Genomic DNA, 135,248 nt, shown 5'->3' with positions numbered 1-135,248 from the left:
GAGATGGGGGCGGGGGGGGTACAGGCGAACGCTTAAATTTGAACACCCCCCTAATAATATTGCTCGAGATGAAAAATCCGATTCATTCATGTATTTTTGCACATAAATTATGACCCGTTCATATAATGGGGGGTGGGGGGGGGGGGGGGGGGGGGGGTCTCATCCCAATTTCCCGGTTTTAATGAGTAATGTATTAATTGAGACACATATTTCCATATGCTGATGCCGCTGGGATGTTGCTACATATAAATGGAAATTTGACTATAGGAAAATTAAAATCATCGCGTTTGTCATAAATGATCATAAATTTGGTAATTAACCTACCATCGGTAGTAATTTCGAGATAAAAAGTCTGACCCTGTGAAAATCAATAATGATCAATAATGGGTCAAATTTTCTAGTGGTGATTGACAGGTATGAATTAATGTTGATCGAGGCTTTTGTGGGGAAAGAATTTAGAAAAGTAGAAAAGTTATAAAGCTTATTTTCAATTGAATTGCAAGAATCGAAAACTTACAACCTTTTCAGATAAACGTAATTAATTGTATTTGAGCTTTTGTTTAATAGTTATTAATTACTATCCATGTCTGTCACGGAATACAGAAAAACTAAATAAATATGTAAATCAAACGGAGTATAGGAACCACGCAAGTTTATATTTTCCAACTATTATTCCGATTTTCCGCGCAAACTTATAAAGAAATCATAAGTTTACTGTAAACTGTTTTTCATTTAATTTTTAAATTCTTAAGGATTTGCCGGAATTGTAAGTTTTCCCATTATTATTACACATGTGTATTATACTTAAGCTCTAGGTCATTTTGAAATATATAACATATTTGCCTTTGGTAAATAAAATTATCAAACTGAGAGACAAGTGCTTGTGGGTAGAAATTGAAAGATAAACTGAAAAAAAAAATGATTTGTGTAAACAACTTCTGATTACAAAAAAGGCAATGTGCATAATACCTAAGTAAAAAAGTAGCCATTATGTTAAAAAAAAAATGATCGAAAAAAAAGAATACAGAAATGAGAGACCTATACATGATCATACATCCATATATCCTTAAATGTGTCGGTTATTACATTTATTTAACAAGGCAGACGGGCATATAAAACATAATTTTTATTTTAATGACATGTTGATAGATTGTGTTCTACATTGTTAATATTTAGGTATATAACATTTAGTGCATCAGGATCTTTTTCTTTGCTTAAAAGAAGGAATTGTACAATAAGGCATTGAAAGCATTCTACAAGCTACGAAAGGACTTCTTGTCACTGAATCCAAATATTAAAAACAGCCTCCACGTATTTGATCATACAATTAAACCCATTCTTTTATATAATTCGGAAATTTGTTTTTATTTTAATCCCTTCGAAACAATTAAATTCTCAGACTTCTACAGTTGATTTAGCTCTAGGTCACAGTGACGACAGTATATATAGTTTTCCGAAATATATATAAGACAGTGTAATATCATTGGGATAATAACTAAAATCAGAAACGAAACCAACGACCTATTAAATGACCCAGCTTGCGGACGTGATAGAAAGCACTGTTGTTTTTAAAAAAGGCACACATACATATATCTAAACTGCTAGATGGAAATTTGGAAAAATATGAAACTGCTACAATATTTTTGTTTATAATTACGCCGGAGTTGGATTATATATTTATAAATTCCATCGGGGAAAACATAATATCAAACTCGTGTGTCTTGTGTGAAAATTAAGCTAGAAAAAGAGGGGGTGATACATTCGCATTTTCATTGACGATCGAAGCCCATGAAACAGCTATTGTGATCTATTGTGTGTTGGTGTGTATGGAATTATATACTAGGATAGATTGTGGTGGGAGAGATGATTAAATCCATGTTTGTAGTCATTTTTCAATTATTTTTTGTAATGTTTACGTTTGAATGGAGACTTTTCTTACCCCCAAACTGAACGGTACACATATATAGTCTATAGAGAGAGATTTTCTTTGTTACTAAGAAAAATGAATATTTGTCTAACTCTTACAAAAAGATAATATTCTAAAGAGTATACCTGCATTTCAACTGAAATTGGCTGACTCCTTCTTGTGGTGTGGGACAAATCATTCCGTAGCAAATCTGATATAAATTGGATTGATTCTCTTTTGAATCGAAACCTTGATCGTATCTGTCTATCACTAAGGGTGGCCAGCTCTATCCTATCGCGATATACTCGCTGTTTTCGCAGTGCAAACACATTACCAAACAATAACTGGTTTGCCATCTTTGATTTAAACTGACTGTTAAATATTTAATGTTACCCCTCGGGCTTAGTTAAATCTGTTACTTAACTGGGGGAACTATATATAACTGTCAGTTTACTGCTTGTTAACTTTTGTGCAACGCTTTTAATCCCTCGTTAAATTTAACGTCGCGTTAAAGCCGAGATAACGGTTAGTTAAATTTAACTAACGTTCGTGCAACCGGGTCCAGTAGTGATCAAATTGATATATGATGTTTTGTTATTTTTGGGACATCAATATCCTGAAATATGTTCAAGAAACCTGCATTTCTATATTAACACAATCAACTTATCACTACTTGTGAACTTAATTAGACAGTTCATATCAACCAATTTGTTATGAATCCGCAATGAAAGTGTAAATGAAGCAATGCCTTTCTTAGGAAACTTCTGTTAAGAATGACTGCATGCTTCAGGCAGTTCAGAGATATTCTTACAACTCTCTAGATTTATGAAAACCTTAGCTAATACAACATGTACAATACCTGTAACATTCGCAAAGCCATATATATACAGGAATATTTATTTATTTTTTCTAACCATTTTGCTTTAGAATATTTTATGTTAGATTATCATGATTATGAATAATACTTTGAGATTCATTAAAATGTCTTCTTATTTCTAGTTTTCTCTGTAATTTAAGTCATCAAAGCAGATATTCAGTCAGTTATTACTTTCACTTTTTGATAGTTTAATATTCATATTTATTATAACTATTTTCTGAAATTTTTGCTATTACCTTACTTATTTTGTGACAACTTTCTTTCTTACCTTACTAGACTGAGAGAATGTTATTTTTAAGAAGAGTGAGAATACAAGAAAGTCATAATCGAACATCATTGTATAGTCACTGTTACATAAAATTGGTACTATGTTCTTAGTTGGAAAATTTTAAACAAACAACCACATTCATTCGAGATGATGTTTTTCAATTGGCCTTTAATGTCAGGCATCAAACAGGTACATGTATTTTTCAGCTACCTTTAGCGTCAAATTAGTTAAAATTTTATCGTGATTGTCAAAATATCCTTAACATAATTCACCAGAGGTCTCTTATAATTATTATTACCATTACTTCAGGGGAGAAATTAACATGATTCGTTAAAATCAGTAGATTTTTTTATCATCTAAAAGAAAGTGTACATTTTATGGTCATCCACTAAAAATAACCGTTAACATCATTTAGCAAGAATTTTTACCTTTATTTGTCATGAAGGTACCCCCATTACGACCCTCTTAACTGAGGAGCTGCAACATGGAGTATATATAGAGAATAATACATGGCAAAATCCGTATCACAATCTGTATCATCCCCAGATACCAATATCAGCCTAGCCCAAGGGCTGATATTGGTCGAGGGTGATACGGCATGTGATACGGATTTTGCCATGTATTATACACTTTATTATATGTTTAAACAGGAGAGTATTAAGGAATTAAAATTGAGAATGGAAATGGGGAATGTGCCAAAAAGAGAACAACAACCCGACCATAGAAATAACAACAGCAGAAGGTCACCAACAGGTCTTCAATGTAGCGAGAAATTCCCGCACCCGGAGGCGTCCTTCAACTGGCCCCTAAACAAATATATACTAGTTCAGTGATAATGAACGCCATACTAATTTTTCAGGAATTGCTTACTGATCCAGACAACCTGGACAGGAATTACCTTCGGATTTTTGTTAGCCATGTTGTATAAGCTTTATCATAAATAGGAATTACTTCTCCATTTGAGGCACATTGGTTACCTTACAATTTAGGTCCTGTTGCCCATAGAAATATTTTGTTTATTGTATATTTTTGTTATTTGTTTGAGTTTTGTATGATACTATTTCAATGAGTTCTTTTTATCCTCCTTTAGTAATATGGTTGTACTGTATAAAACACATTTTGAAAAAACCTGTAAATAAATAATAAAAAAAGTAACAATAAATCAACAATTTAATAACAAGAATATAGAATAAAAACACTTTAGTCAGAATCACTACTGTCATAAATGACCCATTTTCTTTTTTTCTGGGTTTGTCTCTGATAATTTTCTTTTTCTTCAATGGGATTTCCATAATTAATTATAACATTCCCCTTTACAGTAGCACCTTAAAGAATGGACGGCACAGAATAATTCTCAGACATACGGACAGACATATCAGTGTTTTTTTTTAACTAAGTTGCTAGATTTCTTGCAATTATCTACATGTATATCATTATGAATATCAAGTACTTCATAATGTTCGAAGTTTTCTATGTCAAGCAGTGTGTTTTCTATCATTTCTTGCGACGCTCTTACTAAAACCATGTCATCATCATCATCATCAGGAATTGTATCAACATTATTCAAGTTAGCAGTACTATCACCTGGTTGAATAGTATTCTGATTAATATCTGTAGTACTATCTTGGTTTGAAGTGAATGTACATAGCACCTTTGACATATCTTTTTGTTGTTGAAACGAAGCACTGGAGTAATTGTTTATAGAACTAAGGCTTTTATGGCCTGAATGTTTTTTTAACTAAAGTGTTCTGAACACCTGCATGGATAAGTGTTATAATGCCTGTTTTTCGGGCACTATGATTGACTTTACGGCCCTGTATACCGGCTTCATCTGTCATAGATTTTATTATATTAGATAGTGTTTTTTCCCATTGGTTTGTTTATAAACCATTCATCACCATTTATTGTTGATGCCAACATAGAATTTGGAGTCATCTGCTTTCATTTTCTCTGGACGCTTCCCTGCATACATCAAATACAAACGAACTGGACATCTAGGATCACCTGCAAAAAATACATAATGTTATAAAAGTGAGAGAAAAAACTGTGTGATGTATAGTTAAGGCTTTTCTTTTATTCCCTGACTTTATATTTTACTTTAAAAGTGCAGTTTCTAAGTATATAAAATATATATGTTAAGTATATAAAATATATATGTATAGTAGAATTTCATATTGTGTTGTAAGTCTTGTTTACATCAACTTCCAGACAGTACGATATAATGTTTATTTTAATATAAATGCACATTGTGTATATATTATATTTGTCAGTAGAAAATCTAACTCTGACACTGTTTGGTGTAATTTTCAGACTGTACATGTTAGTAATGGCTGAGAAAGTGTGCTAACACTAGTGTAGCAGAAAGATGGAGAGTGAAATAATTTATCACACATTGGGGTTGTCAATGAAAAAAACAATGTATCATAAGTAATATACATGTAGCTATAAATATATTATCTTTGGTCATCTCAACTTAATTGCCTTGCTCACTTTCACCATACTGTCTCAAGTGAAAAAATTAATCTCATTGAGATGACCATCAATAATCTATACATATTCTTTCAAGCAGGGTTCTGATTATGCACAATACATGAAAACTTTTTATCTACCTTTATTTTCAAACATCTTGGCGGAAAATGCCCTTGCTTCACTCGTTGCACCTGACCTTGTCTTGGTTGCCCCCTCTGTAAACTCCAGATACTTTTCTCCTGCTGATGTTGTTTTTTGGTCAATATCCCTCCATCTTAAATTTTCATGTTCCAGTCTTGTTGCATGTTTAAGAAAACAGTGTTTGTTAACGCTTTTTGATTAGCTGAAAAAATAAAAAACAAATTATTTTTCAAATAAATTAATAAAAATTAATGTCAATCATTATCACAGCATGTTTTATGTCTAAATTCTTTTTAAATAAAATAGATTATTTTGTTAATATTAGTCATAAAACACAATGCTCAACAACCAACACTTTTTTGTGTGAGATATGGGACTATTACATTAGTCCCAGGTGAGATGAAGCCTACAGGTAATATTTTTTTTGCCAAAATAATAAATGTTAAACTACAGAAAAAATATTTGTACATTTGTTTAACGCCAATGAGGGATATGCATGCATCGTACATATACAGTAACGTTATTGTTTTTCCTAGTTGGTCATAAAGGATAGCTGAATACAAGAAGATACATGTATCATCATGCTCATGTATGTGTCACCTACTATGAGCCGAAAGGTTAAGGTGAACCTTAAATCAGTTAGTATTGGAGATATGGAGAGCACAAACTTTATATCAGACAGACGCGTAAAATAAAAAGTATTTTAATGCGAAACACATCTTGTGGTCTATATTTAATTGCTTTTTTTTATCATTTTAATTGTGAACTCTAATTTTACCTGCTCCTAGAAGTTTCTTTTGATACAGTATATCAATTTCCTACTTTGTCAGTGGTTCAGCTTTTTTTGGTTTATTTCCTTTTCCATTTTGACGAAGTAGTTTTCTTTTAGACACTAGAACAACTCTTGAGTGCTTGCATTCCTTGTCTTTGATTAGGTTTATATTACAGTGTTTTTCAGTCAAAGTCAAATGTCTATTTATGCTGCCTTGAATTGATTTTAATGTGTCAGGTTCATAATCCCCCCCCCCCCCCCCCCCCATCACACTTCTTGGCAGTCATGAAAAATCTTGCTAGCAAGAGGTCAAGTTCCTGAGGAGGAATCTCATGAAATTCCCGTAGTTCATTTTGATCAGAAAGCCATGTTTTTAACTTGTTTACATCTGAATTTGTCTTCCTACTTGTATTCTTATTTCTCATTTGGTCGATGAATTCATCTATAGTCATCTGCTCAGCAGCACGATCGCTTTCTTCAATCCGCTGTTCCAGTTCTAAAACATCTTGAGCCAAACGATTCATTACATCTTCTCCCATTTGAATGCTGTGCGGGCTCCTTGGCAACGCCATGACATCAACAGTTGATCAATGTTGTTGTCTGCTGAATGAAAAAAGTCTGAGAGACTCCGTATAGAATACGAACGAGAAATCCGAATAGGGGTGCGATAAAGGGTAGCCATGCGATAAAGGGTGCGCATCAAAGTTGCGCGATATGGATAAAACAGCAGGCTATTTAACTGTCACGTATTCAAAACTACTGTATTTACTACTAAACATATGATAAATATATGTAGCATACATGTATATATAGAATAATAGGTAGTTTCATTTTTGATACTGACTATATCACGTGGAATATCTAGACGAGCCCGTTAGGGCGAGTTAAGATATCCCACATGATATAGTCAGTTTCAAAAACGAAACTACCTATTATTCTGTTTATCGGTAATTATGACGTCACACAATGTATTGCCTAATATTATCAGTGATACAGCCAGTACATTGATACTCGAAAATATTACGCAGTAAGATCAAAGGGAAAATATACCAATTACAGATAAATCTTAATTCCGAATAATTATGACATCTAGAAAGGCTATTTTATTTTTTGCTGTAAGGCGTCAAAGCAAAAAATAAAATAGCCTTACAAGACATCATAATTATTTGGACCTTAAGGCATCAAAGCAAATAAACAGCTGTGCTGTGAGCACATGATACCCCCTTCGTGTTTTCAAAGAAAAAAGTTCAATAACTTCTCAACGTCACATCAGAAAATTATAAAAATTAACAGGTAGCTTACCTCAATAGATATAAGCAATTCACAAAATTTTCATGAAAATGCTCATAGCATTTTTGAATTCTTGTCTTGTGTGTGAAGTTTTATGCAATAATCATAAATCGTTTCTAAGATACAGCATGACATGTGAAAAACCCCTCTTTTTTTTTACAAAACAGACTCAATAGCTCTAAAACAATATTTTGAATCATCACCAAAATGTGTGCAGATAATAAGATTCATATATCTAAGAAGTGTGTAAAGTTTGAAGTAATAATCATAAAATCCTTTTTGTGATACGGCGCGACAGACAGACAGACGGAAGGACAGATGGATGGACAAAAGGAAAAACAGACATTTGTATACGACTATATGTCCCTTCAAAATTAACACGGGCATACAAAAACTTCCTAATAAAATACATTCATATTTACAGTTCTCATATGTTGATTGCCATACTTAAATTATACAAATATGTCAAATATTTTAAAATTATTCTTTTAAAAACTGTCAAAACGAAAGTAGAATGTTATTTTTGTTGAAAAGCTATTTATTAAGACATCTTTACGATCTCAGTTTAGTTATAAGTCAACAAGTTTTAGAGGTGATTAATTAACACACCTGTCACAGACTGCAACTGAATAATCCATTCTTTATCCCTGGATGGTAGTGTAGCGGTTCTTGTCGCCAAGTTTATCCTTCTGGATTCGGGAAAACTTTTCTGTATTTGATGAAATTGAATTTCATTGTTGAAACCTCTTACTACAATACATTTTTCACAAATTATCTGTCGTATTTCAGCATTGTCCATCTTCTAAAATAGAACTTCAACTACGGTGATGTTTTTCCCATCGTCTTCCACTTTCGTTTTGAAGAAGTGGCGAGAAACTTAAATAACTTAGTTTCGTCCCCGGAAATGAACAATAAAAACTAGACCAGTTTAAACAGATAATTTTAATACTTCAGTAGCATTAAACACTATGTACCAACATTATAGGTTATCTGAGTTTTTTCTTTTCTTCACATAGTTGGCCGTAACCCAAAACATTGCCAAACATTTTCTGGAAAAAAGGGGGATGGGTCAGATTTTTTTTTAGTAATGTATGTATACATGTATGTTCTGCACCTTCCTCCTTTAGTAGGTAAGGAGCAACACCATTGGTTATGGCGTAAGAAGGAAGACACTTAACACACTGTAATATATCCATGATATCCGGCCTAACATTTTGTTTTAATTCTAATATGACGTGCTTCTTTCGCCCTTTTGAAAATCATTGAGGATTGGAAGAAAGCTATTGATGATAATCAATATATTGCTGCTGTGTTGATGGACCTCTCGAAAGCCTTTGATTGCCTTCCTCATAATTTATTAATTTTAAAACTAAAGGCGTATGGGTTATCTGAAACAGCTTAATTTAGGCTTGATGGACAGCTATTTAAGTAAAAGAAAACATTTGTGTAAAAGTTGGTATAGATATAAGTACCTGGAAAGATATATAAAGGTGTGCCGCAAGGCTCTATATTAGGACCTGTACTTTTTAACATTTTTTTGAATGACATTTTTCATTTTGTTTCAAGCAGTTCATTGTATAATTATGCAGATGACAATACTTTGTCATATTCACACTCTGATATAGACACTGTGGTAAATATTTTAGAAAAAGAAAGCTTAGAGCTAATAAATTGGTTCAGTCTAAATCATATGAAGGCCAACCCTGACAAATTTCAGGCAATAGCCATAGGCAAGAAAACTGAAAATAAAAACATTTCATTTAATTTAGATGGTAATATTATACATTGTGAAAAAGAAGTAAAATTATTGGGTGTAACAATTGATTATCAACTTAAGTTTGATGCCCATATTTCCAATATTTGTAAAAAGGCATCAAGACAATTACATGTACTCAAACGTATTGGTAAACATTTAACAAAATTAGGTAGACTTACTATATATTATTCATTTATAATGTCAAATTTTAATTATTGTCCTGTAATATGGCACTTCTGTGGTGATTGTAACACCAGAAAAATAGAGAAAATACAGGAGCGTGCCCTAAGATTTATATATGAAGACTGTTGTAGTTCCTATATATATATATCTACAATTAGTTAAATCAAAATTACCAAGCTTAGAAATCAGAAGAATTAGACTGATAGCAATAGAGGTATATAAAATTATAAATAAACAATGTCCATTATATCTACATGAACTTATTGAAATAAAAAAATGTAATTACTCTTTTAGAAAAAACAACATAGCAGATGTTCCCAGGGTAAGGACAACTACCCATGGGCTACACTCATTTAGATATGCAGGAGCCAAACTCCTGAACGAACTGCCAAATAAAATGAGGGAAGAAATGCCATTGGGTCAGTTTAAAAGTTTGGTAGGTAATTGGGAGGGCAGTTCGTGTCAGTGTTCTTCCTGCAAATCTCAATGAGCTGTAGATCAGTTTATTTATTTATCATGTATACTCTGGCTTTTAAATTATTTGGCATAATTTTTTATTTGTGTTCTTAAAGTCATAAGAAACGAGTGACCGGTGAAAAATAATGTTCTTCCAATTCTTGAACTAATGCATACAAACATCCTAAACTTCGTCTTCTGTGCTCGAATTTATCATTTTTTTCGTGTAAATTTCGTATAATTGTCATTTTTTTTCTCAATCGGTCAGTGTTGTTGTGAAAATATGGCAGGTAATTAAAGTTCGTGTTTTGAAGCCGAAGTTTAACGATTGTCACCTGTTTGTCAACAATTGACGAAAAATAAACAAAAAAGCATGGAAATTGAGCACGTGTTTAACATGTAAATTCAGATAATAGTTTATTTTAAGGACATCCATGCGTATTGTGGTCACCGGATTTTTACGAGATGGGTCACACTGAGGTCACCTTGCATACGGAAATTATGTCGGGGGAATAGCTTGCTGGAAGGAAGCTATTCAAATAAAGTAAACTTCTTCTAAATATGAATAAATTAAAGAATTTTCTTCAGAAAAAAGTATATGTACATAAGTTTTATAATGAAAACTATCCATTGAGTTATGAAAATCATATGCATTAATTTTTTTTGATTTGAGGTTTCTTATGACTTTAATGCTTGAATTACTTTTAGTGCTTTATAATAGCTATTGCATGAATGTTAGTTTATCTGCATTTTATGTTTGCTTAATATATGATTTAATTGTGCTTATTGCTGTGCTTGATAACATTATTTATTTTGCATGATGTGCTTTATGTTTTATGTGTTTTATGTATTGTGCTTGTCTTATATGTATGTCGGATAAAAGCTCTACAGAGCTTAGGTTGTATTGTTATATGTATAACCGACTTTAAATAAATCTTTTATGCTTTATGCTTTATGCTTTGCACATGAATAAACCCATTCTCTTCAGGGCCGTAACTAGGGTACGACTTCAGGGGAGGCAGGGGTTTTGGGCCGCCGATTGAGGCCCCTAAGAGAGGGGGTTGGGGGCATAGCCCCCTGCCGATTTTTTTCTCGCAGTAAAATGGCTAAAAATGACCCGTTTTCCTTCGATTTACTTACTTTAACATGTTTAAGAAACATCAGTATTGCTGGATCCTGGAAGCAATTTTTATGCAAACAATTAGTATCTGTATTTAAAGATATTTTTGTTAAAAATCAAACTGGTCAGTTAAAAAAACATATAAAGCAAGATCATAGAAAGCAAGATATTTTTTTGTCGAGGACCTTGAATTTCAATATTGTTGAAAGCTGAACAGACATGTATATAGCTACAACCAGGGACTTTCTAAACTAGTATATACTTAGTTTAGAAAGTCTCTGCTTCAACGAATTGGAGTGTTTAACTACTAAGACATTGACCATAATGTTCTCGTACGATCGGCCGGGAGACGTTAAAAAATGACCCAACAGCTGATTCAGCCGGTAACGAATTTCCGATATCATAAAAGATTCACAATACAAAGGATCGAACTTCCTCTTTTTAATGGAGCCCCTACATAAATGTGAATAGTTAAGTTTATTCAAAATTGTCGAAAGCAAAGTTTCATATGTGTTCTCGTACGAATACTGAATAACAGACGGACGGCCACACGAAAAAAAAATTATACTGAAACGGTTCACTTTCGATCAAAAATCCGGAAAATGACAGATATATCACGTATCATGATAACAGTGTAAAAACTGTAAACTTGTATTTTTTATAATATAAATTCAAGTTCTTCGTGTACATATTGTCAATATTTCATTTTATTACTTCAAAAAAAAAATTTTGGTGTAGAAAATTCAGGGGAGGCAGTTGCCTCCCCTGCCTCATAGGTATAGTTACGGCCCTGCTCTTCCAAACTCTTAAATGATGCACATGTTGTTACTTATTCATTTATTATGACTGTAATGTGTTGCAATGCGGAAATTGACATATTTGATATAGATACGATATCCGTTCAAATCGCTTGCACTGTAACTGGCGCTAGACCACACGACCACCTGGCCTTCAAAATGAAGCTTTCGGTGGCCGGGTGTTACATTTCCACGTCAGTTTTAATCAAGCATCGTACTACTGTACACGATATATAAGGCATGAAGATATAACATCTTCATGCCTTATATATCATGTACTGTAGTACACCGCTAGATTAAAACTGATGAGGAAAGGTAACATACGGCCAGCGAAAGCTCTTTTTTAGAGAGCCCAGGTGGTCGTGTGGTCTAGCGGGACGGCTGCAGTGCAGGCGATTTGGTGTCACGATATCACAGTAGCATGGGTTCGAATCCCGGCGAGGAAAGAACCAAAAATTTGCGAAAGCAAATTTACAGATCTAACATTGTTGGGTTGATGTTTAGACGAGTTGTATATACATTATGTACACAGCCATGTATCACCATCATTGATGGCGATCCGATGGATACATCTGTTGTAGAGTTGTCACTGACTCAGACATACTTATAAATATAATTATTTTCTGTGACTGTATATTACATTAATTTGTAGGATCCTTTACTATAGATAATTTAGCTGATCTGTAACAATAACATCTTCATGCCTTATATATCATGTACTGTAGTACACCGCTAGATTAAAACTGACTAGGAAAGGTAACATACGGCCAGCGAAAGCTCTTTTTTAGAGAGCCCAGGTGGTCGTGTGGTCTAGCGGGACGGCTGCAGTGCAGGCGATTTGGTGTCACGATATCACACTGAGTAGCATGGGTTCGAATCCCGGCGAGGGAAGAACCAAAAATTTGCGAAAGCAAATTTACAGATCTAACATTGTTGGGTTGATGTTTAGACGAGTTGTATATACATTATGTACACAGCCATGTATCACCATCATTGATGGCGATCCGATGGATACTTCTGTTGTAGATTTGTCACTGACTCAGACATACTTATATATATATATATATATATATATATATGCGCAATGCTAGGCGCTGTTGTCGTAGAAGTTAGAAACAAAAGGTACAGGTTCCAGTCCTTGCGCCGGGGAGGAAGTTACGAATCATATCTACTCTAACATCGTTAGGTTGATTTTCTAGGCACTTTATATATATATATATTATATATAAGTCTGAAAATTACACCAAACAGTGTTAGAGTTAGATTTTCTATTGACAAATATTTGTCCGTCCCTTAGCGGGATTCGAACTCACACCTTTGATACACTACAGCACCAATCGCTTAGTCTCATGTCCAGCGCTCTATCATACATATAGTGTCCCATATTACTTATTTTAACCATAGTGTTTTATTCATTTCCTTATGCAATGCATGTATAAATATTATTCATAAATGAAATAAATTGTGTTTACCCGTCATATATTGGTGTATTTATATCATAATCTTATGACTTATGAATTATTTAGATACTTTTATAAATGAATATGCCATTGTTTTGTCATTAGGTGAATTTATTGAATTGAAATGAAAAATAGTAAATCACAAACACAAATAAATCTTATTAATCGATATATATGTTTATCTTATACATGTTTTCGGTTGGATTATCTGTTATGTCTTACATTGTACATAATTATCGTTTCAGTTAGTCAAAATTATAAAATTGCATTTCCGTACCATTATTGTCATGAAAATTGTTTTTGACGAGTATTGTAAAAATATTGTATAGAGTTCGAGATTGCATGTTAGTTACGTAAGCGCGTCACTGTTTTACTTATCCTGTGGTGTTTATCGTTGATGGAATATGTTCGTTGTTGTCCTGCGCGGTTTGCATGTTATGTCGACTGTTATATTATATTTTTGTGCGTTTCTCTGTGATGAAAATTCTTGCGTGTGTTGTGCTGTATTTATACCACGTAGTGTTGTCTTAACAGCGATATTTTTTTGACATTGTCATAAAGCGGGATGTTTGGCTAGCCATTAAACCAGATTCAACTCACCATTTATTCTTAAAATTTCACGTAACAAGTCAGGAGTATGGCAGTTGTTATAAAATAGTTCCTTTCTATATGTATGTTGGCGTTTGTTTTTGTTTCACTTCAGTGTTCCTGTTGTTCCTTTGCTTTTCTCTTATAGTTGATGTGTTTCTCTCAGTTTAAGCTCATAACCCGGATTAGTTTTCTATCAATCGATCAGTGACTTTTGAACTCTTGTATACTGCTAATTAATGCCTTTATTTATTGATTGCATTATGATGAAACTTTTTCATTTTACAATACTGACAACTTCTCTTGGGAAACATAACATAATTTTTTATGATCGATCAACATAAAGGTAATGTACGTGTAATGCAGGGTTTGGCTATAGCTGATGGTTTAACAGCACTTAGCCTATTTACTTACGGTATGGAGCCAATTTGCAATTCGTTCTATTCTAAAATTGGTATACCTGGTTCTTCTTCAACAGTTTCTAATTGTTTTCATCATAACAACATAGAAACAATCACATCAATTTTAGAAACACAAAATCTTGTACACCTGAAATATCCATGTTGCGTTGTGCATTATTGTTTGAGTCAGATGTCGGCAAACTTCCACCTCGTGTCCATTCTACTAACGGCTTTACTTGGGATTCAAAAGATATTAGCTATATAGCATTTCCAATATGGAACAGAGTCCACATAACAAATCGGAAGTGCGCCATTCTCTGTGGTTTTTACTTTTTGTTTTCTATGACTTTAAATATCCCACCAAGGATGTTTGTAGTGAGTATCGAGTCTGAGAATGGATCGAGATACATGTTTTGTGTCTCAACCACAATCATCACTTGAAAACTATGTTCTAACTATTTATCCAATCTTGTTCTCCGTTTTGCTGACATTAGCGATAGCAATGATGGTATCATCTGCATGTTACATTGTAATAACTCTATGTCGTCGGAAGAAGGTCACAGGTCATTCTTCAATCTCCAAACGTTAAAAAAGTCATGCGTATTAATTCTGTCTGTAGTGATGATTTTTCTATTGTCAGAACTTCCTCGACTTTTCATTTACAGGACTGTTTTCATAACTTTTATATTTGAGTCACGAAATGAAAACATAGCATCAACAAAAGCTTATAAGGAAATAGAATTTGGAATGCTGGCGTGTCATCGGAAAGTTCAAGATCAGTTTATATCCGAATACAATATTAAAAAGGAGATGTCTTCATGTGTCCGAGTAGCGAATAGCTCTGATATGCAGTTTGAAATTGAATCTTACGTGGAGTATTCAAGCGAATGGTCAAGTTATATGTGGTTAATATTAGAAGGAATCGAAGATAAAATCAAGAAAAATTATTATGACCTAGTAAGTAATGCGGGACAGTTGACAGACGCATTACTTGAAAGCAGCTCAAGAAGGGCAATAAGAAATTTCTATACTACCTTGTTTTGCAACCAACTGAGTGAAGATGATGTATATTGGATTGATATATATTATGAAAGCAGACACATTGATTGCGAAGTGAGCATATTTCGTTCGTTGTTCCACATTTTACCATTTGTAATTCTTGGATCTTCTCCTTATGCTGAGCCAATGAACTATATACTGAACATTATCTGGGGTAATATAAACATTAGTCTTGATCATTTGAAACTGTTAATGGAAGTTTTAAAAATTTCCATGATCATTGGTTGTGTGTCTAACTTCATAATCTATATGATTATGAGTGAAAAACTTAGATTAGCATTAAAAAGGAGATTCAGGTTTTTTTTAGATATCCGCAAAGTCGAAATGATGCATGAAGCTAGAACACAAGCAAGTAACACTATCATGCATAATTGAACATTGAAAAATAGAACAATCAACATGCTTTTGTTTGTTTTTTCAAGTCACAAATACTCTACATGGTACCATTGTACGCCGTTCGATAGCCTTTGTTTAATTATCTACTAACCACATCTATTTGAATAAAACACTGAGCTCACGCACAATCTGTTTTTGACATGTTTTTGTCTTAGGTTCTGTCATGAATTTAAGGTCCTCGATGCTCTTCAACTTTATACTTGTTTGGCTTTCTAACTATTTTGATCTGAGCGTCACTGATGAGTCTTATGTAAATGAATCGCGCGTCTAGCGTATCAAATTATTAGCCTGGTACCTTTGATAATTATTTGTTATCTATCTGCAAGACCAACGTGAAATAAGAAAACTTAATCTAGCAGGGTTATAAGAAACTTCCCAAAATATACAAATGTATATAAGTAAGAAACAGATCACGAAATTTTACACATGTATATTATGATTGAAAAATCATTTTTGATTTTTATATACTGCAATATAATCAAGCTATTTCTTACTAAAAGATAACATTCTGTTAGAAAATAAAGAATATTTATTTACAAACCTTTTTGATTAATAGCTTTCTCTTTTTAATAATCTTTTGATTTTCAAATATTTGGGCCTAGAGCATCACTAAGGCGGCATTGCTTATCGACATGTGAATATGGTACAGATACTAGTGGACTGATAGTCCCAGAGGGTACCATCAGCCCACGGTAGTCAGTACTGCTTCGGTACTGTCATTAAATACGCAGGTTTAGGTAGCTATGAAACCAAATTTAATTGACCTTTTTCTTAGTAATTGCCTATACCAAGTCAGGAATATGACATTTACATTCGTTCCCTTAGTTAAAAAGTATACGTTTGATTTTGTCAGTTTGTTGTCAGTTTTGTGGACTTTTTCCCTTTTGGAATTTACTTTGATTTCGGTATTTTGATATTTTTTTACATCTTTAGATACCAGTGAAGTCGTAGTAACTGTTTTTAACAGAGCGCGTTTTATTCCCGATTGTGACATTTTGACTGAGTGAGACTTGGCATTGCGGATGATGCAGTTTATCTTGACAAGGTTTATGCCATTTTTTAACACGCGGTCTCATTCCTCACGAGCCTTGGCGTTTTGATTTAGTATGCTTCCAAAACGGCTTTGTATTGTTGTTGTTCAAAGATGTTTTGGTTCACATATTCATATTCTGCTTTCCTGCGTTATTTCTTGCATTCCTGTTGGTAAGGAGCTGTAGTTGGACCATGTGATTAATTTGTTTTCCTGGCTTTTAACGATACTATGAACCTCTGTATTTTCTTCAACATTTTTTCTCTCTTTATGTTTTATCATGTGATGTTGTATCTCGATCTTATTTCTTATTTCGTGTACCTAAGATCCTTGTTGACGTTTTTCTTTGACCGTTTCCCAATGGTGTTTTAGGGTAACTGTATTTTAAGTCTATGTTAATATGATTCAATTTTGCTTTCCTATACATGTCATATATTTACCATTGTCTTGGCCGGATTTTTTGGGGTGGACTTTGTTTCAAGGTCGGTGACAATAATACCATGGTCCGTTGTTTGAAGATTTACCCATAGTTGGGTTTGTTACAAATGCGAGATCTCGGAGATTACCTTCACGGGTTGGTAGCTATTGTCTCTTTTCAATCTATTTAAATATATTGTACTGCCACCTTAATTGTCCATTATAGAGACAATAACCGTGCCATTTAACGACTTTAGAATAGAATTACATTTCAACAGGATGTTAATCAAAAGTAAATATCTAAGTTATAGTAGACATATATACACATGTATAAATATTCCTATTAATAAAAATTATCAAAAAAGAAATCTCTAAATCCCAGTAAGTTTGCTGAAGCGTAAAAAGAAGAGTAAAATATATCTAAGTTTATTCACTTTTTGCTATGCCTTCCGACTTCAAAGGCCAACAGTTTTTATTGTTCAAAGTGTAAATTTTTTTGAAAATAAACCCAAATTTTTGTAATTTTTTTCAGACTTTATAAACCTTCTAAACAGAGAGTTGATATCCCAGAGTTATGTCAAAGAACATCTCATCTTTTTCATTAAAAAGAGTTCATTAAAAGATACAGACATTGTTGATAAATATTCCGTATCAACTAAACAAAGACATGATGGTCTTGAAACATATATTTCAGGTACTGATATGTTTTTGTAATCTTAATTTAGTGTTATGTATGTCTTTGTATATTTTTGACCTTTACTGTTTATTCCATTTTTGGTAATATTCTTTTGGCGTGACTTGGTATTTATACACTCCAGTGTTATTGTACTAAGGCCATTTATGTTAGTCTAACCTTTCATTTTTGCGTTTGTTTATTGAATAGATTGTCTTTATAACATTCTATATTTTTAATGACATAGCTATTTGTTTTTATGGTGAATGCCATGGACAATAGATTGAACACAGCCATAGAAGTAAAAAAATAGCAGTTTTTTCTGACATTTTTATTAAAATATTACATCTGGTAAAGCTTAAATATATCTAGGAAATAATATAAATGTATATATAAATCAGTCAAGACAATAACTATGGCGATATTTTCTTTTCAAATTATTATGTTTTTGCATACAACTGAAATTAAGTAACAATTTGATTACTCTGTTATTATCAACACTGTAAAACTATTATAAACATGTTAGCTGTACTCAACATTTAAAAGATAAATTATTTATTTTATCATTCAAAGTTAATATTTCCTTCAGAGTGTTGTGTAATTTAACATTCCATCAACATGACCAAGCAATTTGAATATTGTGTATACTTTTTGAGAATTAAATTCAGAAACATTGTATAAATAAAGAACCAAATAAATATAAATTTATACATTTGTTTTTTGAGTTCCAACCTTACCTGAAATACATGTTAGTGAACATTTATGAACTAAAGAATTACAACTAATGGATAATGGCTGATAAGAGAGCTATTCACTAAAAAATAATAATTTACCAATCTACATTTATGTCTGTATATCATCCATACATGTCTTTTTCAATTTTCAAAATCAATTGTAATCCATTAGCAAACCTAATTATTTTACAACTATTCTATAATGCATAATTGCCAAAGAGACTGCTATTCACCAACAACCATTACAAATGACTTTCCCAACATAAATAAGAAGATATCTAACACTTCTTATGACTTAACAAGAATGTGTCCTCAGTACACGAATGCCCCACTCGCACTATCATTTTCCATGTTCAGTGGACCGTGAAATTGGGGTAAAAACTCTAATTTGGCATTAAAATTAGAAAGATCATATCATAGGGAACATGTGTACTAAGTTTGAAGTCGATTGGACTTCAAATTCATCAAAAACTACCTTGACCAAAAACTTTAACCTGAAGCGGGACAGACGGACGGAAGAACGGACGCACAGACCAGAAAATATAATGCCCCTCTACTATCGTAGGTGGGGCATAAAAAAACACCAACAAACAGACAAAGACATAGAAGTCAACGGAAAAAGACCAAATCATTTACAATAGTTAAGGACAAGAACATTCCAAATGGACAAACAAATTCTATAATCTGAATATATAAAATATGATTTTATTAACGATAATTTTTGTGTGTTTTATATTGTTTTGTTATAACTGCTTACAAGTACATAATATTTCTGATGTATTATTGACTTGGACTTCTGTGTAAAATTTGAACTTAATTTCATCACTTATCAAAGATGAATCTAGTATATATGCAATGATTTGGAGCATAATTGTGGTCTTATGGACAATTCACAGATTCTAAACAAATACATTTTTATTTGTCATGCTGAATAGTAAATGGGGCCTTCATTTTAAATAAATATTATGGCTATCTTCACAAAAAAAATACAAGGGGGTTCTTGCTGAAATGTAAATTTCTAGTTCTTAGGTAAAAAGATTACCAAGATCTATTTTACAGTAAATCTACACCATTAATGTAAACTAAATTCTTCAGTACATGATCTATTTTAGATGTTATTTATTTCCATACAGATGTGTACTTCCGAATTATTGTTCAACATTTGTTCTAGAAATGATAATATATCATGACATTTGATATCGTTGCATTCAAAATTGTGTTTATCTTTACTCTGTGCATTTTTTACATTATATTAATATCAATTATAACATTTTCAGGTCAAACATTGGCGTACATGACCATCATGCTGATGAACTCTGCTTCATAATGACCCAATCCAATTCTATCCAATTCTAGATTAATGAAGTAAATCCCCTACCCCTTTAACATGTTTAAATTCCTTAATTCATTAGTGTAGTCACAAAATGAAATTCAGTTTTAAGTAATATCTGTAAATCAATAAACATCTGGTGAAATATAATAAATTAGTAAATTCAAATGCTACCTATCATTTTAACTTGAATAACATATTAATTAAGATACAATGATTTTACTAAATATCCAGTTATTAAAAACCATCACATATTGCTGTCAGACAAAAGATTTTTAACATTTTCTTTACTGAAAACCAGAATTCAAATCAATATAATAGTCAAAACACACAAACTGCTACCTCTGCTAAACTTTGAAAGAATTAAATTGTAAAGCCTTCTTTTTGTTATTTCATAAATAACAGATTTGCTTTTGGTAAAATACCTGTTAGAACTGTATAAGTCAAAAGTAAGGGTCCAGTTAAAGAATGGGAAGGAAAATAGATGAAGGATTTCATATGTATTATCATAATTTATCACAATTGGAATTCATAAATCAAAGAGCAGAATGCTCTGAGGGATACGATTGCCATATAGTTTTCATTGACACATGTATAGCAGTTCTGCCAACTTTTCATTAAGCAAATTCGTGAGATTTGGCCAAAATAGAAAAGATCAAAGAGGAAAAAATTGATCCAAGGATACTGCTGCAAAAAAGCATGAACATGTGTGAGTCTCACGCATTTTTGGCAGCCCTGGCCTTGATAGTCCAAATAATTATGACGTCTTGAAAGGCTATTATATATTTTTTTTTATTTGAAGCCTTACTTCGATGTCGAAGTAAGGCTTCAAAGAAAAAAAATATAATAGCCTTCCAAGACGTCATAATTATTTGGACTATGGCCTTGAAGGCACAAAACTTTGCTCAGTGCTTGGAGCACAAAAAACATGCTCGAAACAAGAAATCAAGCAATTTCATTGGTTGATTTTCGAGTACGAGTACAAAAAAACTTACTCGAAAGTTTTATGACCGCAAGGCCTGGTACAGCTGGATAGTATTATTGTCAAAACTAATTCAACGGCACATACAAAGGTAATATAAATCTGAATAGTCACTCAACTTTAAAAATAGCTAATCCCAGATACAAGTGTACGAGCAATGTACTTATTGTGTTTTTGTTTTTGTCGATGTCGAAGTAAGGCTTCAAAGAAAAAAAATATAATAGCCTTCCAAGACGTCATAATTATTTGGACTATGGCCTTGAAGGCACAAAACTTTGCTCAGTGCTTGGAGCACAAAAAACATGCTCGAAACAAGAAATCAAGCAATTTCATTGGTTGATTTTCGAGTACGAGTACAAAAAAACTTACTCGAAAGTTTTATGACCGCAAGGCCTGGTACAGCTGGATAGTATTATTGTCAAAACTAATTCAACGGCACATACAAAGGTAATATAAATCTGAATAGTCACTCAACTTTAAAAATAGCTAATCCCAGATACAAGTGTACGAGCAATGTACTTATTGTGTTTTGTTTGTGTGCTATCAATTCCAAGTTTACTTTCCACAGCAGTCACTGAGAGAGAGAGAGAAGGTATTTCATTTCATAGTTCAAGATTACTCTGATGTCCGACGGTTGATTTGCCAGACAAGCTGGGACCGTGGGGGACTTTTATGCAAGTAAACTTAAATTTCAAACTTAAATAGTCCCAGTCCCATATATTATATCAAGTATTATTGGATGCCGAATTGAATTTTAAATAGGTGCCGATTTGACTAGATGCCGATTTAACCAGGTGGCGATTTGACTTTTTCTATGGGTGCCGATTTGACCAGGTGCCGATTTGACTTGTACCCAGTAATCTTGGGACTATTCACTTCGTATCTTATCACCGTTAATTCTAGGAGGAACCCCATTTCCCAGTCCCATATATTATATCAAATATTATTGGATGCCGAATTAACTTTTAAAAAGGTGCCGATTTGACTAGATGCCGATTTAACCAAGTGCCGATTTGACTTTTTCTATGGGTGCCGATTTGACTTGTACCCAGTAACCTCGGACTATTCACTTCGTATCTTATCACCGTTAATTCTAGGAGGAACCCCATTTCTAACTCTTTAATTATTAATTTCCTTTGGGTCAGTGGGCATGAATCCTTCCGTACACACTCCTCTGTTTAAATTGAGATCGTTCTTAATATAATACGACGTTTATCGACATCTAACGAGTTAATTTTTTCTTGACGATTTTGACGGGAAATACTTCTGAAAGGGAGACAACTCGAAACGATAATATGGAAGACTCCATTTCGGCTAAAGGGGTGTTATAGGTAAAATTTCATTGATTTTAATTTAAATGATGCATATGATTTTAAATTATGCAACAACACTATTAAACCCTCAATAGCAGGCAGACATGGAAAGAATCCAATGAGTTTCAAATTAATTAATAAGCGGGGAATCCAGAACAACCACTCAATCTGATACCCCTTGAAATCAAGAAAACTATACGCATGCGCATTAATACATAAACAAACCCCCGACTTGCGATTTGGAACAAGAACGTTTATTTAATTTATGATATGATGAATGAGTCTCAATTTCTTTATGAGAGTACAGTATCAGTTTCAAAATGGTAAAATATAGAAAACTCCACTTCAGTTCTTAAATGACAGAAATAGATTTTTCGGAATTCAGAGAACTCTCGCATTTTATATATTAAAACTGGGAATTCCCTCTGACGTGTTTCTAAATTTATAAAAATACTAAATATAAATACTGCTTAATTCTGATTTTCCGTGTTGTTTTAAACACGCATATAAGTCAAGGGAATTATCAAACATGAAGATTATGAGAAGAACATGACAGGAAAGTTGTTTATGTTCAATCCTTTTGCTTGTTTTTACCTTTTAAAGCAAGACAATCATAAGAATCTGAGATGTTGCTGAATATTTAGAATAAAACGGTTGACGTGAGGGAATGAGCCCCGAGTCAACGGTAAAAGTCTACAGATTGCTTAAAAGCAATCGTATCCCAAAAACACCATCATTTGTTACAACAAATACATATATATCTTAAACACAACCATTAAAATACAGTCAATGCTTTAAGCAGATTACAAATAGTGAACTAAAATGTTCTACTGGAATACATTCTTTCTTTATGAGATAGAAAGCTAAAGTTTCTTGAAGGTAACAAGATACTCAGGAAATGCCTGTGAATCATGGAATATAATAAACATTGCAGGAGTTGCCATATTATCAGTGACAGTATCATACAGGATATGACTTCCTGCAGCCTTTGGAGGAGGAACTTTGACATTTTGATTTCCCTGTGCATACTCTCCTACTAAAACACGACATAAAAACATTCTTTTGTGTTTGTTTTCATCTGGTACAGAGTAGGTGTCACGAATGGAGTAAGCTACTTCCACAGCAAAGTATACTCCAAGTCCATATGCTGTTACTGTAGATAAAAAGGAAAACAGATCATAAATCTATGATTAAAGCATTCATTTTAATGACATTGCAACATACTTCATATGTTGCAGTGTCAAGATCATTCTCGATCTTTAAAGTAACAAAATGTCAAACAACAGCTATACAAAACATATAGCTTATAACTCTGTTTTCTGCTACATCTATCTCATAGTAATTATACTGTGATAAGTCACTGGTATATAAAGACTAGGGGATATGGACAATATCAAATAAATCATTAAACCATTAAACTTTTGAAGGAATATGCCACCTATTTATCTCAGATCTCTGCATTGATTTTGTCAATAAATGAATGAGAAAACAGATTCCAATTTGGTAAGATTCAAATGATTTTAGTAAAAAAATTTGTGATAAAGACTTCATTGTGAAACAATAATTCAATTTAACTCTAAATACAATTCAACTCTAAATACAATTCAACTCTAAATACAATTCAACTCTAAATACAATTCAAAGTGAACTATCAAATGCTAGAAAATTAACTTTTTACTTGTTTTACCCTTACAGAACTGAAATGTTTGCAGCAGATCTGCTGCAAACTTGCTGCAGGTCTGCTGCAAACAAAAAGCTTGCAGGAACCCTTTGAATAATGTTTGCAGATGGTTTGCAGCTAGCTGCAAACCTCCTGCAAACATTTCAGCTTTTTGCTGCAAGCTTGCGGCAAGTTTGCAGAAACAAATATGTTTACAGTAAGATTGCAGGAAAAACTAGAATATAAGGGATGTTCGCAGCTAGATTGCAGGAATCTTTGAAAATTTTATATGTTTGCAAGAGCATTGCAAGAAACTACATAAAACGACTGAGCATGTCTATTGGTAACTTCCTGGAAGATAAAGATTTGAAATTTGAAAATGTTGGTGATGTTTGTGTCATGATATATATTCGTGTTCAGGGAGGCATTATAGTTTGGCAATTAACAGATGAGTTTTTAAAGGCATTATTTGTAAGTACATATTCATCGTAGAATGTAAACTTATAAAATTCCTTCCATTCACAGATATCTGCATGAAGGTTATAAAAATACATTTTTAAATATGTAACCATGTAATATACAGTGCTCCATCATATGCTTAGAGATTATAACTTACAAAATATATGTAAGTCTAGTTGAATTTTGTGACAATTGTAGTTTAACTATAGCTGCATATAATTATATACATGCGCAAAGTAAATTTCAAATAAAACTTTTTAACTTTAGATTCATGCATGTAATTCATTTGAGAACGTACTTGGAATTAATTTAACTTATTAAAAATGTTAAAAGGTATAGACCTATGCTATGATAGTTTTTCAAATGATAAAGTAATTAAAATATTTTATGAATGGATGTAACATAACTTTTTTAGAATTTGCTGTGTAATATAGATAAAATGATGTGTACACAACATGACATTGGTTAATTGTATAACAGATTGATTTGAATAAAAATGTTTGCCGCAGGTCTGCAGCAAGCACGCAGGAGAAAGATTAATTTGCATAAATATGTTTGCAGCAGGTCTGCGGCAAACACTCATTTGCATATAAATGTTTGCAGCAGGTCTGCAGCAAACACGAAAGAGAAAGATTAATTTGCATAAATATGTTTGCAGCAGGTCTGCAGCAAACACTCATTTGCATATAAATGTTTGCAGCAGGTCTGCAGCAAACACTCATTTGCATGGTAAATTGTTTGCAGCAGACCTGCAGCGTATTTGCAGCAAACACGCCGCAAACATGGACTCTGTGTTCGCTGCAAGTCTGCAGCAAGTTCGCAGCAGACTTGCAGCAAATGTTTGCAGGAGGCTGATTTTTTCAGTAAGGGTACTTACAATTTTTACCACAGTAACTCCTGTTGAATCCATATCGATTTATGCTATCCATGGCATCCTTAGCAAACCCATGCCATAATAATCTTTCATTCTGATGTCCTGGAGTATTTGTAGCATCAACAGATTTCTTTTTTGCAATATATTGTTGGTACAGGGTTTTATTTTGCACTCTTTCAATCTAAAAGACAAAATGTGCAATTACATAAAGTAAAATGCATAAAATGTAAAATCTATTTTAATATGATAGAAGTTAACAGATTAAAGTTAGACCTTCTTAATCAGTGACTTATATTAAAGTAAGTCATTATTTTGTTTGAAATTAATGAAAAAGACATCACCTTTCTGTAGTTGTATGGTAAGTATTACTTTTTATTTCACAGCACTCGCTTCATAATAACAATCTTTCACTTAAGTAATTTGTAAAAATATTTTACCAGCTGACCAGTTTGCGGGAGAAGAATTCAAACTGCAATTTTTGTAAACTGTTATATCTATTGCTATTGTGATACCCCTAAGCCCACTGAATAAGCACAGTAAATTTTTTTTACAGAATTGTCAAGCTTAAAATAACAGTCGATAAAGAGTGTATGTGAATAGTCAGAATCCCCACAACACAATAAAAGCAAAGACAATATCAATATGTCAACATTCATATAAGATTACCTTCACAAACTCTAATTTTTGTCCACGTGCAGTGTCTGTAAATTTCTTAACAACATCTTTGTATTCTTGATCTGTAGATACTAGTGGTACAACTTTTAAGTTTTCTTTCTCGTCCATATGTGTCCATGTAGCTGGTGGCTCAAATGTTTTATCTGACATAAAATTTCTCTTATAATTACTATTTATGATGAACAATTTCTTTTTCTTTTTTTTTAATTAATTATTAATGATCAAAAGAATGTGTATACAAATACTTATTAATATTTTGTGTTTCGATCATTTTCAATGCATACTGTTTTTTTTAAAATCTAGAACTTTTCATCTATTCTCCTATCTTTAGCAGTGTTAAAGAGCAATAAAATTTCCAGACTTTGTATGTCATTTTAGATCATTGTTGACTGACAGATAGATAGATATTCATTGAAATGTACTAGCTGACTATTTCATATAATTAAAATTATAATTTTGAGGTTTTATACTATTTTCCCTCACAACAAGTCTTAATAAAAAAAACCTATATAAAAACTAGCAATTTAATTCCGATTGCTTAAAAGTAAAATCACAAAAATACTGAACTCCAAGGAAAATTTAAAACAGAAAGAAGTCCACCTTATCGAATGGCAAAATCAAAACCTCAAACACATCAAAAGAATGGATAACAACTGTCTTATTCCTGACAGCAGTTTTGATGATAGAATTGTATAAGAACTTGTTTTTACATCTAAATAAGGTCATGTATAAGAACATGTATTAAGAAAACATATACCTCAGAATTTCTAATATAGAATTATAACTCACCAACAAGTTTTGATTTCCTCAAAACCTTAACTCTATCAGTTGGATCATCAGCAGGATATTCTTCATAGGAATCAAAGTCTACAATGTATTTGTTTCCATCGCTATCAAGGAAGAAAGCTTGAGGCTCTTGTTTCATCAATGCTGTTTCAAGTATTACAGTCACATCATCAGGATATTCCTTCAAATCTGTCTTTCCATTATTGTCGTCCATAAAGTACCACTGTGCAATATCTTTAACCAGGGTAGCTTTCTGAATATTCTGTTTGCCTTGTTCTGCTTTCCTAACAATATCATTAACCTTATCCATTGCTGTAGCTACAAACTTGGTCATTCCTTTTATTGTTATTTTTTCATTAGTTTTATCAACATTAACTGTTACTTTGTCTGTATGTTCTAGCTTCTTTGCTTCTGCAATCTGAAATAAATCAACGTTTACTTACTCTAACCAGGTGCTCCAGAGGGCGCAGCTTTATACGAACGCAGTGGTTGAACCCTGAACAGTTGGGACAAATTTGGTCACAATATTCAAGCTTGATACTGTCTAAATTTGGATTGTGATCAATTTTTTGACATAACATAGGTTTTTGTCACAATATAAATGTGGTCAAAGATCTAACAAATCTATTGCACAATACTGTACAATTGAAGATTTCTTCTTTAAACTTTTTGAAAACAAGCAGTGTAAGGGAGTATATACATGTAGTTATCAAAAGTACCAGGATTATAAATTAGTACGCCAGACGAGCGTTTCATCTACATAAGACTCATCAGTGATGCTCATATCAAAATATTTATTAAGCCAAACAAGTAAAAAGTTGAAGAGCATTGGTAATTATGTAATCAAACATTGTATAACAGTATTCTTTAAATTTTAATTGCATTACCTCCCTTGCTTTTAATTTGTCTAAATTGTCCTTTAACCAGAACAACTCTTGTTTTCCCCCTTTTTTGCCCCTAATTGCTTAATGATTTGAGCCATAACCCCCATAACCATCCCTTTGAAGTATGGAAACTTGTGGTATAATTTCAGGGATAATTATACACTTAAACACAAGTTATTGACTGAAAAATACAAAAATGCTTATTTGGGCCCCCTTTTTTACCCCTCATTTATTGAACCCCCCTCCCACCTTGGAGCAAGAACCAGGAAACTCAATTCCACCCTTTGTTTGTAGTAAGAAACCTTGTAGCATCAATTCAGAGAGATCCATTCACTTAAACCCAAGTTATTGCCTGTAATCTAGAAAAATGCTTCTTTTTGGCCCTTTTTTGGCCCTTTATTCCTAAATGTTCAGAGATATTAACCCAAAACTAAATCAAAGCCTTCCCTTTGTTATATGGTACCTTGTGGTACAATGTCAGAGAGATCCATACATAAATTATGGTCCCAAAACTACAAAAATGCTTCTTTTTGGCCCCTTTTTGGCCCTCAATTCCTAGACTGTTTGCCTCATAACCCTTAAAATAAACCTCAATCTTCTACTGTATGGGATGAACATTGCAGTACAATATCAGAGCAATTGAAATACTTATACACAACTTATAGTCCTGAAACTAGATAAATACTTGTTTTGGACCCCTTTGGGCCCTAATTTCCAAACCATTGGAACCATAACCCCCAAAATCAATCCCAACCTTCCTTTTGTGGTTAAAAACTTGTGTTAAAATTTTATTGATTTCTATGTACTTATACTAAAGTTTTTATCTGGAAACCATCCGTCTTCGGATGATGCTGACGATGACGAGGCCGGACAACGACGACGTGATACCAATATACGATCAAAATATTTTTAATTTTAGCAGTCGTATAAAAATACTAGGTTAATTAATTTTGGTTTCTGTTCAGAATGAAATGCTTCTTTTTATAATTCTATTGAGGTGTGAGAAAAGTTAACTTAAGCACATTTTGTATGAAGCACAAAAGCATGACATATTTAAAGTGTGTGCATGATGAATGCTTTTAACAACACAATAAAGATATAAAATGAACCATTCAATTCTTATTATGAACTTAATATAATGCTATAACATTGAAATTAAGACTAGAGTTATTTAATGCTTTCAAGTGTTTTTCCTTACATTATTTTACCATTGTCAAAGAAAATAATATATTAAAGTGCCTTGCTGTTGTTGTAAGCCAATCAAAATTATGGATTCTAATGAAACATACATGTAATGTAATCATTAGGTTTTAAATAAACAGGTTTTGAATGACATAATTTGACTTCAGTTTAAATTTCCCTTGGATGCAATTTTGGAGGAATAAAAACAGTTGATTTTCTAATTTGACTTTTAAACCGCATTAAAACATGGAATACACAGAATTCTGTTTGATTATCTTAAAAAAAACTTTAATTTTGTCTAGTTAAAATTCAATCTACAGGATAAATGTTTGATAGCTTTACCTGATCATTAGTGAAATCTTTTATGATTTTGGCGGAAATTGATTTTTCAATATGATCCTCTACTATTGCTGTTTCTAACAATTTAATGGCACCATCAGCAGCCCTCTGGTCTTTAGAATAGATTACAAAGGTCACCTTGTCATCAATCTTTCTATCTACTAATGCCTGAGCAGCAGAATGCCTTTGACCCAATGCCTGAGCACTGGAACGTCTTTCTTCTGTAGAAACTTTTATCTCTTTTTCGCCTGTTCAAAATTCAAAGATTTGTTAGGGAAAAGATGTTATATACTTTAAAAAAAAACTACAGTACCAGATGAATAAAAAGACAAATGCATCTAAAGCACATCTTAAATTCTGCAAAATTATCCCACAACTTGTTCTGTTTGCTTATATTTATTTCATCAGCTAGTTGCCGACTTTTTCTATTTTTTATTATGCAGTAAAAATGAGGAAGATCAATTACAAAAGACTTTACTAATAAAATTCGTTCGAAAGACATTATCTGAAAAACCACACCACACAAAAGTTTCTAGAATAAACACATATCTTAACAAGGTAGGGAACAATACTTAATAATAAAACACTTGCAATACATGTCCTATGTACAAATGTTTAAAGTTTGTACAATTAACTGTTGTTAGTCTACCAAAAAATAAGGATGACAGAAAATAATCATAGTGTTTGTGGGCTAAGAGTAAACATTGCTTTCATTTTGCAATAATAGCACAATTTCATAGGCAATATTCATAAATGAACAGTATAAGTATCATATACTATAATCAAAATTCAACAGCCTGGTCAAATCTTCATATGGCTAGGAGCAAAACCGTATATATATACAGGATAAAAAGTAAACAAGTTCCAATGTCTACACAGATACCTAAATATGCACAGAATGAAGAAATGATATTCAAATACTATCAAGTTTTCTAAATTTTTATTTTTGTAGTTGACAAAAGATTTGATCTGCTGTTTGGTGTTTTAACACCACTTTTAAGCACCACTTTCGGGCTATATGGTGGTCAGTTTTTATTGGTGGAGGAAGAAAGAGTACCAGGATAAAACCACTAACCCTCAATAGGAAAACTGACAATCCTAGTCAATTAAGATTGGAGTCAAGTGCACCCACTCCAATGGGTTTCGAACTCACAACTTCAGTGTTGACAGACTAGAGATTACAGTAGTAATTACTTAGACCACTCAGCCACCAAGGCCCCCAATTGACAAAACAGTGGCTGTGTGAAATTGATATGACTTTATAACATGGTAGTATGTAAAGTACCTGCAATGTATCCTCCAGAAACCCAGTTGAGAAACCTTCCTACATAACCTTTATTGTTACTAGTACTTTCTACACACTCCTTAATGGCTGCCATGAAATCTGTCATCATCTGCTGTTGGAATATAACCACATGAACTTCTTTGACATGGTGGATTTGTTTACTATTGAATTTTTCCACTGCTTTAAACATCTGTTCTGCTGCTTCTTTAACAGTTATATGACTGTTCGATGTACCTGGGTATGTTATATAATGGTTAAAAAAAATTCATTACACATATTACTGAGTTAACATTGTGATTTTTAGAGCTATCAAAATACTTTGTTGAATAAAAATATTTGAATCAAAATACTTGTAAAACCTTCAAATTCTAAATTCTAACAAGAGTTTTAAGGCGGCTTGTGGGTATAACTCAATTTTTTTTTAATATAGGATTTCACTATATTTTTCTATGAATGAACTTTATCATATACCTAATAGAAAAATGAAATTAAAAAAATGGGGTGACCATTCATTTAAGCTCACAATCAGCCTTGGAAAAAAGCATACATTTTTGTAAAGATACTTATTTTCTGTTGAACTAATAGAAGAAATAGAGGTAATATCGAAATAAAAAAAGAACTAAATTACAGAAATCGCTTATATATTTTACAACAGTTTAGTTTAAGACAACTTAATGAGTTGTTTAGTTTAAGACAACTTAATGAGTTGTTTAGTTTAAGACAACTTAAACTTTAAGTACAGCTTATTTTAAAAAATCAATAAAAAATATAGGTCACCAATGACAAAAGAAGATGTTTCAATTTTAATGCCAAAAAATGGCATTTTTGCATCAAAGAAGATAATTTGGAGCTTTTTCAATGATATACATATTTTAAAAGTCATCTGGGGCCAAAACGAATTTGGTTGATTTTTGTATCATTTCAGAACGTAACAACTACTAGTGTAGTTAATAAAATTTGTAATGAAAAAAATAATGTCTAAATTTTTGCTGAAATTTCTGTACCCGTCAGCCTCCTTAATATTGTATTCCAATATTGAGTCTAATATAATATACAGTTTTGATATTGATTTCTTTTAAAACATTTCAATGCCAAACTTTGTCTTTTTAATGAAGATTTGACAGCCTAGTTGAAATTTCAGAATTACACACTAACAGCCAAAATAAGAAATTTCACAAACATATATTTCTACTTAACCTGAGACTAAATGTTGAAGTACACAAACTCAATTATCTCCCTTTACCAGAAGAAATACAATTATGTTTTTATCAGCACAACGTCATGTCCTGTTCTACAGATTTAAAGGAATATATTCCATCCCTCAAAATCTGTTCACCAGTTTGTGAGAAATTGCTGTTAGAAGGACCACTAAATAAACTGACATTAATATATCTTGTTTACCTAAAGCTGGAAATGCTACGATTGCTTTCTTTAACTCATCTGTTTTTTTCAGTGCTTTTTTAACCTTATCTTTCAAGGTGACTGGATTTAGAGCACTTGGATTAAGATCAGTCATATCTATATGTATCACAGCACCACATGGCAGGGATGTTGATGATGTGTTTGTTGTTACTGCTATACCATCTTTTCCCATTACTTTTCCTGATAATAAAAATTAGAATTATATCATCAGTAGCGTAATCAAATTCCCAACTGTCAGTGAATGTCTAATATATTCGGAAACCCCAGTGAATGCAATTACTTTATTTTACATTTAAAAATTATAAGAAGACTGCATAGCTTTCATACCTGCCAACTGTCACTATTTGCGGGGGATTTCCCCCATGGAGGCTCCCAAATTGAAATTTTGAAAAAGCAATTCTGTCCACAATTTAAACAAAACAATTAATTTCAAAGACTTCAGGCTTATAAAAGTATGAGGAAGCCAAAAAAACAACATTAAAATGTATTTGCAGGCCCCCTTGAAGGTTTTTTAGGACTGTGACAGCCATCTTGCATGCAAAACCCCCATGGGCATTTTGAAAAGTTGGCAGGTATGAGCTTTCAGCATCAGAAACAAAAAAACATGTTTTTTTTACTACAAATGAACATGAATCTAAGAGTGCATTTGTTTCTAACCCGAAATTTTCTCATCGATGACTATCGTTTAGTAAACGTTAAGCTGCTAGAAACAAATACATCGTTTAACACTCTTTATCGACCCCACGTTGTCAGACAAAAATAGATTACACTCACGCACTGTAAACAAACAGGTAAAAGTGCGGGAAATAAATAACCAGGACTTTGCGAAAACAACACGTGCTCGTAATTATTTAAACGACAGATGCAGAAACAAATTTATCGTTTACACGTCTCAACGATAAACGATCAACGACTACGCGACTATTTTGCGCGTACATCGTTTATGTGAACGATGTCAACGTTGACCAAAAAATGTAAGAAACAAATGGATTAAACGACTACGCGCGTAGTCGTTTACATCGTTTAGGTTAGAAACAAATGCGCTCTTAGTTTGAATGATGCATCATATTTACTTCTGTAATATTATATAAGTAATAGAGTTTGGAGTATTGAAACTAAATACCCTTAATGTTTTGTATACTGTGAAAGTACTATTATCTATGGGTTCCAATGTTCATGGTTTGAGCAAAAGTTTTATTTTGCGGGTTCTTAAATAAGTGGGTTTTAGTTTTCTGAAAAAGCTTTTATTTATCTTTGAGCAAATTAATTTGTAGATAAAGCCATCAACAAAAAACATGTAAATTGGACCCCCCCTCTCCCCATGAATAAAAGCACTTTCACAGTATTTGTATCTTATTATCTTTCTGTTCATCGATAAGTTCAATAAATTGAAAATAACATTACTTTAACCATGAACTTACTCTGACTTTTTAGCTGGCCTTCTAGTTCTTTTCCCCCTTTGGTTCTGATTGCATTAGCCACTGCACCTATGAAACAATTATAACATGCATTCAATTCTAGTTATATAAACTATTGGAAAGGAGAACAATAAGCATCTTGACCTGGCTCTAAATAATTAGGTATAGTTTCCCAAAATATGAAGTACATGTAGAAATGTTGGTGTTCATGCAGATTCTGTCAGATATTTCATAAAAAGGTAATTTTCTTATTTTTTAAATCCTGATTTAGAATCAGTCAGTTGAAGACACATTGCAAAAAAGAAAGCTATCTTTACCCTTCATACTTGGGGGCAAATTGATTGTGTCAATTATTTAACTTTTAATAATAATAACAAGAATGTGTCCTCAGTACACGAATGCCCCACTCGCACTATCATTTTCCATGTTCAGTGGACCGTGAAATTGGGGTAAAAACTCTAATTTGGCATTAAAATTAGAAAGATCATATCATAGAGGACATGTGTACTAAGTGTGAAGTCGATTGGACTTAAACTTCATCAAAAACTACCTTGACCAAAAACTTTAACCTGAAGCGGGACAGACGGACGGACGAACGAACGGACGGACAGACGCACAGACCAGAAAACATAATGCCCCTCTACTATCGTAGGTGGGGCATAAAAATAGATGTAAACAATATTTCTATAACATTTAGATATTTTACAAATTGTACTGTTGATAGTGCTATTACTATATTCTAATTTGAACAGTTTATATTTGGATATATACTGTTAAAGTACTCTTAGATCAGTACTTTGTTTTAATAATCTACTTTCTTATTTTTCTGAGGAGTCAGCCCCTTCCAACCCATTTCTACACTCTGTTTTTATCTTGCAGTTACACCTCTGTACTAGGTCAAGAGAAGGGATAGGCACTCAAAACCATTTTTAACTCTGACAAATTCTGTATGTGCCTGTCCCAAGTCATGAGCATTTTTCTTGCTGGCTGTCTAGACCTGTAGTAATTGTTTCTAATTTACTATTTTGTTCTAGATTTTCTGGTATGAATTAGTGAATAGTCTACATTTTGTCATATAAGGGCCTTTTATAGCTTGATATGTGGTTAGCTGTTTGCTCTTTGTTGAAGATCATAAGGTCGCTTAAAACTGCTGATAAAATTTGGTCTCTGAAAAATAGTTGTGCATGTAACATTGGCAATCATATCACTCTTTTTCTTATTTCGATATCAAAATTGGACATGACAATGCATCAAGCAATGGTACAAATTTGATGGGAAATATTTTGATTTGGAGTTATCTCCCATTATCAATAATTAATAGAGAACATAAACTTCCATGGATCCTTCTCTTAATTTTTACAAAAAATCGACATAAATTATTTACTAGTTATATTAAGTAACTAAACAATACATTGTTGAACATTATTACAGTACATCATACTATACCTACCCTTAGTCAAATCTAAATCAGTATTAGTTCCATTAACTATAACATCCACTTTGACAGCAGTTATGTCCCCTTGGTAGATTTTTAATACCAGATTGCCTATGTCAACACTATACATTGTGTTGGAATCTACAGCATGTGTTTGTGATGGCTGTTTTGGTTCATCTTTTGTTTTTTGATTTCCAGCTTTATCTGCCAAATATAAATTCACAAAATCATATAAAGTGACTACTGTATTTCACATTATGAAAATCAAAAACTGCCTTTCAATTAACCTAATTAAAACCAATAATAACCTACATCTTAGTTAAGGTTGTGATTAAAACATGTCCAGTTATCTGTTTTGTGTTTTGTGTACTATTCTTTGTCTATTGGTCTTTTTCTTTTTTGCCATGATGTTGTTTGTTAGTTTTAGACATATGAGTTTGAAAGTCTCTCTGGTATCTTTTGCACCTCTTTCCAAAAGGTGGTGGTTTAACTAGGGAGCACTACTAATTGTTTGAGTGTTTCAGAAAAGGCAAGGTTTTGTTTAAATATATAGGTGTCAGACTTAGTACAGTAGTTTTATATGAAAGTCTGCATGGGGTTTACAGAATAGACAATAATGGCCAAATTGTTCAGAACAGAGGCAAAACAAAATAAATTGTGAAAAAAAGGCAAAAATAAAGATAAGAGAATAATGTGGTGCAAAAAAAAGAAAAAAGAAAAACAATATAAAAAAAATGAAGGACCCCCCATTCAGACCTTTTCATGCAAGGATAACCACTAAAGTAAACAATAAACCCATACTTCTGTGGTGAAATCCTGCTGGCTGTTGATGTCTTGAATCCTGATTTTGTCTGTCTAATCCTTGTCTTCTTCTTTCCTCATCTTCAAATGCCTACAAAATCAAATATTCTTTTAGTTTAATAACTATTAAATAGGTTTTTTTTATGATACTTTTTTCATATTGACAACTGTTGAAGTGACTTTGCAAAGATTCAACTTTCGATATTTTTCTAAATAAAAAAATATGTATTTCATTTGATAGTAAAAAGCAAATTTTAATGTGTTTACAACAATTATATTCTCCCTATTTTTTTCTTCTAATGAATGTCTTTAAATAGTTGCATGCACCAATAAGTTGGTTTACAATATAATATTTGAATTCCATTATAACTACCATCTTTTCTACAGGGTCAAAACTTCAGCTTAGGCCTGGATTCTAAAGAACTGTCCCAGAAGTGTATATTTTAATTATTTACAACTTATTCAAGTATTTCTTATAAATATCATTTATTTTAAATAAAGTTCCAACCTCTGTGCTGTGTAGACTAAACTGTGAAATAAATAATTGATTAAAACCGATGTTGGCCAGATACCATAACATTACAGCTTCATAAAGTAAAAGTTTACATATATAACAAAAACATTGTATTAGGAGCAGGAACTCAAGATGTGGTTCTTCCAAAATTAATCTAAGCTTTTTCTAAATTTTGGGAATATGTAAACAGAGTTATATTCATTTTGTCCAGGTTTGTATATGTTCCTGACCATGAGTATTTGGACCATACCCATATGGTCATGACCATATGGGTATATACTCATATGGTCCGACCGTACACGTATGGTTGGGGTAATTAATATTCTGTTACAGCTTACTTTTAATTTCTTCTAAACTCTTCATATGGTATGACTGTTCATTAAAAAGACGCTATCATATAGGTAATTTTATTATTATTTTATGATAAAAAGATTTGGTAAATAAAAATTAGAAGTTTCACAAAGTTTATTTTACTTTTATGTCAAACCTATAATAAACACATTTTAAACCGATGCTTATTACCGATGACCATTGCCAATTTGTTATTACGAGTGAATGGCAATATGTCGACTTAAATATTTAAATTTCAAAAATTTCTTAATGAACTGTTACACAAGAATTTACTGGAAAGTAACATAGTTTATTTTAATGTCTTGTGAATATGGTGTATTGCAGTCATTTTGTGATATTTGAGACACCATATAGATCAGAATGGCCAAAGACCTTGGTATCACTGTACGCAGCTGCAAAAAGGCTAGCTTTTCATTCGCAAACAAAAGGTGTAACTGAAAAGGATCGTGCACTACCAAGACTCGTAAATGCAAAAAAAATGCATGATACGGTGTGGTAGTAAATGTCACCCCAAGCCTACATGCAAGAATGTAACTATTGATGAAAACTAACTATGGCAACAATATTTAATTTTTACGTAATTTTTGAATTATAAACTTAACAAACTTTCATGTAACCATCATTGTTTGTTTAGATAAAGTTATTGTGTTATTGAAACGTTTATAATGTAATTTGAAAAAAATACCTAAATGGTCTAAATACTCATATGGTCCAGCCCGTTAATAACCAAACGAGTATCATACTCATATGGTCCGACTGTACACGTAAAATTAAATACTCATATGGTCCGGAACATATATAATAGAACATACTTCTAATTCTGTTCATATACATTGTCATATAAAAGAATTATAACATCCTATTTTATAATCTCTATGCATAACTAAATAAACTTTACCTTTACTACTTGATCATCTTTATAGTACAGCACAAACTTAACCTCCTTAATACTGGACTTTGGGGTCCGCCCGGAGAAATTCTCTACACAGCTAAACATATGCTTGGCAACTAGATCTTTTGGGTACCCTAAGTTGCCAGTCCCCAAAGCTGGAATTGCTACAGAGCTGCAATTTTTACTATCAGCTGTGGTTAGACAACCTTTTACAAATGTCTCAAGAACCTGAAAATTGATTCATATATGGTACTGAAAGACAACTTCTATAAATTCAATGTTATTGTGAAGTTTTTATCAATGTGTAAAATAAAATGCAATGTACTGGGTGAGTATTGCAATAAAAGGAATTTTAACTCCCATTCTGATATCTGATACCTTATTTGTATGAAGCTCTTCTTGAATCAATTAATCTCACATTTTCATTCAGTCTTTAATATGTATTAGGTAATAAAATAAGAAAACATTATAGCACTTATTTCTATTATCAAATACATTTCCCTTTCTATCAGATTACTTAAAACACACTAACAGGCATCCTGATTTATTTTATACAGCATAAGTCCTATTCTAAATACTTATAATATACCTTAATGGTTGATCCATCTGAACGCCACGGTTCTAAACAGCCATGAAGAACAATTTTGCATTTTAAATTACCACCTTTTGTAACAGCAACTTCCCCAGAGTTAATTCCCCTTGGATATTTATGATTACATTCATCCTGAAGACCAGAGCCTCCAGCTCTCAATAAAGACTGTGATACAAGTCCTGCAGAGAGGTTTAAGTCTTGGGATGTTGTGTTGACAATTGCATCAATCTGTAATATCAATATGAGTAAAGATTCACTACATGTATTAATAATTCTTGACAAACTTTTGCAATGCATAGTTTGTATATTGTAAATTTCGAAATTATTGCATGCATTTATTAATGCGATTTTGTCAGTTTAGACTAAAATGCGAATTTAATTTTTGCAATATTGAGAAAAATCCTGTTTATTTCATATACAAAATTTCAAAATGCATGTTTAAATTATTGTGATTACAACCCTGTTGCATTTAATGCAATAATAAAATACATCGCAATAATTTCAGAATTTAACAGTAATTGATAGTAAGCACTGATTTGATATTTCACATGGGTTTAACAGTGAAAACTTGCACAATTATATTTCATGGAGCTTGTTTAGAGTACTTTTAGAGGATACTGATGTTTGAGATCACTATTTATCATTTAGTGGGGGAAAATCTGCCACAAGATGTTTTGTAAACAACAAATTAATTAAACATTTACTGGGGTACCGAAATATATAAAATGTGAAAATATTAAACTTCAAAATCTGAAAAAAAATACTAATTAACCCTTTCAACGCTACACAAAAAAAAATAGAAAAATGGCTGCTGCTGCTGCATTTTTTTTTGTGTTCATTCATTAGAACAGTATATTCTTTTTCAGACTGCTGTATCTTTTTTATTATATGAGATACAGAGAAAGTTATTGCATGAAAAATGCTCAGGAGAGCATGAACTGTAATGTTAGGCAATTATATTAATGAAATTTTTATCAGGTTACCTGCATTTTCAGGTAATTAACAGGTAAAAGGTGTAATTTATTACATTTGTATTGAATTTTGAATAAAAACTACTTTTAGTCTTCATTTATTTTGTCGTTTTATCTGCCATATAATAAAGAAGACACCAGTTGCTCGATTCCGTAGCGTATTGCACCATACACAATGTTTTATGTAATCGTGGCACAAATAAATGCCTCCGTCCTAAAAAATTTCAGTCAACCTCCGTTTTACCCCCTTTTTCTACGTCTCGTAATGATCGATCAAATCATATTTCCCACACGAATTAAATGTAATAAACACATTGAGATAACAAGAAACCTTTTAACTAATCCTCGTTATTAGTTTCGCCATAGAAATGCTGAAATATTTCCATATTACAGCTTCGTTTCCGATTTCCGCCATTTGCATTTGTCAAAATATTTGTTTTTATTTTCCTCCTACTGCATGATTTTACAATAAAAATTGCCGGGATTTCAAGCGCAAATGAGACCTTGTATATCCTCGATTCAAACGAGGAAAAATTAGAAAGAACCCAAATGAAAACCGAATGATTAAAGAATCCTTATGAAAAATCCTTTGTCATCGCAGCATATGCCGAGAATAGCAGTGGGGAATAGCGTACGTCATCGCGGCATATGCCGTGTATAGCGTTGCAAGGATTCAGAAAAATCATGAATTTCTTTTCCATGTTTTTTTTTTTTCTTTCCCAGTTTACATACTCTTGACACTCATTTTCATGCTGTTTTACATGTCTAGTGTTGTCCTTTATAGAATAGTTGCTTTTTAGAATTATTAGAAACTTATATTATAAGTGGCTTCTCACAACACTGTTTTTTAGTGATAATATTAGGTTCAATCCAAAATAAATTTTAAACTTATAAAATCAGGCTTACGTCCATCTTTGCTAATTCTCCCTTTTCAATTCTAATTTTTATATTTCCTTTGGGAATACCTCCAGAGGGATTTGACCATCCACCTGAAAAAGTAGGTATAGATGTATGTATATACAGGTAACTAGTGGTACAGGAGTTCTCTTTAAAATTATCATATTGCAATTTTTTAGTGATAACTACATTAAGTGCATGTTTCTAAAATAAATATCTTATGATAAAAATTCATAATACTAGTACTAGTGTATTTTTACTGAAGTGTTCATGACTTAATAAAAGTATTTTACTCTCTGACGTTTTTTTGTGAAATTCATTTCATGTGACTGATTAACTGTAAATTCAAATATTTTTCTCTGTATTTAGTTTTCTTTGAGCACTCTTGCTTTACCACCATAAAATAGCATAATAGTTCTGAAAGTGTCTTTAAGGGCATACGATACAGTTACAGGGGAGGTAATGACGTTGCTAACGTAAAATGTTATTTTCGCGACGTCAAACTATGACATATCGGGAAAAGATGCATTTTCGACTATTTTTTATCATTCAAACTGATTTAATTTGAAAACGAGTGCATGGACCCCTATTTTTTAAAACGACATTTTGTTTCATTTTGCAGGGAGATTATGCGGACCAAATTTTATAAAACTGTAAATAGAGGATTTTTTTTAATTTTGATAAATATACAGCAAAAAAATACGATTTTTTTTCTTAATTCATGACCATTTGATAAATATGAGTTATTTCTGAATAAAAAATGCATATTTTTTTAGAATACTTATAAAATACAAAAATTACAAATTATCTAACAAAAAACAATTTGTGTTTATCTTTTAAAACAAAAAAGTTATGGCTTTCTTTTGAAAGGGAAAATACAGCCACAAATCCGAATTTTGATCAAATATACAAAATTTCGACCTCAATGAACTCAAAAAGTAGCACATGAAGGTATATTTTTTATTACATATTTGATTTAAGCAGGCAAAAACTAGCCTATATGGAAATTTTCATCAAACTGTAAATACAGGTTCAAAACTGTATTGTATGCCCTTAAACACCAATCAATCAATCAATCAATCAATCAATATCTGCTTATTATTATCTAATTGCATATGCATGACCATTCAAATTGATATGTTAGGCCAGAAAATTGTAGCTAACAAAAACCAGTACAGATGATATTATTTTCTCATAGATTTATAACCAACATAAAATTGTATATTTTTCCAATTTATGAAAAATTTTCAAACAGCTATTAGTTATAAACCTGAATGACTGTTTCCACCACCAGATGGTCTTCCCCCTCCATCTACTCCCTGACCAAACATCTTGTCCCCTGCCTTCACAAACAGATCTACAGAATTCTCATTGACATCACATAGATAAACAGTCTCAACTAGGCTTGTCTTGTTCCTCTTGAAATAGTCCCTAACTGCCTGGGCAATAGCTCTAGTTGCCTGGTGTGCCGGGTAACCAAAAATCCCTGTACACAGAGCTGGGATTGCGATGGTAGTATATTTATTTTTTTCTGTTTCAACTATTGCTCTTTCCACACACTTCTGAAGTAGGTCTTCTTCTCTATTAGATCCCCCCTGCCATGACGGACCAACAGCATGGACGATCATATGACATTTTAATGTTCCTGGTTTAGAACTGAAACATTCCCCCTCAGATAACTGCTTACTGTAACTTATATACTGGTCACATTCATCTTGTATGCTTTTTCCACCTATACAATCATAAAATTATATAAATCAATCATATTAAAACAGTAAATAGGATCAATTAGGTGTGCAGCAAAATGGTAACCAAAATTCAAATTGTTTATCAAAATTCATATATATTTTATCACATATATATAAGTTTCATAACATTCACTGTGTTCAAATCTAAAAGGTTTGTCAAACAAAACTTTTATGTGTAAGATTGCCTGGAGTCCATGATAAAACCAATTTTTCAGATAACTTTGAGGCATTATACTTTTGAACTGTAAATGACAAAACCATTAATATCAAAGTTAACCTGTATTTCATGTAATAATTGATAATACCTCTTGAAGAGCATTGATAAGAGTACAAAATTACTGATAACTTTTAACCTGTTAAATAAAATATCTAAGTTTAAAAAATCTGAAAAAGAAAGATTTTCTTACCACATTTGGGTAAAATAAGACTATTTTTCTGAACATGTACATGATGTATTAACATTTTAGTAATTGAGAATGATGTCTACTTGAAACATATATAACGGATTTGTTCCTATGTTACAATATAATAATATTACTATACTGTCATGACTGTCTGAAGAGCCAATGTAACAACTGCTGAAAACACTAACAGTTTGAAACATTGTAATTCTTAGTGTTTTTTTTTACCCCTTTTTTTTTCTTCAAATATTTATATAAAACTTACCCTTAAGTATCAAAACCTTTGCCAGACCACCACTATGGTTCAAATCTTTATTGGCTCCATTGACAATAACATCCACATCCAGCCCTGTAATGTCACCCTTGACAATAATGACATCTTGACCTCCCGCTGCTTTATACACTGCTTTTTCATCTAAACCTGTTGATTTTGACCGAATATGTTTACTGTACGACTTCTCATCTTCATTACTACTGATGACAACACTACCCCGTATACAGACTTGCTTCAACTTAGACTTTCCGTGGGCACTATTAACTAGGTCTTGTAATCCTGGTTGGTCGATTGAGTGTTTGGTTCTGAGTATTTTATTTACTAAGGCCTTCACTTCATCTTTAGCCTCTTGTATTCCCTGTGCATTACCTTTGATTAATACATCATCACTCTTGACGGTAACAATGACATGTCTACGTTTGAAGTCACTCTCAAGTTTTGATACTTCACTAGACATATGTTCAAGTAGAAATTTTAATTGAGCAGCTGGAAAGTCGATCCTGATCTGTGTTTCAGTGTTGTGATAAAAGAAGTCTTGGATCTTCTCTCTCAAAAGTCCTGCTTCTCCTCTTGATGTACAATACACAGTTATCTCCCCTTGATGACTGTCTGTTATGATCTCTATTATGACAGGTTTTCTCTGGTATTCCTCATTAATTGCTTGGACATGTTGGCTCCATTTATGAGTCCCCAGTAGAGGTTTCTGTGGAGTTTCCAAAGGTATTTCTGTTTCTATTACACAGTCTTTCAGTACAAGATTGGCAGCAACAGCTTCCTCATCAGACACAGCATACATTGTGATGGTGCTCTTCTGAATATTCCATACAGCAATGAAACCCTGTTTTTTTATTTCCTCTCCAACTAATGTCTTCACATCCTTTCTATTCAGAAACTTGATATATCCCGGTGACTTTTTACCAACATCTACTGACACTAAGTTCTGTACTTGTTCAAACATGTTTATCTTTGCATAGTTAACATTTCCTGACAATCCATGAAATATTATAACACCCTCTCTGGTATTTATAGATATTTCCATTTTATTGAAATTCTGTCTGATTTTGTCTATAAAGTCTGAAAAATCAAGATATAACAATTGATGATGCTTCAACGAGACTTTTTCTGTAACCAATTTCTTCTCTCTATCAAGATCTTCAGAAACTTCATTAATGAATTGCTTTATATTATCTGAAACTTCTTTTACTGCTTTTTTATGACCAACTACGATAATTTCACAAGCAGGTGGTTTCTCCACACTGACGCTAACATCTTCAGGACCTGAAATATTAATTTCCCGTAGTTTTTGCATGACACCACTCCAAGCTTCCTGTAATGTAGAATGTTTCTCTGTTACCAAGGCATCAACATGTGTACTAAGCTGCCTTTTGATATCATCTTCCCAGGACTTGGCAAGTTTTCTACAGTCTTCTGTTTCTTTGGTTAATGTGCACTCTATAATGATCTTAGAATCACTCATGGATGACGGCCAAGTTATTTTAGCATGACTTAGCTCAAGCTGCTGTTCTAGTGCTTCCTTATATTGGGCAGAACTCTTCAAGAAGTTAATCTTATATCTGTCAATGTCAGTAATAACTAAAGGTAGGAGTGGTTTGAACCTTGGTCCTTCATTATCAGCTGGTACACCAAGACAATCATAGAAGACCTTCACATTCAGTGTACAGTTGTCAATGGTATGGGATCTTTTACAGGCCAACAAAGCATCTATAAAAATAATGATGATTTCTTATTAGGGTTACTTGAAACTGGAAGAATGAAACATAAATAAGTCATATATGTTCAACCAATGCTTGTTCACATTCTGTACATTTTCAATGAAGTCTTTCAAAATAGACAATAATCATTTTAAATTAACAAAAAATAATGGAGAATATGTCCACTTGACAGAGATGATGCCCTGCTTGCATATAATGTTATAAAGGGATGCATCTCAAGAACCATAGAAGTGAGTTTACCTCAATTTGTACTTGATCACAGCTTTTGGGTAATAAGCATTGTGTATAAACTTCAAAACATTTGGTTGAGGCAAACTTAAGTCAGAGAATGGAGTGAAAATTTCAGCAATTTTTCCATTTGTAAAGGGCCATAGCTCTAGAATGGTAACAGTGACAACACCAAACTTTTATATTATCTGTGTTTTGTGGTATAAGCATTGTGTATAAGTTTTATAAAATGTAGTTGATGCAAAGTAAAGGTTATAAGAGAACAGAAATGAAAATTCAGCAATTTTTTCCATTTGTAAAGGGGCATAACTGTAGAACAGTAACCGTGATGCCACCAAAATTCAAACTTCATCTGTGTTTTGTGGTACTAAGTAAGCATTGTGTCATAATTGTTGGTTGAGACAAAATAGTTTTTTTTATACAAATCTCACAATATCCTGGAGTTGTCTCCCATTTACATTTTATGTTCAAGAGTATCAATTAACAAATATTGCAGATTCTTTAGATATCTATATGAAAATCATTTGTACTGAGGGATCCTGAAAACAACTGACATTATTTTTTTCTAGCCAACAAGCAATTAGAGTGGGGAACTCATTTTCGCCGTGGACACAATTTCGCCGTTTAAGGATTTTGAGGTGTAAAAACTTCAAAGGATGGCTGAAATGGAAGAAATGTACAGGTAAATTATATTTTTATAACAAATATAATATTTTTTTAAACTAAGACAAAATTGCGGCTCCTACCGAAAATGACCGAAAAACACACAACGATTTTAGGACAATTTCCTGAATAAAAAACACAATTTCAAAGAAGTATTTCTAAGTAAATATTTGACTGAATGCCCTAATTTTGAATTCTTTATACCTTTGAAATGTCTGCTATTCATCTATAATGCAATTGATTTGATAAAAATTGTTAAAAGCTGCGGTTATTTGGTTTTAAATAGATGTGTAAAAACGGCGAATATGTGTCCCCCATTGACAAAACATCCAGAAATTTCAAACACCCTTTAATCTAACTTTTCAGATGATTTTCTTAAAACAAACCGGTTTTCAAGCTTAAGTATATTTTGCATTTCAAGTTATCTTCATATAGAAATATCAGTATACTTCAAAAACATTTAGACCTGAACATAAACTGTAGAAAACATGGAAAAATGTGGCGAAAATGAGCACCCCACTCTACATTAAACAAAATTATATCACTCATAGGCAAGCCAAATCCAAGAGTTAAAGAATGTGATAATCAATAAAGTATGCAAAGAGAAGTTAAAAATACAGAACAGCAGTTCATCTGTTAATACCAAATTTTTTACTGAAGTTAATATTCAATACTCTCTATTTATGCCGGTAGGTATACCTTCTGCATTTTCAAAGTATATAACACAGTTATCCCCATCTTTATTCATATTGACTTCAGTGACGCCCTCTACACCAGATTTCCTTTTATTATCAAAGTAATATTCCAGTCCACTTTCTGTTGTCTTCTCACTGAATCCTCGGACTACGATACAGTTTGTCACAACAACAGGGTGAACTGTCAGGTAGCTGCCATCTAATGCTTTCTTCTTACAGGCTGTCTGGATATCTCCAATATCTAGGGAAAAAAACAAAAAATTATGAAACTAAACCATTCATATTAATTAAACAGAAATTCATCTTGCAAAAAGTATAAGAAAATTTAAGGGAAGTTAATGTATTGTGTAATAAACTCTTAAATTACACATTTCAAATCAGAGCCTTCAAACCATTCAGAATTATTATTATATCTACCTTGAAAAAGGGCACCTCTCATTGGAAAATTCAGGTAGATACAAAATGTTAATTTATTAGTAAGTTCATGGAGCAGTATAACTGTTTTTTAGATTTAAGAATATTTGGCTGAGGCAAGCCTCAAGGTGCTGGATTTTCTTGCTGTGTTGAAGACCCATAGGTGGCCTTCAGCTGTTATCTGCTCTTTGGTCGGGTTGTTGTCTCTTTGACACATTCCCCATTTCCTTTTTCCAATTTTATTTACATGTTGAACTATATAAATGAATATCAAACAATGGTTTGGTCTAACAATGGTTTGATCTAATTTATATACTTGATAAAGTTTTATTAATGAACATTTTAAACTAGTTCAACATTTGTATAAAATGTACAGAAAAATCTAAGAAAATTTCACAACCAAGTAGTTTGTTCATGTAGCTCCTATGTTTGTGTCACTATTCATTATTGACATATTATTTATTAAATAACTGACCGTGCTGAGCTCATGCATAACCCATCTCAAAAAACATATAGGTTGGATGTAGGCATAAGAACTCAAATAAGTTTACATTATTGTCTTGCATGTCAGCAAATTTTTAAAAAAGCTAGCTGGCTGGCTCCTTCTAGCAAATTGTCATTTCAATGTTCCACTTTAATGTATGCTTGAAAGTGAACAAAATCCTTCTTTTACTGGTTGTGGCAATTGTAGTTTAAACCGGTTTAAGTTGAATATAAGCTACATTCTCAATGGAAAGCAACCAGGATGTATAGGTAATACCTCAAATAGTTTTCAACCAAGACCCTTCAAACATTGTATGAACACTTGAAGATTGCAACTAAAATTTTTTACGCATTTTGAGAAATTAATAAACTTTCTCGTTTTCTCATGTTGAACTACAAAACATACAAACGTACCTATTGGTTCACAAAATGTAACAATAGCCTTCCCAGAATCCTCATCACCAAAGTCTACTTCCTCCACATCAAGTTTTGTTCTGGCTTCCAGGAAATTAATAATGCCATCTTTGGTTGTATTTGGATTAAAGCCTTTAACTAATGCCTTGTTTGGATATCTTTTGGGTGGAATGTGTTTCTTTACTTGTAACTTTGTACCATCTACCATGTTAGATTTCTCCAGCACTCTATCAACAGCTTAAAGCAAAGAATAAACACTATTATACACAAAATTGAAACAATAAACAAAACATTTGAACCATTTAACATGCTCATCTTCCAACCAACAAATTTGCACTCATTGATAAATCTATAAAAAATTATAATCTTATATCATTTCATAATGAAATACATAACTGGCAATATCTAATTTGAATACAAACAAGAGTGCTCACGCTGGTATGTCTTGCCTGCTTTACAGATAATTGATTTCATGTTGATAGTCCTAAATATAAAGCTTACTACAAGTATTGCATAAACTTTACAAGATCCAAGAAAATGAGCCCATAGCCAGATAAACCAAACAGGAAATACATGTACACCTTACAATCAATTTATACACAAAATATATAGTGGCTTATAGTTTCTAAGAAACAAATTTACCAAGAAAATTTAACATTGACCAATAACCATGCTTTCCTCATCAAATTTTGATGACTTGATAAAAAATCTGGACCTATGTGACTTGAAAATCCAAGACGGGGAAAGACACCCATATAATCTCAAGTTTCATAAAATGATAAAAAAAATTAGTTGTTGGTTGAAAACGTTCAAAGGAGCGTAAAAATACATTAATTTGGTTAAAACTTTAATCATTGTTCATTTTCACATTAAACAATATTTTAATTACCTTGTTCATCCTGAAATGTAACTAAATACATGTCTTTGTCCTCTATATACTCAATGGTCTCTACATCAGCATTAGCACCTTTTCTTGATTCAAAGTAATACATGATGGTATCCTGAGTTGTACGATCTGTCATCCCTCTGACCTCTATTGTACAGGTCGGGGACGGTTCACTGGTACTTGGGTTACTCTCATATTCTTCAGTAGTATCCATAGGCTCTTCTTCATTTACATTATGAGCCGAAACTTCTATTGCCTTCTTATTGAATAGAATTGGTATTTTCTTTAACACTATTTCCACAGCTGAAAATTTTATAATTATAGTTATATTAACATGATTTTAACAAGAATGGGTCCATAGTACACATATGCCCCACTCGCACTATCATTTTCTATGTTCAGTGGACCGTGAAATTGGAGTCAAACTCTTATTGTGCATTAAAATAAGTAAGATCATATCATAGGGAACATGTGTACTAAGTTTCAAGTTGGTTGGACTTCAACTTCAACAAAAACTACTTTGACCATAAACTTTAACCTAAAGCGAGACAGACACATGTACAAACTGACAAATGGAAGAATGGATTCACAGACCAAAAAACATAATGCCCATAAATGGGGCATTAAAAAAATGAAATATAACTTTATTGTTGTGTTGAAATATTTGCTTATTCAAAATTATTTCATTTTGTTCATATATTATATGATTTGATATCATAACTAATCCAAGAAATAAAATATAGAAAAATACTCAATGAGCGACTGAACACATCAATTCAGGAATGTTTCTAGCTCATGAGTAAATTATCAGTGTTGCATGTTCAGTCACAAATTGAATATTTTTATTTAAGGAACTAGGAGTGAAATTTTCAGATTAAATTCCCACTGAAATGATTTGTTTTTCAGTTTACTGGGAAATCAGGGTATTTCATTGCAGCCAATATAGTAATATTTTGTATTAGCTTTCCACAAATCTGTATAAAAATAACAGTATTTTATGAAAAGCCTCCTTTAATCATGCGGACTATGAATAATATATGTAATACCTTCATCTTCCTCAAATGTAATAATAGCTGAAGCTGTATCTTCATCATATTCTACATCATGTACATCTCCCCCTCCAAACTTCCTTGTGTTCTCAAAAAAGTTTTCTAAAAACTCTGCTGTAGTACCAGGTGGTAACTTTGTTACTTTAAGCATGTTTGTTGTAGTTTTTCTATGTTTTTCTAAAAATAAAGAAAAAAAGACTAAAATAAAATCCTTATCTGATAGCAAAGTTCCCTAATATACTAGCCTCAGACTGTATGAGTACCGGTATTAAGATTGTAATAGTCTATGGTGGTTGTTTGATAGGATGTGGCAAACATAAATTTAAGTTTAAAATCAAATATATGGGTACTCGATTTATCCTTTTCCTGACCTGTTCATTATTTTTGTTTAATCAATGTGTGGTTGGTTTGATATCAGTTATTCATTGGTCAAAATTTGACCATGATGTCAAATTTTCTTGCTTTTGCCCTATGAAATTCCTATTTTTAGGTAAAATAGGGTGACCATATTTGATAACATCACATAGAAAGAATTAACACATTTATTTGCAGATATTTTGAAAAGTAGAATTAAAATTGTCTGCATCTTATAATACTAAAATTACGAGGTCCAATTTGTCAGCCGTCATCGGGTAAAAACGAAAAATCAAAGAATTCAACTCTATATATAATTAATATAGGACAATGGTGTAGATTAAAAAATTACACCACTCCAGACCCTTTTGTTTTCCACATAATTAATATTGCCAATAATTAACAAGTTCCGGGTCGAATCCGATACTGATACCAATAGTATATTCACCTGTCAGCTATTACCTTATCTGTACGTTCCGCATTTGACAGGCGCACCACCAAACGGTGTATTTAGGATTTTGCTATATACACGGGTCATAATCAAAGGGCTGACACTACTAAATTCAATCATTGTCAAATTGTTCCCTATTGTAGTTTTATTCAGCAATCAGCAAGACTTTTTAAGATAACTAATATAGGACAATGCTGTTGATTAAAAAATACTCTATTCCTGGATAGCAAGGACCTTTTGTTTTCCAAATAATTAATGTTACCAATAATTGATAAGTTCCAGGTCGATGGGTTCAAACAGAAAGATTTGAAAGCAGAGAAAACTGTGTATCTTATAATCGACATGACTTTATCAGATGACAATACTAATTACTAAAATAAGGCTTAGACATAGTTATATACTTTAATTCAGTCACGGACACGCGATATCACGGGTGTGTACTTGTATCATCTAAGAATCAGTAGAGAAATAGATTCCACCACCAAATTTGTGCAATACAAGATTTATCCACTCTCAACAGTTAAATTCGAAATATTTAACTGTCTCCAGTGGATAAATATTGTAACACAATACATTGTAGATGCAGAGGTAAAATCTATACATGTTTTGAATTACGAGCCATATTGAATTTATAAAACATATTCTTGTGAAAGGAGTAGGTCCGGTAAGGACCGATTTTGGCCTCAAATTTCAGGTTCATCTGACGAAAGATTTTGAACACTTTTTAAACACTTAAGTGTCTATTTTATTTGAATTAATTAGTTTATGTGAAAGATTTTAACAGATTTAGTTATTAAAAACGATCCGATTCAAGCTCAAATATGAAAAATCTACCTAATATGCCGAAAAATGTCACTTTTCAGATGGTTTTTGGTAAAAATGAAAGTGGCCGCATCCGTGTTCATCCTCAACCTTTATATATGTTATGTATTATCATAAAATACAACTTACATTACAATATTAAGGATGAACAAGAATGCGGCCACTTTCGTTTAACATGAAAACCGTCTAAAATTTAACTAAAATGCTAGAATTATGAGGATTTCAGTAATTTAGCATGACTTAATGGTGCTAGTACCGGATATATGTGCATTGTATTGTCAAAAACAGACCATATTTATGTAGCAGAAGCATTCTACTGTCCAATAACTAACTAAAGGTTTACATTTTAACAATTTTGTAAAACTGCTATATTTTGGGGCCAAAAAGGGGTCTTACTGAACCTACTCCTTTGTGAATGTCCACTTAAAAACATTCCAATCCTTTAAATAAGTTTTACACACATCTAAACAAGTTGAAATGTATGCTCATGTGTCATATGTTACTATATAAGCATTTTAATTGAACCTAAACAAGAGGCTGTCACAACGACAGCAAACCGGATTTATTAACATTTATTTGTGTCCTGGCTATATCACAAGAACCATTACTGATGAATGGTGAAAGTGAAAATCGTCAATATCAAATTTGACCTCCATTTTGTCATCAGTATCAACATATTAAAATTTGAAAAGCTTAGATTGAATGGTTCATGAGTAAATGCAACAACCTGAATGGAAACGCCATTTTACGATCTTTCAAGAACCATAACTCCTGAACAGTAAAAGTCAAAATCGTCATTATTGAACTTGACCTCTATTTTGTCATCAGTAACAACATATTCAAATTTCAAAAGCTTTGGTTGAATGGTTCATGAGAAAATGCACGGACACGACGGGAAAAACCATTTTTCAATCTTTCAAGAACCATAACTCCTGAACGGTAAAAGTCAAAATCGTCATTATTGAACTTGACCTCCATTTTGTCATCAGTAACAGCATATTAAAATTTCGGAAGCTTTGGTAGAACAGTTCATGAATAAATGCACGGACATGACTGGAAACTCCATTTTTCAATCTTTCAAGAACCATAACTCCTGAACGGTAAAAGTCAAATTTGTCATTATTGAACTTGACCTCCATTCTTTCATTAGTAACAACATATTAAAATTTGGGAAGCTTTGGTAGAACAGTTCATGCGTAAATGCACGGACAACTCCATTTTTCAATCTTTCAAGAACCATAACTCCTGAACGGTAAAAGTCAAAATCGCCATTATTGAACTTGACCTTTGTATAGTTGTCAGTAATAACATATTAAAATTTTAAAAGCTTTGGGTGAACGGTTCATGAGTTAATGCATGGACAACATTTGATTGCCGCCCGCCCGACCGCCCGCCCGACCGCCCGCTCGACCGCCCGCCGTACATCCCCAAATCAATAACCGACATTTTTGTCACAAAAATCCGGTTAAAAATGAATTCAAAATATTGTTTGACAAGGCAATTTAAGGGATTGAACTGGTTAAAATATGGAAAGGTGGTGTTTTTCATTTGATATTTTGGCATATATAGACTTACCTTCTAGTTTTCCTTCATCCCTGTCTTCATCTTTTTCTTCTTGCTGAACAGGATTTTCTTCCTCTAAATATTCAGCATTAGGTGATGATGATTGTGCCTCAGTAGGCTCTTCTTTCTCTGATTGTTCTAGATTAAAAGTAGGATTTTCCTGAGGGACAAACTGCTGCACTTGTTGATGAGGGTCAAAACCATAAGGATAACCTTGACCTTGATATGGACTATAAGGACTATTATACATATCATAGCCTTGATATGGATGTGATCCCCATTGCCCTTGTTGTTGTGGTCCAGGTGGTCCCTTTTCCTGGTTTGGTGATGGACTACCTGTATTGTGAGTTCCTGGAGGATACTGGTTCCATTGCATTCCATGTGGATATAATTGTTGCTGATGAGGATTTTGTGGATTGTGCCCATACTGCTGCATGTATCTTGGATCATACTGTGGACTATATTGTGGAAATCCCTGGGGACCAGTAGGTTGTTGTAGAGGAGGTGCTGATGGATCAGTCCCTGGTCCTTGATTGGAAGGATTAGTTGTTAGTCTGGGATATATTAAAGAATATGATGGTGGATGTTGCAATCCTGTGAATGGACCAGGATGATTTGGTGGCCCTATTATTGGATAAGATGATTCACAGTCAGGTGTCTATAAAAGATAAGGAAATATAAGTACTCAAATGCACATGCTGTATGGTTAGGTCAGATTTCATTGAGTAATTAAATGTTCCTTCCTTTAAAAAAGACTAAAATCTTACATATCAAATATAAACTTTACAATCAAACGACAACTGGAACAAGTCAGGGTGTGCTCATGAGAATTCAGATTTAAAGGATGTTAATTTTCCTACATAATTGCTTGCAATTTTTTTGGCATTAATTTTTCTTTTGATTGGTTGGAATGTGCTGCTGAGAATAAAGAGTTAGTGGAACTTAAATTGGCTTTAATTTTCCAACATTGCATGTAAATCTTTTTTGCCATTTTTTAGGGGTTTACATTTTAGCGTCACATAGTATGTAACACTGTCAAATTAACATTTATTCATCACAGTAAATCCCTAATCAACCATTCATATCACAAATACCTACTCATTCAATTCAATATTTTGTTTGAAAGAGCACAATACTAGAGTAATGACGAAATAATAAAAAAGTACAGCATGTCGTGAAGTACTGGTATTTAAAAGTTCCAATCTTTTACTTATAAATTATGTTTGAAAAAATTATTAAGTGTAAGCAATTTCTGTGTCAAACCTGTAACCATTCATCTGGGATGTCACATGGCAGCTCACAATCACTTATGCTCAGGATCTCATCAGGGGAATGGTCTATTACTTTTATTTTTCTTGTAAATTTCTGTGCATCTATAAGGTAAAAAATATAATTTTCGATATTATGAAGATTTTTGTCAATCTTTCACATGTATATATGGGTCAGAATATACTGTCATGAAATTTTGGTTACATCCAAAACTGCCTTTTCAGAAAATATAAAACTGCTCAGAAAATAAAAAGGCCACTGAAAATTAAACCTAGGGATCAAGGCCTTTCCATTTCTGTATGCAAAAAGATAACTTGTTCATGAAACACTATAATAGTGGTATTTTTTCATTTCCTTGAATGATGTAACACAGACTCCAAAACTTCTTTTTCATACAGGTTTTCAGAAATTCTATGAAAAATTTGACATCTGTTAAGGATTAAATTTGTTTATTATCTCTTGACAGAATACAAACTGGCAGTATTTTGTCTAATTTTGAACCATACTTAAGAAATTTCACTTTTAAATTCATGGATGCAACAGGACACAATTTCGGTTTTCTTTTCATGTTTCTGAATATATCACAATCAAATTTTGGTAAAAGGTTACAGGATATAAGAAGTGCATGTTGCAACTAAAAAAAAAATTAACAAAATCCAATTGGGTCCTCATACTTGTTTTATTATGAACTATTTTTCAAATTTGTTGTCTTTGTTACATCAAAGGTTGATTTAATTTCCGTGTTACATCATCTACTGCAGTATCTATATTAGCTTATCCCTTCATGGACCTTTCTGTGTATTAATATTGTGGTGCAATGTGAAACTAATCTCCTTGTGTAAATCAGGTTACTTTTATTCATGAATATTTCATTAGCCTAAATTTAGACAAACAAGTCAAGGGTGTAACAATATGAAACCGGACTTATTGCAGCGAAATGGTTGTGCCATTCTTTATCTATCATAAGTCTGTTTACATTGAATTTAGTAGAACCAAATTTGTTGGAATAACTATCTTGATGATATCAAATATAGAAATAACAATATTAATCACAGTAATCCTTCATTATATGTATAATTATTTATGTGGTAAATATAACTGAAATATTTCATGTACATGATGTAACCAATCTCTGGTTTGCACTTCCCTCAATTTTGAAACCTTGTTTTCTTCCATTGAAAGTTGAAAAGACCACTTGTGACAAATGGGCCATTTAAAAAAAATGAGGCAAAAGTGTGACATGGGGGGTCCAATTTCAAACTCAATATTTTGTATTTCTTTTTGTCTTACCCTATTACCGATACTTTAAATTTTATAAATTCCAAAGTTTCAGGCAGAATGAAACAGACACATTGAATAATCTTAAATTTTAATAACATACATCTCAAAAAATTTGAACAGAAACCATACTACTTATAAACAAGTTTGGTAATAAAACAGTTAAAAAAATATTGCTCAAACCTTTTCCAAATGAAAGTCAATAGAAAAAGAAAAGTTTTAAAACCAAAATTTCCATCTTTTCTGCTAAATCATATAATAACAATCAAATTGAATAGCTTAATTTGAAAAAAATAATAATAACTAGTGATTGACGTTTTCGCCAATAAAAAGAATCTTAATATATTTCAGTTAAAATAGTAAACTTTGAAAGCCCTGAGTTTTTGTGATCATTTGCAAAAAACAAAATGTCATTTCATTGTACCGTTTTTATGTAATTGTATGTAGAAAAAGCCTTCTATTTTCAGTATTTTGTCACACTCCTGACATATGTTACAAAGATTGAAAAATGCTTTAAACTTTCACAAAAATTCACTTAACACATTGCTTTATCATTGATTTCAATTACTGATAGCTTTTGCCATAGAACAGGACTTACTTTTTAGGGCCATTTAAAAAAAATACAAAGAGAGGCACCCAAAAATGTCAGGAGTGTGACAACTGTCTTTAAACATCTACCAAAGAATACATAGGACTTAAATATTTTCTTCTTCTTTATTTTTCAGAAGTGGCTATTTCAAAGAGAAGAAAAAAAATTATTACAACTGTGATATGTTTATATCATAGATGTGGGAGTGCATTATATATGTCAGGAGTGTGACGCTTTTTTTAAGGCATTTTCTGTCAATTCATAATTTCACTAGGACAAGTTCCACAAGTTTCTTTGTGTTAGACATGTTAGAAATGTTAAAACCAAGTTATATTCCTATCATTTACCTCTTAAATGTGTTAATTTTTTTTTTTATCATGATTGTTTTGGCACAATAAGTTTTAATTAGTCATTTTTCTATTTTTTGTGCACAGTAATGCAAATTTATCAAAGGAAATAAGTGTGTACAACTATAATATCATATCGGAAAGTGAGGAAATGAATTTTGTACAAAATAGAACAATTATTTTGATTTGTATATTTAAAGATGTTTCAAGGATTAACCATTCAGATGTAATTCGTCACACTCCTGACATGAATGTAACAATTTAAGAAAAATATGAAAATTAGCTTTATTTTTAGGACAGATAGTTGAAAGACAGCTAGTAAAATGAAAAAAACTTTTGGTAAAACTTCCATTCCTTAAAACATCCACTAGACTTGCTGACATAAGCCAGGCAAAATTTTCTAGAAGAAATGATTCAAAGAAAGAGACTTGGAAAGAGAGAACCCGCTAATACTGGCTGAATATAAAATTGAAAAATGATCAGAGGAAGTTGGACAATCTTAAACAAAATAAAAAAACTACAAAACCAAGCTAACAAAAAAAGGCTTAAAGAAAGAAAAACTTTGAATTCCAAATTTGATAAACAATATAAAGAAAAACAAAGGCAGTGGCAGAAAAACAGTAGAAAAAAAGGAAGAAAGATAAAAAAGAAGTTGGGTTGAATAAGGACTTAGAATCGAACAAAAACGGCTCAAAAATTCAAATGAGAACAGATCTGTGACTGTGTCAGATTCCAGATTCAGATGGTTACAAGGAAGCTTTAATTTTAAAAGTGTCATTTTTTGAAAGACTTTATTTTTTGTACATACCTTCACAATAAAGGTCAGTGTTTACTTATTTTAAAATTTTATTGGACAAAATTACAAAAATATTTAAGACTAATAATGTAGCAACTACCAGAAATATTTCAGTTTAGCATAAAAACGATCCACTTTTTTCAATACTACTTTGAAAATTTCTAATTTTTTAAATGTCACGCTAAAAGCGTCACACTCCTGACAAAAATGGCATGTTTTTAAAACATTTCTCTGAAGTGGTTTGAGATATCTTCATGAAACTTGGCAGCAAGCTAGCCCTGACTATCCTGCATTTTATAACACCTGTGTTATAATTCTAAACTTAACTAATATAAAAATATACCACAAAAAGTAAAAATCCTCATTGTTTTTGAAATGGTCCAAATATGGTCCTACATTAGCTATGACGTTATTTCTTAAATTTTTAACAAGAATGTGTCCCAAGTACACGGATGCCCCACTCGCACTATCATTTTCTATGTTCAGTGGACCCTGAAATTGGGGTCAAAACTTTAATTTGGAATTATCAAAGAGCTGAAAGCTCTGAAGAAAAATGACGCCACTGTCTCTAATATTGGGATAGTTTTTATGCAAGTCTTGATTTTCACATACCGTAATTAGTTTAACAATGCAACATGTCTCGTAAGCATATAATTGATATTCGTATATATGTGTGTGTGTGAAGTGAAGGTGACAACTGGCTGTTTTTTTAAGACAAATGAATAGGTCAAGACTACCTGAATTGTACAAATAAATACCGTAGAAAGGCTTGTATATTTCTCACTGGTACATAGTCTGAATCCGGGTCCGTTCGCGCCCACTCATGTTCGCCCTCTTTCACTTTCACACCCTAAATGTTCGCACCCAATCTTAATTGGTTTTGTGTTTAATAACTCTGTAGGCAAGTGTTTTCTTATAAGTATAATTGTTGTCATTGTCTCAAAATAAAGTGAGACAGCATTTTTATTTGTGTTGAATAAATCTTAATCATGTTTTGGATAGCGTATTGTTAAAAATAATAATAATCCTTTCTAATTAAAGTGGTATTTTGTCAACGTTTTATTTTGTGTTGAATTAAACTCTTAATCATGTTTTGGTTAGTGTATTGCTATAACTTTGTTTCATTGACTTCTTTCAAAATGAAGTGAGATTCTGACTATGTTTTTTTCTGTGTGTTGAATAGATTTTATCATGTTTTGGTTATAATAGTGGTTTGCTATATTTTGGTTCCTATATTTTATTGTTTCGTTGTTTCAGATCAAAGGGACCAAGCTGTTAAAAACAATTATCTTTTGTTTTTTTCCTTTAAAATCTTCAATGTTTTACTCATACCAAGCTATAAATACATTCAGTATTTACACCAAAGCAATTTAAAACAACAATCATGATTTTCCAATTATTCAACTTGAATTTGAATTAAAATTGAGCGCGAATGAGTAGAGTGCGAACGGACCTTGGGTGCGAACGTGCGAGCCTGCAAGGTGAGAATTGTATTGGGCGCGAACAGACCTGATACCACAAAATATTAAGTAAATAATCTTTTTGTTACTGTTATCAAAGGTCTAATGAAACTCAGGTAATTTCAAACATTTGTCAAAGAATTCTAGTCAAACCGTCACCTGGTTAAATTGGCACCTGGACAAATCAGCACCTGGTTAAATCGACACCTGATATAGTCAATTCGTCACCCATGTTAAATATATATTTTAACAGTATTTTAAGCAAAAAGAGTAAAAATAAGTAAGGGGTTGCCAGAATTTTTTTCCGTATTTAAGCAAAAAGAGTTAAATACTAACTTTCACATTTTTGGGTGTTCATTGTACATTTTGTATATATTTATTTTTCTCAACTAAATGACATTTTTGGTGTATTTTTAATGATATATATATGAGTAGTCAAATTAATTATTACGTCTGGCAAGGCTTTTTTAATTTTATTCTGGGACACCTTTTTATGACCGCAAGGCTATGTTAATTTTTTTCTGGGACGCCTTCCTACGAACTTCGTAGGAAGACGTCACAGAAAAAAAATAAAATAGCCTTGCCAGACGTCATAATTATTTGGACTAATACATGAGATATTGGATAATTTTATGCATTATTTAAACCAGTTGAGCATTTTACAGGATTGTTTGTTTAATGCTTTTTAAACTTTACTGAAAAAAAACACCTTAAATTTGCTTATTATTTGGCATGAAAGTTTGATTTATTGAAAGGGACTCATAGTTTTCCATTTTTTTTTAATAGTTGTCTAATTGTTAAAACAACAGCTTGGGTAAGGGCTTCGTTGTTTACCGTTATACACAACAACATAATTTCACTTTGGTTTCGTTGTTTACCTAAATACACAACAACATATTCACTATGTACTTGGTAACAGTTATTAATTAATTGAATAGAAAAAATTATAACAAATATTATTGGATGCCGAATTGACGTAAAATAGGTGCCGATTTGACTAGATGCCAATTTAACCAGGTGCCGACTTGACTTGTACGTTTCAATTCCTCTGCGATCGTTTGCGGTATTTTCTTGAGAAAAACCTATTTTCCATCATCAAAGAGAAGAAGAAACTGCTTGAAAATGATTCTGGAACGCTTCATGATTGTTAAAATAAGTTAAATTCACTCAAAAAACAATTTTAAAACTTGCGATGTTTAAACAGGAAGTTTCAAAAGCACGTGTAAAAAAAGAAATTAACCGGTGAGAGTGGAAATCCGTACATAACAGATATCACTATAGTACGACTTTGAAAGCAAAACAGTTCCATCCTTTTGTAAAATAGTCTTTAATGTACCTATCACATTAATGTTTGAAGGGTCTTAAGCTTATTCAAACCATAAAAGTCGGTATGAAACACCAAAACGGAATGAACAATAACCGATTACGTTTTGTAGTTTACAAATTCTAAACTGGTTCCCGTCAAACTACAACACTTTGTCCGAGTGTAGTGGAATACAAGCAGAAACCAGTTAGTTTGTAAACTGGTTCCTGGCTGATTACTACACAATGACCTCTCATGCATGATTAATGATAACACAAGCAGATTCCAGTTTGTATAGAAAATAGTAAATACAAAACCAAGCGCGGTAGGCAGAGAAATGTAATGAAGTTCAGGTCGCCAGTAATGGAACAATGACTGCGTCATTTTCCAAAAATTAGAAAGATCATAGCATAGGGAACATGTGTACTAAGTTCAAGTTGATTAGACTTCAACTTCTTCAAAAACTACCTTGACTAAAAACTTTAACCTGAAGCGAAGATTTTCTATGTTCAGTGGACCGTGAAATTGGGGTCAAAACTTTAATTTGGAATTAAAATTAGAAAGATCATATCATAGGGAACATGTGTACTAAGTTTCAAGTTGATTAGACTTCAACTTCTTCAAAAACTACCTTGACCAAAAACTTTAACCTGAAGCGAACGGACAGACGCACAGACGGACGGACGCACAGACGAACGGAGGCACAGACCAGAAAACATAATGCCCCTCTACTATCGTAGGTTGGGCATAAAAACATCAATTGAACATTGATATTATTTTAATTGGTTCTCTTTTATTTAATGTTTTACTATTGAATAAAAGATGTAACAAATTGACACTATTTTCATGAACGTCCAACAATTGTGAAAAATCATCCTTGCACAACGTTTTACCCAAATGTTGGAACAGATTATTTCCAGTTAACTCTGCATGTAATTTGACAGGGGACATCTCAAATCTGTTTTAGGTAACATTTTTTGGATGTAACATTTATGACACAAAATGTTACATCTTCAATTACTGCAAATATAACCTGTTTTCTCGTTTTAATATGACATAAATACCTTATTAAGCACCATTTAATAGTAATCTAACATCTCTTATTGATATTGATATTCACATAGCAAAGAGTATTTGAAAGATACATTCAACTGAGACGTATTTTTAACAACATGATTTTTATGGACACGATAAATTCAGCAAAATGTCCACCAAAATTCACATTGAAATTTATCATAAGCAACACTTGCATATCAGAAAAAGTGGAAATCTATTGGGGTAATTTATATCATCATCATGCAAGTTTTCTTCCTTTTTATGTTTTATTCATTCTGAATCTGAATGGTTATACATTTTAAGAAATTGTCAGATGTAACACAAATTCCATGACAGTAAATTCTGACCCATTTAATATTTCATAACTTAAATTTATCAATTCCTTAAGCTTATAAGCTACAAGTCAGATATATAAGGGACATAATTTTGATTCATGCAAACAAAGACATTACATTACAGTATCTATACAAGTTATTAAATTTAAGTTGATGACTGATCTTTCTAGACTCTTTTAAAAGCCATTTACTATATTTCCAGATCCTGGGCTAATAGTCATGATTATGTTATATAATTATGGCTTCAAAAAGGTTTTAGACAATTCTATACCACAATTCTATAGACCACTAGAGTTCAAATGAAGTGGTTAGTAAGCAATTAAAGATGTAGTTATATAACAGGTATAACAATGTTTGTAAGCACTCAACCTGTGACAATGATTTAAAGGAGCACTAGCTGCCAAATTCATGTTCACTGTTTGAATAAAATTCTCATACTTGATTTATAACAATGCAAAACATTTATCTAAACTATAAAAAGTATCAAATAAACAATTTATAGAGCATATTTTATGAATTTAGCTTCATCTCGTGTGTATTATAGTCTAGAAGCCATCTTATTAACTATCGACTTGACCTCTGAAGACCTCTGATTGTCATATAAAGGATACAAACATAAACATACTGTAGATATAAATAGATTTAGCAACCTTGTGCAATTATGTTTTTCTAGGTCTGTTTAATTACAAATATTAAATACATATGATAATCATTGTTTTTACATGTATAAGAGTGATTTTTTGTGAATCAAATCAGTCAATCAAATGATTTACCTTTGTTTCACTTTCAATGTTGATATCCTTTTCCCTTTTCCTTTTAAATAACTTAACACGCACAATTCATGTGTTATTTATTTCTAGCTAAGGGGTCTAACTGAAGTTCACATGAATACAGATTCAATAAGGTTGAAATTATTGTCAAAAGTACAGTGATCAATCAGTATGCTAGAGCCTATAACATCAGGATGAAACTATCCACCCTTTATAGGATAACTTTGTACATTCATTGTTTGCCATTTTCTGTTATTGAAGTATTTTTTATCTGTAATTAAATAATTAAACTAATCTAATAAGTAAATTTTGAATAGCCAAATGTCACAGGGGCGGATCCAGCCATTTTAAAAAGGGGGTGTTCCCAACCCAGGACAAAAGGGGGGGGGGGGGGGGGGGGTTCCAACTATATGTCCCCATTCAAATGCATTGATTGTCCAAAAAAAAGGGGGGTTCCAACCCCCGGAACCCCCCCCTGGATCCGCCACTGTGTCAGATGAACAAAAAGTTGGCATATTATTGAAAACATAAGGTTTGGTAGAACAGACCATTGAATAACTAGAGGTGGATTTTTTTTGGCCCCCTCTTTTTTGTTGGAAAATTTTGGTTGAATTTATGTTTTTATATAATCAATAAATAGATATAGGAAGATGTGGTGTGAGTGCCAATGAGACAACTCTCCATACAAATAACAATTTAAAAAGTAAACCATTATAGGTTAAAGTACGGCCTTCAACACGGAGCTTTGGCTCACACCGAACAACAAGCTATAAAGGGCCCCAAAATTACTAGTGTAAAACCATTCAAACGGGAAAACCAACGGTCTAATGCATGACTGGAGTAGGCCACCTTTTAAGCAGTCAGTGGTCATCCCCTCCCCCCCCCCCTTTGCACTTCCTTTTGAGAATGTCTACAACATGTGTCCTCTGTGACATTTAAATCTTTGTCTTTGATCTTTGTAAGTTGTCAATTTCCCCCTTTTTTTTTTAAAGTTAATTCGTCGATCCCTAATCGATGTGGGGGGGGGGGGGGGGTCGTACCTTCTAAAATGAATGTTCCGTGTCTTAGTCATTTGTACTCATTGAAGCACAGGGGCTTGTTACAATTGCCGTGTCTGCTATCCATACGAACCCCTAAACTAGAGGCTCTAAAGAGCCTGTGTCGCTCACCTTGGTCTTGTGCATATTAAATAATGGACACGGATAAATTCATGACATAATTGTGTTTTGGTGATAGTGATGTGTTTGTAGATCTTACTTTACTGAACATTCTTGTTGCTACAATTATCTCTGTCTATAATGAACTTGGCCCAGTAATTACAGTGGAAAATAAACAATTAAACCCTGTCAGATTTTCTCTTAATGCTTCGGTTTTTGAGTTATAAGCCAAAATCTGCATTTTAACCCTTTGTTCTATTATTAGCCGTGGCAGCCATTTTGGTTGATTGGCCAATTAAGTCATGCCACACATTTTTTAAACAAATTACCCCAATGATGATTGTGGCAAAGTTTAGTTTAATTTGGCCCAGTAGTTTCAGAGAAGAAGATGTTTGTAAAAGATTACTAAGATTTACGAAAAAAATGGTTAAAAATTGACTATAAAGGGCATTAACTCCTAAAGGGGTCAACTGACCATTTTGGTCATGTTGACTTATTTGTAAATCTTACTTTGCTGAACATTATTGCTGTTTACAGTTTATCTCTATCTATAATAATATTCAAGATAATAGCCAAAAACAGCAAAAATTCCCATAAATTACCAGTTCAGGGGCAGCAACCCAATAACGTGTTGTCGGATTCATCTGAAAATTTGAGGGCAGATAGATCTTGACCTGATAAACAATTTTACCCATTATCAGATTTGCTCTAAATGCTTTGGTTTTTGAGTTATAAGCCAAAAACTGCATTTTACCCCTATGTTCTATTTTTAGCCATGGCGGCCATCTTGGTTGGTTGGCCGGGTCACGCCACAAATTTTTAAAACTAGATACCCCAATGATGATTGTGGCCAAGTTTGGTTTAATTTGGCCCAGTAGTTTCAGAGGAGAAGATTTTGACGACGGACGACGACGGACCACGACGGACGCCGGACGCCAAGTGATGGGAAACAGGTGTTTTTTTTAGGGGTTCGTATGGATAGTAAAACCGGCAATTGTAAGTGTTTTTTTAGGGGTTTTTATGGATAGTAAACCCGTCAATTGTAAGTGTGTTTTTTAGGGGTTCGTGTGGATAGTAAACCCGGCAATTGTAACAAGCCCCTGTGATTGAAGTAAAAATGACTGGTTATTATGCATTCAATACATGTACTTTGCAATTGTTCATTTGTGTGATGCCTGTGATGCTGCTGTCTGTGAAGAAAGAAAGTAAATTTAGAGTTAAGTTACTTCCCTTGTCTAAATTTTCAACCAGGTAAGTTTTCGCTATAATCATGTGATGCTATATGGCAGCCTTTACACATTATATCTCAAAATGGTGCTCATAATGCAGCTTGGGTGGCTTATTTGAGCATACATAAAATAGATTAGAAAATGTTCATTTCCCAAAGTAGAGATCCTATAAAGGGAATCATGATAACTCAGTTACATAATTGATGATAACAAAAGCAACACAGTGTACATGCATATTTATTAGATAAGAGGGTGGTAAAGGGTTATTTTCGTGCAACGTGATCGCCGTTTTTTATTTCACGTTCAGCGTGTTTTTACTTTTTTATTTGACGTTCAGTCGTGCAAGACGGGTGCCTCGTTCAACGTGTTCTGCTTATTTAATTTAACGTGCATCGTGATTTTCAGTCTTATTTTGCGTGCTCGATATTTTCAAATAAAATTCAAACACTTGGCAGGGATCGAGCCGTAAACCAATTAAATCATAAATGTGTATACTAAATCGGGAATATCAAGTAAAACAAAGAGTTAATATATACAAAAAGACAGTGATTCAGTCACAAAAGGTTCACATAAAAGTATTTATTTTTCGTGCAACGTTCATTACAGAAATTATTTCACGTTCAACGTGAACTTATGTCTTATTTCACGTTTTTTCCGTGCAAGTACCCCCCCCCCCCTTTACCACCCTCAGATAATACTAGCACATGTCAAGAATTGGAGCCATCTTCTTCTTCTTCTTCTTCTTTATGTAAATCCCTCCAGTGTTGGAGCACACACAGCTAGCTGTGTTTCCTTAACGGATTAGTTTTTAAAAATGTTATAATATCCACAAGTTATTCCAAATTGTAATGAAATCCTCCACCAGAACGTTGCACATGCACAAAATTTATTTACAGAAATGTACATATTATATACACGGATTACCCATTCATTATCCAGGTTCTGTTTTGTTCAGGTAGATTCCTCCGTTATCCAGGATGTAGATACGGTGATAAAAGTAATGTCTAGTTAAATAAGATCAATTAACTATTTTGGCTGTTGAATTCACTGGATAGAGTTAATGAATTAAAAGGTCTTCATTCATATGGGAGCCAAGAAGTGCAAGCTAAAATACTATGCATTTAGAGGATGCTACAGATGGTTATTTTCTATCTAATGTTGATATCTTTGTTAATAAGCAATGATATATTTTTGCGTTATAAGAGTTAGTTCTACATTGTACTCAAATTTTAAAGTCTTGCACAGTACACACGTTCAGGCTTGTATATATGGTGTATATTATAGTTATGTACATATTATATACACGGATTACCCATTCATTATCCAGGTTCTGTTTTGTTCAGGTAGATTCCTCCGTTATCCAGGATGTAGATACGGTGATAAAAGTAATGTCTAGTTAAATAAGATCAATTAACTATTTTGGCCATATAAATTATGAATGCACAATTACAAAATATTCATAGTTAAATTGAGAATGCATGGAAATGGGGAATATGTACAAAGAGACAACAACCCTACCAAAGAGCAGGTATCATCAGAAAGCCACCAATGTGGTTTCAAAAGCGAGAAAATCCTGCACCCGGAGGTGGTCCTTAGCTGGTCCCTCAATAAAAGTGTGTACTTGTGCAATGAAAGAGGACGTCACACGGAATATGGTTTCCGGTTCCTGTTGTAAAGCAGCACGTTTTTTCACAGCTCACAGATTTTTAGAATTTTAAAGTATTTTAATAGTCTGTTTTCCAGCACTTTTTAGTAAAGTCACTTGTATATATACATTTATCACCCACGCAAACATTTCACAGCCAGGAATTTTATCTTTTATTGTGTACATAAAGGTTCTTATTTCACGCACCTGTATATTTTTGAAAGCCAAAATGGCGGCCACCTTATGAGTTCAAAAACAAATATGAGTTTGGTACAATCTTTAAACTTAGACAAGCATAGTTATTGTGATCTTATCGTCAAGTGAAATAAATAAATGAACTTTGGGATTACTTTTATATTCACTTAGAACAATTTTTACCGACAGTGCCAGCCTGTCTGACGAACTTTTAACTTTTATGCAGAAGTCATACTTTTAACGTTTTTAGAACTTCGTCCACCGTCCAGTTAGCCTTTTATGCATTTTTTATCAATGCCAAGATAGTTTTATTAACTTTTATCAACAACCTACGAATTTTTAACTTTTTAAACGTCATCATGTCACACCTGTCAATTCGATCAAGGAGGACTCGAAGACCAGCACAAGTCTTTACACCCTCCAGGACTCAAATGTGTGTAGAAAATAAAAGTGAAAATATTCATACAAAAAGTTACTCACTGAACAAAAAGAAAGCACCGAAAAAGAAAATTGAAGCTTCAGATAGGGAATTCTCAGTAGTTGCGATTGTTAAAAAGGGCAATTTAGTTATTGAATGTGATGCCGGATTATTTGAGGTTTTCAAAATAGAACTCTATAGACATTTTAATGATCCGTCCTGCACAAAAGTTCACTCTATTACTAAAACTATTGACGAAGAAGGTCTGACAGTAGAAGAAAATATCTCTGTAAAACTAGTCGGCCAAAAAAGGCAACTGTATAAAATCAATCTCTATAATACAACATCTCGTATTCTTGTCAATGGCTCTCAGTTTTTAGAGTTTGTGAAGGTTGACTTACCTAAAGTGTTAGAGACTCTGGATCAAAATCCACTACTTAAGAAAATAAATGAAAGTATCAGAAGTGCATGTTTAGCAGGTCTATCTCAATTAGAAACACCAGTAAACCATAATATTGGTCATGATACACAGCCTGATGAAAATTTGGGAATTTCTTCACCAAAATTAAATAAACTGTCAATCTCTGATATAACCTATAACGAACTAACTGAAGATCTCCAATGTGATCATATTCCGAGGACCCCCGCTCGACTCTCAATCGGTATCTGAAACTCCAGATGTCAGTTGTGTAGAAATGTGTTCTCTATCTATAAACACGTCGCCTATAGACAGATCTACTCCAAGATACAAACTCTGACATATTTTCTAACGACAATCAAATCCTGCTTTCTCCAACAATCTCTGAACTAGCAAAGGATAACGATAATACACTTATTTATGAAAGTCATGGTACTGATGTTACTATATCTGAGCCAAAAAATGCAAGACCAAGTCATTGTAATGTCAATCAACTGTTACATACTGCATCACCATTGCCAATCATTGATAACTCAGAACTCACTATTCTCGAACAACAGTTAAAAAAGAAGGAAAAGGAGTTAGAAAAATGGGAAAAGGAATTGAAAGAACGAGAATACGACCAAAAAGCAGTTGCAAAACAATTAGCTCTCTCCCGTTCGAAAATATTAGCACTGGAAAAACTGTGACTGATTTAGATCATTCAAATAGATTACTCAAATCCCGTTTTCTAATAGAACAAAACAAAAACCAAGAAAACCAATCAAATGAAACATCTCTGAACACTAGTCCGTTGTTAAATCAAGATCATACCTGTAAGTCGTCTCAATACTCAGCAAGTCATCATAATAATTTTCAAAACTCAGACATTCAAACTCAAAAGCTACTTGATACTCAAATGGAATTTCTGCGAATGCAAGCCACTCAGTCAGAAAGGCAGTATGAAGAGGGGGGGCAAGGGGTTTAACTGTTATGCTGTTATGGGGCAATTTAATTCTTTGTTATCTGTTATTTTGAAAATATATTTGCTGTTAGCTGTTATTGTCTTATTCATTGTTAGCTGTTATTGGGCTTTTAGTTTTTTTGTTATCTGTTATTGTGATAATGTATTTGCTGTTAACTGTTATTGAAAATTGGAATGTTAGAATTTTTTTGACAGCCAATATTCGGTAGAAATTGAAGCTCATTGGACATTGGGGTCTACCACTATTAATATGTTGTTTCCGTATTCGGAGAAGGATTTCATTAACATATACCCATTACAGAAGTGAGGTCCAGTATATCTTATGATTATCCTTTGTAATAAATTCCATTTTTTTTTGGAACATGTATTTAGAATTATCTTATTTTTTTGTATGAGGATAATGTTCCTTGTTTCCCGTACCAACATATTAAATCAGAACAATTATTAATATGACAAAAAGGAAAACATATGGCCAGGAATATCTGAAAAGAATCTCAATTAAGGACTATGTCCTTACAACCACTTGAACAGTTAACCTTTTCTATAATATGGTACATTGACTCAGCTCTGTGATTCTTTTCAAAGCAGAACCAAACACATTGTACAATGAAAGTTCCAACCATGAACTGGGTCCCGAAACAGTACATAGCTTATTACAAACAAAGATTTATTTCGTCTTCACTGAGCCATTGCTCCCCTACTAAACTATGTATTCTACTTACTAGTACACTTGGTCCAATCAATAGCCTGATAAAAATTGTTCAAATTGAGCATTTGAAAATAATGGAATAAATTACTTTTGGAGTATCAAAATTGGTTCGAGGTACTTGATAAATTGCATGCTTATAATTGGTGCTTTTGATTTTTCTATCCTATATACTGACAACTTTGCCTCATAGTCTTATTAAGAAAAATTCACACACCTCATTAAATGGGCATTTAGAAAAAGTCAGAATGCGAATATATATATTCAAACTCTTTTAGGTCATTTTTTAGTAGCAACAAACACAAGAACTATGTGAATTGAATACCATAACAGCCCTGAGATTTTTACCAGATATCGTTTTTGTCTCTTTGACATATTCCTCATTTCCATTATCAATTTTATTACACACTACATGTGTGAGTTTCTATAACTGTATAAAAACAAATGCTGAACAAAAGTATTCTATAACAAATAAACAGCTACGACATGAGCACATGATACGCCCGTCGCCCTTTTTGAAATATTCGATATCTTCTCTATGTCATATCAGATATTTATAAAAATTGAAAGGGAGCTTCAGTCAGTATATATAAACAATACACCAAAGTTTCATGCGAACTGCTGAAACATTTTTTGAGTTATTGACCAAAAACTGGAAAATACCACCTTTTTTAATGAACAAAACCCCTTAACTCAATAACATAAAATCTAAAATTAATGAAAATAGAAAGGGAGCTTACAACAATAGCTATAAACAATTCAGCAAAGTTTCATGAGAACTGCTGAAAACGTTTTTGTGTTAATGTCCGAAAACTGGAAGCCCCCCGCCCTTAGTAAAATCTAAAATTTATAAAAATTGAAAGGGAGCTCATGTCAATAGATAGTAACAATTCACCAAAATTCCTTGCAAATTTGTGAAAGGATTTTTGAGATATTATCAAAAAACTGAAAAAAAAACCCACCATTTTTATTGAATAAAACCCCATTACTCAGAAACTTAAAATCTGAAATTTATGAAATACGAAGGGGAGCTCACGTCAATAGATATATACAATTTCCAAAAGTTTTATGCGAATTGGTTAAATAGTGTTGGAGTTAATATTTGACATGTTGACAACATATTCCATAATACGTCCTGTAACAACATATTCCATAATACGTCCTGTAAACGAGCGTATAAAAATATATTGAGTAGTAAACTCATTATAGATACATAATTTTAAAAACATGTTCATAGAAAATGGAATTCCTTACAAAGGATTATACCCATAATAAGAAATACTGCATAGATTTGTCAAGGTTCTGACTTATTTTAATATTTCATTTACTGTTATCTGTTTTTGTCCATTTTAATTCCTTGTTATCTGTTATAAGCCAAATCAATTTGCTGTTTTGCTGTTATTGGGACCCCCCTTGCCCCCCTCTATGAATTTATGTCAAGAATTTGTTCTCTGGAGGTAGAGAAGGTTACAATGAAGCATGAAATTGAAAAGATAAACAATAAACTTTTATCATCAAATAACTTTAATTTACAAAATGTAGCTCAACAACATGTTCATCAAGCTCAACCACATATGAGTCAGCATTTTAACATAGGGAAACCTCCAACTACTGTGCCAGTAATTCATCCTCAGCAGTTTGCACCTACTCTAGGCACCTCTGTTATACGACCATATTTTTTACATGTTCCTAAAGCTCAACCTGGACCAGCGGAAGTCCTCCAAATGCACACTAACCAAAATTTTGGCCCTACAACAAGGAATCATTCACAATTCAACTCTACGTATAACAACAACAATTTACGACAACAGGGAACTCATGTAGAGGCAAAAGCCCACAGAAAGAAGCAAGAAACGAACTTAAAAATCTCTCAGAACGTGCCCGAGAGAGCTGAATTTGTGTCCATAAATAACTTTCAAAACAACCCGTTAGTGAGTGCAGTAGATACGGAATGTGAAACTTCACCCACACATCATTTTTTAGAGAAAGGCCAAACATCAAATCATCCGCCGAGAACTCCAGGAACATCCATAAACAATTGAGTCTTACAACATTGAACATTGAGTGCTTTACATCCAATAAGGCATATTTATTAACTTTAATGAAAACAAATTCTGTAATTGCCATTCAGGAACATTTTCTGTATAATTGTGAAAAATCAAAATTGGAAAAATTCTGTTCTGAAAATAATTGGAGTTGTCTTATAAAGTGTATTGATGATACAGATCCGATTTCTAATTATGCAAAACCGAGAGGTATGGCAGGTACAGCAATGTTATGGTCAAATCAAATAACCGAGAAAATTACTGTTCTGAATGAGGGGAGTCATAGAATTAGTGCAGTGACACTTAGTGATGATATTTTAGATTTTAATTTGTACTGTGTTTATATGCCGTGTCAAAATTATTCCATGGATTTATTTGAAAGTACTTTGGACGAACTAGGTGAAATTATGACAAAGTATAGTAACTCAACAACTATAATATTAGGTGACATGAATGCCAGTGTGATTAGGTCAAAGGGTTATCGCCAAGATAAAGCTTTAAAGTAATTTTTGAATGAGAAACATCTGTCCGTGCCAAAGGACTACCCAGAAGCGCATACATATTACCACCATGGCGGGAAACAATCTTCCCAGATTGATTACATTCTCATATCCTCAACTCAAATAGATAAAATTTCAGATATAAAAGTCATGATAGATGAACCGCTTAACACCTCATCTCATAGGTCAGTTCAGGCAACCTTGTCATGTTTCTTTTCAACAAGAACTACTAAGTCTGGAAAATCGATTTCAACACTGAAGAAAGTGAACTGGAAAAAACTTGACAATGAAAAATATGAACAATTACTTCAACAGAGACTAAGTTATATGTTTATTGATAATAGTATTTTCTCATTTATCGAAATGAGCTGTGAAGAACTTTTTAATATCTTGACTACAACTGCATTTGAATGTGCACCAACAATTTCTGTTGGAAAAAGGAAACGTTCATGGAATTCTGTGCTGCAACAACTCTGTAAACAAAGCAAGGATGCACATTGGAAATGGAAATCTCTGGGGAGTCCGTCTGACATAAATGACCCTGCAAACAGAAAACGTCTCGATATGAAAAGAGAACTTAGAAAACTACAAAGACAATTGAATGCTGAAGAGCGACATTCTCTCTATCAGAACATTATGAAGGCTCATTCTGGTGACAACGCCACATTTTATAAAATTATTCGCCGTCAGAGACAGAGTGGAAAACGCCTACTCGACTGTCTGATCATTGATGATGTTCATTTTGATACACCTGATCTTATTCGTGAGGCATGGACAAATTATTTCACGGACTTATCTACTCCGTCTGAAAAACCGCAAAATCAACAGTACCGTTCTCAAGTTGAGCTAGACCGTATTTTGCTTCAAGACATATTGGAGCATGAAGATGAAAAAACTATTGAAATTGATATTGGAACAATTCAAAAATGTATTTCTAAAATGAAAACGGGAAAAGCTACTGACCAATTTGGAATTTCTGCTGAGCATTTTAAATATGGAGGTGAAAAAACAGCCAAAATACTTACAAACTTGATAAATGAAGCATTCAAATTTAAGCGTGTACCACAGTGTTTCAAAGAAGGTATTGTTTCACCGTTGTTCAAAGGTCATGGGAAACCTATCTGCCTACCAAAATCTTATCGACGTATAACAGTATCTCCTGTTATGGGAAAACTGATGGAATCGGTACATCTCTGTTTAGAGGAACCTAAACTACTAAAGGTACAGAGCAGACTTCAACGTGGCTTTACTGCCGGGGTCAATCCTACTTTTGCAGCACTTCCCCTTACTGAGGCAATCATAGAAGCAAAAGAATTAGGACAAACATTATATACTACTTTTGTTGATGCGTCATCTGCTTTTGATGTTGTTTGGCATGCCTCTCTGCTAAAAAGTATATTTCAAAGTGGAATTTCTGGACAAAGTTGGCAAATCTTAAATGATTGGTACACGAATATGAGCTCTGCAGTTCGATGGGAAGGCAAGTTATCTACTTCGTTTGCTGAACTCCAAGGCGTCCGACAAGGCAGCGTATGGTCTCCCTCTGTCTACAAACTCTTTGTTAATCCGCTAATAAAAAAGTTAGAAAGTGACAGTTTGGGTTTTAAAATTGGAAATGTGTTTGTGGGTACTCCAATGTGTGCAGACGATCTGCTACTTATCTCTTCAAAACCTGATGAACTCCAGACTATGATTAGCTATACTGCCCATTTTGCAGAGACAGAAGAATATAATATAAGTAAAGAAAAAACTAAAGTTATGATATGGAACTCATCTTTAAATTGCAACCTTTGGAATCAAATGGAAAAGTTCCACATTGGCTCAGAAACATTAGAAACTGTAGAAAATTATAAACATATAGGAATTGATAGAGACTCTCGTGAAGTAGAGGCAACAAGAACAATTATTGGAAATCGTCTAAAAACTGCAAGACAGACATCATACGCACTTATGGGCTCTGGACTGCATGGTTTAAATGGACTTAACCCAGAGGTGTCATGTAAACTATGGTCAACGTATGTGGTTCCACGTTTGTTACATTTTTTTTGTATTTGAACTTGAAATTGTAAATCTTAGTGCTAAAGATATTTCCCGCTTAGATATTTTTTGTAATAACTTTCTGAAACAAATTCAAAATCTACCCGCTAGAGCCTCCAATGCTGGAGCTTATTTACTTTTAGATCAATTACCTATTATTGCACTTCTACATAAAAAGATTCTGATAACGTTTGGTACCATAGCTAGAAGTGACTCTGTCGAAAATGATCTTGCTAAGCGTCAACTGTCTACAAAAGGAAAAAACTCGAAAAGCTGGTTTATTAGGGCTGACAAGATTTTGAAACAATATAACTTACCGTGTGCCTCAGAGGTTTTACTTAAACCAGAGACAAAATACAAGTGGAAAATGAAAGTAAAAAAGTGTGTTGATGGCTTTTGGTCCGAAAAACTGTTTACTGAAGCAAAATCAAAACCGTCATTACGGTACTTAAATATCAAAAACTGTAAAATTGGTGTTGTTAATTCTATATGGAAAAGTGCTGGTTCAGAACAAATGTGTATACGTAAAGCCTGTTATAAGATCAAAATGCTTTTGGATACATATATTCTACAGTACCACCGTTCAAAATTTTCAAATGGTCAAAAAACTTCAATTTGTCCGCTATGTGAGGAAGGAACTGAAAATTTAGAACATTTTCTTGTCGTATGCTCTGCCTTAACAAGTATTAGAGACATCTTTATCTCAAAGCTTTATGTAGTTGTTGTACCAAAGATTGGGACTGCCTCATGGACTGACATATGCGTTAGCAACTCGAATATGATACAATTAATCTTGGACTGTAGTCTTTTTGACTGGTACTATGTGTTAAAGAGAAATGACATAAATTTGGTGGAATCAATCACTAGAAGCCTGTGTTACTCGCTCCATGAAAAGCGTAGTGCGCTCCTTGAAAGTAAATAAACATTTAAAAGTAGTAAGGTTTACCAAACTCATAGGCTGTAAATAGATAAAATTGTTTAAAGATAATGTATAGTGACTGGAAACAGATGTAAATATAAGAGGGGGGGCAAGGGGGGTCCCAATAACAGCAAAACAGCAAATTGATTTGGCTTATAACAGATAACAAGGAATTAAAATGGACAAAAACAGATAACAGTAAATGAAATATTAAAATAAGTCAGAACCTTGACAAATCTATGCAGTATTTCTTATTATGGGTATAATCCTTTGTAAGGAATTCCATTTTCTATGAACATGTTTTTAAAATTATGTATCTATAATGAGTTTACTACTCAATATATTTTTATACGCTCGTTTACAGGACGTATTATGGAATATGTTGTTACAGGACGTATTATGGAATATGTTGTCAACATGTCAAATATTAACTCCAACACTATTTAACCAATTCGCATAAAACTTTTGGAAATTGTATATATCTATTGACGTGAGCTCCCCTTCGTATTTCATAAATTTCAGATTTTAAGTTTCTGAGTAATGGGGTTTTATTCAATAAAAATGGTGGGTTTTTTTTTCAGTTTTTTGATAATATCTCAAAAATCCTTTCACAAATTTGCAAGGAATTTTGGTGAATTGTTACTATCTATTGACATGAGCTCCCTTTCAATTTTTATAAATTTTAGATTTTACTAAGGGCGGGGGGCTTCCAGTTTTCGGACATTAACACAAAAACGTTTTCAGCAGTTCTCATGAAACTTTGCTGAATTGTTTATAGCTATTGTTGTAAGCTCCCTTTCTATTTTCATTAATTTTAGATTTTATGTTATTGAGTTAAGGGGTTTTGTTCATTAAAAAAGGTGGTATTTTCCAGTTTTTGGTCAATAACTCAAAAAATGTTTCAGCAGTTCGCATGAAACTTTGGTGTATTGTTTATATATATTGACTGAAGCTCCCTTTCAATTTTTATAAATATCTGATATGACATAGAGAAGATATCGAATATTTCAAAAAGGGCGACGGGCGTATCATGTGCTCATGTCGTAGCTGTTTATTTGTTATAGAATACTTTTGTTCAGCATTTGTTTTTATACAGTTATAGAAACTCACACATGTAGTGTGTAATAAAATTGATAATGGAAATGAGGAATATGTCAAAGAGACAAAAACGATATCTAGTAAAAATCTCAGGGCTGTTATGGTATTCAATTCACATAGTTCTTGTGTTTGTTGCTACTAAAAAATGACCTAAAAGAGTTTGAATATATATATTCGCATTCTGACTTTTTCTAAATGCCCATTTAATGAGGTGTGTGAATTTTTCTTAATAAGACTATGAGGCAAAGTTGTCAGTATATAGGATAGAAAAATCAAAAGCACCAATTATAAGCATGCAATTTATCAAGTACCTCGAACCAATTTTGATACTCCAAAAGTAATTTATTCCATTATTTTCAAATGCTCAATTTGAACAATTTTTATCAGGCTATTGATTGGACCAAGTGTACTAGTAAGTAGAATACATAGTTTAGTAGGGGAGCAATGGCTCAGTGAAGACGAAATAAATCTTTGTTTGTAATAAGCTATGTACTGTTTCGGGACCCAGTTCATGGTTGGAACTTTCATTGTACAATGTGTTTGGTTCTGCTTTGAAAAGAATCACAGAGCTGAGTCAATGTACCATATTATAGAAAAGGTTAACTGTTCAAGTGGTTGTAAGGACATAGTCCTTAATTGAGATTCTTTTCAGATATTCCTGGCCATATGTTTTCCTTTTTGTCATATTAATAATTGTTCTGATTTAATATGTTGGTACGGGAAACAAGGAACATTATCCTCATACAAAAAAATAAGATAATTCTAAATACATGTTCCAAAAAAAAATGGAATTTATTACAAAGGATAATCATAAGATATACTGGACCTCACTTCTGTAATGGGTATATGTTAATGAAATCCTTCTCCGAATACGGAAACAACATATTAATAGTGGTAGACCCCAATGTCCAATGAGCTTCAATTTCTACCGAATATTGGCTGTCAAAAAAATTCTAACATTCCAATTTTCAATAACAGTTAACAGCAAATACATTATCACAATAACAGATAACAAAAAAACTAAAAGCCCAATAACAGCTAACAATGAATAAGACAATAACAGCTAACAGCAAATATATTTTCAAAATAACAGATAACAAAGAATTAAATTGCCCCATAACAGCATAACAGTTAAACCCCTTGCCCCCCCTCATATAAAGTAACAAAATTTTACTGGATGAACTCCAGGTTCTCCTGATAGAGGAGGGATCTACAGAAGGTAACAGGTAACACTAAGCTCCTAAACAAGTAAATGAACTCAAATTTATAAAAAAAAAATCGGCATTCCAACTGTGATGCTCCTCTTTCCGATTTGTTTCTTTATTCGCATGGGACTGAATTCTCATACAGGAGCTTCTTGAAGAGAACACAAAAGAATTTTTTCAGCTTGCATTATTTTAGATGATCACGGTCCTGCTGATGAATAATTCAGTGGCGGATCCAGAGGAGGGGGGTAGCCCTCCCCCCTTTTTCTTGGACTTTTTTTTCAACGGTAAAATGATTAATTAGACTAGACTTCGTGAACTTTGACATTTCCCGTGTACTATATATTTAATTTTCATACGACAATTCTTTACTTATATTTTGTAATTTACTGATTGTCAGTCATGTGATTCGCTATGATGTCATCATGGAGTTGACAAGTGCGTCGAAAAAAATGTCGCTCAGTCATTTTGAAATTCAAATTACAGTAACACATTGCTCAGGGTGAGGATGACAAATTCAATCATGACACCTTCAAAGCGACACAGAATTGAGCAAGAACGTATATATTGACTTCTTTTTCACTATTCCACCAAACAAAGTTATATACTCTATAGACTATTACACTCTCATGAAAAAAAAATTCCACAGCAATATTATTTACCTACGAAAACATGTTTAAACCCAAACGCCCTAGCCTATTTTAAAATAACATAGCTGAATAATGATCCCCAGTCAGTATAATCCCTAGATAGATTTAAAGACTAAGGCACTAACCATTTGATTTAAGGAGGCAGTCTAGCTTAGATATTTGAGAGAGAAAAAAATTGACTGATTTTTGCCGGAAACAAAAATTCTGGACGTATCTGGATTGAAAACAATAAACTTGTCCACTTTTTTGCTATAAGAAACAAACATTTCCAACAGAATTATTAAGCATTAAATGAACATGATGAATAAAAACGGGCGTACTTTTTTTTAGTGGCCGGGGTTTGTGTGTCAGACCGGAATGTCTGTTTCGCCGAACTGATATATTGAATACTTTTTTCAAGACCAGACTACAACCTGCATGCCTGCTGGCCTTAATGTCTCCATTTGTCGACCGTCATTCATAAATTCGTTGTCATTTCAGATTCATTCGTAGCCTTTGATTGATTTGGAACCCCTCACTTCCCTTAATTTTGTTGGGTGAAAATTGCGTGTTTGTCTTTTTTTAACTCGTGTCGGTCGTAATGTAAATTTTATCGAATCTGTGAGGTTACGCTAACTAAACATACAACAGACGGGAATTGTCTAAGTCCTTTTTTTACTTACAAGTCCCACATCAAGTATATTCGTACATAACTTTGCATCCATACAATCATTTTATGAAAGACAATTAATAGGGAGAATACAGCATCGAAAATATTCAGCCCTTACACTTTACAGCAACTACAAATATACATGTGACGTCCCACGCCAGGAACCGTTTAAAATACTATCCTTTTATGATAGACAATTAATAGAGAATACAGCATCGAAAATTTCCAGCCCTTACACTTTACAGCAACTACAAATATACATGTCCCACGCCAGCAACCGTTTAAAAAGTCATATTACACTTATTTTTTATTTTTTTTTGCTCATAAAAGGTTCAAAAATTTTCGCCTCGCTCCGCTTGCCGATCTTTAAAAACTTGGCTCCCCCTTTCCAAAATCCTGGAACCGCCCCTGGAAAAAATCAAAGTTTGGTGACTGTGTTAAACGCATCTTTCTCATAGAACTTAATGATAAAAGAAACACTGATACGATCAAGTCTGCCTCATACCTTGACTTGTATCTTAAAATTTGACAATAAGGGACGGATGAGAGCACAATTTTTCAACAAAAGAGTGATTTGTTTTTAGCTTCACAACTGCGAACTTTCTATTTCTTTGCAACCACATTTAAAGTCACTTCTAAACCCAATGATAGACTGGAACCATACACAACTTTGAAGACACACTTACAAGTACGCGCAACAAGTGTAGAGAGCTAATACCGTATAAAGGGTTTTTTTTCGCGGGGTGTAAACTTTCGCGGATAGAACATGTACAATGTCTCCAAAAAAAAGGTTTACTTTGTCCATTTTTCACATAAATCAGCTTTGGAAGCTTGAGTTAATAAAAATACCCCCAAAAATACCAAGCCCTGTTTTTATATATATATATTTCTCCTTCAAAAAACTCTCTTAAGAATATAATCAAGAGTGGTGGATATTTTACATTGGACCCGGAATAAAAAAAACAATGAATTTTCATTGGTGAATAAAAAAACCACTAGGAATTATCATCCTCCGGATAAGGTTCACTTGCGGAATCAAACCACTGTTACACATGCAAACCTCCACTATGTCTTTGAACATTCTACAAAATATTAAAGCTGTGTGACTGTCTCAAAAACGGTAGGAGGAGATAGCCGGACAAACCACGATCTCTTTATGCAGCTAGCGAAAAAACCTGAACTTGTGCAATGCCAAGATACATGCAGGTATCGACAAATTGTTGATCCATGAAATTGCACATATGTTTATAACAATAATATTTAGTTTGCTTTTAATTTACTGATAGCAAAATCAATATTAATATCAATAAAAACGATATTCAAAGATCTAATTACAGTTTTGAATTGGTAACCTTTTAGAATAAGTTTATTTAAATGATCGATAATTCAACCTGGATCGTTTCTTATTTCTGGGCATGGTAAAAATTATCTCTGTAATGATGAGGAAGTGCTATCCCGTTTGAAATTAATTATCTACAGGTACAACCAAACTTCAAAACCAAAACTTTATATCTCTGGAAGAATTCATTAAAGGTTTTAAGTAATTTGTGGTAACGAAATCTCTGAGTTGATAATTTACCAGTAATACAGATTAAGTTCATTAATGTCGAAAACGTCACACAATACGCGCGCATAGCGAACGAGTGGTGAAGTATAAACATCATAAAATCTTGAAGATGGTGACAAAGGAACATCACCATCCCAAAAAGAATCAAAGTATTGAAGTACTGAACATCGGATGACCACAAGTTCTTGTGGATGGTCAAATGCAATTGTCTCAGAAAAAAAAATCACATATCTCTTTACCTGAAACTGAGGTTTATGTACAGATATATATTTTTTTTTTCTGAGACTAGTTCGTGCTTGGATGATGAATAAATGACAGGAAATTCAACGTCACCGTAATAACTATTATATTGTGGAGAAACAAATCAGTTCGATACACTGATTTGTTGTTATATATTATATTAAAATAACAGTTACATTACTGTATATATGATTTCCATCCATTTGTATATATCATTCCATCCTACTACTCTTATAATAGTGCAATGCAAGTGCATGGTGGACACTTTTCTGTAAAAAAATCTACTTTTCTAAAAGATGGGATACGAGAAGGCATTTATATTTTCCCGCAAAAACAATTACAGAGTAACTGGTCCTTGTCGGTATTGTCACAAACGTTCTTGAGATATTCTTCCGCATGCTTTAACACAATTGATCGGTTCGTGTGCAAAAAAAAGTAAGTACACAACAAACCAATCTAATTAAAAACCGATCTCTCATCGCTCCTGTTTCTGATATGTCGCGCGATGAGAGATCGGTTTTTAATTAGATTGACAACAAACCCAAAACTAATTTACATAATGGAAATCTAGGCGATAACAATACATCGGAATGACCTCAAGGTCATCGCGATGTAAACATTAACAATAGGGAACGAAAACTTTTCTCTTTTGTCGTAAATTTTAGTGTGTAGTTTCTCGTGTAAAACTGAAAAATCTTAATCAAGGAAAAAACAGTTATAACATTAATATATATATATATATATATATATACAACTCGTCTTAACATCAACCCAACAATGTTAGATCTGTAAATTTGCTTTCGCAAATTTTTGGTTCTTCCCTCGCCGGGATTCGAACCCATGCTACTGTGATATCGTGACACCAAATCGCCTGCACTGCAGCCGTCCCGCTAGACCACACGACCACCTGGTAATATATTACTATTACCGTTTATACTTTGATTTTTTTTAAAGTTAATTCTTTTTGGTAAATTTCGGCAGTATATTTAGAAAATTATTGATTATTTAACGACAAAATACTGTCATCAAGAATTAGATAACGGTAAGTGTTGTTGTTGATGTAATTTTAACGGGTCTTTTCTGAGTTTGGTCATAAACTGTAATTCATAACAGTACAAAACAAGTCTGCTATAAGGGGAGCACAATTATTGCCCATAGGAATACACGACCAAGAATACATACACTCTGTCCAGCGATACACTTTGTTGCCGAAACGTACATAATGTTATCAAGGAGAAAATTAACAGCTTCAATCATCATCACAACTCCAGTAAGTGAATCTAGCATAATTTTTTTATATACCTTTCTCATTAGAGAAGAAGGCTTTAAATGAGTTGCAGCGTACACATTTGCATTCAGATTTACCAAACGACCATTTATTCAAATAGGCAAAATTTTTGTTTGATAAGATGGTGTAGAAGTGTAGTGTAAAGAGTTGAAAAGTCAAAACTTTCAACAGAATCAGAAGGACCATCAAAAACACGTAGTTTATATTATCTAGATCTATAACATCCAAAGATTTTTTACACTCCAAAAATAGTTTGTTTCACTATTCATGCTATTTTCATATATTTTATTACAAAATTTAATGATAAGTTCTCTGATAGTAGTTTATGAACTAGTTAAAAGCACATGCAGTCACTGAATATTTTACATGATTTGTTTTAGTTAAATTCCCACCCCCATTTGGTCCTCTGAAAAAGCGCTTATGAAGTACCCTAAAAAATGCCGTGAATTGAGTAATTTTAAAAAACGTTAACTTTAATTATGCTTCCTGTTAATTTCGTAAGTTTTCTTTAAAATGTGATGGTCAATTGCATGGTCACTGCACAAGTATTTGCATTATCATTTCAGCGAAAATCGATAAAGATCAAGGAGGAGGAAATATAATGAATGATCCAGGAAGTTCAATAGAACATATAGATATTAATATAAGATTTCAGGCTCCACAAGACCGTTTTTTATTGAAAGCATTGAAGAAATTATATTTACTAATTTAAAACATTAATTTTGAGAAAACTTTGTATTTCTGTATAAAACAAATTGATTTCACACTAAAACGAAAGTAGAAAAAATAAAATATTAAATTTTCTTTGATCTAGAATAGATAGATACTATTTTGTATGAAATGTAACTCAGAAACATTACCTTCTATTGTAAAAAACTGAACTATCCATTCCTGATTTTTGAAATCATAGTTTTCTGTTCGAGTTGCTCTAGTTCCTCTCCATGCGTTTGTAAAAGTCTGTCTTACGTCATTAAAAGCAGTTTCTCTGTTAAAACCTTTGACCATAATACACTTTTCACATATTTTCTGTCGTAATTCAGCATTGCTCATCTTAGCTTCAGGACTGATTAACTTCAAATCAGCCGGACCAAGGTACGGACTTCCTACTTTCACTTTCGTTTTAATACACTACCTATTATATTAGAATGAATTTGAGAAAATATCAATTTACTAGGAATTTAAGAAAATTTGAGATTTCAGATTCGCTCCATTGTGTCGGAACATTTAAATACCATAGTCCTGAAAATATTGTGACAGCATATAATCGGATTTATATTAGTTAGATAAAATATCAAAACAGTTAAAAAGTAATAAATCTAATGCACCCAAAGTTGATCAAAATATTATATCATCTATCAATGATATGAAAAAGGATAACGATAGACTACAAAACGAGTTGATTGAAGTTCAATTGAAATCAATGTGTAACAATCTTATTTTCTATAACATTCTTGAAACTACAGATGAAGACTGTCCTGAAACAATCAACGCGTTTTGCCATGAAAAACTTAAAATCGAGAATTCTGCTAGATTACATATTACAGATGCATACCGTTTGGGCAAAAAGGGTGAACAGATTAGACCTATTCTTGCAAAATTTGCTTCATTTGATAGTCGAGATCTAGTGAAAAAAAGTGCTAAAAATTTGAAAGATTCGAATTACGGAATTTCGGAGCAGTTGCCAGTAGAGATACAAAAACGCAGGAAAGCAAAACTACCGACACTGAAGCGACTACGCGATGAAAATATCAAAGCCTATTTTGTGAGAGATAAAATTTACGTTGGTGGAAAAGAATACGTTCCATAGGATCCGTTCAGAGAACAATTTGAAAACTTGAAATGTTTGTGCTGGAATGTCCATGGATTCAACTCGATCTATAATGACAACGAATTTTTGAATTTAGTAAATAGCTATGATGTTCTTTTATTTGTGAAACTTGGTTAAGTGATAATAACATAGTAGAAATAGATGGTTTTGTAAATATATCTTGCATTAATCGTAGCACTAATATAGGTACAAGAAATGAAGGTGGAATTGCTATTTATTGTAAACATTTTTTATGTAGTGGTATCTCGATAGAAAGAAAATTACACTGTGGTATTGTCCTTATCAATTGAATAAACAATTTTTTACCATTGCTAATGATATATATATATGCTTTTCCTACATTCCACATGAAAAATCAAAGTATTATCAGATCTGTGACAGCGATTTTCATGAAATTATTGAAAACATTGTTCTTGAATATAAAGAGAGGGGATCAGTATTTGTATGTGGGGATCTGAATAGTCGAGTAGGTGAACTTAATGATGTTTTGTGTGATGATAATTTAGATAAATATGTCGAGAGCGTTTAGCACGTAGAAAACCGTTATAACATTCAAAGTAGACGTTCATTGGACAAATGTGTGAACTCTTTTGGTCGTAAGCTTATTCAACTTTGCTATACTACTGGACTTACTGTCGCCAATGGTAGACTTGGTGACGATTCAGATGGAGAGTTTACTTTTTGTACAAGTAGAGGACGAAGCGTGAACGATTACTTACTTGTATCACCGATCGACAATAAACTTATTAGTTACTTTAACGTGTTGCAATTTAATGAATTCTCTGATCATTCGCCCTTATTTTTCAACTTAATTTTTCAAACAATCGTCACCAGAACAAAACCCACAAGCTACACAAGTATATCAAATGGTATTCAAATAAGAAAAGTGATTACATGGAAGTCTTACAAACAGAGCGTAGTGCGTTGTTCTCGTTGGTAGACAACATCTCTTCTAACTCGATTTGAATACAGCTGTAGGGGAAATCACTCGTATATTATATGACAGTGCTTTTAAAATTTTTGGCCGATCAGTCCTAATTAAAGAGGAAAATAATAATACAGATAGAAAAAACAATGATTGGTTTGACGAAAAGTGTAAATCAGAGCGTCATATTTTTCACCAAGTCCGAAACTTCTTTTTTCGACACCCCACTGATGTTAATAGGCAATCGTATATAGATGCTAGAAATCGATTCAACAGAATAAAACGGCAAGCCCAAGTTAACTATAAACGGCGAATGGGTATTGAACTTTGTGATATTGCAAAAACTGATCCACGAAAGTTTTGGTCCACTATTAGACCTACGAAAAGAACACGATGCACAGTTGAAAATGATGTTATGTTAAAACATTTCGAAAGAATTCTCGGCGAAAATCCACCCGATCTTTGTGATGAAGTATTGAACTTAATAAATAATGAACATTTTGAAAATATAGGCATAGATATTCTAGACACTGAAATTACTGAAGATGAAATTGTGAAGTCGATTAAAAAACTAAAATTGAACAAAAGCGCGGGAGATGACCAAATTATTAGCGAAATGTTTGCTGCAAGTCCAATATTTTTTGCTCCAATTCTAAATAAACTTTTCAACTATACTTTTGAAAGTGGAACTTTTCCTGATGCTTGGGCAGATGGTATTGTTATTGCTGTTCCTAAGAGTGGAGATTTGACCGATCCAAATAACTATCGACCAATTGTTTTAGTGAGTGTCTTATCAAAACTGTTCACGTCTATCCTAACTACTCGATTACTAGAATGGTCCGAAGACGAAGATAAACTAATCGACAATCAATTTGGCTTTCGTCCTGGACATTCAACTATTGATGCTATTTTTGTTTTACATGGTATAATTGTACATATTCTTCAACAAAAAGCTAAACTATACTGTGCTTTCGTTGACTTTCGAAAAGCGTTCGATAAATTAAGCAGGAGAATTTTGATTTATAAATTACTTCGCAGTGGAGTCAGCAGTAAATTTGTGGCCATAATTAAATCAATTTATACGTCTGTGCGTCTCCGAGTAAGATCTGGTGGACTTCTTTCTGATGCCTTTGACAATTTGTTAGGAGTGAAACAAGGCGAACCTTTATCTCCTTTATTATTCCTCTATTTTATTAACGATATTATTGAAGATATAACTGTCACAGATAATGAAGATGTAGTGAACCTGAACGGTCTTTTAATTTATTTGATACTTTTTGCAGACGACACTGTCTTATTTGCCAAATCTGCCAAACTTCTTCAACAGCTACTTGACAAACTATCCAAATACTGTAGAAAATGGAACATAGAAGTTAACACTGATAAAACTAAAATAGTTGTGTTCAGAAATGGATGGCAACCTGTAAACAATCATTTTATGTATAATAATCAAGAACTTCAAATCGTAAATTCATACGTTTACCTTGGAATGTTGCTGCACTTTAACGGGAAATTCTTACACACGCAAAAACGACTATCACAACAAGGATCAAGAGCTCTTTCCTCACTCTTAAAATGTTTAGATAATATTTACATTTCTACAAAGCAACAATGTCTTCTTTATGACAGTATGGTTGGATCGGTACTGAACTATTCTTCCGAAATATGGGGTTTTCACCGTGCCAACGACATAGAAATTATTCATAACCGTTTTTGTAGGTTTGTTTTAAAATTAGGTAAACGTGCTCCTATTAGTTTTCTTTGTGGCGAGCTTGGTCAGCTACCTATGTATGTTTTGAGAAAACAATTAATCTTAAAATATTGGTTACGTATTGTTATATATAAACCAGCTTTTGTATATGATGTATATAAAATTTTGTATGACGATGCAAATCATGGTAAAATTAATTGGGCATCTAATGGGCGTGATTTTTTATTTAGTCTTGGAATGAACCATATTTGGATTGATCAGAATAATATTGATATATCGTTTGATGTTATAAAGACACGCATTAAAGATTAATATCTACAAATATGGTCAGCAGATATATGTGACTGTGAGAAATTAAGTGTGTATAGAAGTATAAAGTTTGATTTTTGTCTTGAGAATTATTTTAGCTACATTAATAATATTAACATTCTTACAAAACTACGAAGTGGTACATTGAAACTTAATGTTGAAAGTTGGTCGCTTCTCTGATATACCAAGAGAAATGCGTCTTTGTGTATGTTGTAACATGCAATGTGTTGAGAATGAATTCCATTTTGTATTGGTATGTCCAGCATATAGGGCAATTAGAATATTGTTTTTGCCACGCTATTATTGTTCATGGCCTACTATTTTCAAACTATCTTGTTTGTTGAAAGCTAATTCTAGATCTTTAACAATTAAGCTCTGTAACTATTTGAAGAGTGCATGGAAAGCTAGATCTGATATTATTGGTTAGCTACAACATGTATGTTATTATTGTATTGTTCTCTGTTACCAGTCTTTTGTCACATTATGTATATATTATGTATTGCAATAGCATGTTATATATGCTTTTGCAAATAAAATATTCATTCATATATGCAATGCCTTTTTCAAGTTTGTATTGTTCATGTTGTTTAATGATAATAATAATAAATATAAATCAATTGCTTTAAAAAAGCAATTGTAGGGGGTCTTTCCCCCTTTAAAATTAATTGAGTTGGGGGTGGGGGGGGGGGGGTATTTGTTTGTTTGTTTGTTTGTTTGTTTGTTTGTTTCTGTATGGGGTCTATATTATTGTTACCGGAGAAGTTTCATGTTTAGTTTGGAAAGTTTTTCTTTTATTTTAGGTACAGCGCGCGCGCCACATCACGTGACACGGGTTTATAATAACGAAAAGATAGTCTTTTTATTCCTTTTTAGGTGGGGACTTTGAACAGACAACATGTATAGAGACGGAATGCACACAATGTAATTTCTTTTGTCATTGTAGGAAATTGACATTTTGATGACGGGTCACAAACAGTGCATGATTTGGATTTATTTGATCCGGTGTAACTTTAAAACACATTTATTGATTATTTTCTGATAATGTACATTTTTCAGCACCTGTTTGTAACACAGATTAGTATTTCAATCTCGGAGCGGACATTTTATTGTAGGCTTTTACTGAAATTTACGGACCTAGCAAGCAATTTTTACGGCATTGCAATTTTTTTTCTCTAGGAAAAGCTTTGAGAGATATCTGCACCAAATTTTTTTACAAACTTTTAGTACATGTATGCCCTGCTGACTGCAAATTTTGAGGTCGATTGTATTTGTAGTTTCAGAGTACATGTGGATTTTTTTTTCAGAAGTGACGCAAGAACAATATTAAATTTCAATTTTTCATGAAACATGATTGATTGATCATGAAACATGATTGATTGATCATGATCATGATTGATTGATCATGATCATGATTGATTGATTGATTTATTGATTAGTTGGTTGGTTGGTAAAACACGTTGGATAGGGCCAATTCAAACAGCGAAAAAGAAACAAAAAAGATCTTGGACCCTATATTAAACACACGAGACGGAAACATGATTGATTGATTGGTTGGTTGGTTGGTTGGTTGGTTGGTTGGTTGGTTGGTTGGTTGGTTGGTTGGTTAAACACGTTGGATAGGGCCAATTGAAACAGCGAAAAAGAAACAAAGAAGATCTTGGACCCTATATTAAACACACGAGACGAGACGGAAACTTGATTGATTGATCATGATTGATTGATTGATTGATTGATTGATTGATTGATTGATTGATTGATTGATTGGTTGGTTGGTTGGTTGGTTGGTTGGTTGGTTAAACACGTTGGATAGGGCCAATTGAAACAGCGAAAAAGAAACAAAGAAGATCTTGGACCCTATATTAAACACACGAGACGAGACGGAAACATGATTGATTGATCATGAATGATTGATTGATTGATTGATTGATTGATTGATTGATTGATTGATTGATTGATTGATTGATTGATTGGTTAGTTGGTTGGTTGGTTAAACACGTTGGAAAGGGTCAATTGAAACAGCGAAAAAGAAACAAAGGAGATCTTGAACCCTATATTAAACACATGAGACGGAAACATGATTGATTGATTGATTAATCATGATCATGATTGGTTGATTGATCATGATCATGATTTGTTGATTGATCATTATTGATTGATCATGATTGGTTGGTTGGTTGGTTGGTTGGTTGGCAAACACACATAAAATTCTTCAAGTCGTGCCCCAAATCACATATGTACATGACCTTGACCTTTGATCTTGTGACCTTTGTCAAGGTCATTGCTTCACAATGTCATTGCAAAAGACCATATGGGTCAAGGACCTTTTGTTTAAGTGTTTTGCCTAATAATGGCTTTTTATAAACCATCAATGGGGGTTATGTCCCTTACATAATGGTAAAACCAATACAGTCATAATGTAACAAAGTTGCCCCTTGAAGTACTGAACATTTTTCACTGCTTAAATTTTCTGTATCTATAACCATTCAAGAATTATAGGGAAATCAAAGACATATGAAAATCTAAAATATGACCTTGACCTTTGACCTTGACCTAATTTTCTAAGTTAGGACCCAGGGGACTCAAATAAAAACATTCCAGGGTTATACGGTTAACGGTTTATTAGTTAAAAAAACATACCGACAAATTTATTCCGTAAAGGTACATAACTCCTATAAAATTTCATCGAATTGCTTCGATCCAAATTAGCCAAAAATTCCTGAGGATGTAACGAACAATTTGTAAAAAGAATTTTGTCGCTTTCTTATTTTGTTACGAAGGAGATGCACACACATGACAAACAGTGAATAGGGAGATAACTCTTACAAAGAAAATGGTTCGGCTTAGCAGGGTGAAATTTAAAGTCGAAATGCGCATCTGGTGCAACAAAATTGGTACCGTTGATTTTATTAAAAGCGCATAACCTATACGATACAATATGAAAAAAATCTAAGCGACATATTGCGAAACAAACATTTATCGCAAGAACAAAATTTGGCGGAAGAAAAAAAAAAAAAAAATAATAATAATAATAATAATAATCAGAACAAATACAATAGGCTTTCCACAGAAAAGTGGAAAGACCTAATAATATGGAAAAAACTGGAGTTGTCGTTCGTTTTACGTTGATAGGATAGATAGCACACAACCTACATTCAGTTGTAAGTGGAGGGTTAAAAAAAAAGGGGGGGGGGGGGGGGGGCAAAAGGGGGTCTCGGGAGATTTTTTTTTTTTTTTTATTAACGGAACAGAATGGTTAAAAAGGTTTTTTACAATATAAATCAATTGCTTTAAAAAAGCAATTGTAGGGGGTCTTTCCCCCTTTAAAATTAATTGAGTTGGGGGTGGGGGGGGGGGGGGTATTTGTTTGTTTGTTTGTTTGTTTGTTTGTTTGTTTCTGTATGGGGTCTATATTATTGTTACCGGAGAAGTTTCATGTTTAGTTTGGAAAGTTTTTCTTTTATTTTAGGTACAGCGCGCGCGCCACATCACGTGACACGGGTTTATAATAACGAAAAGATAGTCTTTTTATTCCTTTTTAGGTGGGGACTTTGAACAGACAACATGTATAGAGACGGAATGCACACAATGTAATTTCTTTTGTCATTGTAGGAAATTGACATTTTGATGACGGGTCACAAACAGTGCATGATTTGGATTTATTTGATCCGGTGTAACTTTAAAACACATTTATTGATTATTTTCTGATAATGTACATTTTTCAGCACCTGTTTGTAACACAGATTAGTATTTCAATCTCGGAGCGGACATTTTATTGTAGGCTTTTACTGAAATTTACGGACCTAGCAAGCAATTTTTACGGCATTGCAATTTTTTTTCTCTAGGAAAAGCTTTGAGAGATATCTGCACCAAATTTTTTTACAAACTTTTAGTACATGTATGCCCTGCTGACTGCAAATTTTGAGGTCGATTGTATTTGTAGTTTCAGAGTACATGTGGATTTTTTTTTCAGAAGTGACGCAAGAACAATATTAAATTTCAATTTTTCATGAAACATGATTGATTGATCATGAAACATGATTGATTGATCATGATCATGATTGATTGATCATGATCATGATTGATTGATTGATTTATTGATTAGTTGGTTGGTTGGTAAAACACGTTGGATAGGGCCAATTCAAACAGCGAAAAAGAAACAAAAAAGATCTTGGACCCTATATTAAACACACGAGACGGAAACATGATTGATTGATTGGTTGGTTGGTTGGTTGGTTGGTTGGTTGGTTGGTTGGTTGGTTGGTTGGTTGGTTAAACACGTTGGATAGGGCCAATTGAAACAGCGAAAAAGAAACAAAGAAGATCTTGGACCCTATATTAAACACACGAGACGAGACGGAAACTTGATTGATTGATCATGATTGATTGATTGATTGATTGATTGATTGATTGATTGATTGATTGATTGATTGGTTGGTTGGTTGGTTGGTTGGTTGGTTGGTTAAACACGTTGGATAGGGCCAATTGAAACAGCGAAAAAGAAACAAAGAAGATCTTGGACCCTATATTAAACACACGAGACGAGACGGAAACATGATTGATTGATCATGAATGATTGATTGATTGATTGATTGATTGATTGATTGATTGATTGATTGATTGATTGATTGATTGATTGGTTAGTTGGTTGGTTGGTTAAACACGTTGGAAAGGGTCAATTGAAACAGCGAAAAAGAAACAAAGGAGATCTTGAACCCTATATTAAACACATGAGACGGAAACATGATTGATTGATTGATTAATCATGATCATGATTGGTTGATTGATCATGATCATGATTTGTTGATTGATCATTATTGATTGATCATGATTGGTTGGTTGGTTGGTTGGTTGGTTGGCAAACACACATAAAATTCTTCAAGTCGTGCCCCAAATCACATATGTACATGACCTTGACCTTTGATCTTGTGACCTTTGTCAAGGTCATTGCTTCACAATGTCATTGCAAAAGACCATATGGGTCAAGGACCTTTTGTTTAAGTGTTTTGCCTAATAATGGCTTTTTATAAACCATCAATGGGGGTTATGTCCCTTACATAATGGTAAAACCAATACAGTCATAATGTAACAAAGTTGCCCCTTGAAGTACTGAACATTTTTCACTGCTTAAATTTTCTGTATCTATAACCATTCAAGAATTATAGGGAAATCAAAGACATATGAAAATCTAAAATATGACCTTGACCTTTGACCTTGACCTAATTTTCTAAGTTAGGACCCAGGGGACTCAAATAAAAACATTCCAGGGTTATACGGTTAACGGTTTATTAGTTAAAAAAACATACCGACAAATTTATTCCGTAAAGGTACATAACTCCTATAAAATTTCATCGAATTGCTTCGATCCAAATTAGCCAAAAATTCCTGAGGATGTAACGAACAATTTGTAAAAAGAATTTTGTCGCTTTCTTATTTTGTTACGAAGGAGATGCACACACATGACAAACAGTGAATAGGGAGATAACTCTTACAAAGAAAATGGTTCGGCTTAGCAGGGTGAAATTTAAAGTCGAAATGCGCATCTGGTGCAACAAAATTGGTACCGTTGATTTTATTAAAAGCGCATAACCTATACGATACAATATGAAAAAAATCTAAGCGACATATTGCGAAACAAACATTTATCGCAAGAACAAAATTTGGCGGAAGAAAAAAAAAAAAAAAATAATAATAATAATAATAATAATCAGAACAAATACAATAGGCTTTCCACAGAAAAGTGGAAAGACCTAATAATATGGAAAAAACTGGAGTTGTCGTTCGTTTTACGTTGATAGGATAGATAGCACACAACCTACATTCAGTTGTAAGTGGAGGGTTAAAAAAAAAGGGGGGGGGGGGGGGGGCAAAAGGGGGTCTCGGGGAGATTTTTTTTTTTTTTTTATTAACGGAACAGAATGGTTAAAAAGGTTTTTTACAATATAAATCAATTGCTTTAAAAAAGCAATTGTAGGGGGTCTTTCCCCCTTTAAAATTAATTGAGTTGGGGGTGGGGGGGGGGGGGTATTTGTTTGTTTGTTTGTTTGTTTGTTTGTTTGTTTCTGTATGGGGTCTATATTATTGTTACCGGAGAAGTTTCATGTTTAGTTTGGAAAGTTTTTCTTTTATTTTAGGTACAGCGCGCGCGCCACATCACGTGACACGGGTTTATAATAACGAAAAGATAGTCTTTTTATTCCTTTTTAGGTGGGGACTTTGAACAGACAACATGTATAGAGACGGAATGCACACAATGTAATTTCTTTTGTCATTGTAGGAAATTGACATTTTGATGACGGGTCACAAACAGTGCATGATTTGGATTTATTTGATCCGGTGTAACTTTAAAACACATTTATTGATTATTTTCTGATAATGTACATTTTTCAGCACCTGTTTGTAACACAGATTAGTATTTCAATCTCGGAGCGGACATTTTATTGTAGGCTTTTACTGAAATTTACGGACCTAGCAAGCAATTTTTACGGCATTGCAATTTTTTTTCTCTAGGAAAAGCTTTGAGAGATATCTGCACCAAATTTTTTTACAAACTTTTAGTACATGTATGCCCTGCTGACTGCAAATTTTGAGGTCGATTGTATTTGTAGTTTCAGAGTACATGTGGATTTTTTTTTCAGAAGTGACGCAAGAACAATATTAAATTTCAATTTTTCATGAAACATGATTGATTGATCATGAAACATGATTGATTGATCATGATCATGATTGATTGATCATGATCATGATTGATTGATTGATTTATTGATTAGTTGGTTGGTTGGTAAAACACGTTGGATAGGGCCAATTCAAACAGCGAAAAAGAAACAAAAAAGATCTTGGACCCTATATTAAACACACGAGACGGAAACATGATTGATTGATTGGTTGGTTGGTTGGTTGGTTGGTTGGTTGGTTGGTTGGTTGGTTGGTTGGTTGGTTAAACACGTTGGATAGGGCCAATTGAAACAGCGAAAAAGAAACAAAGAAGATCTTGGACCCTATATTAAACACACGAGACGAGACGGAAACTTGATTGATTGATCATGATTGATTGATTGATTGATTGATTGATTGATTGATTGATTGATTGATTGATTGGTTGGTTGGTTGGTTGGTTGGTTGGTTGGTTAAACACGTTGGATAGGGCCAATTGAAACAGCGAAAAAGAAACAAAGAAGATCTTGGACCCTATATTAAACACACGAGACGAGACGGAAACATGATTGATTGATCATGAATGATTGATTGATTGATTGATTGATTGATTGATTGATTGATTGATTGATTGATTGATTGATTGATTGGTTAGTTGGTTGGTTGGTTAAACACGTTGGAAAGGGTCAATTGAAACAGCGAAAAAGAAACAAAGGAGATCTTGAACCCTATATTAAACACATGAGACGGAAACATGATTGATTGATTGATTAATCATGATCATGATTGGTTGATTGATCATGATCATGATTTGTTGATTGATCATTATTGATTGATCATGATTGGTTGGTTGGTTGGTTGGTTGGTTGGCAAACACACATAAAATTCTTCAAGTCGTGCCCCAAATCACATATGTACATGACCTTGACCTTTGATCTTGTGACCTTTGTCAAGGTCATTGCTTCACAATGTCATTGCAAAAGACCATATGGGTCAAGGACCTTTTGTTTAAGTGTTTTGCCTAATAATGGCTTTTTATAAACCATCAATGGGGGTTATGTCCCTTACATAATGGTAAAACCAATACAGTCATAATGTAACAAAGTTGCCCCTTGAAGTACTGAACATTTTTCACTGCTTAAATTTTCTGTATCTATAACCATTCAAGAATTATAGGGAAATCAAAGACATATGAAAATCTAAAATATGACCTTGACCTTTGACCTTGACCTAATTTTCTAAGTTAGGACCCAGGGGACTCAAATAAAAACATTCCAGGGTTATACGGTTAACGGTTTATTAGTTAAAAAAACATACCGACAAATTTATTCCGTAAAGGTACATAACTCCTATAAAATTTCATCGAATTGCTTCGATCCAAATTAGCCAAAAATTCCTGAGGATGTAACGAACAATTTGTAAAAAGAATTTTGTCGCTTTCTTATTTTGTTACGAAGGAGATGCACACACATGACAAACAGTGAATAGGGAGATAACTCTTACAAAGAAAATGGTTCGGCTTAGCAGGGTGAAATTTAAAGTCGAAATGCGCATCTGGTGCAACAAAATTGGTACCGTTGATTTTATTAAAAGCGCATAACCTATACGATACAATATGAAAAAAATCTAAGCGACATATTGCGAAACAAACATTTATCGCAAGAACAAAATTTGGCGGAAGAAAAAAAAAAAAAAAATAATAATAATAATAATAATAATCAGAACAAATACAATAGGCTTTCCACAGAAAAGTGGAAAGACCTAATAATATGGAAAAAACTGGAGTTGTCGTTCGTTTTACGTTGATAGGATAGATAGCACACAACCTACATTCAGTTGTAAGTGGAGGGTTAAAAAAAAAGGGGGGGGGGGGGGGGGCAAAAGGGGGTCTCGGGGAGATTTTTTTTTTTTTTTTATTAACGGAACAGAATGGTTAAAAAGGTTTTTTACAATATAAATCAATTGCTTTAAAAAAGCAATTGTAGGGGGTCTTTCCCCCTTTAAAATTAATTGAGTTGGGGGTGGGGGGGGGGGGGGTATTTGTTTGTTTGTTTGTTTGTTTGTTTGTTTGTTTCTGTATGGGGTCTATATTATTGTTACCGGAGAAGTTTCATGTTTAGTTTGGAAAGTTTTTCTTTTATTTTAGGTACAGCGCGCGCGCCACATCACGTGACACGGGTTTATAATAACGAAAAGATAGTCTTTTTATTCCTTTTTAGGTGGGGACTTTGAACAGACAACATGTATAGAGACGGAATGCACACAATGTAATTTCTTTTGTCATTGTAGGAAATTGACATTTTGATGACGGGTCACAAACAGTGCATGATTTGGATTTATTTGATCCGGTGTAACTTTAAAACACATTTATTGATTATTTTCTGATAATGTACATTTTTCAGCACCTGTTTGTAACACAGATTAGTATTTCAATCTCGGAGCGGACATTTTATTGTAGGCTTTTACTGAAATTTACGGACCTAGCAAGCAATTTTTACGGCATTGCAATTTTTTTTCTCTAGGAAAAGCTTTGAGAGATATCTGCACCAAATTTTTTTACAAACTTTTAGTACATGTATGCCCTGCTGACTGCAAATTTTGAGGTCGATTGTATTTGTAGTTTCAGAGTACATGTGGATTTTTTTTTCAGAAGTGACGCAAGAACAATATTAAATTTCAATTTTTCATGAAACATGATTGATTGATCATGAAACATGATTGATTGATCATGATCATGATTGATTGATCATGATCATGATTGATTGATTGATTTATTGATTAGTTGGTTGGTTGGTAAAACACGTTGGATAGGGCCAATTCAAACAGCGAAAAAGAAACAAAAAAGATCTTGGACCCTATATTAAACACACGAGACGGAAACATGATTGATTGATTGGTTGGTTGGTTGGTTGGTTGGTTGGTTGGTTGGTTGGTTGGTTGGTTGGTTGGTTAAACACGTTGGATAGGGCCAATTGAAACAGCGAAAAAGAAACAAAGAAGATCTTGGACCCTATATTAAACACACGAGACGAGACGGAAACTTGATTGATTGATCATGATTGATTGATTGATTGATTGATTGATTGATTGATTGATTGATTGATTGATTGGTTGGTTGGTTGGTTGGTTGGTTGGTTGGTTAAACACGTTGGATAGGGCCAATTGAAACAGCGAAAAAGAAACAAAGAAGATCTTGGACCCTATATTAAACACACGAGACGAGACGGAAACATGATTGATTGATCATGAATGATTGATTGATTGATTGATTGATTGATTGATTGATTGATTGATTGATTGATTGATTGATTGATTGGTTAGTTGGTTGGTTGGTTAAACACGTTGGAAAGGGTCAATTGAAACAGCGAAAAAGAAACAAAGGAGATCTTGAACCCTATATTAAACACATGAGACGGAAACATGATTGATTGATTGATTAATCATGATCATGATTGGTTGATTGATCATGATCATGATTTGTTGATTGATCATTATTGATTGATCATGATTGGTTGGTTGGTTGGTTGGTTGGTTGGCAAACACACATAAAATTCTTCAAGTCGTGCCCCAAATCACATATGTACATGACCTTGACCTTTGATCTTGTGACCTTTGTCAAGGTCATTGCTTCACAATGTCATTGCAAAAGACCATATGGGTCAAGGACCTTTTGTTTAAGTGTTTTGCCTAATAATGGCTTTTTATAAACCATCAATGGGGGTTATGTCCCTTACATAATGGTAAAACCAATACAGTCATAATGTAACAAAGTTGCCCCTTGAAGTACTGAACATTTTTCACTGCTTAAATTTTCTGTATCTATAACCATTCAAGAATTATAGGGAAATCAAAGACATATGAAAATCTAAAATATGACCTTGACCTTTGACCTTGACCTAATTTTCTAAGTTAGGACCCAGGGGACTCAAATAAAAACATTCCAGGGTTATACGGTTAACGGTTTATTAGTTAAAAAAACATACCGACAAATTTATTCCGTAAAGGTACATAACTCCTATAAAATTTCATCGAATTGCTTCGATCCAAATTAGCCAAAAATTCCTGAGGATGTAACGAACAATTTGTAAAAAGAATTTTGTCGCTTTCTTATTTTGTTACGAAGGAGATGCACACACATGACAAACAGTGAATAGGGAGATAACTCTTACAAAGAAAATGGTTCGGCTTAGCAGGGTGAAATTTAAAGTCGAAATGCGCATCTGGTGCAACAAAATTGGTACCGTTGATTTTATTAAAAGCGCATAACCTATACGATACAATATGAAAAAAATCTAAGCGACATATTGCGAAACAAACATTTATCGCAAGAACAAAATTTGGCGGAAGAAAAAAAAAAAAAAAATAATAATAATAATAATAATAATCAGAACAAATACAATAGGCTTTCCACAGAAAAGTGGAAAGACCTAATAATATGGAAAAAACTGGAGTTGTCGTTCGTTTTACGTTGATAGGATAGATAGCACACAACCTACATTCAGTTGTAAGTGGAGGGTTAAAAAAAAAGGGGGGGGGGGGGGGCAAAAGGGGGTCTCGGGGAGATTTTTTTTTTTTTTTTATTAACGGAACAGAATGGTTAAAAAGGTTTTTTACAATATAAATCAATTGCTTTAAAAAAGCAATTGTAGGGGGTCTTTCCCCCTTTAAAATTAATTGAGTTGGGGGTGGGGGGGGGGGGGTATTTGTTTGTTTGTTTGTTTGTTTGTTTGTTTGTTTCTGTATGGGGTCTATATTATTGTTACCGGAGAAGTTTCATGTTTAGTTTGGAAAGTTTTTCTTTTATTTTAGGTACAGCGCGCGCGCCACATCACGTGACACGGGTTTATAATAACGAAAAGATAGTCTTTTTATTCCTTTTTAGGTGGGGACTTTGAACAGACAACATGTATAGAGACGGAATGCACACAATGTAATTTCTTTTGTCATTGTAGGAAATTGACATTTTGATGACGGGTCACAAACAGTGCATGATTTGGATTTATTTGATCCGGTGTAACTTTAAAACACATTTATTGATTATTTTCTGATAATGTACATTTTTCAGCACCTGTTTGTAACACAGATTAGTATTTCAATCTCGGAGCGGACATTTTATTGTAGGCTTTTACTGAAATTTACGGACCTAGCAAGCAATTTTTACGGCATTGCAATTTTTTTTCTCTAGGAAAAGCTTTGAGAGATATCTGCACCAAATTTTTTTACAAACTTTTAGTACATGTATGCCCTGCTGACTGCAAATTTTGAGGTCGATTGTATTTGTAGTTTCAGAGTACATGTGGATTTTTTTTTCAGAAGTGACGCAAGAACAATATTAAATTTCAATTTTTCATGAAACATGATTGATTGATCATGAAACATGATTGATTGATCATGATCATGATTGATTGATCATGATCATGATTGATTGATTGATTTATTGATTAGTTGGTTGGTTGGTAAAACACGTTGGATAGGGCCAATTCAAACAGCGAAAAAGAAACAAAAAAGATCTTGGACCCTATATTAAACACACGAGACGGAAACATGATTGATTGATTGGTTGGTTGGTTGGTTGGTTGGTTGGTTGGTTGGTTGGTTGGTTGGTTGGTTGGTTGGTTAAACACGTTGGATAGGGCCAATTGAAACAGCGAAAAAGAAACAAAGAAGATCTTGGACCCTATATTAAACACACGAGACGAGACGGAAACTTGATTGATTGATCATGATTGATTGATTGATTGATTGATTGATTGATTGATTGATTGATTGATTGATTGGTTGGTTGGTTGGTTGGTTGGTTGGTTGGTTAAACACGTTGGATAGGGCCAATTGAAACAGCGAAAAAGAAACAAAGAAGATCTTGGACCCTATATTAAACACACGAGACGAGACGGAAACATGATTGATTGATCATGAATGATTGATTGATTGATTGATTGATTGATTGATTGATTGATTGATTGATTGATTGATTGATTGATTGGTTAGTTGGTTGGTTGGTTAAACACGTTGGAAAGGGTCAATTGAAACAGCGAAAAAGAAACAAAGGAGATCTTGAACCCTATATTAAACACATGAGACGGAAACATGATTGATTGATTGATTAATCATGATCATGATTGGTTGATTGATCATGATCATGATTTGTTGATTGATCATTATTGATTGATCATGATTGGTTGGTTGGTTGGTTGGTTGGTTGGCAAACACACATAAAATTCTTCAAGTCGTGCCCCAAATCACATATGTACATGACCTTGACCTTTGATCTTGTGACCTTTGTCAAGGTCATTGCTTCACAATGTCATTGCAAAAGACCATATGGGTCAAGGACCTTTTGTTTAAGTGTTTTGCCTAATAATGGCTTTTTATAAACCATCAATGGGGGTTATGTCCCTTACATAATGGTAAAACCAATACAGTCATAATGTAACAAAGTTGCCCCTTGAAGTACTGAACATTTTTCACTGCTTAAATTTTCTGTATCTATAACCATTCAAGAATTATAGGGAAATCAAAGACATATGAAAATCTAAAATATGACCTTGACCTTTGACCTTGACCTAATTTTCTAAGTTAGGACCCAGGGGACTCAAATAAAAACATTCCAGGGTTATACGGTTAACGGTTTATTAGTTAAAAAAACATACCGACAAATTTATTCCGTAAAGGTACATAACTCCTATAAAATTTCATCGAATTGCTTCGATCCAAATTAGCCAAAAATTCCTGAGGATGTAACGAACAATTTGTAAAAAGAATTTTGTCGCTTTCTTATTTTGTTACGAAGGAGATGCACACACATGACAAACAGTGAATAGGGAGATAACTCTTACAAAGAAAATGGTTCGGCTTAGCAGGGTGAAATTTAAAGTCGAAATGCGCATCTGGTGCAACAAAATTGGTACCGTTGATTTTATTAAAAGCGCATAACCTATACGATACAATATGAAAAAAATCTAAGCGACATATTGCGAAACAAACATTTATCGCAAGAACAAAATTTGGCGGAAGAAAAAAAAAAAAAAAATAATAATAATAATAATAATAATCAGAACAAATACAATAGGCTTTCCACAGAAAAGTGGAAAGACCTAATAATATGGAAAAAACTGGAGTTGTCGTTCGTTTTACGTTGATAGGATAGATAGCACACAACCTACATTCAGTTGTAAGTGGAGGGTTAAAAAAAAAGGGGGGGGGGGGGGGGCAAAAGGGGGTCTCGGGGAGATTTTTTTTTTTTTTTTATTAACGGAACAGAATGGTTAAAAAGGTTTTTTACAATATAAATCAATTGCTTTAAAAAAGCAATTGTAGGGGGTCTTTCCCCCTTTAAAATTAATTGAGTTGGGGGTGGGGGGGGGGGGGTATTTGTTTGTTTGTTTGTTTGTTTGTTTGTTTGTTTCTGTATGGGGTCTATATTATTGTTACCGGAGAAGTTTCATGTTTAGTTTGGAAAGTTTTTCTTTTATTTTAGGTACAGCGCGCGCGCCACATCACGTGACACGGGTTTATAATAACGAAAAGATAGTCTTTTTATTCCTTTTTAGGTGGGGACTTTGAACAGACAACATGTATAGAGACGGAATGCACACAATGTAATTTCTTTTGTCATTGTAGGAAATTGACATTTTGATGACGGGTCACAAACAGTGCATGATTTGGATTTATTTGATCCGGTGTAACTTTAAAACACATTTATTGATTATTTTCTGATAATGTACATTTTTCAGCACCTGTTTGTAACACAGATTAGTATTTCAATCTCGGAGCGGACATTTTATTGTAGGCTTTTACTGAAATTTACGGACCTAGCAAGCAATTTTTACGGCATTGCAATTTTTTTTCTCTAGGAAAAGCTTTGAGAGATATCTGCACCAAATTTTTTTACAAACTTTTAGTACATGTATGCCCTGCTGACTGCAAATTTTGAGGTCGATTGTATTTGTAGTTTCAGAGTACATGTGGATTTTTTTTTCAGAAGTGACGCAAGAACAATATTAAATTTCAATTTTTCATGAAACATGATTGATTGATCATGAAACATGATTGATTGATCATGATCATGATTGATTGATCATGATCATGATTGATTGATTGATTTATTGATTAGTTGGTTGGTTGGTAAAACACGTTGGATAGGGCCAATTCAAACAGCGAAAAAGAAACAAAAAAGATCTTGGACCCTATATTAAACACACGAGACGGAAACATGATTGATTGATTGGTTGGTTGGTTGGTTGGTTGGTTGGTTGGTTGGTTGGTTGGTTGGTTGGTTGGTTGGTTAAACACGTTGGATAGGGCCAATTGAAACAGCGAAAAAGAAACAAAGAAGATCTTGGACCCTATATTAAACACACGAGACGAGACGGAAACTTGATTGATTGATCATGATTGATTGATTGATTGATTGATTGATTGATTGATTGATTGATTGATTGATTGGTTGGTTGGTTGGTTGGTTGGTTGGTTGGTTAAACACGTTGGATAGGGCCAATTGAAACAGCGAAAAAGAAACAAAGAAGATCTTGGACCCTATATTAAACACACGAGACGAGACGGAAACATGATTGATTGATCATGAATGATTGATTGATTGATTGATTGATTGATTGATTGATTGATTGATTGATTGATTGATTGATTGATTGGTTAGTTGGTTGGTTGGTTAAACACGTTGGAAAGGGTCAATTGAAACAGCGAAAAAGAAACAAAGGAGATCTTGAACCCTATATTAAACACATGAGACGGAAACATGATTGATTGATTGATTAATCATGATCATGATTGGTTGATTGATCATGATCATGATTTGTTGATTGATCATTATTGATTGATCATGATTGGTTGGTTGGTTGGTTGGTTGGTTGGTTGGCAAACACACATAAAATTCTTCAAGTCGTGCCCCAAATCACATATGTACATGACCTTGACCTTTGATCTTGTGACCTTTGTCAAGGTCATTGCTTCACAATGTCATTGCAAAAGACCATATGGGTCAAGGACCTTTTGTTTAAGTGTTTTGCCTAATAATGGCTTTTTATAAACCATCAATGGGGGTTATGTCCCTTACATAATGGTAAAACCAATACAGTCATAATGTAACAAAGTTGCCCCTTGAAGTACTGAACATTTTTCACTGCTTAAATTTTCTGTATCTATAACCATTCAAGAATTATAGGGAAATCAAAGACATATGAAAATCTAAAATATGACCTTGACCTTTGACCTTGACCTAATTTTCTAAGTTAGGACCCAGGGGACTCAAATAAAAACATTCCAGGGTTATACGGTTAACGGTTTATTAGTTAAAAAAACATACCGACAAATTTATTCCGTAAAGGTACATAACTCCTATAAAATTTCATCGAATTGCTTCGATCCAAATTAGCCAAAAATTCCTGAGGATGTAACGAACAATTTGTAAAAAGAATTTTGTCGCTTTCTTATTTTGTTACGAAGGAGATGCACACACATGACAAACAGTGAATAGGGAGATAACTCTTACAAAGAAAATGGTTCGGCTTAGCAGGGTGAAATTTAAAGTCGAAATGCGCATCTGGTGCAACAAAATTGGTACCGTTGATTTTATTAAAAGCGCATAACCTATACGATACAATATGAAAAAAATCTAAGCGACATATTGCGAAACAAACATTTATCGCAAGAACAAAATTTGGCGGAAGAAAAAAAAAAAAAAAATAATAATAATAATAATAATAATCAGAACAAATACAATAGGCTTTCCACAGAAAAGTGGAAAGACCTAATAATATGGAAAAAACTGGAGTTGTCGTTCGTTTTACGTTGATAGGATAGATAGCACACAACCTACATTCAGTTGTAAGTGGAGGGTTAAAAAAAAAGGGGGGGGGGGGGGGCAAAAGGGGGTCTCGGGGAGATTTTTTTTTTTTTTTTATTAACGGAACAGAATGGTTAAAAAGGTTTTTTACAATATAAATCAATTGCTTTAAAAAAGCAATTGTAGGGGGTCTTTCCCCCTTTAAAATTAATTGAGTTGGGGGTGGGGGGGGGGGGGTATTTGTTTGTTTGTTTGTTTGTTTGTTTGTTTGTTTCTGTATGGGGTCTATATTATTGTTACCGGAGAAGTTTCATGTTTAGTTTGGAAAGTTTTTCTTTTATTTTAGGTACAGCGCGCGCGCCACATCACGTGACACGGGTTTATAATAACGAAAAGATAGTCTTTTTATTCCTTTTTAGGTGGGGACTTTGAACAGACAACATGTATAGAGACGGAATGCACACAATGTAATTTCTTTTGTCATTGTAGGAAATTGACATTTTGATGACGGGTCACAAACAGTGCATGATTTGGATTTATTTGATCCGGTGTAACTTTAAAACACATTTATTGATTATTTTCTGATAATGTACATTTTTCAGCACCTGTTTGTAACACAGATTAGTATTTCAATCTCGGAGCGGACATTTTATTGTAGGCTTTTACTGAAATTTACGGACCTAGCAAGCAATTTTTACGGCATTGCAATTTTTTTTCTCTAGGAAAAGCTTTGAGAGATATCTGCACCAAATTTTTTTACAAACTTTTAGTACATGTATGCCCTGCTGACTGCAAATTTTGAGGTCGATTGTATTTGTAGTTTCAGAGTACATGTGGATTTTTTTTTCAGAAGTGACGCAAGAACAATATTAAATTTCAATTTTTCATGAAACATGATTGATTGATCATGAAACATGATTGATTGATCATGATCATGATTGATTGATCATGATCATGATTGATTGATTGATTTATTGATTAGTTGGTTGGTTGGTAAAACACGTTGGATAGGGCCAATTCAAACAGCGAAAAAGAAACAAAAAAGATCTTGGACCCTATATTAAACACACGAGACGGAAACATGATTGATTGATTGGTTGGTTGGTTGGTTGGTTGGTTGGTTGGTTGGTTGGTTGGTTGGTTGGTTGGTTGGTTAAACACGTTGGATAGGGCCAATTGAAACAGCGAAAAAGAAACAAAGAAGATCTTGGACCCTATATTAAACACACGAGACGAGACGGAAACTTGATTGATTGATCATGATTGATTGATTGATTGATTGATTGATTGATTGATTGATTGATTGATTGATTGGTTGGTTGGTTGGTTGGTTGGTTGGTTGGTTAAACACGTTGGATAGGGCCAATTGAAACAGCGAAAAAGAAACAAAGAAGATCTTGGACCCTATATTAAACACACGAGACGAGACGGAAACATGATTGATTGATCATGAATGATTGATTGATTGATTGATTGATTGATTGATTGATTGATTGATTGATTGATTGATTGATTGGTTAGTTGGTTGGTTGGTTAAACACGTTGGAAAGGGTCAATTGAAACAGCGAAAAAGAAACAAAGGAGATCTTGAACCCTATATTAAACACATGAGACGGAAACATGATTGATTGATTGATTAATCATGATCATGATTGGTTGATTGATCATGATCATGATTTGTTGATTGATCATTATTGATTGATCATGATTGGTTGGTTGGTTGGTTGGTTGGTTGGCAAACACACATAAAATTCTTCAAGTCGTGCCCCAAATCACATATGTACATGACCTTGACCTTTGATCTTGTGACCTTTGTCAAGGTCATTGCTTCACAATGTCATTGCAAAAGACCATATGGGTCAAGGACCTTTTGTTTAAGTGTTTTGCCTAATAATGGCTTTTTATAAACCATCAATGGGGGTTATGTCCCTTACATAATGGTAAAACCAATACAGTCATAATGTAACAAAGTTGCCCCTTGAAGTACTGAACATTTTTCACTGCTTAAATTTTCTGTATCTATAACCATTCAAGAATTATAGGGAAATCAAAGACATATGAAAATCTAAAATATGACCTTGACCTTTGACCTTGACCTAATTTTCTAAGTTAGGACCCAGGGGACTCAAATAAAAACATTCCAGGGTTATACGGTTAACGGTTTATTAGTTAAAAAAACATACCGACAAATTTATTCCGTAAAGGTACATAACTCCTATAAAATTTCATCGAATTGCTTCGATCCAAATTAGCCAAAAATTCCTGAGGATGTAACGAACAATTTGTAAAAAGAATTTTGTCGCTTTCTTATTTTGTTACGAAGGAGATGCACACACATGACAAACAGTGAATAGGGAGATAACTCTTACAAAGAAAATGGTTCGGCTTAGCAGGGTGAAATTTAAAAGCGCATAACCTATACGATACAATATGAAAAAAATCTAAGCGACATATTGCGAAACAAACATTTATCGCAAGAACAAAATTTGGCGGAAGAAAAAAAAAAAAAAAATAATAATAATAATAATAATAATCAGAACAAATACAATAGGCTTTCCACAGAAAAGTGGAAAGACCTAATAATATGGAAAAAACTGGAGTTGTCGTTCGTTTTACGTTGATAGGATAGATAGCACACAACCTACATTCAGTTGTAAGTGGAGGGTTAAAAAAAAAGGGGGGGGGGGGGGGCAAAAGGGGGTCTCGGGGAGATTTTTTTTTTTTTTTTATTAACGGAACAGAATGGTTAAAAAGGTTTTTTACAATATAAATCAATTGCTTTAAAAAAGCAATTGTAGGGGGTCTTTCCCCCTTTAAAATTAATTGAGTTGGGGGTGGGGGGGGGGGGGGGGGTATTTGTTTGTTTGTTTGTTTGTTTGTTTGTTTGTTTCTGTATGGGGTCTATATTATTGTTACCGGAGAAGTTTCATGTTTAGTTTGGAAAGTTTTTCTTTTATTTTAGGTACAGCGCGCGCGCCACATCACGTGACACGGGTTTATAATAACGAAAAGATAGTCTTTTTATTCCTTTTTAGGTGGGGACTTTGAACAGACAACATGTATAGAGACGGAATGCACACAATGTAATTTCTTTTGTCATTGTAGGAAATTGACATTTTGATGACGGGTCACAAACAGTGCATGATTTGGATTTATTTGATCCGGTGTAACTTTAAAACACATTTATTGATTATTTTCTGATAATGTACATTTTTCAGCACCTGTTTGTAACACAGATTAGTATTTCAATCTCGGAGCGGACATTTTATTGTAGGCTTTTACTGAAATTTACGGACCTAGCAAGCAATTTTTACGGCATTGCAATTTTTTTTCTCTAGGAAAAGCTTTGAGAGATATCTGCACCAAATTTTTTTACAAACTTTTAGTACATGTATGCCCTGCTGACTGCAAATTTTGAGGTCGATTGTATTTGTAGTTTCAGAGTACATGTGGATTTTTTTTTCAGAAGTGACGCAAGAACAATATTAAATTTCAATTTTTCATGAAACATGATTGATTGATCATGAAACATGATTGATTGATCATGATCATGATTGATTGATCATGATCATGATTGATTGATTGATTTATTGATTAGTTGGTTGGTTGGTAAAACACGTTGGATAGGGCCAATTCAAACAGCGAAAAAGAAACAAAAAAGATCTTGGACCCTATATTAAACACACGAGACGGAAACATGATTGATTGATTGGTTGGTTGGTTGGTTGGTTGGTTGGTTGGTTGGTTGGTTGGTTGGTTGGTTGGTTGGTTAAACACGTTGGATAGGGCCAATTGAAACAGCGAAAAAGAAACAAAGAAGATCTTGGACCCTATATTAAACACACGAGACGAGACGGAAACTTGATTGATTGATCATGATTGATTGATTGATTGATTGATTGATTGATTGATTGATTGATTGATTGATTGGTTGGTTGGTTGGTTGGTTGGTTGGTTGGTTAAACACGTTGGATAGGGCCAATTGAAACAGCGAAAAAGAAACAAAGAAGATCTTGGACCCTATATTAAACACACGAGACGAGACGGAAACATGATTGATTGATCATGAATGATTGATTGATTGATTGATTGATTGATTGATTGATTGATTGATTGATTGATTGATTGATTGGTTAGTTGGTTGGTTGGTTAAACACGTTGGAAAGGGTCAATTGAAACAGCGAAAAAGAAACAAAGGAGATCTTGAACCCTATATTAAACACATGAGACGGAAACATGATTGATTGATTGATTAATCATGATCATGATTGGTTGATTGATCATGATCATGATTTGTTGATTGATCATTATTGATTGATCATGATTGGTTGGTTGGTTGGTTGGTTGGTTGGCAAACACACATAAAATTCTTCAAGTCGTGCCCCAAATCACATATGTACATGACCTTGACCTTTGATCTTGTGACCTTTGTCAAGGTCATTGCTTCACAATGTCATTGCAAAAGACCATATGGGTCAAGGACCTTTTGTTTAAGTGTTTTGCCTAATAATGGCTTTTTATAAACCATCAATGGGGGTTATGTCCCTTACATAATGGTAAAACCAATACAGTCATAATGTAACAAAGTTGCCCCTTGAAGTACTGAACATTTTTCACTGCTTAAATTTTCTGTATCTATAACCATTCAAGAATTATAGGGAAATCAAAGACATATGAAAATCTAAAATATGACCTTGACCTTTGACCTTGACCTAATTTTCTAAGTTAGGACCCAGGGGACTCAAATAAAAACATTCCAGGGTTATACGGTTAACGGTTTATTAGTTAAAAAAACATACCGACAAATTTATTCCGTAAAGGTACATAACTCCTATAAAATTTCATCGAATTGCTTCGATCCAAATTAGCCAAAAATTCCTGAGGATGTAACGAACAATTTGTAAAAAGAATTTTGTCGCTTTCTTATTTTGTTACGAAGGAGATGCACACACATGACAAACAGTGAATAGGGAGATAACTCTTACAAAGAAAATGGTTCGGCTTAGCAGGGTGAAATTTAAAAGCGCATAACCTATACGATACAATATGAAAAAAATCTAAGCGACATATTGCGAAACAAACATTTATCGCAAGAACAAAATTTGGCGGAAGAAAAAAAAAAAAAAAATAATAATAATAATAATAATAATCAGAACAAATACAATAGGCTTTCCACAGAAAAGTGGAAAGACCTAATAATATGGAAAAAACTGGAGTTGTCGTTCGTTTTACGTTGATAGGATAGATAGCACACAACCTACATTCAGTTGTAAGTGGAGGGTTAAAAAAAAAGGGGGGGGGGGGGGGGCAAAAGGGGGTCTCGGGGAGATTTTTTTTTTTTTTTTATTAACGGAACAGAATGGTTAAAAAGGTTTTTTACAATATAAATCAATTGCTTTAAAAAAGCAATTGTAGGGGGTCTTTCCCCCTTTAAAATTAATTGAGTTGGGGGTGGGGGGGGGGGGGGGTATTTGTTTGTTTGTTTGTTTGTTTGTTTGTTTGTTTCTGTATGGGGTCTATATTATTGTTACCGGAGAAGTTTCATGTTTAGTTTGGAAAGTTTTTCTTTTATTTTAGGTACAGCGCGCGCGCCACATCACGTGACACGGGTTTATAATAACGAAAAGATAGTCTTTTTATTCCTTTTTAGGTGGGGACTTTGAACAGACAACATGTATAGAGACGGAATGCACACAATGTAATTTCTTTTGTCATTGTAGGAAATTGACATTTTGATGACGGGTCACAAACAGTGCATGATTTGGATTTATTTGATCCGGTGTAACTTTAAAACACATTTATTGATTATTTTCTGATAATGTACATTTTTCAGCACCTGTTTGTAACACAGATTAGTATTTCAATCTCGGAGCGGACATTTTATTGTAGGCTTTTACTGAAATTTACGGACCTAGCAAGCAATTTTTACGGCATTGCAATTTTTTTTCTCTAGGAAAAGCTTTGAGAGATATCTGCACCAAATTTTTTTACAAACTTTTAGTACATGTATGCCCTGCTGACTGCAAATTTTGAGGTCGATTGTATTTGTAGTTTCAGAGTACATGTGGATTTTTTTTTCAGAAGTGACGCAAGAACAATATTAAATTTCAATTTTTCATGAAACATGATTGATTGATCATGAAACATGATTGATTGATCATGATCATGATTGATTGATCATGATCATGATTGATTGATTGATTTATTGATTAGTTGGTTGGTTGGTAAAACACGTTGGATAGGGCCAATTCAAACAGCGAAAAAGAAACAAAAAAGATCTTGGACCCTATATTAAACACACGAGACGGAAACATGATTGATTGATTGGTTGGTTGGTTGGTTGGTTGGTTGGTTGGTTGGTTGGTTGGTTGGTTGGTTGGTTGGTTAAACACGTTGGATAGGGCCAATTGAAACAGCGAAAAAGAAACAAAGAAGATCTTGGACCCTATATTAAACACACGAGACGAGACGGAAACTTGATTGATTGATCATGATTGATTGATTGATTGATTGATTGATTGATTGATTGATTGATTGATTGATTGGTTGGTTGGTTGGTTGGTTGGTTGGTTGGTTAAACACGTTGGATAGGGCCAATTGAAACAGCGAAAAAGAAACAAAGAAGATCTTGGACCCTATATTAAACACACGAGACGAGACGGAAACATGATTGATTGATCATGAATGATTGATTGATTGATTGATTGATTGATTGATTGATTGATTGATTGATTGATTGATTGATTGGTTAGTTGGTTGGTTGGTTAAACACGTTGGAAAGGGTCAATTGAAACAGCGAAAAAGAAACAAAGGAGATCTTGAACCCTATATTAAACACATGAGACGGAAACATGATTGATTGATTGATTAATCATGATCATGATTGGTTGATTGATCATGATCATGATTTGTTGATTGATCATTATTGATTGATCATGATTGGTTGGTTGGTTGGTTGGTTGGTTGGCAAACACACATAAAATTCTTCAAGTCGTGCCCCAAATCACATATGTACATGACCTTGACCTTTGATCTTGTGACCTTTGTCAAGGTCATTGCTTCACAATGTCATTGCAAAAGACCATATGGGTCAAGGACCTTTTGTTTAAGTGTTTTGCCTAATAATGGCTTTTTATAAACCATCAATGGGGGTTATGTCCCTTACATAATGGTAAAACCAATACAGTCATAATGTAACAAAGTTGCCCCTTGAAGTACTGAACATTTTTCACTGCTTAAATTTTCTGTATCTATAACCATTCAAGAATTATAGGGAAATCAAAGACATATGAAAATCTAAAATATGACCTTGACCTTTGACCTTGACCTAATTTTCTAAGTTAGGACCCAGGGGACTCAAATAAAAACATTCCAGGGTTATACGGTTAACGGTTTATTAGTTAAAAAAACATACCGACAAATTTATTCCGTAAAGGTACATAACTCCTATAAAATTTCATCGAATTGCTTCGATCCAAATTAGCCAAAAATTCCTGAGGATGTAACGAACAATTTGTAAAAAGAATTTTGTCGCTTTCTTATTTTGTTACGAAGGAGATGCACACACATGACAAACAGTGAATAGGGAGATAACTCTTACAAAGAAAATGGTTCGGCTTAGCAGGGTGAAATTTAAAAGCGCATAACCTATACGATACAATATGAAAAAAATCTAAGCGACATATTGCGAAACAAACATTTATCGCAAGAACAAAATTTGGCGGAAGAAAAAAAAAAAAAAAATAATAATAATAATAATAATAATCAGAACAAATACAATAGGCTTTCCACAGAAAAGTGGAAAGACCTAATAATATGGAAAAAACTGGAGTTGTCGTTCGTTTTACGTTGATAGGATAGATAGCACACAACCTACATTCAGTTGTAAGTGGAGGGTTAAAAAAAAAGGGGGGGGGGGGGGGGGCAAAAGGGGGTCTCGGGGAGATTTTTTTTTTTTTTTTATTAACGGAACAGAATGGTTAAAAAGGTTTTTTACAATATAAATCAATTGCTTTAAAAAAGCAATTGTAGGGGGTCTTTCCCCCTTTAAAATTAATTGAGTTGGGGGTGGGGGGGGGGGGGGGGTATTTGTTTGTTTGTTTGTTTGTTTGTTTGTTTGTTTCTGTATGGGGTCTATATTATTGTTACCGGAGAAGTTTCATGTTTAGTTTGGAAAGTTTTTCTTTTATTTTAGGTACAGCGCGCGCGCCACATCACGTGACACGGGTTTATAATAACGAAAAGATAGTCTTTTTATTCCTTTTTAGGTGGGGACTTTGAACAGACAACATGTATAGAGACGGAATGCACACAATGTAATTTCTTTTGTCATTGTAGGAAATTGACATTTTGATGACGGGTCACAAACAGTGCATGATTTGGATTTATTTGATCCGGTGTAACTTTAAAACACATTTATTGATTATTTTCTGATAATGTACATTTTTCAGCACCTGTTTGTAACACAGATTAGTATTTCAATCTCGGAGCGGACATTTTATTGTAGGCTTTTACTGAAATTTACGGACCTAGCAAGCAATTTTTACGGCATTGCAATTTTTTTTCTCTAGGAAAAGCTTTGAGAGATATCTGCACCAAATTTTTTTACAAACTTTTAGTACATGTATGCCCTGCTGACTGCAAATTTTGAGGTCGATTGTATTTGTAGTTTCAGAGTACATGTGGATTTTTTTTTCAGAAGTGACGCAAGAACAATATTAAATTTCAATTTTTCATGAAACATGATTGATTGATCATGAAACATGATTGATTGATCATGATCATGATTGATTGATCATGATCATGATTGATTGATTGATTTATTGATTAGTTGGTTGGTTGGTAAAACACGTTGGATAGGGCCAATTCAAACAGCGAAAAAGAAACAAAAAAGATCTTGGACCCTATATTAAACACACGAGACGGAAACATGATTGATTGATTGGTTGGTTGGTTGGTTGGTTGGTTGGTTGGTTGGTTGGTTGGTTGGTTGGTTGGTTAAACACGTTGGATAGGGCCAATTGAAACAGCGAAAAAGAAACAAAGAAGATCTTGGACCCTATATTAAACACACGAGACGAGACGGAAACTTGATTGATTGATCATGATTGATTGATTGATTGATTGATTGATTGATTGATTGATTGATTGATTGATTGGTTGGTTGGTTGGTTGGTTGGTTGGTTGGTTAAACACGTTGGATAGGGCCAATTGAAACAGCGAAAAAGAAACAAAGAAGATCTTGGACCCTATATTAAACACACGAGACGAGACGGAAACATGATTGATTGATCATGAATGATTGATTGATTGATTGATTGATTGATTGATTGATTGATTGATTGATTGATTGATTGATTGGTTAGTTGGTTGGTTGGTTAAACACGTTGGAAAGGGTCAATTGAAACAGCGAAAAAGAAACAAAGGAGATCTTGAACCCTATATTAAACACATGAGACGGAAACATGATTGATTGATTGATTAATCATGATCATGATTGGTTGATTGATCATGATCATGATTTGTTGATTGATCATTATTGATTGATCATGATTGGTTGGTTGGTTGGTTGGTTGGTTGGCAAACACACATAAAATTCTTCAAGTCGTGCCCCAAATCACATATGTACATGACCTTGACCTTTGATCTTGTGACCTTTGTCAAGGTCATTGCTTCACAATGTCATTGCAAAAGACCATATGGGTCAAGGACCTTTTGTTTAAGTGTTTTGCCTAATAATGGCTTTTTATAAACCATCAATGGGGGTTATGTCCCTTACATAATGGTAAAACCAATACAGTCATAATGTAACAAAGTTGCCCCTTGAAGTACTGAACATTTTTCACTGCTTAAATTTTCTGTATCTATAACCATTCAAGAATTATAGGGAAATCAAAGACATATGAAAATCTAAAATATGACCTTGACCTTTGACCTTGACCTAATTTTCTAAGTTAGGACCCAGGGGACTCAAATAAAAACATTCCAGGGTTATACGGTTAACGGTTTATTAGTTAAAAAAACATACCGACAAATTTATTCCGTAAAGGTACATAACTCCTATAAAATTTCATCGAATTGCTTCGATCCAAATTAGCCAAAAATTCCTGAGGATGTAACGAACAATTTGTAAAAAGAATTTTGTCGCTTTCTTATTTTGTTACGAAGGAGATGCACACACATGACAAACAGTGAATAGGGAGATAACTCTTACAAAGAAAATGGTTCGGCTTAGCAGGGTGAAATTTAAAAGCGCATAACCTATACGATACAATATGAAAAAAATCTAAGCGACATATTGCGAAACAAACATTTATCGCAAGAACAAAATTTGGCGGAAGAAAAAAAAAAAAAAAATAATAATAATAATAATAATAATCAGAACAAATACAATAGGCTTTCCACAGAAAAGTGGAAAGACCTAATAATATGGAAAAAACTGGAGTTGTCGTTCGTTTTACGTTGATAGGATAGATAGCACACAACCTACATTCAGTTGTAAGTGGAGGGTTAAAAAAAAAGGGGGGGGGGGGGGGGGCAAAAGGGGGTCTCGGGGAGATTTTTTTTTTTTTTTTATTAACGGAACAGAATGGTTAAAAAGGTTTTTTACAATATAAATCAATTGCTTTAAAAAAGCAATTGTAGGGGGTCTTTCCCCCTTTAAAATTAATTGAGTTGGGGGTGGGGGGGGGGGGGGGGTATTTGTTTGTTTGTTTGTTTGTTTGTTTGTTTGTTTCTGTATGGGGTCTATATTATTGTTACCGGAGAAGTTTCATGTTTAGTTTGGAAAGTTTTTCTTTTATTTTAGGTACAGCGCGCGCGCCACATCACGTGACACGGGTTTATAATAACGAAAAGATAGTCTTTTTATTCCTTTTTAGGTGGGGACTTTGAACAGACAACATGTATAGAGACGGAATGCACACAATGTAATTTCTTTTGTCATTGTAGGAAATTGACATTTTGATGACGGGTCACAAACAGTGCATGATTTGGATTTATTTGATCCGGTGTAACTTTAAAACACATTTATTGATTATTTTCTGATAATGTACATTTTTCAGCACCTGTTTGTAACACAGATTAGTATTTCAATCTCGGAGCGGACATTTTATTGTAGGCTTTTACTGAAATTTACGGACCTAGCAAGCAATTTTTACGGCATTGCAATTTTTTTTCTCTAGGAAAAGCTTTGAGAGATATCTGCACCAAATTTTTTTACAAACTTTTAGTACATGTATGCCCTGCTGACTGCAAATTTTGAGGTCGATTGTATTTGTAGTTTCAGAGTACATGTGGATTTTTTTTTCAGAAGTGACGCAAGAACAATATTAAATTTCAATTTTTCATGAAACATGATTGATTGATCATGAAACATGATTGATTGATCATGATCATGATTGATTGATCATGATCATGATTGATTGATTGATTTATTGATTAGTTGGTTGGTTGGTAAAACACGTTGGATAGGGCCAATTCAAACAGCGAAAAAGAAACAAAAAAGATCTTGGACCCTATATTAAACACACGAGACGGAAACATGATTGATTGATTGGTTGGTTGGTTGGTTGGTTGGTTGGTTGGTTGGTTGGTTGGTTGGTTGGTTGGTTAAACACGTTGGATAGGGCCAATTGAAACAGCGAAAAAGAAACAAAGAAGATCTTGGACCCTATATTAAACACACGAGACGAGACGGAAACTTGATTGATTGATCATGATTGATTGATTGATTGATTGATTGATTGATTGATTGATTGATTGATTGATTGGTTGGTTGGTTGGTTGGTTGGTTGGTTGGTTAAACACGTTGGATAGGGCCAATTGAAACAGCGAAAAAGAAACAAAGAAGATCTTGGACCCTATATTAAACACACGAGACGAGACGGAAACATGATTGATTGATCATGAATGATTGATTGATTGATTGATTGATTGATTGATTGATTGATTGATTGATTGATTGATTGATTGGTTAGTTGGTTGGTTGGTTAAACACGTTGGAAAGGGTCAATTGAAACAGCGAAAAAGAAACAAAGGAGATCTTGAACCCTATATTAAACACATGAGACGGAAACATGATTGATTGATTGATTAATCATGATCATGATTGGTTGATTGATCATGATCATGATTTGTTGATTGATCATTATTGATTGATCATGATTGGTTGGTTGGTTGGTTGGTTGGTTGGCAAACACACATAAAATTCTTCAAGTCGTGCCCCAAATCACATATGTACATGACCTTGACCTTTGATCTTGTGACCTTTGTCAAGGTCATTGCTTCACAATGTCATTGCAAAAGACCATATGGGTCAAGGACCTTTTGTTTAAGTGTTTTGCCTAATAATGGCTTTTTATAAACCATCAATGGGGGTTATGTCCCTTACATAATGGTAAAACCAATACAGTCATAATGTAACAAAGTTGCCCCTTGAAGTACTGAACATTTTTCACTGCTTAAATTTTCTGTATCTATAACCATTCAAGAATTATAGGGAAATCAAAGACATATGAAAATCTAAAATATGACCTTGACCTTTGACCTTGACCTAATTTTCTAAGTTAGGACCCAGGGGACTCAAATAAAAACATTCCAGGGTTATACGGTTAACGGTTTATTAGTTAAAAAAACATACCGACAAATTTATTCCGTAAAGGTACATAACTCCTATAAAATTTCATCGAATTGCTTCGATCCAAATTAGCCAAAAATTCCTGAGGATGTAACGAACAATTTGTAAAAAGAATTTTGTCGCTTTCTTATTTTGTTACGAAGGAGATGCACACACATGACAAACAGTGAATAGGGAGATAACTCTTACAAAGAAAATGGTTCGGCTTAGCAGGGTGAAATTTAAAAGCGCATAACCTATACGATACAATATGAAAAAAATCTAAGCGACATATTGCGAAACAAACATTTATCGCAAGAACAAAATTTGGCGGAAGAAAAAAAAAAAAAAAATAATAATAATAATAATAATAATCAGAACAAATACAATAGGCTTTCCACAGAAAAGTGGAAAGACCTAATAATATGGAAAAAACTGGAGTTGTCGTTCGTTTTACGTTGATAGGATAGATAGCACACAACCTACATTCAGTTGTAAGTGGAGGGTTAAAAAAAAAGGGGGGGGGGGGGGGGGCAAAAGGGGGTCTCGGGGAGATTTTTTTTTTTTTTTTATTAACGGAACAGAATGGTTAAAAAGGTTTTTTACAATATAAATCAATTGCTTTAAAAAAGCAATTGTAGGGGGTCTTTCCCCCTTTAAAATTAATTGAGTTGGGGGTGGGGGGGGGGGGGGGGGTATTTGTTTGTTTGTTTGTTTGTTTGTTTGTTTGTTTCTGTATGGGGTCTATATTATTGTTACCGGAGAAGTTTCATGTTTAGTTTGGAAAGTTTTTCTTTTATTTTAGGTACAGCGCGCGCGCCACATCACGTGACACGGGTTTATAATAACGAAAAGATAGTCTTTTTATTCCTTTTTAGGTGGGGACTTTGAACAGACAACATGTATAGAGACGGAATGCACACAATGTAATTTCTTTTGTCATTGTAGGAAATTGACATTTTGATGACGGGTCACAAACAGTGCATGATTTGGATTTATTTGATCCGGTGTAACTTTAAAACACATTTATTGATTATTTTCTGATAATGTACATTTTTCAGCACCTGTTTGTAACACAGATTAGTATTTCAATCTCGGAGCGGACATTTTATTGTAGGCTTTTACTGAAATTTACGGACCTAGCAAGCAATTTTTACGGCATTGCAATTTTTTTTCTCTAGGAAAAGCTTTGAGAGATATCTGCACCAAATTTTTTTACAAACTTTTAGTACATGTATGCCCTGCTGACTGCAAATTTTGAGGTCGATTGTATTTGTAGTTTCAGAGTACATGTGGATTTTTTTTTCAGAAGTGACGCAAGAACAATATTAAATTTCAATTTTTCATGAAACATGATTGATTGATCATGAAACATGATTGATTGATCATGATCATGATTGATTGATCATGATCATGATTGATTGATTGATTTATTGATTAGTTGGTTGGTTGGTAAAACACGTTGGATAGGGCCAATTCAAACAGCGAAAAAGAAACAAAAAAGATCTTGGACCCTATATTAAACACACGAGACGGAAACATGATTGATTGATTGGTTGGTTGGTTGGTTGGTTGGTTGGTTGGTTGGTTGGTTGGTTGGTTGGTTGGTTAAACACGTTGGATAGGGCCAATTGAAACAGCGAAAAAGAAACAAAGAAGATCTTGGACCCTATATTAAACACACGAGACGAGACGGAAACTTGATTGATTGATCATGATTGATTGATTGATTGATTGATTGATTGATTGATTGATTGATTGATTGATTGGTTGGTTGGTTGGTTGGTTGGTTGGTTGGTTAAACACGTTGGATAGGGCCAATTGAAACAGCGAAAAAGAAACAAAGAAGATCTTGGACCCTATATTAAACACACGAGACGAGACGGAAACATGATTGATTGATCATGAATGATTGATTGATTGATTGATTGATTGATTGATTGATTGATTGATTGATTGATTGATTGATTGGTTAGTTGGTTGGTTGGTTAAACACGTTGGAAAGGGTCAATTGAAACAGCGAAAAAGAAACAAAGGAGATCTTGAACCCTATATTAAACACATGAGACGGAAACATGATTGATTGATTGATTAATCATGATCATGATTGGTTGATTGATCATGATCATGATTTGTTGATTGATCATTATTGATTGATCATGATTGGTTGGTTGGTTGGTTGGTTGGTTGGCAAACACACATAAAATTCTTCAAGTCGTGCCCCAAATCACATATGTACATGACCTTGACCTTTGATCTTGTGACCTTTGTCAAGGTCATTGCTTCACAATGTCATTGCAAAAGACCATATGGGTCAAGGACCTTTTGTTTAAGTGTTTTGCCTAATAATGGCTTTTTATAAACCATCAATGGGGGTTATGTCCCTTACATAATGGTAAAACCAATACAGTCATAATGTAACAAAGTTGCCCCTTGAAGTACTGAACATTTTTCACTGCTTAAATTTTCTGTATCTATAACCATTCAAGAATTATAGGGAAATCAAAGACATATGAAAATCTAAAATATGACCTTGACCTTTGACCTTGACCTAATTTTCTAAGTTAGGACCCAGGGGACTCAAATAAAAACATTCCAGGGTTATACGGTTAACGGTTTATTAGTTAAAAAAACATACCGACAAATTTATTCCGTAAAGGTACATAACTCCTATAAAATTTCATCGAATTGCTTCGATCCAAATTAGCCAAAAATTCCTGAGGATGTAACGAACAATTTGTAAAAAGAATTTTGTCGCTTTCTTATTTTGTTACGAAGGAGATGCACACACATGACAAACAGTGAATAGGGAGATAACTCTTACAAAGAAAATGGTTCGGCTTAGCAGGGTGAAATTTAAAAGCGCATAACCTATACGATACAATATGAAAAAAATCTAAGCGACATATTGCGAAACAAACATTTATCGCAAGAACAAAATTTGGCGGAAGAAAAAAAAAAAAAAAATAATAATAATAATAATAATAATCAGAACAAATACAATAGGCTTTCCACAGAAAAGTGGAAAGACCTAATAATATGGAAAAAACTGGAGTTGTCGTTCGTTTTACGTTGATAGGATAGATAGCACACAACCTACATTCAGTTGTAAGTGGAGGGTTAAAAAAAAAGGGGGGGGGGGGGGGGGCAAAAGGGGGTCTCGGGGAGATTTTTTTTTTTTTTTTATTAACGGAACAGAATGGTTAAAAAGGTTTTTTACAATATAAATCAATTGCTTTAAAAAAGCAATTGTAGGGGGTCTTTCCCCCTTTAAAATTAATTGAGTTGGGGGTGGGGGGGGGGGGGGGGGTATTTGTTTGTTTGTTTGTTTGTTTGTTTGTTTGTTTCTGTATGGGGTCTATATTATTGTTACCGGAGAAGTTTCATGTTTAGTTTGGAAAGTTTTTCTTTTATTTTAGGTACAGCGCGCGCGCCACATCACGTGACACGGGTTTATAATAACGAAAAGATAGTCTTTTTATTCCTTTTTAGGTGGGGACTTTGAACAGACAACATGTATAGAGACGGAATGCACACAATGTAATTTCTTTTGTCATTGTAGGAAATTGACATTTTGATGACGGGTCACAAACAGTGCATGATTTGGATTTATTTGATCCGGTGTAACTTTAAAACACATTTATTGATTATTTTCTGATAATGTACATTTTTCAGCACCTGTTTGTAACACAGATTAGTATTTCAATCTCGGAGCGGACATTTTATTGTAGGCTTTTACTGAAATTTACGGACCTAGCAAGCAATTTTTACGGCATTGCAATTTTTTTTCTCTAGGAAAAGCTTTGAGAGATATCTGCACCAAATTTTTTTACAAACTTTTAGTACATGTATGCCCTGCTGACTGCAAATTTTGAGGTCGATTGTATTTGTAGTTTCAGAGTACATGTGGATTTTTTTTTCAGAAGTGACGCAAGAACAATATTAAATTTCAATTTTTCATGAAACATGATTGATTGATCATGAAACATGATTGATTGATCATGATCATGATTGATTGATCATGATCATGATTGATTGATTGATTTATTGATTAGTTGGTTGGTTGGTAAAACACGTTGGATAGGGCCAATTCAAACAGCGAAAAAGAAACAAAAAAGATCTTGGACCCTATATTAAACACACGAGACGGAAACATGATTGATTGATTGGTTGGTTGGTTGGTTGGTTGGTTGGTTGGTTGGTTGGTTGGTTGGTTGGTTGGTTAAACACGTTGGATAGGGCCAATTGAAACAGCGAAAAAGAAACAAAGAAGATCTTGGACCCTATATTAAACACACGAGACGAGACGGAAACTTGATTGATTGATCATGATTGATTGATTGATTGATTGATTGATTGATTGATTGATTGATTGATTGATTGGTTGGTTGGTTGGTTGGTTGGTTGGTTGGTTAAACACGTTGGATAGGGCCAATTGAAACAGCGAAAAAGAAACAAAGAAGATCTTGGACCCTATATTAAACACACGAGACGAGACGGAAACATGATTGATTGATCATGAATGATTGATTGATTGATTGATTGATTGATTGATTGATTGATTGATTGATTGATTGATTGATTGGTTAGTTGGTTGGTTGGTTAAACACGTTGGAAAGGGTCAATTGAAACAGCGAAAAAGAAACAAAGGAGATCTTGAACCCTATATTAAACACATGAGACGGAAACATGATTGATTGATTGATTAATCATGATCATGATTGGTTGATTGATCATGATCATGATTTGTTGATTGATCATTATTGATTGATCATGATTGGTTGGTTGGTTGGTTGGTTGGTTGGCAAACACACATAAAATTCTTCAAGTCGTGCCCCAAATCACATATGTACATGACCTTGACCTTTGATCTTGTGACCTTTGTCAAGGTCATTGCTTCACAATGTCATTGCAAAAGACCATATGGGTCAAGGACCTTTTGTTTAAGTGTTTTGCCTAATAATGGCTTTTTATAAACCATCAATGGGGGTTATGTCCCTTACATAATGGTAAAACCAATACAGTCATAATGTAACAAAGTTGCCCCTTGAAGTACTGAACATTTTTCACTGCTTAAATTTTCTGTATCTATAACCATTCAAGAATTATAGGGAAATCAAAGACATATGAAAATCTAAAATATGACCTTGACCTTTGACCTTGACCTAATTTTCTAAGTTAGGACCCAGGGGACTCAAATAAAAACATTCCAGGGTTATACGGTTAACGGTTTATTAGTTAAAAAAACATACCGACAAATTTATTCCGTAAAGGTACATAACTCCTATAAAATTTCATCGAATTGCTTCGATCCAAATTAGCCAAAAATTCCTGAGGATGTAACGAACAATTTGTAAAAAGAATTTTGTCGCTTTCTTATTTTGTTACGAAGGAGATGCACACACATGACAAACAGTGAATAGGGAGATAACTCTTACAAAGAAAATGGTTCGGCTTAGCAGGGTGAAATTTAAAAGCGCATAACCTATACGATACAATATGAAAAAAATCTAAGCGACATATTGCGAAACAAACATTTATCGCAAGAACAAAATTTGGCGGAAGAAAAAAAAAAAAAAAATAATAATAATAATAATAATAATCAGAACAAATACAATAGGCTTTCCACAGAAAAGTGGAAAGACCTAATAATATGGAAAAAACTGGAGTTGTCGTTCGTTTTACGTTGATAGGATAGATAGCACACAACCTACATTCAGTTGTAAGTGGAGGGTTAAAAAAAAAGGGGGGGGGGGGGGGGGCAAAAGGGGGTCTCGGGGAGATTTTTTTTTTTTTTTTATTAACGGAACAGAATGGTTAAAAAGGTTTTTTACAATATAAATCAATTGCTTTAAAAAAGCAATTGTAGGGGGTCTTTCCCCCTTTAAAATTAATTGAGTTGGGGGTGGGGGGGGGGGGGGGGGTATTTGTTTGTTTGTTTGTTTGTTTGTTTGTTTGTTTCTGTATGGGGTCTATATTATTGTTACCGGAGAAGTTTCATGTTTAGTTTGGAAAGTTTTTCTTTTATTTTAGGTACAGCGCGCGCGCCACATCACGTGACACGGGTTTATAATAACGAAAAGATAGTCTTTTTATTCCTTTTTAGGTGGGGACTTTGAACAGACAACATGTATAGAGACGGAATGCACACAATGTAATTTCTTTTGTCATTGTAGGAAATTGACATTTTGATGACGGGTCACAAACAGTGCATGATTTGGATTTATTTGATCCGGTGTAACTTTAAAACACATTTATTGATTATTTTCTGATAATGTACATTTTTCAGCACCTGTTTGTAACACAGATTAGTATTTCAATCTCGGAGCGGACATTTTATTGTAGGCTTTTACTGAAATTTACGGACCTAGCAAGCAATTTTTACGGCATTGCAATTTTTTTTCTCTAGGAAAAGCTTTGAGAGATATCTGCACCAAATTTTTTTACAAACTTTTAGTACATGTATGCCCTGCTGACTGCAAATTTTGAGGTCGATTGTATTTGTAGTTTCAGAGTACATGTGGATTTTTTTTTCAGAAGTGACGCAAGAACAATATTAAATTTCAATTTTTCATGAAACATGATTGATTGATCATGAAACATGATTGATTGATCATGATCATGATTGATTGATCATGATCATGATTGATTGATTGATTTATTGATTAGTTGGTTGGTTGGTAAAACACGTTGGATAGGGCCAATTCAAACAGCGAAAAAGAAACAAAAAAGATCTTGGACCCTATATTAAACACACGAGACGGAAACATGATTGATTGATTGGTTGGTTGGTTGGTTGGTTGGTTGGTTGGTTGGTTGGTTGGTTGGTTGGTTGGTTAAACACGTTGGATAGGGCCAATTGAAACAGCGAAAAAGAAACAAAGAAGATCTTGGACCCTATATTAAACACACGAGACGAGACGGAAACTTGATTGATTGATCATGATTGATTGATTGATTGATTGATTGATTGATTGATTGATTGATTGATTGATTGGTTGGTTGGTTGGTTGGTTGGTTGGTTGGTTAAACACGTTGGATAGGGCCAATTGAAACAGCGAAAAAGAAACAAAGAAGATCTTGGACCCTATATTAAACACACGAGACGAGACGGAAACATGATTGATTGATCATGAATGATTGATTGATTGATTGATTGATTGATTGATTGATTGATTGATTGATTGATTGATTGATTGGTTAGTTGGTTGGTTGGTTAAACACGTTGGAAAGGGTCAATTGAAACAGCGAAAAAGAAACAAAGGAGATCTTGAACCCTATATTAAACACATGAGACGGAAACATGATTGATTGATTGATTAATCATGATCATGATTGGTTGATTGATCATGATCATGATTTGTTGATTGATCATTATTGATTGATCATGATTGGTTGGTTGGTTGGTTGGTTGGTTGGCAAACACACATAAAATTCTTCAAGTCGTGCCCCAAATCACATATGTACATGACCTTGACCTTTGATCTTGTGACCTTTGTCAAGGTCATTGCTTCACAATGTCATTGCAAAAGACCATATGGGTCAAGGACCTTTTGTTTAAGTGTTTTGCCTAATAATGGCTTTTTATAAACCATCAATGGGGGTTATGTCCCTTACATAATGGTAAAACCAATACAGTCATAATGTAACAAAGTTGCCCCTTGAAGTACTGAACATTTTTCACTGCTTAAATTTTCTGTATCTATAACCATTCAAGAATTATAGGGAAATCAAAGACATATGAAAATCTAAAATATGACCTTGACCTTTGACCTTGACCTAATTTTCTAAGTTAGGACCCAGGGGACTCAAATAAAAACATTCCAGGGTTATACGGTTAACGGTTTATTAGTTAAAAAAACATACCGACAAATTTATTCCGTAAAGGTACATAACTCCTATAAAATTTCATCGAATTGCTTCGATCCAAATTAGCCAAAAATTCCTGAGGATGTAACGAACAATTTGTAAAAAGAATTTTGTCGCTTTCTTATTTTGTTACGAAGGAGATGCACACACATGACAAACAGTGAATAGGGAGATAACTCTTACAAAGAAAATGGTTCGGCTTAGCAGGGTGAAATTTAAAAGCGCATAACCTATACGATACAATATGAAAAAAATCTAAGCGACATATTGCGAAACAAACATTTATCGCAAGAACAAAATTTGGCGGAAGAAAAAAAAAAAAAAAATAATAATAATAATAATAATAATCAGAACAAATACAATAGGCTTTCCACAGAAAAGTGGAAAGACCTAATAATATGGAAAAAACTGGAGTTGTCGTTCGTTTTACGTTGATAGGATAGATAGCACACAACCTACATTCAGTTGTAAGTGGAGGGTTAAAAAAAAAGGGGGGGGGGGGGGGGCAAAAGGGGGTCTCGGGGAGATTTTTTTTTTTTTTTTATTAACGGAACAGAATGGTTAAAAAGGTTTTTTACAATATAAATCAATTGCTTTAAAAAAGCAATTGTAGGGGGTCTTTCCCCCTTTAAAATTAATTGAGTTGGGGGTGGGGGGGGGGGGGGGGGTATTTGTTTGTTTGTTTGTTTGTTTGTTTGTTTGTTTCTGTATGGGGTCTATATTATTGTTACCGGAGAAGTTTCATGTTTAGTTTGGAAAGTTTTTCTTTTATTTTAGGTACAGCGCGCGCGCCACATCACGTGACACGGGTTTATAATAACGAAAAGATAGTCTTTTTATTCCTTTTTAGGTGGGGACTTTGAACAGACAACATGTATAGAGACGGAATGCACACAATGTAATTTCTTTTGTCATTGTAGGAAATTGACATTTTGATGACGGGTCACAAACAGTGCATGATTTGGATTTATTTGATCCGGTGTAACTTTAAAACACATTTATTGATTATTTTCTGATAATGTACATTTTTCAGCACCTGTTTGTAACACAGATTAGTATTTCAATCTCGGAGCGGACATTTTATTGTAGGCTTTTACTGAAATTTACGGACCTAGCAAGCAATTTTTACGGCATTGCAATTTTTTTTCTCTAGGAAAAGCTTTGAGAGATATCTGCACCAAATTTTTTTACAAACTTTTAGTACATGTATGCCCTGCTGACTGCAAATTTTGAGGTCGATTGTATTTGTAGTTTCAGAGTACATGTGGATTTTTTTTTCAGAAGTGACGCAAGAACAATATTAAATTTCAATTTTTCATGAAACATGATTGATTGATCATGAAACATGATTGATTGATCATGATCATGATTGATTGATCATGATCATGATTGATTGATTGATTTATTGATTAGTTGGTTGGTTGGTAAAACACGTTGGATAGGGCCAATTCAAACAGCGAAAAAGAAACAAAAAAGATCTTGGACCCTATATTAAACACACGAGACGGAAACATGATTGATTGATTGGTTGGTTGGTTGGTTGGTTGGTTGGTTGGTTGGTTGGTTGGTTGGTTGGTTGGTTAAACACGTTGGATAGGGCCAATTGAAACAGCGAAAAAGAAACAAAGAAGATCTTGGACCCTATATTAAACACACGAGACGAGACGGAAACTTGATTGATTGATCATGATTGATTGATTGATTGATTGATTGATTGATTGATTGATTGATTGATTGATTGGTTGGTTGGTTGGTTGGTTGGTTGGTTGGTTAAACACGTTGGATAGGGCCAATTGAAACAGCGAAAAAGAAACAAAGAAGATCTTGGACCCTATATTAAACACACGAGACGAGACGGAAACATGATTGATTGATCATGAATGATTGATTGATTGATTGATTGATTGATTGATTGATTGATTGATTGATTGATTGATTGATTGGTTAGTTGGTTGGTTGGTTAAACACGTTGGAAAGGGTCAATTGAAACAGCGAAAAAGAAACAAAGGAGATCTTGAACCCTATATTAAACACATGAGACGGAAACATGATTGATTGATTGATTAATCATGATCATGATTGGTTGATTGATCATGATCATGATTTGTTGATTGATCATTATTGATTGATCATGATTGGTTGGTTGGTTGGTTGGTTGGTTGGCAAACACACATAAAATTCTTCAAGTCGTGCCCCAAATCACATATGTACATGACCTTGACCTTTGATCTTGTGACCTTTGTCAAGGTCATTGCTTCACAATGTCATTGCAAAAGACCATATGGGTCAAGGACCTTTTGTTTAAGTGTTTTGCCTAATAATGGCTTTTTATAAACCATCAATGGGGGTTATGTCCCTTACATAATGGTAAAACCAATACAGTCATAATGTAACAAAGTTGCCCCTTGAAGTACTGAACATTTTTCACTGCTTAAATTTTCTGTATCTATAACCATTCAAGAATTATAGGGAAATCAAAGACATATGAAAATCTAAAATATGACCTTGACCTTTGACCTTGACCTAATTTTCTAAGTTAGGACCCAGGGGACTCAAATAAAAACATTCCAGGGTTATACGGTTAACGGTTTATTAGTTAAAAAAACATACCGACAAATTTATTCCGTAAAGGTACATAACTCCTATAAAATTTCATCGAATTGCTTCGATCCAAATTAGCCAAAAATTCCTGAGGATGTAACGAACAATTTGTAAAAAGAATTTTGTCGCTTTCTTATTTTGTTACGAAGGAGATGCACACACATGACAAACAGTGAATAGGGAGATAACTCTTACAAAGAAAATGGTTCGGCTTAGCAGGGTGAAATTTAAAAGCGCATAACCTATACGATACAATATGAAAAAAATCTAAGCGACATATTGCGAAACAAACATTTATCGCAAGAACAAAATTTGGCGGAAGAAAAAAAAAAAAAAAATAATAATAATAATAATAATAATCAGAACAAATACAATAGGCTTTCCACAGAAAAGTGGAAAGACCTAATAATATGGAAAAAACTGGAGTTGTCGTTCGTTTTACGTTGATAGGATAGATAGCACACAACCTACATTCAGTTGTAAGTGGAGGGTTAAAAAAAAAGGGGGGGGGGGGGGGCAAAAGGGGGTCTCGGGGAGATTTTTTTTTTTTTTTTATTAACGGAACAGAATGGTTAAAAAGGTTTTTTACAATATAAATCAATTGCTTTAAAAAAGCAATTGTAGGGGGTCTTTCCCCCTTTAAAATTAATTGAGTTGGGGGTGGGGGGGGGGGGGGGTATTTGTTTGTTTGTTTGTTTGTTTGTTTGTTTGTTTCTGTATGGGGTCTATATTATTGTTACCGGAGAAGTTTCATGTTTAGTTTGGAAAGTTTTTCTTTTATTTTAGGTACAGCGCGCGCGCCACATCACGTGACACGGGTTTATAATAACGAAAAGATAGTCTTTTTATTCCTTTTTAGGTGGGGACTTTGAACAGACAACATGTATAGAGACGGAATGCACACAATGTAATTTCTTTTGTCATTGTAGGAAATTGACATTTTGATGACGGGTCACAAACAGTGCATGATTTGGATTTATTTGATCCGGTGTAACTTTAAAACACATTTATTGATTATTTTCTGATAATGTACATTTTTCAGCACCTGTTTGTAACACAGATTAGTATTTCAATCTCGGAGCGGACATTTTATTGTAGGCTTTTACTGAAATTTACGGACCTAGCAAGCAATTTTTACGGCATTGCAATTTTTTTTCTCTAGGAAAAGCTTTGAGAGATATCTGCACCAAATTTTTTTACAAACTTTTAGTACATGTATGCCCTGCTGACTGCAAATTTTGAGGTCGATTGTATTTGTAGTTTCAGAGTACATGTGGATTTTTTTTTCAGAAGTGACGCAAGAACAATATTAAATTTCAATTTTTCATGAAACATGATTGATTGATCATGAAACATGATTGATTGATCATGATCATGATTGATTGATCATGATCATGATTGATTGATTGATTTATTGATTAGTTGGTTGGTTGGTAAAACACGTTGGATAGGGCCAATTCAAACAGCGAAAAAGAAACAAAAAAGATCTTGGACCCTATATTAAACACACGAGACGGAAACATGATTGATTGATTGGTTGGTTGGTTGGTTGGTTGGTTGGTTGGTTGGTTGGTTGGTTGGTTGGTTGGTTAAACACGTTGGATAGGGCCAATTGAAACAGCGAAAAAGAAACAAAGAAGATCTTGGACCCTATATTAAACACACGAGACGAGACGGAAACTTGATTGATTGATCATGATTGATTGATTGATTGATTGATTGATTGATTGATTGATTGATTGATTGATTGGTTGGTTGGTTGGTTGGTTGGTTGGTTGGTTAAACACGTTGGATAGGGCCAATTGAAACAGCGAAAAAGAAACAAAGAAGATCTTGGACCCTATATTAAACACACGAGACGAGACGGAAACATGATTGATTGATCATGAATGATTGATTGATTGATTGATTGATTGATTGATTGATTGATTGATTGATTGATTGATTGATTGGTTAGTTGGTTGGTTGGTTAAACACGTTGGAAAGGGTCAATTGAAACAGCGAAAAAGAAACAAAGGAGATCTTGAACCCTATATTAAACACATGAGACGGAAACATGATTGATTGATTGATTAATCATGATCATGATTGGTTGATTGATCATGATCATGATTTGTTGATTGATCATTATTGATTGATCATGATTGGTTGGTTGGTTGGTTGGTTGGTTGGCAAACACACATAAAATTCTTCAAGTCGTGCCCCAAATCACATATGTACATGACCTTGACCTTTGATCTTGTGACCTTTGTCAAGGTCATTGCTTCACAATGTCATTGCAAAAGACCATATGGGTCAAGGACCTTTTGTTTAAGTGTTTTGCCTAATAATGGCTTTTTATAAACCATCAATGGGGGTTATGTCCCTTACATAATGGTAAAACCAATACAGTCATAATGTAACAAAGTTGCCCCTTGAAGTACTGAACATTTTTCACTGCTTAAATTTTCTGTATCTATAACCATTCAAGAATTATAGGGAAATCAAAGACATATGAAAATCTAAAATATGACCTTGACCTTTGACCTTGACCTAATTTTCTAAGTTAGGACCCAGGGGACTCAAATAAAAACATTCCAGGGTTATACGGTTAACGGTTTATTAGTTAAAAAAACATACCGACAAATTTATTCCGTAAAGGTACATAACTCCTATAAAATTTCATCGAATTGCTTCGATCCAAATTAGCCAAAAATTCCTGAGGATGTAACGAACAATTTGTAAAAAGAATTTTGTCGCTTTCTTATTTTGTTACGAAGGAGATGCACACACATGACAAACAGTGAATAGGGAGATAACTCTTACAAAGAAAATGGTTCGGCTTAGCAGGGTGAAATTTAAAAGCGCATAACCTATACGATACAATATGAAAAAAATCTAAGCGACATATTGCGAAACAAACATTTATCGCAAGAACAAAATTTGGCGGAAGAAAAAAAAAAAAAAAATAATAATAATAATAATAATAATCAGAACAAATACAATAGGCTTTCCACAGAAAAGTGGAAAGACCTAATAATCTATTTTATTATTGTGTCACATATTGATTGACATGTACATATCATACAACAATATTAAAACATACATAGAACAATCAATACCCAGCCATATCATTTGGCTTATGATAATTAATGTCTATCGTTTTGTCATTAATATGCTTGCCTGTCTGTTTGTTTGTTTTTAATTGGTTTTTAATTGGTCTGTTTATTTAGTAAAAATCTTATTGTTTAGATTTTAAACTAATAAAATTCTTATTATGGCACCCTCAACGGAGTTGGGGTGACATATTGTTATTGTTCGTTTCTTTTTTCTTATATTTATTCTTCCACACTTTTTTGTCCATGCTATTTCTCGGAATTGGCTTGAACAATATTGATGGAACTATATATATACCATAATGTAGACCACGATATGAAATTGTGCAATCGGGGTATGGCATCATCAAGATGGCTGCCGTTGCCATGGAAACTGATAAAATGTGAAAAAAATGCAAATTCTAAATCTTTCATTATAAGACCTAGATGGATGAAACTTTATGGTAATGTTGGCAGTGATACCCTGAGGTACCAACAGTACTTAGCTTCTGCAAAATGGCTGTCATTGCCATGGAAACTGCAGAAAAGTTTAACATTGACCCTATGGGAAAAAACATCAAAGCAGCATTTTCTTAAGGAATATCAGACCAAACGCAAAGAAACATCATGAATATGTAACATGGCATAAGTCAATGTTGCAACTGTTGTTGGAATTTTCGAAATGGACACCGTTACCATGAAAACAGCAAAAATATTCAAAAATTTCAAAATGGTCTAAACTAAATGAAACTCGAAATAGATGGTAACTGACAATTGGAGATAAGACTTTGAACTTCAGAATTTTCAAAATGGCCGCCGTTGCCATGGAAACTGCAAACATGTGAAAAACTGAAAAATGGTCCAAATTTGGTGAAAATTTACAGAGAAATACATTCTTATGTCTTTGTGTGCATTAACTGTTTAACTTTTCAAAATGGCTGCAGTTTAGAGGCAATGTGGGAAGGGTGCCATCCGCTATTGCTTGCAATGGCAAATCTAGTTCTTATTCTTTCCATGTGATGAAATTTCTTGAAAGTGTTTTATAAGCTGTGAAATAACTAAATGCATAGAAAAATTTAAAACATTTGTTTTATAAATATAAAATTAAATGCTTGTGTCCCTCTCATTTCAGAATTGTTTCTCTAATGTTATGATCCATCTTTTATCTTCTAAATAACAGTATCTTCATCCCAAAACATTTGTACATGTATAACCATGATAACGGGACGAATGTACTTCCGATTGTTATTTTCCTTTCCTGATGAAGATGTCCCGTTGGATATAATACTCGCAGAGTGTGTATAAATCATAGAGGTTACTCAGGTGGTTCGGTATGCAAAAACAGGCTAAATGTAATGAGCATTATATTGTCAATAACATTAATTTTATAACAAAGATACAGTAAACTATATTATAAATTGGTCAAATCTTATTCTACAAATCGGGTAAATCACAAATAAGGAGATTCGACAATTTTGTTTGAAACAAGACTAAACTGTCTTCCCTGTCAAAATTTTGCACAATTTTTTTTAATTCTAATTGTCATTTTACGCGCGATCATGGTGTATCTGATAGTTGGTGACGCTGCTGTAATATGCGTAAGAATCTCCTCCGAAGTTCAGTCACTAATTATAAAATTGATAGAAAACAAGATTTTTGTATCGCCTGCGACGAAAGTCGTATTATGCGAGACATAGGTACTAGTATAACTATCGTGTAGCGGCGGCGACGGCGGTGTAAACTATCTGTATAAAGCTTTATATTTCAGAAGGTAGAATACCAGGATGCTTCATATCTTGTGTACAGGACCCACCTGACCGCGACCTCATTTCACAGATCTGTGGTGTATGAAAAGACTGTAATGAGTACATGTCAGTCTGGCAGTTATCATTTGGCATTGACCTCATGATTTTCATGGTTCATTGGTCAATATTAAGTTTTGTGTTCTGGTCTGTTCTTCAAGTACTATAAGCAAAAGGTACACTATATTCGGTGTATGGATTGATTGTAAGGTGTACATGATTGTCTGGCAGGTATCATATGACCTTGACCTCATTTTCATAATTCGTCTGTTTTTCAAGTACTATAAGTAATTGGTCAACAATTTTAGTATATAAATAATTGTAAGGTATATAAGTCATTCTAATCAGTATCATATGACCTTGACCTCATTTTTATGGTTCATTGATCAAAGTTAAGTTTTTGTGTTTCCCAAATTCTTAAAGTAATATGTCAGCTATATTTGGCGAATGCATTAAATGTAAGTTGTTTGTATATTTGTCTGGCATATACTATCTGACATTGACCTAATGTTAATCACCAATGGTACATTTTAGTAATATTATCAGTCTATCAGATACTATAAGCAACAGGTCAACTATGTTTGAATGATTGTAAGATGTAAATGTCTGTCTTGCCTTGTTCATCTAACCACGACCTCATTGTCATAGAACATTAATAAAGTAAATTGTATGTGATACTTGTAAAATCTTCATATTACAGACTCATTGATAAGTAAAACAGGCGGGACAGTTTGAACAGCGTGTGCACTTAGAATTGCTATATCAACAGGTACTTTGAAGTTGCTTTCAATACTATACGCGAGTGTGTCATTTTATCACAGAAACATTTACATACCTAGGAAGTACAATAAGAAATGATGGAGGTGCAGGAAATGACATTATGAACAGATTAAACAAAGCCAGAAATATGTTCAGATCATTAAACAATGTATGGAAATCATCACAGTACAGTAAGAAGACCAAACTTAAACTGTACAGGAGTTGTGTTTTATCTACCCTGCTATACAGATCTGAATGCTGGAGGATGACAGAATTAGATCTAAACAAACTGTCAATTTTCCATACCAAAAGCTTAAGAAGAATCCTACGTATTTTCTGGCCAAATAAAATATATAATGAAGACCTTTTAAGACAGTGTCATCAAGATAGCATGGGTACAATATTAATGAGAAGGCGTTGGAAATGGATTGGGCATGTCATCAGAAGAGATAGAAATTCCATCACTAGAACAGCTCTACATTGGACTCCAGAAGGAAGGCATAAGCGAGGTAGACTAAAGAACACATGGAGACGTACTGTAAAAGGAGAACTGAAGACCATAAATAATACATGGGGAACAGTGGAAAAGATGGCCAAAGACAGACAGAAATGGAGAACCTTTGTTGCTGCCCTACATGCCGATGGCATACCGGGCAGTAAGTAAGTAAGTAACTAAGTGTCATTTTTACTTTTCATAAAAATGTTTGTTAATTGTTTGGGTTTTCTTTTGTAATTTTTGGTCTAATAGCTGTGACGTTACGCACGTTATTGCGTCGATACCGCGTAATCAATCAGTCCAGTGGACCCAATACTCATTAATCGCCGTAAAACGTAAAAATTTGAGACGCAATCATGCGTAACGTCTACAACTACAACTGTGATCAACGAATTTTTACAGAAACCTTTGTCGTCTTTTGTTATTCATCCGATGGAGTTGGGCGATAGATAAAGCAACAAAACCACAAGCTGTTCACCTCACACAGTTTGTAAGAAATATCGTAGTTAGACTAAGTGTTTTGTGTGTGTGTGATATTTTGGTATTGCTGCACAGCTTTGACAGTCTCAGTACTACTGCGGATGCGTCGAGGGAGTTGATCGCGCTGACCATGCGGAGTGTGAGGTTAGAAGCACTCAACATGCGACCGGGTAAAACCAAATATTGGTATTTGTTGCTTCTCTGTTAAGTACCGCATGACATTTGATAATGATAGGAGAGATTGTTCGGCTCTAAGACAGAATAGTATATCTGGGTAAGGTGGCAAGTTTAACTTTGTTTTTACATAAAATATCTTATATACCTTTGTAAGATATCTCATCCAGAGGGGGGGTCCGGGGGTTGGAACCTCCCTTTTGTTTGACCGATCAATGCATTTGAATGGGAGCATATAGCTGGAACCCCCCCTTTACTCTGGGTTGGGACCCCCCCTCCCTTTTTAAAATGGCTGGATCCGCCCCTGTAGTTACATGTATAGTGTGCTAGTGACCCAATACGGTATATATGGGGTCAATGTAAATTCCATATAGTGTGAGATCGAACATGGCTCAGATGGTCAAGATTTCAATTTCGTTAGCATTTCATTGATCATACAAAAACAGTTGCCAACATTAACAACTTGTTAGCCTAAATGTGTTTTTTAATTTATTTCAATCTTCATCAATTTCTTCGTCTGTTGAACCCTTTAAGATATTTTCTCAGTACCGTTTTTTTTTATAAAGGGACAGAACACCATTACTAATCGTGTATTGAAATAAGCCCCACCTCCCTACTAACCTAATATGGAATATACACGGTCTCCACGCGGACGCTTTTTAACAATCGTATTCCTTACAATGTATATATAGGAGGTAAGATAAATAACATTACACTGTCTGCTGGTATCCACCAACTCTAAGTAAAGATCCATGTTAAGAAAATATTTGGTGCAATTAGAACAACATGTTAATAAATCCTTCAAAAACTACAAGTATGCTAAAAGCTAGGACACTATACAAATTTTTGGCTAAAAGGTACGTACTCCCTCGAGATAGCGGGAAAAATATATCTGGACAAGCAAATGGATATACCGGTTAGTATAGATGATAAACTAAAAACAAATATGATATACGGCAAAAAAAGATTACAGGCTTCTGACTTGGGACAGCCACACTCATAATGTGGAGTGGTTAAACTTGTTTGATGGTGCCATATACCTTCCTCTTTAATAAACAGGCTATCCTGAATGGGACTTGTATGTACTATTTCATACCATTTTGTGCTTACTTTATGAGATTCCAAGTAAGAACATGAACACTAATAAGGTTACCCTCTTTAAATAAAGATTTAGAATATTGATTTAAAAAATTGTTAAATCAGACAAGCTTTTTGTAAAGCTTGTAGTTGTAATTTACAAATCACTGAAAACGAAAGTGAAAGTAAAAGTAAAATACGCAGTCAAAAGTCAAGAATGGATTTTCACAAGTAAAAAAGTTGAAGTTGAAGTTGAAGTTGAAAGGGAGTGGCAGAGTAAAAGAAAATCTATATAGAGAGTTAATATGAGCAATGCTGATTTACGACAGAAAATCTGTGAAAAGTGTATTTTGGTGAAAGGTTTTAACACAGAGACAAATTTCAATGCCATAAAACTAAATTTCGCCGAGTCTTGGCGGGGAACGTTAGCTACAAGGACAGCTGGCTTTAAGTCTAGTGATCAAGAATGGATTATTCAGTTCCATTCAACAGAAGGTTAAAATTTAAATTTACTTGTTTACAATATAATTATTTTAAATGCATATTTATTAATTTTAAACTGAAACCTATATGATCTACTTTCGGTTTAGCTTTGCAATAACCAGTATGAATACATGTGGAAATGAAAGTAAATTTTTTATTCATTGGATTAATAAAAGATGTTTCTTAGCATTCCATCTTTCCTGTAATAAACTAATCGAGATACAGCCTGATCAACAGAATTAAAAAAAAAGAGCTATAGGAGAGTTACAGGAATATGCCCTTAACCATCAGTGGTCAAACGGTCATTTCACAAGTTGGTTGACCGTTATGGAATAACCGTTTCACAAATGATACCAGATATGAGGGGGAGGACAGGGGTATGGGAGACAGGGAGAAAGGAGGTAGGAGAAAGGAGAAAGGGGGTGGGAGAAAGGAGAAAGGGGGTAGGAGAAAGGAGAGGAAGGCTGGGAGAAAGGAGAAACAGTTGGAGAAAGGAGAAAAAATAAAATATCTCTCCTTTTAAAAAAATTTCTAATATTTCAAAAAATAAATATCTTAAAAGGAGATGTTTTATTCTAATGGGAGAAAGGAGAACGGGGGTAGGAGAAAGGAGAAGAGGGGTGGGAGAAGGGAGAAGGGTACCCCCCTGTCCTCCCCCTCAGATATGTTCCTTACGTCATAACTACAATCCCTTTCCCTTTCATGAATGTGACCTACCAATTTGGACTATTTACCAGATTTGTTAATATAAAATTATTGAGGAGGGGGGATAGGACCTTTATCGGGACTCCGGGATCGGGTGTTTTTAAGCTCAGGATTTCAGGATTGTCCCTTTTGGGATCCGGGAAGTCTTTTTTTCGGATCTCGGGATTTCGTATTTTTGAGCCCGGGATTTCGGGATTTCGTGTTTTTAAGCCCGGGATTTCGGGATCAGTACCCCTCCTATCCCCCCTCATTGAGCAACACGACGGGTGCCACATGTGGAGCAGTATCTGCTTACTCTTCTGGAGCACCTAAGGTAGCACTCCACAGTTAGGTGTGTAGTTTCGCATTTTGGCCCCTGTGGATTTTTAAAATATGAGAGCTAGTGTGCAATAAAATTCATTTTTAGATAGCTGAGTATTAAAATAGCCTTTGTATTGGGTTTATATGAACAACAAGGTTATGTAATGTATGTAATATAGGCTGTTTTCTGTATGTCAGTCCGTATTTGCATGTCCATACCATACATTGGTCCGGCAATTATTGTAATGTTATTTTCCAACTTTTTATCGCACGAACTTTGTGATTTGATTTTACGAAAAAATGAGGCGAAAGACACCCATTTTTTATTTGATCATTAGAAAGATTTATGAAAACAGTTTCTAAAAAGGTACCACTCAAAGGCATTGAAATTCTAGTTTGATCCAAATTTTGGGGGGATATGTGACATGTTCACCCCCCTTTTTGCAATATTTTATGGTAAATAAATGCAGAATGTTGCCATGGATACACATAAAAGGAATTAATTTTCTCCCTTTTAACTTTTGAAAATCAAATCTATGGAAGATACTGATTACATACATATGCACATGTACAACACAAACAGTTAGGTTAATGTATTAGAAATCCAGGAATAGGAGATGATAAAACATTTTGGGGCTCATTTTTAATTTTATTTTCTAAGGCCACACCAATTTGATCTCTTGTTCGACGGACCCGCCCACACCTATTTTTTTCAAAACAGATTATTTTTATTTTTTTTATATTCCCGCTTCCCTCATCCGGAATTGTAATCATGTCCATTTCCCGCACCGTTTTTTTTGTATATATTATTAAAAGATATCAACATTTGTTTTTAAATCACAGTCTAACCAGTATATATAACGATTTTAAACATAAAAGCACCCCACCACACTGTGTAAATATCTGCGAGTATATTTGTTTCAGCATGAAACCTGGAGTGCTCCGATAAATAGTTATAGCAGTGGGTATTTCCGGGAAGAACAAAAAGTTCCCCCTTACTTATATATTCCCATCAAAACATGTTCGTTGTTAGAATAAAGTACAAAGAACTTCTGAAGGATTTGCCTTCAACTGCAATTATATTGTATGCTGGCGAAACAAAACTATCCATAGCCGCTGCATGTTTATGCACCTGTCCTGATTGATTCAGGAGCATGTCGTTCAGCAGTTATCGTTTGTTCATGTTGTTCATTGGTATTTTCCCGTTTGGATATATAAATTAGATTGTTGATTTTCCTGTTCGAATTGTGTACGCTAATAATTTTGGGGTCCTTTATAGCTTGCTGTTTGGTCTGTATCAAAGCCCTGTGTAAAAGGCCGTACTTTGACCTGTGTTTGTTATTATCAGGTTGAGAACAACCCTCTCTCAGACAAGGGGTCATTTTACTGATGTAGAAAAGAAAATAGAAATACCAAGGAT

General features: G+C 33.5%; 3 protein-coding genes across 3 annotated transcripts in view; 1 reads left to right on the top strand and 2 right to left on the bottom strand.

Moving 5' to 3' along the window:
- LOC139493470 (protein mono-ADP-ribosyltransferase PARP14-like) overlaps positions 1-8,909 on the bottom strand; it is a 55,642-nt gene extending 46,733 nt beyond the window's left edge. Inside the window, exon 1 of the mRNA XM_071281877.1 lies at positions 8,333-8,909. Coding sequence (XP_071137978.1) covers positions 8,333-8,522 — 190 coding nt within the window. The 5' untranslated portion in view covers positions 8,523-8,909. The remainder of the gene's footprint in view (positions 1-8,332) is intronic.
- A 12,437-nt stretch (positions 8,910-21,346) lies between these two features.
- Positions 21,347-81,302, bottom strand: LOC139493468 (protein mono-ADP-ribosyltransferase PARP14-like). Its single transcript, XM_071281874.1, has 23 exons — positions 81,027-81,302; positions 53,297-53,406; positions 52,046-52,691; positions 48,841-49,020; positions 47,798-48,097; positions 46,909-47,145; positions 45,602-45,838; positions 42,270-44,000; positions 41,126-41,587; positions 39,865-39,947; positions 37,985-38,215; positions 37,402-37,623; positions 35,639-35,729; positions 34,853-35,041; positions 33,406-33,471; positions 31,964-32,164; positions 30,563-30,796; positions 29,281-29,525; positions 26,876-27,290; positions 26,078-26,229; positions 25,415-25,592; positions 22,162-23,571; positions 21,347-21,966 (listed from the first exon to the last, which is right to left on the bottom strand). Exons 1-22 carry the CDS (start codon positions 81,214-81,216, stop codon positions 23,282-23,284), a joined length of 6,690 nt encoding a protein of 2,229 aa, XP_071137975.1. The 5' UTR covers positions 81,217-81,302; the 3' UTR covers positions 21,347-21,966; positions 22,162-23,281.
- Positions 81,303-132,509: 51,207 nt separating this feature from the next.
- LOC139493469 (protein mono-ADP-ribosyltransferase PARP14-like) overlaps positions 132,510-135,248 on the top strand; it is a gene marked incomplete in the record, with an annotated part of 63,604 nt that continues 60,865 nt past the window's right edge. Inside the window, 1 exon segment of the mRNA XM_071281876.1 lies at positions 132,510-132,835. Within this exon segment, the coding sequence (XP_071137977.1) occupies positions 132,646-132,835 (190 nt within the window).

The sequence above is a fragment of the Mytilus edulis genome, chromosome 10 (assembly GCF_963676685.1).
Source record: "Mytilus edulis chromosome 10, xbMytEdul2.2, whole genome shotgun sequence".
Lineage (NCBI taxonomy): Eukaryota > Metazoa > Mollusca > Bivalvia > Mytilida > Mytilidae > Mytilus > Mytilus edulis.
Note: the sequence above shows the minus strand (reverse complement) of the source record. Positions and strands in the feature narration are given on the sequence as shown.

Bases quoted from the DNA above. Each gene is read 5' to 3' on its own strand.
- LOC139493468 (XM_071281874.1), bottom strand. From the start codon at position 81,216: ATGAGCAATGCTGAATTACGACAGAAAATATGTGAAAAGTGTATTATG. The intron at 52,692-53,296 runs GTTTGACACAGA...TATCTTTTATAG, and splicing joins TCCCAGATGAATGGTTACAG to ACACCTGACTGTGAATCATC. The intron at 35,042-35,638 runs GTATGGGTTTAT...TATATTTGGCAG, and splicing joins AGCAGGATTTCACCACAGAA to ATAAAGCTGGAAATCAAAAA.